The sequence below is a fragment of the Amblyomma americanum genome, chromosome 6 (assembly GCF_052857255.1).
Source record: "Amblyomma americanum isolate KBUSLIRL-KWMA chromosome 6, ASM5285725v1, whole genome shotgun sequence".
Classification (NCBI taxonomy): Eukaryota; Metazoa; Arthropoda; class Arachnida; order Ixodida; family Ixodidae; genus Amblyomma; species Amblyomma americanum.
The window spans coordinates 63,570,561-63,714,739 of record NC_135502.1 but is presented as its reverse complement, the minus strand read 5'-3'; the positions used below and the strand labels follow the sequence as shown (position 1 = coordinate 63,714,739).

The following is a 144,179-nucleotide window of genomic DNA, read 5'->3' as shown; positions in this document are numbered from 1 at the left end:
TGCCTTTACGTTATCCGTTAGGTAAAGCGGGTGGCTCATATCGTAATTAATCTGTGCGAGAAATTCTTCGTGGCAATCCGCATCTCTAACGAGACCAGTGCTGGCGACCATAGACTAGCCATTGACAGCCTTAAGTAATTTATTCTTTTTAAGACTGACTCTGTACGGCAAAGTGATGTAGAGGAGACTAACCCTAGTTATTCTAAAGTAGGGCACTTTATTCGGGTTGATTTATGAGGTAGAGTGTCATTATCACTTCTCCGAGCCGGAAGGAGGGAATAAATATGGGGGTTAATTTATTGTGGACTTTTTTGCTGTTGCAGGCATGTCGTTCTTTGTCTTTCTGTGGAAACTCCTACGGCTGTGCGGCGAGTTTAGGCACTTGCCCAAGCGGAATGTTATTAATAAAAAGCACCCAGCGGAAAATCGGTACATGGAACAACATTATTCCCACGACTCGGTTTTAGCACTCGCTTTTTCACTTCATATGTAGTTTTTTATTACTCATCAGGACACAACCATGATCTGAACACGCTCTCTCGAGTTTAGATGACATGGCTGCTGCTATACTAGGTTTTTGCGTGAAGATCACTACAGGCACTTTTTAGTAAATTTTGTTTCTTCCATTTTCTCATACGCATGCCCAAATTATGTTCCGAGCTTTTCAACATCTGTCGGTTCTGGGGAATTTTTGTTTTAATGCAGGAATGCATTTAACGGTGACGTTTTTTCTCTTCTTTTCTACAAATTGTTGTCTGTCTGTTCACACCAGAAGAAAATTTATGAAAATAAAAATACACGAAGAAATATAGGTTCTAGCGGGATTCGTAACCTCGCCACTTGGATCCTCCAAACATTCGGCTATCTCCAATATTTTACCTAGCGATGATATTTACAGCTGTAAAACAACGTTGTATGCATACGAACAAGAAATGAAGATTTATAAAGCGGTAGGAATTGCAGGTAAGAAAAAACTACGTCCTACCAACAAAGCACTTGAATGGGCCAAGGCTTTGCCCTTTACTGAGAGGTAGTGATAATTTGAAGCTTGTCTGGGGAAACATTATCCTAACGTTAACAATCATTCGGCTAAAGGGGGATTTTCTTGATACAATAGACTGATAACAGCGGTCCATTATGCCAGTTTTCCATGGCTGTGCAGTGTATTAAAAAAGAACATGTCGAGGTGTTCCTTAACATATTGAAGAGCAGGAAGAAATCATGCTCAGTGAGCAGTCAAATTAATTTGCTTTTTCAGTGTCCTCTCTAATACATCCCAAAGGTATTGCACATTTACGAGTCATGAAACAACTCTAAGTGGATCTGGCGCATCATTAAAGTGACTTTCAACAGAAGGCGAAAAAATACTCTTTTTCTGCAGCTGTGCTTTAACGGGCAATGTCTCAGTGTGAAGTTTATATAAGAAGGTCTCTTTAAAAGGTGTGAGAGGCATTTTGTCTATTTTTGAAATTATGCCAAGCCCAAGCAAGTGAAAGCATACAGAGCGGTACATGAAATTTAGGGGAGAAAAATTAATTCGAAACTTTGTACAACCGTTCCTTTCATATAGTAAACAAGACCTCATCAGAAAACGCAACAAATTAAAACGAATAGCAAAATATGCATTTTGCATTAACTTCCACAAACAAGGACGATCAAAAAGATCAGGCCACAATAATGGTCGGCAAAAAATAAACTAAATTGCCTGGCAAAAACACGATCTACTGAGTGTGAAGTGTCTCAAAAAGCATGAAACATGAAACAGTGTGTCGTTCATCAGTACAGACTAAAACAAGGCCCCCAGCGCTGACAAGTCGGAAAAGGTTATCAGGTCTCTTACGTTCATTAGTCTTTGTAGACCTGTTTAAATGTGTTTGCTATGTTTTTGCATGTTAAATGCATTCTCCGCAGCATAATTCAGTGAAAAAAAAACTGTTTGCGGTGCTGAGTTGTACAAATTATTATTTTAGTGCGCCACTCTGTCCAGCTATTGTCATTTCATCAGATGAGCCCTACGCCAAACTTCTGGCCATTAAGAGCAAGTGGTACATTTATTACAAAGCTAATCACATTTCTGCACTTCGGTTTGGGCTCTATGCAATCCTCTTTGCAAGTAAAGAAGACTATTTTTGCCCGCGGTTGCCAGTAATTTAAGCATTTGTTATCGAATTTCTCAGCTGTAAGCGTCAACAAAAGAATAAAACAGAGCTGATCGCTGATTATAATATAGAGTCGAAACATGAACTCTGGCTGACAACTGGAGGTTTTAATCAACTTTCGGGCTCTTTCTTCGATCAAGCGTCCCTGCGTTTCAATTTGCTCACACGGAGAGGGAAATGAGCAATGTGAAGCACCCAATCCGCCGGACAGAAACGTATCCAGCAACACGCGGCAGCCCGACGAAGGAAGAGGAATGGGCGCAGGCCTGTCATTTGGCACCAGTATCTCCACAACAATATGATGTGCACTTCGAAGGGATATAAAAGAAATAGCGGTGTAAGGCGCACGCCCAACCGAAGCGACAACTGCATCCAAGTGAAAAAGAGAGAGGCAGGCGAACGGAAAGGCAGGGAGGTAAACTAGGCAACGCCCGGTATGCTACCCTACACGTGGGAAGGGGAATGAAGGGAGAGATAGAAAGGGGGAAAGAACAAAGGGAGATCACTTTTCCACATGTCCGTTGGCCATTACTTGCAGGGTACACAGGACGCACACTGATAGTTCACAATCTCGCACTCAGTCCTCAGTCCTTCAAGAACTTGAAAAGTGCCTTCAAAGCTGTTCTCTGCGATGAAGGCTTACTCCAAGGGTCCAGAATCTTGGCTTCAGTAAGGAGCCGAGGATCTAAGCAGCGGAGTGTTGCAGCCAGGAGGGCACGCTCACGCTGAAACCGAGAGCAGTCACAAAGTAGGTGTCCTTTTGTTTCGTCGCACCCACAGTTCTCACAGGCAGGAGAGTCTGCTTTTGCGATTAAGTAGGAGTAAACATTTGTAAACGCCACTCTCAGCCACAGGCGACCCAACAGCGTAGCATGCAAGTGGGAGAGGCCGGAGGGAGGACTGAGTTCAAGTAAGGGGTCGGGGCGGTGCAGACGGCATGCGGAGTTTCCAGGAGAAGACAATGACGATAAAATCTCATTTCGGCCAAGCATTCGCAGATGTCTTGCTGCGTCGGCTCTTATCAACGGTATCTGAACAATGTTGGCACTGCCATGAGCCGATCGAGCTGCAGCGTCAGGTGTATCGTTTCTGGCAATGCCACAGTATCCCGGTATCCACTAGAAGACGATGTCTTGACCCTATTCCTGTGCCTGGTGTTGAAGATGTCTTAACTCAGCTAAGAGTTGGTCGTGATCGCCACGGAGTAAAGCAGAATTAAAACATGCGGGCTCCATGATAAATTCCGCTCTATAACAATTCCTAAAAAGCGATGAGATGCACGATAGGCAATGACATGGCCGTCAATAGTTAGCGGATAATGAGTAATACTTGTGCTCGTAAATGCCACTATAGCGCACTTCTCGGCTGACAAGCTCAAACCTTGCTCTCGGAGATTGAAGAAAGCTATGGTTGCTGTTCTCTGAAGTCGTGCTCACATCTAGAGACGTGTCACAGAGGAGGCCCAGATGTAGATGTCATCGGCATACATAGAGATATGGACGGTATTAAGTAGGTACTCCGGGAGTCTTATAAGTGTTAGATTAAACAAAGTAGGTCTGAGCACTCCGCCCTGGGGCACGCCCCGGTAGGTGTAATGCACGGGTGTGGAGCCATCTTCACAAATAATAAAAAATGTCCTTTTGGTTCGATAGCTTTCGATCCACTTATACCTCCGCCCACCGATTCCAACAGAGCTACAACTGGGGCTAGTTGGAAATGCATCCTTGAAGGTATTGGTGAGCGCTACCAAAATACGTAAAGGGAACAACACACAGGACAAAACGCTTGTCCTCTGTGTTCGTCCCTTTACGTATTTTGGTAGCGCTCACCAATACCTTCAAAGATTTCAACAGCGTCTAGCGCATCAAGGATGGCCTCATGTGTCACGTTATCGTATGCGCCTTTGACATCAAGAAAAAGTGCCGCGCACATGCGCTTCTGGCGTTTCTGTTGCTGAACTGTGGATACAAGATCAATAACGTTGTCTATAGAGGAGCGACCCCGTCGGAAACGCGTCATGGCTTTAGAATACACGTTATTGGGCTAAACATACCACTCAAGACGCGCCAGAGACATCCAAGTGAAAAAGGAACGTCGCGCAAACCAGCTGTAAGTACGACAGCTGCTAAAATGGGGAAGTGAGAGCCAGTGTGCCTTGAACTCCTGGACTGTACGGCAAAGCCATCAAGCCGAAAATCAGCGTTCAGAAGCGAGTACTGTGGCCAAGACAGAATCGCTGCGAAGTGACAGCAGGATCGCGTTTGCAAGCAGCGGCCAGAGAAGGAGAAGCGAGGAACATCTGGTACAAAGGCCTTTCCAACAGAGTGCAGTAAGACCTTCGTGATGCGTTTCGATGCTCGTCGGCAGAGCTAGCTTTACCGGTGGGTGAGGTTTCACTCGAAGTTGATGCAAACAAGGAGACAGCATGAAAGGCAAATGCGTGGAATCTGGAGGATAAGGATATGTTTATTGACAGCACTCGATGTTTATGCATGGCAATAAAATAGGCGCAGTAGGCATATATTCCTCTAGTGTGCAATTCTAGGCGTAGTACCGACTACACCGCCATTCTATCGCTCGGAATTTTCACGAAAAGCGAATATCGCGCATGAGCTTTTTGGTGCGTCGCTTCCATCTCTTCTAATGTAATAAAAGTGAAGAAATATTTGGCGTGAACGTCAGGCACTTACGTCCCGTTTCCTTTTGTGTGTGCGTTCACAAGGGAATGCTTTTACACCTGCCGTAGCTCTTCAGAAAAGCAATTTTTACCTTGTAGCAAGAGTACTCGTATGACGCACTCCTACACTTTTTGCTCCACCTGTTCGCACATATTGGAAGTCCCTGAGAGCCTAAAGACGTAAACAACTCGTCTAAAATTTTGTAGAGCTCAGTGGCTTGCAGTATAGTTGAGTGTGGAAGCCTGAAGAACTGCTTTCGGGTGATAAGCAGCTCGGTAAAACGTGAGCTCTACGGCACCTAAACCACGCGAGGCATTGAGCCGTAGATACACCAAAGTGCTTTTCCCGATTGCTGTAGGATAGGCGTTTCCATTTCACTTTTAGAACGGATCGTTTCTTGTCTCTCAAAACATGGGCTTTCAGAGGTGAAAAAAACCTTGGCCCATCAGGCAAACAGTTTTCCAGGCCGCACGTTTAAACATTCGTGTCTATGTACAGCGGATGTGCTGTACTAGCACCATGCTAAAGTTAAGCTTCCAGGCCGATTCAGGCACGTGGTAACAAGCTTCGTCCTCGACTACTGGGCCAGCCAATATTGCGTCAGTCTCCTCTAAGGGAACTTGGGAATAAATAATTTAAGAAGATAGAGGGCGGGTTGTGGGTGGCAACTGGGAGAGGGGGAAATCCTCCTTTCCTTTGCGTCCGCTAGAAGTAGGTGGGTCACTAACAAAAAAGACTCTTATGTGCCCTCGTGAATCCTGGTGGCGTCCTCGTAAAGGAGGCTAACTGGTTTCGTGGTAGCTACAGCCTTTCGGAAAGGAAGAAGCCTGCGGACGCTAGCAGCACCAACGTAGAAGGGAGGTTAGCGCGCTTCCTGAAGCGTAGCGGAAAGGAGGCAAATAGGTTAGGCAGCCCCTGCAGTTAAGTGTATTGACAAAAACCACAATGCTCAGCTCCCGCTTTTGTCTTTTGTCCTTTGTGTTCTTTAAAAACATTCAGTATATTTTCTCACTTTGAGCCGGCGCTTAAATTCTTAATCTATCTATTACGCACGAAATAGCATTTGCAAGAAAAACGATGGCTGGCATTGCCAGTTCGGCAATGTGAGTTAGTGAAAAAATTGCTCTTCAGATTGACTCGTGAGTAGTGATGAATATGTTCTTTAAATGTATCGGCACACTGAGCATCATTGACAGAGTCTGCGTTATCGCTAGTAAGGGTGACGTCACACGACTGCTGCTGATTTACCACGTTCCAAAATTTTCTTGGGTTACACGTTATCATTTAGGCTTTGTCACTATTAAGAAAGAAACGTTTAGCGCCTTTCACCACTGCCGAGTGCGCCTCTTCAGGGGCGTAGTATTTCTCTCATGCAGAGCAGCTCGGTAGATCCGCTGTTTTTTTTATTTTTTACTATGTTGAGTGTTTTGTTGAACAAAGGATTTGGCCGATCAGTGTTGATAGCGAACTTTGTGTTCGTTTGATCACAAATTTTGCGTTTGAAGATCGACCAGTTTGCGTGGACTCTGTGCTGATGGTAGTGTAGACTGCAATTGTGGAAGGCAGAATTTAGCTCATTTTTTAATGATATTTAGCCAGGCCAATCGTTGTTTTTATATTTTAATTAACGTTGTTAGAATTAATTAACGTTGCTTGAAGCGTGAATGACTTTATAGGCACTGATTTCTCTTCGTTAAAAAACGGCAGCCGAAGTCTCAGGCGTGACAAGTTATAATGAGATCTTGAATGCTTTTGGACGTCTCTGTGTTAATGCTTGTTGGTTGAATTACTTTTTGTGAAAGATTAATATTAAGCCATAGTTCAACAAATTCTCGAGGCTCTTGGGAAAAGTGACCAGAGGTTTAAGCCAACTTCGAGATGGATAGATAAAGCCACCAAAATGAATATTTCGTGCACTGGGACACTTAGTTCCTAATTGTAGCAAAAGACTGTCGAGCTACCGGGGGAAGTCAGGGCGGTTGATAGCAGGCGCCAGTTAGTGTTGCTACTGATGCTGTGCGGCATATGAGGCACAAAATTTCAATGTGAGATGTGACATTGAAAAGAGAGAATGGTCGCTGCCTATCAACGGTGACTAAACCCCTGCCCCTCCTTCTCGAGAACCGTCATGCTGTGTGGGAGAAAGGCGAAAATTTGGCAAATCGTGCAAAACTTCAGAATCACTTTCTGTTTGTTCGAGTGTGTTGCTGCCATATGACGAAATGAGATTAGACAGCAGCTCTCGTTTTGGAAGGAAGCAGCGTATATCTGGGAAAGTTATCGAAAGGCCAAGGTTTGTTCTGCAGGTGAATCTAAGATGACAAGTTGGACGAGGGTACTGTTGAGAGCGGCGACGAAGATCTTGCAGCTCAGAGATTATTGTTGTCTGGCCGGCATACTGCTTTTTTTAATTCAGCCAGAGTGACATCGAACTTTTCAGATCCAGGGTTTGTTTCAATGTCACCAGCAAATAGAGACAAACACTGCGCACTACGATAAGGCTCAGCAAAAGTAGCAGTCCAATACTGAGACGTCAGAAGATGTATCAGGAAATGATTACTGACTGACTGGTTCACTAACATGCATGTTGACGGAAACGATCCGATAACTTGGCCGTGGCATAGCTGCGAAGCCGACAGGTCGCGGCAGGTGATTGCCGATCCTTCATAAATGGCTTGCTGAGTGACGCTGCTCAGGGCGTTTTGCAGTTCACGTAGCAGGTCCAGTGGTTCATCTGCAATAAACGGCCAGAGTCGATGATGTTGGTGATGAAGGGCTCATTGTCTTTACCGGCACTCCAAGAAAACTTGGTTGGAGACCGGGAGGCGTCTAGAGTCCAGGAGGCATCGAAGAACACGGGTAGCTAAAGGAAAGCGAAGGCATGAAAGGGCACCTGCACGGTGAAGAAAACCGGATTCGATAACTGTGCAGCAGCACGGCGGCGGCGCCCACAATTCTTTCACGGGCAATCTATTATAAGTACCATATCAAACATATAATGGCCCTCATACTATAGCTGCTAAGTCTCGCCTTTCAACGAGCAGTCTATATCATTAGCCTCGTGTTATTTAGCTTAATATTTTATTATAGACCGCAGCGTGTGTCTGGCATAAAGCTGACAGGTGAAATAAATGGTGCCTAGTTAACGTAAGAATGCTTTGGGTCGATTGCAGCCGGAAAAATAATGAACTTGATGACTTATCAAGTAAATGGCGAACAGCTGCTTGGTCTTTACTGCGAAACTTTTACTTTACTTTAAAAATTACTTTTAAACAGAACAGCGGTCAGTTTTTAAATGGAAAAAATTGCCCTGAACTAAAGGTGGTAGAATTTGAACGCAGTTACCGAGCAGACACGCGAAACCAGGTGTTCATTCTTCATTTGAAAGCGACACTTCCGCTCCGCCTCAAGGGTATTAAGCGGGATCTTCAGTGTGTTAATGCCCATAAATGAAGAAAGGGCGAGTCTCTACCTAACATGCATATATGGCAGCGACTCCTCGTACCCCTACAGGCGCAGTGGCGCATTAATTAATCGCTGCGCCACATCCACCGGTAGGTATTGTGCGACCCATGTTCCTGTTGCCGAGCAACTTCTCGCGCAGCGCTAAGCTCCTCCGTACTTATCCGAGCTTCCTCCCATTGGCTGCAGCTTGCGCGGAACTCTTCCGAACTTACCCTAGCTTACCAGATTTAGTACCCCAGCTTACCCGTGTAACTAAGGTCAGCTTTCTAATGAGAATTAGTCAAGTGGTCTAATAAATTTAACGAAATACAGCCATGGCTACATATGTTTTCGCCTCGTTTTTTTTTCTTTTTGCCACTTTCCACGCCCTTTCACGTCTAATTGCCAATGCCTCTCTTTACAGCCACCCTAGAACAGTCATGAAAGCACCAGACTAGGTCAAGTTCCTATAATAAACACCACACAGATAACTCTTCTTCGTTCTATATAACCCTGCTTAAGGAGAGGGAAGTAAGCCATCCTGCCAAAATAAATGGGATAAGTTTTCAAGGAAGTGTTTAAAACAGAGATGCATTTTTATTTCGGCCTACATTTTAAGCGATGAATTCACTATTGCGGGTTAAATATTGCCAACACTTTCTTGAAAGAAAGCAATATATTAATGTCCTCATCAATATGTGCTAGAAAAATAAACACAGCATAAACTAATAAAAAAAAACGTTCACACCGTGTCCAAAATTAGATTTTGTTGCAATGTTTACGGGGATTCACCAAAGTGAGTAGATTTGCAATAACGAAGTAATTACTCATTATCATCCACCGAAGCGCAACCGTATGGATGCGAAGGAAATCTAATCGGTTTATGCAGAACCATTGTAAAAAAAATTCGTCCCGGTCCTGGGTTCCAAACCACCGCCGATCCATCGCAGCCGCTCTTCTCGCTTAGCTATGAAGGGCGGCTAATAGATAGCATCATGGGAGTGAATTGATCAATAGCTCAATGTGCAAACGGTACTACAGGGTTGTTTATGAGTGTCCCCAAACGCGGAGTATATTTCCACTAAGGAAGTGAGTCCTCATTAGCACACACCGAAGCATAACCATATTGTTACCAAAGAAAGCTATACGTCTTCTACAGAAACTACCTGTTCATATTTCCCCTGAACACTGCACTAAACTGTTCTCACTTAGAGTTATTGATCAGTTCACTTTCGCCCTACTGTCGGTTAGCTGTCCTTGTTATCTTAGCTTTCTTTTTATCTCCTGCTTCGGAAATAAAGAGACAATGAGAATAAAACGAAGCTAACCAGGGTGGCTAGCTGATAGTAGGGCAGGTAGAGCGAGTGTCCCAGACAAGTGGTAGTCCCTAGTTCAAAATCCGGACCAGGTCGACCGTTCCTTAAACTACGACGTTTTTTGTGAAACTTACACACCTTTCGTTTGCAGCCCGATGTCTGCGCTTTGGTGGATGCAAAAGAGTAATTACTACGTTACAGTACTTTTGATTTCTTTTATGAAAAGACCAAATAACTTCGTGAATCATCTCAGATGGCACAATTTCTCAGTCGGAGGCCTCTTCATGAATCCAGATACATATATGAAGTGAGCAAAGGTAGCGAGTTGTTGAATGATAAAGCGTGCTGAGGTTCATTTTGGTTACGTTTGTGTCTGCTGTTTGGTAACTTGGCCACTGACAGCTTGGCTTCTACACGTTCTCTAGCAACTAAGGCACAGGCGAAAAAGGCTTAAATTGGCCTTGAATATAACTAAATGCTCGACAGGCGACGACCATTCGAAAAATTATTCTCTATGTCCAGCACCCTCTATTCACTATGCCCAGGTCGATCTCGTAGATGGCAGCGAACTCTCCCTTACTGCTCCAGGAACTGAGCAAACATTACGTAATCTTATCAGGTGTACTAAAATAAAACAAATGCACAGGAATAGCGTGGACAGAGATAATGATCAACCATGAACGTCGTCACAAACGCGAACAAGGCAACAAAGGAAGATCTGCGCGCATTTCGCCTTCCTTGAGCTTATGAACTATCCTTGATACTACTTTATTATCTTCCCTCTGTGTGAGCATAGTAACGTATTGACGGTACTGCGTTTCAGCTTGTCCACCGGCAGCCTATACGCTATGAGCTCTGAGCGTGAACCAACAACTCCCACAAACTACTAAGCCGGACGAGTTTAATCTCTTTCAACGTGCCGTGCCGGGCGCTGAATTTAATCAACAAATTCGGCAGGTAAGCGTCGACGCCGGTGCCTGCACTTCCGCTAATTGCACGTCAGAAGCAGCGGCCATTTACAAACTCTCCCGAGTTACTGTTAATCGTTTCCTCGTCGGCCCACTAGTATGGTCTTGCCTACGTGGATCTCAGCTCATGCATGTAAAGACAGTAATAGCTATACCACCAGCGCATTTTGAAAAGTGCAGTGCGCAAAGGGAGTAAGTGTCTATTCCTGATCTTAAACAAGTAGCTTACCCAATTTTTTCATAGAAGCATAACGTGGAGAGCAAAAACAGAACTGTTGGGCACAAGATTAAGTTTATTGAACATATAATGAACCATAGATGATTATTTTTTAGATATGTACCTCAAGGCGAGGTAATACATATTCTGGAGGTTACACAAATCTTCACAGTAGTAAAGTGTGAAACAACAATACAGCAGAATGCACAGAGTGAAATCTGAATTTTATGCACAAGGACGTAGCATAAATTACGTTTGCATGAATAAAAACGTAATAGTATGACAGATAGCAGGATCTTTCTCATTTAACCCCCATTAGTCTTCAGAATGAGAGCAGTTTGACCAGCTTTGGTAGAATTAAGCACTAAAGAAAATCATTTCACTTGACGCATTTGGAGAAAACCGCATAAAGAAAGAAAGCAGGACGTTGCAGTGAATCACGCTATATTATTTTGCGTGAAGAAAATACCAGAAAGATTTCCACTGCGAGGGAGAACGAGCGTATGAAAAATAAAACATGCACAGTTTTGTGGGCTAGCTGGTGAGCGTAAATTTATTACTCTGTTCATTCAGTCCAGTTGGAATGCACGAATTCATTTCTTACTGCTCTTTGCTCAATAAATTTTTAACGAGGGGGCAAAAGATGGTAAATTACCAAAGAGAGACGGAGGGGGTGTCCTTTGTAATCATCTTTGTCACAAATGAGATAAGAGGTAATGAGGACCCTTTATTGAAACATCCGACGTCACTTATTCAAAGGTACATTTATCAAAAGCCAAACAAACCAGGTCAAGTGGAAGCACGCAGCACGCAAAACTTTCGAGGGGAAAGTTCTTCGCGCCATTGGGCAGACAATGAACAGACTGAATGTCACCTGGCTGTTCTCTCGTAGTACACTGGCAAAAGCGCGAAGAAGGAATTGGACGCAAGGGAGCTGCTGCTTTTCTTGGCATGTATGCTTAGTTTAGAATGCTAGCCTTCAAGACAATATTTTGGCGAGAACACGAGAAATTCTGCTGTGCTGCTTCGATAAAGCAAACCAAGCATGAGTTATTTCTACGCGTTCGAGCAACGTGGTCGTATGGTGCGATGCTTAGAATAACTATGAAAGGCTGAGAAACTATCGGCCCATAGCAGACCTTCTACACAACGGTAAGATAAGGAGCCTGCTAGCAAAAAATCAAGAATAGCAAATTAAACGAAAAATTATAGTTATTGGAAGTTCGCATTGTAAATTTGTACCTGTATTAATTTTCCTGCGTTAACCTTTACTTCTGCAACTACATGTTTCTTTAGTCAATCGTTCGTTCACTCATTTATTTATTAGCTTAATTACTGAATAACTCACCCACTCACGTTATTAATAGCAATGTCGTTCCGTGAGCGATTGGGAGTGCTATTGCAATGTCGACACAATAAGAAGCTGTACTCAGTTCCAGCTGGTTAGTTTCTCTTTGTGCTTCGCAGTTTCCTTACGCCAACGAAGAAATTAGCCGCAAGAGTTGCACAGTCATCAACTGAGAATACAGCGTTAACATCCTGAATACAAAAAAAAAAACTGGTCCGGAAAATAAAGTGCGGTCCTCTTGGTTGTTCTAGAGAAAAATCAAAGTGTAACAATGTGTTCCTATAACTGAATTCGCAGCCAGGTCCAACTCTGGAAACAGAAAACAAAGCAATAATTAAGGAACCCAAACAGAATTGTAGCCCTTTATTGTCTTAGCAAATATAGATAGCTTTGCAAATTATGCGAAATGGCTCACGACTGATCTATGTACATACGTTGCAACTTTGAAGCTTTTTCTATGAAATCCAGAAAAATGCACTAGAAGGAAATGAGGGTGACTTCGGTAAAAGAATATGTGTTGCTATTTTCGCAGTGGCATAATGGGTTTGTAGTGGTCGTACCTAAGAGTGAAGTAGTTATTTATTTTCCGGAATTCTACGTCTCACGTGGTTTTGTGGCTACACGCCGAGGCCATTGAGAGGATTTGTAAACTTTCATGATGATGAGGAGAAGTGGGTGGTATATAGATGTTAAATTACAAAGCAATCTACCCAATAGCCTAATCTGCACTCTTGTTTTTCCACTTTAGAAGCTTTCTCCAAGTCGAGGTTATGCGCTTACTATTTAAATTTTTTTTCTAGTCTGTTTGACGTTACTTTGTAACTCGCAGCGTACAGCAGAGGTGTAATGTTCTCGCGTTGTTGTCCTCAAAACTAGGGTGACTGACGCCAATGCGAAAATAGAATCTGGGCTAGTTTTTAGGCCTTGTGCATCAAAGAAAGTACCGACACAGACCGTCCCTAAAATAGCGCTTACAATAATCAATCATCATTAATTCTTTAAGCCAAAGCTCCACAAGTCATATGTGCTACGAGCTTGAGAGCTGTGCGCTGTTTCTAAGCACCTGATATTATTCGCGGACGTACTCACAAGCATTCTTACACATATTATGAGAGGCGTTCAGATTTTACCCTAATGATTCTAGAGTCACCATTACGCCGCTTCTACGCGCGTCGCCCCCATCAGCATCATGGCACCTATCACGCGCTGGTCTTGGTTTTGCAAAACTTAAAATTCCCATTTGCAGCGAAACGCTCATTGCTTGTATCTACCCTTTATATTCGGCTGCAGAAACATGGAATCAAGGTTTCGCTCGGCTTGAAAGATAGTCTTTTGAATGTATTTTTCCTGAACGACGAAGATTGCTGTATTCAATAGCAAACGCTTACTTAATATTTAGCACATAAGGTGCGATCGAAGCAGGTTCCAAAGGCATGTTAAGCCATGAAGTTTGTTACAGAAGTAACGTAAGATAATTTATGCTTAATGGGGATCAGGATTTGCGCAGTTTATCTCGGAAGCATGAAGCGATAAGTATATTCTTTGGCAGATACCGAATGTCATTGTTTTGAAAATTTAAAGCCACTTTAAACTCAGCGAAGTTGCAGTTTTTTACTCCATAGAAAACTGAATGAGCTCGCAATTCTTTCCACACTCGTGCGTGAATCAAACTGTCGTAGGCGTCACAACTTAGTTTATAGGACCGATTCACTCTTTGAACGAGTGTAGCTCTGTTCGTAATGTCAAGTGTGAAGCAAATGATCCGTGGGCTCGGAAAAAAAAAAAAACTGGCGTTAGAGTTACGGCAACGTAAAGCGCATATCAATAACCACTGGTGCAGGACTGGAATTTAAATAGGTCGACAGTCGGAGACACTGGTTGTGTTTTGCTGTACCGAGGGACTGGTAAATTCATCAGGTTGTTGCCCCAAACAGCACAGGTAATCAAGGTCTCCAATATTAGAAACGTATTGGCTAAGGCCGGTCCTACAAATGACCAGAGTGAAACCATCCATTGCCAATATTCTGCCGATTACCTGTGCTGCTTAAGGCGTAGCCATGAGCGATGTCACAAATAATAAATGCGCCAAATATAATATCCCAGAATTTCTTCTGAAACGATTTCTTAGCACATTCAGCTTTAGCTTGCTTCCGATACCTCATAGCTTCGCTTCGTGCGGCACGCACTGTGGGGTCTCCAAGCTGAAGCAACCTTGCTTCAGCTATGGAATGACGCACCGCAAAGATTTACGCCCCGTGCCTAATGCTGTGGTTTCGCCGGAACGCAGTGTGGGGCATTGACGGCGACGCCAACTGGCCTCACATCCTGTTGCACGAAATGCATGATCTTGACGGGCTCGCGCTTTCATTCTTTCTCTAGAGAAAATGCACGTAGAAAAGCTTTTGCAGCCGATCGGTCTGTTGTTACCTGCTTTCTTATACCGTCTAAGAGAAAGTGAGAGTGCGCTACGCAGCTTGTATGCCCACTGGTCAGCGTGCCAGCATTGCCTGGCCAAACTTGCCTGTGCCCCACCGTGAAAAGAGCACATCTGCCAGCGTACTGTCATAGTTACTAGTAACCTTTTCATAACCGAGACCTAAATCTCGTGGTTTGAGCCGCTAGCAGCTGCTGCTGCGAAGCTTCTTCAGAGGATGCTTCATGTGGAGTTAGCGTGGTAGTTACGCATGGGGACGACTTTCTGTGGCACCGCAGCAGACGCAACGACCAAAAGCCGTCAGCTTGCTGGCCACTATCAGTAGCATGTGAGCGCTCCAAACGAGCACGCTTGCGCAAGCCATGCGCTCGCTCTCGTAGCTTTTTCGTCAGTATCGCAAAAAAAGGTGTCCCCAAGCATACTCACAACTACCACCCATATATAAGGGCTGTCTTGGAGGTTGCGCATTGTTATATTTGGCGAACCGACTTTTGTTATGGAACAAGGCATTATGCCTAAACATGCCGTCCCTGTCAAATCCAACGTTTAATGCCGTCTTCCTCTAAACTTCCATCCTGCCTCTTGGGAGAGATGGCTCGTCACTGCAAAGGAAAAACTTGGAAAATCCCTCTGCCACTGTTACTGCAAATAATGCATGGCATGCTTCCAGAGAAATGGTAGTAATGTAGTGGGTCATTGTACGTTAAAGGTGCCAAAACCACACACACACTGGCACGAGAGAAAATAACGGGAACTAGCGCCGCTCACAACAGGTTTAATTTGCAGAAACCGCTTACATGCATATATATGCAGTCAACCAGCGCCTGAGCAGGGAACATATTCACACAATAAGTCGTACATGATAAGCATCGCTCAAAAAACTGTTTTTCCGCCTTTTACAAAGATATTGGCGTTTCGCTGATGCACAAACTGCCTTCCTTGCTTCTCTCGTGCGTGAGTATGTGGTTTTGGCGCCTGTAAAGTACAATGATCAATTATCAACTAACCCCACAAGTTCTTTTTGAACATAGTCGGAGAGCATTGTTTTGCGTTAGAGAAATAATTTCTTTTTCTGTTAGTAAAAAGTTGCAGACAAACTTATATGATACGCCTGGGTTACCCTACGGTAAGGAATGCATACAAGCTGCACCATGTTTAACTGCCGTGCGTGGAAACACAGAGATGCCTAATGTCATTGTGTGTCTGCAACTCGATAGCAATCGAAGCTGTAGACGCCTTTGCCGGGAGTGACTGGCTAGGCTTGTGAGAAGCAGGTTGCTCTGCCACAGTTGGCAGGTGGAAGCTTCACGCAGACGAACTTGGTCTGGTGACGTCACTTCCGTCCAACGAGCCAATGGGATTTCTCCACTGTATTGACATCACCGATCAAGGAACTTGCCACCAGTCGATCAGGATTTCCCAAGACAACGCCGGACGGTCCCCACTGGCTTTTAGCTCTGGTGATGTTTCCGAGATATTCTTAAAAAGAAAGCATTGCCAATAAAGACGCCGAGCTATTAGATGAGAGAGGACTTCGCAAGGCAGTTACCGCATCTTTCTCTTCTTCTTAATGGTGCTTTCACAATAATTCATGTATTCCATACGATCTTTTAATGCGATAGCATTTAGGTTCTCGTCTAACAAGAAACTTCCGGCTTCTCCAGCACGAAATTTTCTGATTTCTCGGTAGAAGTCACGTGAGCGTTTGACGTCCTCACAACCGGCCCATCGTGACAAGCGAATTGTAAGCAACTGCCCACCGTTAAAAAATGCAATGCAATATACCCCTACCCATAGTCGTGCTACGCACGAGCCTTACGGGAGCTCGTGAAGAGCAACCTCGGTCTCACAAGCCAAATCGGTTGTTGTATTTGAAACAGCCACCTCCTGTACAGGTCGTGACGTCATCAACACGACCTGACCACAAGTGGACGGATCAACGAACACCGCCAAAATTTGGAAGTAGCCCATCTCTCGATATTCTTCTGTCAGCCGTGGGCTGATAGCCACCCAACACGGAATATAGGCATTTGTATTTTCAGACGAAATAAGTGTTTTGCGATCCAATTCAGAAACATCCCCAAAATTTTGGAAGCAGGCACCGCAGCAGAAAGTGAATTAAGGCGGATTAGTTAGTGGTATAAGGTGGACTTGTGGGTTGTATTAGTTTAATCTTATTTGATACTCCAATAAAAGGTAGAGGAACATTATAAAAGAAGATTACTCATGCTTATAATATAACGGCAACGGAACCGGTACCTGCCGCATATATGTCAGATAAATCTCAAAAAGAATATTCGAAAACATTGTAGACATCATAGCAAGCAACCTAAATGCTCTCGCACTTTCTTCTTTAAGAATGTCACTAAGAACCTGCCCCCCCCCCCTCCTCTCCAAGTTTTTTCTTGTCAGCCACCTCCATCCTCTTATTCATGTTTTTGATCCAAGCACACAACCGTAAAATGCTGTTCTCTTCGAAATAATTCTCAAACATGAGAAAAATGCCGAAGTAGGCCCGGTAGCTGTATATTATTGCCCACACATCTCTGTCTGTCTCCCGGGTGCAATTCAAGATTGCGTTCTCCTCAATGGCAATCCCAGCTTACGCAGTAGGATTACGAATCTCGGCAGATTCTAAGGGGTCATTCGATAAAGGCTCTTGGGTATTCCTCGGCGCTTGTTCTGAGCCGTTCGAAAGTGGGCAATCAAGCATTTCGCAAGATATTGTGAGCTGTGCTGCGGACCTTAACAACCGTCATCCTTCTTCAGTGGCCGAAAGCTCTTCGTACAATACGCTGGGGAAACAAGACACAGAAGAAGAAAAAAAGGAGGCAAAAGCATACACAAGGCATGTCGAAGAACGAGAATTATCCATAGTGACTTAGCATCCTACATTGCATCATCTGATGCAAAGATGGGAAAAGGGCAAATAAAGGGTGATTACGACAGAAGGAGCTTTTGCATTATACCCGCACATGCATTCACGCTTACAACTCCCTACGTAGCAAAGTCTCAGGGTATCGGGAGGTTAACGTTTTGTTTTTTTTTTACAGAATTATAAGCGACGAACAGTGCCTGACTTCTACGTTCTGTCAACGGCTGCTGGCCTCTCGTGCTTTTTTCGGTCAGCACTTTGTTGATAACACGTGCCGGATAAAAGAACGGCGATGATGATCTTAGTACAAATGCAGCGTGTAGCCTTTAGTTTGATCAAAACTATATGCTGGATTTTTTTTTTTAAATGCAGATACCGTATGTAAAGCCTGCTTCGAACAAAGATACAATGAAAACATTGGAGGACTCATATGCTGCGCATATGAGTTGACGCGATAGCGTACCCCGTTTGGTGCACGTCTGAGACTGATGCGACTCTTTTTTTTACAAAATTTTTACACGAAGTTTTTTTACAAGATTATTTCATTATGACAAGGATATACACCGATACTTGGCATCGCCAAACATTGGCTTTTCATTCTGAGCAGTTTGACACCTTTGAACGAATTTTTCATTTTTAAAATTGCTTTATTAAACTAATTAATTGATTATTTATGCACTTTAAACTTTCCTAATTAGGATAACAAAGTATTGGCTTTTCATTATGAGCATTTGATACCTTTGAACCCCCTTTTCTCAAATTTTTATTTTTTCATTTCTTTCAATAATCTAATTATTACAATGATTTCATTAAGTTGTCACCGCCCATCAAACACCAATCAATGACTAGAACCACAAGTTACCATGGTACGATTTTTTTTTACGTACCCCCGATTATTTCGGAGACGTGGTACCGACTACTACTACGCCAACGGCTTTTCCACCGAACGAGCGGCATACGCTATCGCGTAATACTTTCCTCTAGAAAGCACATAGAAAGCACATAGAAAGTACACGCATGAACGCAGGAGCGAAAAGGGTTCCGAAACTTCCGTGAAAGAAAAAAAAAGCGTTTGCGGCGTTTACCGAGTTGTTCATCATTTTTTAGTCGCAGAAGAGAGCAGGCATAAGGAAGTTTCGCTTCCTGCGAACTCACGTGATAAAATTATTAACACCTCCCTTACTGAACAAGTGAAACATCATTCCAAATGAAAACTGCAAATTTTTTAAAGAAACTGAGCGTAACGGGAGATCCTCGCAATTCTTTTTATTTGTATTGTATCTTAAAGGATCATGAATTAGAGTAGCGAAACAGTGCAGCCACCAGCACGCGCTGGCGATGCCTACAGATTCACAATCTCAGGAAAGCCTTGTAAATTGCAAACGACAAAGGGCTCGCAAGAGCTGACAGTATATATAATAGGCTACTCTCGTGGGCCAAAGCTCAGACAGTATATGAGTTCAGAATTCCAGTAAAGTCGGTTTATTCACGAAAAAGATTTGTTATTCGGGATTTTATCGGTGTTGCTTTGATGCAAACATAGTTTGACTATTAGCGCTTCTTTTGATGTGGTGCTTGAAATCCTATGTTTTCAGCTTTTTACTTCCTTAAGCCGTTGAGTAATGACAATTTCCATCAAAACCTTTAATCAAAACCAGATTTCCGATTTTTTTATTTACTGGTATTTCGAAGTACAGTACCATACCCAAGTACAGCAATTTCGCGTCTTTGATGGAACTACGTTTTTTTTTGGGCTCGGGCCTTTCGAGAACAACAATTAAACGTAAAAGCCATCATTTCGCACACGCAGTTGCCTTGCAGATAATCTCTGCCATTTCTTTTAACCTCGGTCGCTCGTACTCACAGCCTTGCATTAGGACGTCGTTAGCTTGGGTGGCGTTAATGCTTCACAGCCCAACAGGATGTGGCGGTAGAGCCGCTGTGAAAAAATGCTCCTGACGCGCGCTTGTAGGCGTGGCTGCATGCGGTGCTCTGCTCTGCAGTTTCAGCTTCGAACGTGGAAGCGGTAGGGATTCTTTGCTACGCAGCTCCGACCGGAATTTTTCTCTCAGCAATCTAAAAACAAACTCGAATATTACTAATGCGAGCATTTCTGATAGCTACCACCGGTGACAATAGTATACAGCAAAAATTGCTGTTTTACTTACAAAATCCTTTCTTTGTACTTTTTAATTTTCTTTGATGAAACCCCCTATATATGTTCAAAATACACAGAAGGGCACCCGGCCCATGTAATGTTGTCAGAATGCACTTGAAAGGAAGTCCCGCTATTGTGGAGCACGGATGATGGCGCCTAATGTAAAAGTTGCCGCACAGCCGAGCTGCTGCTGCGACGTGCAGTGGCCACACTCCTTGTAGTCCTCGGAAGACATCTCCTCGTCAATTGGATGCTACATATGTTGCTGCTGTCCCTAAGAAAGCTTGGATAAGTTTTTGATCCCAGCGGAGGAAGCGCTACTCATCCTGCGAAACGTCCGCGGTGATCGCGCAGCGAAGCACACACCCGTGAACACCATAAGGATTGAGTGATCGTTTCGACAATGGCACTGGCGACCTCTCAAGAACGCCGAATGAGAAACGGTAGCCTGCTAGTGACAGCAAAAGCAGTGGAACCCCTGACAGGTGTCCCCGTAAAGTGACAGGCCGTGTCGGTGCCAGGGAACTTGAGCGAGTGAGCTGAAAAGACGAACGTGGCACGGCAGTCGCCTAGCAGGCCGTTCGAGATCTTCACAGCTGCCCTTGACAAAAAAAAATCACGCAGTCAGAGGCAGGAACTCTTGTGAAGTAAAATAAAATTGTCAACACGAATATAAGCTTAACAATTCACACAATAAATATGCCACACAAAAAGACGAAATACATCAAAAAAGCAAGAGTGAACAAACTACGCAAAATTATAGCAGCATTTTCCACATATAGAGGTGTCATCGTAGCGAATCCAATGTACTCCTAATATCCGGTATATTATACCATCTGTATAATAGAACTCTCTTGCTTAGGTAGGCACATTTTAGCCATTTTATCGCACAGATGATTCAGAGGCCTATGGTTGGTCGCATCTGACCGCCATTTACTTGCGCATAAAAGAATTGGACAAAAAATTTCAGAACAAACGGCTTTTATGAGGTCCGTAACGAATGAATGAAAAGTTCAAGGAAATGGGCAAATGAGTGGCAACCCGGGTAATAGTAAAATATTTGCATACTAAATTAAACAAGGTTTAAATCTCTTGAAAACCCAGTTTTGTACAAAAATTTAAGAATACGTATCATTTACCAAACGCGCCTTAGACAAAGTAAACGTTAGTTCTTTGCACACGTAGCCTTCACCTGCCGTCGAACCCCGTCTCTCGTAACTTTACGATGTTTAGGTTCAAGAGCGTCCGCCTTACTTATGTTCCTCGGCGGTTTTTTGTAGCTGCTACTGGAAGAGAGCCAGGGCCGAGCTTTAAACTTGAAGCGAGGATCTCAAAAGGCGCAAAGGCACGCAAGAAATTCAAGCAGTGGTGAATGACGAGAGACGGCCTGGTCTGCTGCTCTTTGCTCCGTCACAAAGAACCCGTAACTGGCTCTGAATTCCTTTCGCTGATGGTCATTCCTTGATAACGAAATATTGAAATAAACCTTCGAATACCTATTCGGCGCCCAAATGAGGCGCCGACTAATCCCTTCATAAGCTTTGTTTCGTTTTTTTTCCTCCATCCGAGCATGATTTTTGCTGTCATCTGAAGTTGTGACATGCCCTGATTCTATTATGAAAATATTGTGGTTTAATTATGTATGGCCACCCTGTGAACGCCGTACGTGCTGTTGTCGTACGTTCAACTCGTAGTTTCTGACCGTCACGCACACATCTTATATTGTACGTATTGAGAACTGGCAAGGTCTTGGCGGGGCTCTTATCTAACGTGCACGTAAAAAAAAAGCAGACAAACTGAAAGTTGGCAGAAATGCAAGGTCAATCACCATTAGCGGGTAAATATACCATCACTCTCCAAGCTCAACTTCGTTCGACTAATACAGGATTGAGTGTGGTGCTTTGCCCTTTGAGATGCTAAAAACATTGCGGAAGTTAGGTTAAGTGAACAATTTCCCTCCTTAGAAGCGGCGCAATATATACAAAGGGCCATACTACACTTGCCGCTGCCTATCCTTTAAAATTACATTCACCTTCACCTTCCCCACTCTGCGCTTTACCTTAATCTAAGCGCAAATTGATGAAATTATTATCTCTACGAGAGTGATCTCCGTCAAGCTTTAGGAAGCGACTGGTCTTGAGTATATGGGGTTAGTTGTAGCCCAGAATTATTTTCAATTCGTGCTCTTTTATTACCCCTTTATTGACATTGCTGTGAATAAACAAGTACCATAAAGCCACTCTGCAATGCCTCACCGTGTTCCAACAATGAGATTCTTTCCACCATCGAGTGCCAGCTCGCTTCTTCTTGATTTCTCGTCGCAGAGAGCGCCTTTGGTCGTTGCGCTCTCTGCACTGGGGACGCGCAGAGGAAACGAAGCAGTTGGGAAGCGTTAATTAGAGCTAGAAACGCGAGCTGAGACACCAGATCTAGTTGCCACCAGGGAAGGAAATAATGAGACCCGATGTGATTACGGCCAGCGAAAACACATAAAGCTTTCTTTCCTCCGACTGGACTCAGCTGACTGGGAGGCGACACGCGGGCAACCCCGTCTTGAACCCCTAACCTGGTTACTTGTGTTTAGCGAAATTATTTTTTCCCCTCTCATAGCGTCATTTCTTCCCGGCTGTTGTATATTGAATTTTATTCCTCTAGGCGGTTCCTTGTCTTGAGCAAGCAATAATAAATGCATCACTAGAGATCTCTAGCATCTCGGGTTCCCAGACGAGGCCATGAATGAAAATTTTACATGACAACAGGTCCCCCAAAACGTAAGCAATGAATGAGAGTTAGACATGTAATAGCTGTGTCTTGACAGTCAGTATAGATCAGAGCGCTTGAAGTAGCGTGGAGTTTTCCTCTTTCCGCACCTATTTGTGCCTATTTTAGTCATACGGAAGGATCTTAGTGGCCATAAGGGCTTGGCTGCGCCCCTTCATTAATCTTCATCATCTATCTGCTCTTTCACCTCACTTAGCGAAGTCAAAATGACGTCGCAGTGTTCAGCAGCGAAGAAAGAAAAAGAAACAAACGCTTGCTGACCGGATGGGAGCGGAACCCTCTTCCGCCAGTTCGCGATAAAAACAGCTTCTCATCAACAACAGCACAAACAAAAGCGCGCAAAAACACTCCGGAAGAATCAATAGAACTAGTACGTTGTGAAAGTATCTACTTATAACAGGTCTCCTACGAACAGAAAACTAGTCGAAAGGAAAACATGTACCGCGAAATGCTCGACTGCTGGCCCCCGTGTAGCTCTGGCTACAAAAGATATCATAACTACGGACTCAAGAGGGCGCCACCAATAAAGCAAAGCAAGTAGGGAGTGGCCCATATGGAACTGCGGGAGAGTGACAAAAAGGGTAAAAAGATAGAGTCATAGCAGAGGGGCGCTGCTGAATAGGGCGGGGAGAGAGAGAGGTTTTGGTGAAGGCGAGAAGGTTGAAAGAGAAAGGGCTCCTCGCTCGGGCAGCGCGGCGGCGGCGTTAGCAGCGACGGCGGCGTTGTGGCCCGCGGTCCGTGGGCCGACGCTCAATCGCGGGCTCCCGACTGCTCCTCCCGGAGGGCTCCCACGTTGCTCGCGCCGTCAGCGCTTGCCGCTGCTCGAGCGCACGCCTGACGCGATGCGTGCGTCGTGCCTCAGCGCTTGCCGGATCGTCATCGTGATAGCTACTCTGTGCTGGCCCGCTGCTCTGCCCCTGGTGCCAGGGTAAGTCTGACGGCGACACGACGATGCCCCGAGGGAAGACGAGTAAGCCCGCCTCTTTTGCGTGCCGACTTTCTGGGTTGTCAAGGGAAGGGAAGTTTTTCCCAAAGTTTCGTTCGGGTTGCGAAAGAGCGTCGGAGTTGAAGTTTGTTCTCGCGTTAAGTGCGAACTTCCGCGTGACGGAGCCATTAGGAAGCGTTGACGGCTGTTTGTAAATAGCGTGCAAAGTGTAGGGATCGGTATAAGTTGAGCGAAATCGAAATTTTTTGCTGCCAAGTTTACCTGTCACTTCCTTTTTACGCTTTCCTTCTTTCTAGTGGTTTTTTTGCGAAATATTTCATTTTTTTCGGACGCTATCAACCGGTCCACATAATTTCATCTGTACCTTTGTTTCGCCTCGCTCAAAGGGGTTGAGTACTTGAACTATATTTTCTGTACACTTTTACGAAAGTCGTAAGGAGCAATAACTTAAAATTGAGAGTAAAAAGATCCGCGTAAGAGGTTACATTTTCTCTGCGTGGGCTCTCCACTTTTGGAATCGCATCTAGCATATGTCTTGCAAAGGAAATGACTGCCGACCTTATACCAAATTTTCTGCAGTGATCTAAGACGATCGCCAGCATTCTTTTGTCCACAAGTGATGGCAACTTACGCGCAACATTTTTGGGCATCGAATATTCAAACTATTCTCAACCTTCGCGGCCCTTGGAGCAAAAAGCTTTCACTTGTGTTGGAATGTGTGAACAAGCGTATACGACCCAAGAACAAAAAACTGTAAGTAAGCTTGAATAAAGATGTAGCGCAAAAGAGACGACCACGGGATGGAGACACAACAAAACGTTATATTTTGTCGTGTCGTAACCTTATGTTATATTTTCGTTTGCCGGCAGCAGAGGCACTAGTGACCGTCATGATTCTTACATAGTCTGCACCTAATGGCAGAGGAGGTGCAGGCTTATGAGCAGAGCACAAAAAAAAAATTTTAATGGTTTTGTTTCAAGCGCAAAGAAGGTCTTTACTAAGAAACTACTAAGAATTGCAATATTTCCTTTATATTTTTCAAGCAAGCCCGTCCGCATTTTTTTTTCCATGAGCGAGCGCATGGGGGTAAGTTTATTTTACATTATTGATGAATGCAGATAAATAGCTTTTACGTTACGCAGAAAAACAAGAAAAGAAAATGTCCTGTGTAAAGCGCGGGTTGTATGCTTTGAAAACTTGGCAATGGTATCATAGTTTTTCTGCTTCCTTTTCACTGCCTTAATATTGTCTGTGCCGCCGTGGTGGCTCATTGGTTACGGTGCTTGGCTGCTGACCCGAAAGGTGCGGGTTCGATATCAGTCGCGGAGGTCAAATCTCGATGGAGTCGAAATGCTAGAGGCCCGTGTACTATGCGATGTCTGCGCACGTTAAGGAACCCCAGGTGGTCGAAATTTCCGGAGCCTTCCATTACGGCGTCCCTCATAGCCTTAGTCGCTTTGGGATGTTAAACCTCCATAGACCATAATATTGTCAATAATTGTGCCTCTGTTGCTACGAACGAAAGGATTACTATGAACGTGTTAATTTTTTTTGCAGGATTTGCCGGTGCAACAGACATCTTTAATTTCAAGCTTGTGCCGACACATGTTAAGAAGCAACGGAAAAACATAGTGCGTTTGCTGGCATATTGGAAAAAGTCATAAACCGTCCTGAATCATACTAAAAGTGTTTGACACTAAGAATGATAACAATATATGCGTAAAACTTTTTAAGACCTAGGGTTTCGCCGAAGTTGAACATATGTGATATAGGTGCACGCGGAGCGGTGAAAATAACTGCAGCATTCCACCATAAGTCATAAACGTAGACATACTGAAAACAAAGTTGATTTGTGCAGAAAACCCGCCGTGGTGGCTCAGTGGTTAGGGCGCTCGGCTACTGATACGGAGCTCCCGGGTTCGAACCCGAACCGCGGCGGCCGCGTTTCGATGGAGGCGAGACGCAAAGGCGCCCGTGTGCTGAGCGATGTCAGTGCACCTTAAAAATCTCCAGTTGGTCGAAATTATTCCGGAGACCTCTACTACAGCACCTCTTTCTTCTTCCACTCCCTCCTTTATCCCGTCCCTTACGGCGCGGTGCGGATGTCCATCGGGATATGTGAGACAGTTACTGAGTCATTTTCTTTCCCCCAAAACCACTTTTCATTTTCATTTCATGCAGAAAAAAAAATGGCGTAATTTCTACGTAAATTAGTGTCTCCAATGAACATCTCGTAGGAAACAACTGAATGCGTGTTTATTAGCGTGGTAATTACAACATACATGTATATAGGGGCCGGCTGATAAGAGCTTATATTCGACGCTGCGCGAAAGCGGTGGCAAACTATGCAATCTGTCAACGAAGCAATAAATCGAAATATAACAATGTCATCGTTTAATTCAATTCACTCCTCTAAAACTATAAATATATTTTTATTTTACCGCGATCCTTTTCTGTGGAAATGGTTAGTGATGGTGCAAGTGAAGTCTAAAAATCCTCTGCAATTTATTGTACCATGGAGTTGTTGAGCACCCGTTTCCTGGCTGGGTCATCATCGGCGTGATATGTAAGAGGATGAAGAGAAAAATTCAAGTGAGATTGGAGTGGAGAAAGCGGAAGAAGAAGAAGAAGAAGAAGGATACGGACTTCAGAAGAAACCAAAAAAAGTTCGTGGGGCACAAAGGCACGTTCTGTAAGAATATGAGGGGGAAAGCTCACAGGTGTAAGACGTGCAGAGTGTGAAGACATGAAGGAGGAAGGGTTCAGACTGCCCCAAAAAGGGTTTGCATGACGCAACCGGCGCGTTAAAGGGCACTTCCAACTCGTGAACAACGTCAGTACTTGACGCATATAATTAGTGAAACCCTTAAGCTGTCCCCATTGATAATAGAATTAAGAAAAACAGTTTAGAGCCTAATCGGTGAAAAATCTTCCTACAATAAAATGAACTTCTGGATAACGCAACACATCCGGCTGCTGCGCTGGGAAAACACATAATTTAGAAAGTATAATCACAGTACAATTTTTCCGCAGCTGGTTGTTCCAAAATACTAAATATGTGTAATTGTCCTCGATTCTAGCAATGGTATTTTTTAGATGTCCATCTTTAACATCTATATTCTGATTTTGACCGTATGCGGTAATATATACAATAATTGCAAAGAAAACGGTAGCTGTGGCGCATATTTGTATTTGTGGGGAAGTTATTTTTTTATAACATAATGCAAAGTTTTAAGCAGCGCTAAAGACACGGACGCATGCAGAAGGGACACACAGGACACACGCAGCGCTGATTTTTGGTCCTGTGTGCCCGTTTTGTATGCGTCCGCGCCTTTAGCGCTCTTTAAAAGAAGTATGAACCACCAGCTAGCCCACACGTCTACCCTTACAATACAAAGACTCGAATTATGGTAATATGCGCGAATAATACAACATCCAACTGTTCTAGTTGTTTCATTATAAAGGTATTTTTTCTTTCAGTTAGAGCTCTTGTATTTTGTAGCGGCAATTACCTAAGCAAATAAATCTTAGCGAGTTCAATTTTTCCCGTGGAGTAAGTCAATAGCTTTTATTTTTTGCAAACACCATGAGCACAAGAATCAGCAAGCACTAACAAATCTTTCGTTGTTGTTTTTTACCGCTCCATATTTTTTCCAAGAATGACTTCAACTGCAGCACTTTGCCGTGAAGGAGCACAAAGAGAGAAACTGAATTCGTGTTTGTTCAGAAAGGCAGAATACGAGGGCAGGAAAAATACTGCATTCAAAACGGCCCAACGAAGCTGGTTAATGTGTCCGAGAATACGTTTTAGAGAAACAAAGAAAAATTAATACTTCTGCAAAGCCAGATTAAATTTATATCGATTGAAAGCGCTCTTAAACAACAGAACATAAAAGACGACAGATACACAAAAATAGCGCCCTTAACGTTTTCGCACGTTTATAATCGAGAACACACACCAACTCGGCTAACAGGCTCCTATTCTGAAGTTTATTAAAAACGCTGTCGTCCTTCTTACTTTGTATCCTTTAATAAAAAAGCTGGTTGTTTGAATTGTCACATATGATGAAATCCAGTCTCTCAGTCGCAATGTATGCTGGTGTCACTAAATAATCAGAGTGCCCTAAGTATTCGCTCTGTGATTGCAGTGAAAAAATACGGGGTATATTCCACCGAGACAAATAATACTAGTGTATTTTGTCGTGAAGTTTGAAAGCTTATAACAAGGAGACAATCTGCCGCACTTCCTTAATTAATTGAGACACTTAACAGGTTTTACATTGTGGGTTGTGCAATAGCTCCTTCGTAGAATTCGTGGCCCAGGACAAAAAATTCACGACGTTGGATGTCGAGGAGAAAGGCAAATTCACCTCCATAAAGACCAGTTGGTTTAGTTGTAGCACATTCTTTCTAGTGTAATAAGGTGAAAGATTTCCGCATAAAATCCTATCTCACAGCCTCTTTACAACGAACGCGGCTTAGTAACGTACGACCGTGCTCTTCAGCATGTTTTTTTTTAGTGTTATAAGGTGAAAGATTTCCGCATAAAATCCTATCTCACAGCCTCTTTACAAAGACTGCGGCTAAGCGTCGTGCGACCGTGCTCTTCAGCATGTTCTTTCTTTGGCGAATGGGCCAGGCCTACGCGATCCAGGCTCAACATATTTTGAGGCCTGGCGGAAGACACACGCCGATAGAGTACCGCAGTCCGATGTGACGTGGTGCCTCGAAAAAAACGAACGTGACCTGTTTTCCGAACGAGACGCCAACGCGGGAGGCCAAGGAAGCGTAGCAAGGGCGGTGCCAGACCCTGCCAAAACATGTCACGTCCAGAAAACTCTCCGGCCCTATGATGTGCCAGGGACCTCAACACTCGGGCTCGATGACGCTTTCTTTTTTTAAAACAAAGTTGACTAATGGTGCTTGCTGAGAGCATAATTTAAAATAACCTAATGCATTTTACCGACGGAAGTACCACGCCTCGTCACACTCTTTGTTGTGCCGCTGCAGGGGCTAACTTTGACAGTTGCTTAAAAATTGTTGAGCATTAGGATTCTATCGAACAGCGAGAATAATCTGAGAGTGGTGAGCGTCCTTGAGTAGAGGTCGATTCAAAGAAAGGGTCGATTATAAAAAGGACTCATACAAAACGCTTGCTTTGCATTGGATAGTGTTGGTTATTGCTACACAGCCCGTTTCGCAATTTAATTTTTATTTCCTTCACTGTTTAGCGATTTTGCGTTTGAAAGCCACAAATTTTAACAACAGTTTTACTATTAAAAAAACGCTGCCCTTGTCCTGCGTTGAGTCAAAATATTAATCATTTGTTTGATGGTTCGTGGAGTTTTAGGAATGACTTATAGATTCATCGCTTCAGGTTTTTAAAATAAACTTTGGGCACAGCCTGAAATTGCTGGATGTTAATTTTAAAACAAGTTGGCTTTTGATCCCTAGCAAGCATGGAAATGTTTTGCCTGTTTTTATCCTGGAAGTCTATCAGTGTTCGTCTCATGCAGTTTCTTACTCCTTTTATTTTCGAGTCACGAAAGAAATAAGTACGCTTGTCTTTTCGAGGAATAAGGTGTTTTTGGAGCCACCAAGTTATTACAAGCAGTGGTTCAAAGAAATAAAACAATGCAAAAGCCTCCTAACAGTCTATGCAAAATGTCGCTCTATCGCAGACACTAAACTGCATCACAACGTTTGTTTTTTTTCATAAAAACCAAAGTTCGCATTCATTGCTCATTGTTTTTAAAACACAGCCACGGGAAACAGTCCATCAGAAATTCATTTACGAGGTCCTTACAGCCCAATGTAAGTTCAGGGTGATACAAGCATTGTTTAACGTTGCAGCTAGAGCTAACGTTGCCAGCCGCACCATAAACTAATTGACTAGCTGGCAGTGATGGTCTAGTAAGGCACCCTTGTTTTCATTCCACAACGTCGCAGAAACATTTAGCAGCCTTGAAAACGATTCATGACTGCTTCTTGGGCTCGTTTAGAACATGTGCCTGTGAACAAGAGCGAGTGAGGTGAGCCGGTTTTTTTTTTTTTCACCGGAGTGCCGTATAGTACGGAGAAGCGCATCAAGCAACCGAAGAGATTTCCCGCATATGTAACCGCCTTTCCAAGAAGGAAAAGAAAATAAAAAGCCAGGAGTAGGTTTGTAGGATGATTTCCTACAGGGACGCCGTTGATGGGAGGATAAGGTACCATCACCTATTTCACTTCCATCTGTAAGCAGCATCCATCTTTATGAAGCTAACAGTCAGATCATGGAGATGGAGCAGCTCAATCCCTGACATCTGATACGCTCTAACGCAGCTGCTAGAAAAGTAGGCTTTTGTCTATGCATTATTATACTGCGTGATTTCGTACATAAATTTCTTCGTACCTTTGTACTGAAATGGCACGGTACGCTCGCCCAAGAATGGTGTGTATATAAATCGGTGAATATTCACTAATAATTCCTATTGATCAGCAGCACAGATTTAATAAGAGGTCCCTCATGGTCCCGGGCTTCTGTGGCTGTTGCCTCCTGTCACATATATATAGGCAACTTCGGAACTCGTTGAAATCACTTACACGCACGTGGTTGTTGGCGCTTTTCCTAGCTGGAGAAGAAAAATGGCTCCTTCGGCGAACCCTTTCCATCGTCACCCTCCATCCTTCATTTTCAAAACCCGAGGACAGCAGAACTGAGCCCGATTTCGAAATCATCGATCACTGCCTGTCAGTATGCGCTGCGAGAAATGAACACCGAATAAATATTTCAAATTGAAAATACCAACCTTAAAGTTTTGAAGGGTGTATAGAGGAACCCATGGCGCTAAAATAACAAAAATAAATAACATAATCTAAATAGAAAGAGTCTTGCATACCAAAACATAGCGACACAATGAAAAGCTTGACATAATGCACAGTGCAGCTATCATTGCTTCTGATAGGCTATGCAGTAAATCAAAGCTTGCATGGGAGTAGTACGAAGAGCCTTCTCTATAACCTTTTCATTGAACGCATCAGCAGCGAATACCCGAGTCCTGTGAGACACTACGCCGAATATGAGGTTCAAATCAAGTAAGTATAACGCACCCGACCGAGTTTCTTGCCGCTGAAAATTCTATTGAGGAGACCAGGGCGTGTGCCTATAATATGCGCTGCTTCATGCAGTCCGCTAATTTGTGATCAAAGGAGAAATCTGTGTTGCTTCGGCTGTGCCTTGCTGCTGCTCACAGGATATGGACGTAGATTCCGCTCCCACTGCCACCCAATATGAAAACCTCACTCCTAAATTCAATTCTAAGCTATTTCTACGCTGCTTCACGGTAAAAAGACGGACTGCTCTTTGTGGACCGTTCGTGGCTCAGATTATTTTTTATTAATAAACAAGTAGCGCAGTCTATAAGATACACGATAATTTCCAAAAAAATTACTATGAATAAAGAAATTTTTACGTACTTCGTTACCTTGCAATTTGATCTTAGATACGCTAAATTCCAATAGTGCGTTTTTTTTAATTATTTGATTCTCAGTAACTAGATTCAAAAACTTCTTATAATTCAAAATAACGCACGATACCTATAAACATCATGTTGCAGTGTTTGTGGATTACGTAGTGTACGCTTACCACCTAGTGCAACCAAGAGTATTACCATTTTGCAGCTTTTGCAGCTTAGGTGCGGTCGGTGCGCTCAGTAGGTAATGTCTCGCGTTATAATCTTCCCTAGCCGAGCAAAGGCTTTTCAGTGTGCGTGCTAATGATACTAATTGAAAACGTCCACGGTTGCCGTGATGACGTAAATGGCGGAGATTACTCTTGCCAATCTGTTTTTCTACCTTCTCTTTCATCATTTGACTTCATTTGACTCTTCAACAAATAGGCCACAGATTCAGGCAGCTACGATATTTCTTCAACGCGTCTTTCAGCTCTAGTGCACGTACTTAAGGCTGTGTTTTCCAACGGCACGGAAACCCGCTCTACTTTAGACACCTCTGTCCTTAATGCAATTCATGCGGCCTAAAGCCTACTGTATACAGCTGTCAAAGCACTGGTAGTGTTAAGCCAACTCGTGACCAAGCAGCAATTAGCACTGCCAACTAGAAATTACGATGCAGTTTCCGCTGCAACCATACACAAATAAAGTTAAACCTCTCATTAAAGCGCTGCGCAGTATTTAACAAACTACTTGTGCAAACAATAGCGCTGCCTTTCAGAAGAAAAATAGTTTTTCTGTTTTCAAATGATTTTTAAACATGTTTTAAAGAAAGTCACTTTTCAAGGAAGTTGGTGCATAGCAACAGCCCTCCAACATTTCCTTTTTTGGGTACAGTTTAGGACTCCCGCGCAAAAAGTAATCCGATCTCCTGGTAATTCATTCCAATCCTAAAGCTTTCGCGAAACAAGACTGAAATAATGTAATGCTACTCGCAATATGGCTCGGAATTGTTCCACGTCTGGCCACTGATCCTTGTGGGCATATGCAATTTTGTGGGCGCGACAACAACAACAACCGATAAAAGGTATGCATTAGCCGCGGTGAAAAACGTACAGCTTTGATCTAGGAATCACATACGAAAGCCCCTACCGAGAGGCTGTTTACGTTATAGCATTGTGCCGCCTGTTTTCTTTAGGAAAAATATATCTGTCGGAGATGAGCAACCGCAGGCATGTTGGGATGGTGCGTGGCGCGGTCCTGGTGTCATTGTGGCATTAGAGTTCCCTTTCTGGATCAGGACTACTAACTCCATTTAGAACAATGCCCCCCATGGTTTCCGTGTACAGTTTGGGTACTGGTAATTCGTTCATGACGGGCGGGGGCCAGGCTTGGCTTTACGAGAAAGCTTCGCTGACACCGGCAGTGTTTCAGCGGGGTCTTAATGCAGCGGCCTTAATTGTACGCCACTTGCCACTTAACAACTGCCTGCATTACCCGGTCGAAACATTAGAGGCTGCGACGAACGTGAGGACAGGTCTTTTTTTATCCGTAATGGTTGCTGGTGCAATGTTTAGAGAAATCCCCCAAAGTTTAGTAGATCTGTATTAAGAAAATAATCACACATTATCATTCACACGAGCGCATCCAAAAGCAGCAAATAATTCTATACAACTTTCACAGAAACATTTTACTTGAAAGAAAAATTCGCAGTAACCAGGAAGCTGACAAGAACGGCAAACAGGTAATAGGGGGAGACAAAATTCATCAACCACTCGAAGTGAGAACGGTGTTGGTCCAATGTTCAAGAGAATCCTCCTTGCTATATTAGATATGTGGCTTCTATGTTATATAGCTAGCTAGACTTCTGCCAATGAATGCGTGCCCTTTAATAAGATCTTGAATCCTACAAAGCGGATTGGACATGCGTCGGAATCAGTTATTAGGCTAACATATTATTTTTTTCTGAATTTTCAGTCGTCCGCAATAATGAAAGTTTTTTTTTTTCATTTCCCCGGCAGCCGTAGCGATCAGTTCCTTCGGAGGAATTTCTTTTCAAGTTTTCTGCAAAAGACGCTCCAATTGAAATCTTACTATGTAAAATATAAACAAGAGAAAAACATACTAAATCCCTAGACTGGCTGCATTCGTTAAAGTAGTAATCGTGTCTATGTGGCCAAGATATGGTTAAAAATGGAAAGAATATAAAAATAATCTACAGCTAGCGTCACCTACCGCCAGACCGGAGGTATTATTTATAAACTCTAATTCTTCTGAGAAAGAGCTCATGGCTGAAAATATTATTGAAATTCGTGATGCTTTACTACTAAGCAATAACACGAAAAAAGTTCATACATTTTTAGGAATTATTGAAAATATTGGCAGTGGCTTGCCTCGGCCATGCCAGGATATACCTAGCGAGAAGTACGTTTTGCTGGCTGAGCTTGTTGTGGTCACTGTATGTTCAGCAATGAGAGACATTGGGCTCCATCTCGGCGGCTATGCGGCGTCTATTACTCTCGGTAGTCTGGCATCTCCGTCTGGCAAGCCGTTCCGCTCTATGTTCGGGCGCCTCCGCTGCTCTCTTTGCCGTCTTACGCTGATTCTTTCTTTGATGAGTAGCCAACTGCCAGGCGAAAACCTCAGGATAGGAAGAGTTAATCTTCTCTTGTCTATACTGCCGTTTAGCATCGGCTGGACTCTCCTTCTCTGCATCCATGTCAAACGTTGTGATACAGCCGCCCATTGCATGTCCGCCCTTCATACGCAATGCTGCGCATGCGACGTGCAGTTCGGGTGACAGGGCGGCATGCGGCGAGGCGGCGATGAAGCGCGCGGCGCACCTGTGGGGTCTCTCTGGTTACCATGTTATCGGCGCATGCGCACAACTGTTCATCCGCATGACGTCACGCACGACTTCGACGGTGGAGCGAGCGCGCGGCCGCGGTAACGCCGAAGCTCTCGCCGCACCTGCTGCTCCTCTCATGTTGCCATGGTAACGGCGCATGCGCACAACTGGCCTCTCTGGACTACAGCGAAATGCTCGACTGGTAGCCAAGTGTAGCTCTCGTTACAATTTGGTTCACTGAAGCTTGTTTATATTTCTACATGCATACCACCACTATGGGCACTCTTGCAGTAAAAAGAAATTAGTCTTGGTCAAAATTACAGTTGGTCGAAACAATGCAGCTTCAACTGTCCAGTTCTAAGAATGATTTCGAGGCATAGCCAGTGAAAGCTCTAGAAAGAACAAAAACATGCCGTGCTTTGTACAGGCGCTGTTAACTTCAATTATTTCATTCACAGCTGTTTTGTTAAGGCAATTAAACGAGCTCATAAATTTCGCTTGAAACAGATGCCAATTATTTACACCGGAAGGAATCTCATGTTCCTGCAGAATGAAAATGCGTGTGTGGAATATATTCTAGTATATAGGGGATTTCGAGAACTTGACCCACTTTAAAGTAGACGCTGAAGTTGAGACGTAATAACACGCAAGAAGCAAGCCGCGCAGTTGCCAGCGCAGTCAATATTAGTGCGCCATAATGAGGTATTGCTTAAACAAACCTTATTCTACACATATACTTACGAAATGATAATGGACCGGCCAGTGTAAGCACCGAAGTTCTGTTCTCGCAGAATCTGTTGACTTCATCCAAATAAACTGACGAGCTAAGAGCCGTGTTTACTCTTACTAAGGGGCTTAGGAAATCCCCGCATCCACTCTTGCATGCGAGCCCCTCTATAGCTCTCTTTTCCCGCTCCTAAACAAATACTACCTGACATGTTCCTTCCATTTTACCGCCCTGGATGTCTTTCGACAGAGCAACTCGTAGCTGGTTGCCAAACCTTACGACTGTGCGGCGGAGTGTGCTCTTAATGTTTCGGACTCCAGTATAGTGGCGGCGCTTACCAGCCAACTCACTTAGCACACGCAAATGCACGAAAACCTTTCCGCGTGGACACACGCCAGGACTAATTAACCTCGTCTGTTGTATAGGGCCAAGTCAACTTTCTCTCCGTTCGTCTCATCCACATTCAGAAGATACATTCCCTTGTTCTGTTTTCGCCACCGATCTACATTATTTCCTTATGCGACAGCATATACAACTCTCGCCTGCAGCAAAACTCCTGAGCCGCCCGGATTCGTTCAGGGAAATCCTGAATGGCTGGTGGCAAGTGACGCCATCAGTGACGTCAACACAACGCGTGAACCTATTGGCTGGAGGAATTTGATGTTACCAGCCCATTCTGTAGACTGGAAGTCTGTAGACTGGGAGTGACGTCACCAGACAGGAGAATGCTCGATGAATGGAGGGAAGTGAGGTCACTAAATCTGGCTTGTTTGTCTGAAGCCTCCACTTGCCGGGGTTGGCAAGTATTTGGTGGTGCAAGGGAAGAGCTAGAAAAAAGCAGCCTGTGTCTCACAAGCCCGAACAATCGTTTCCGCCAAAGGCATTAACAGCTTCGTTTGCTATGACACTGATGACACATAATGAAACTAGGTGTCCGCGTGGTGCTTTCTACAATACGTACTTACATCATGAGGGCCTAATTAAAAAAGTAAATTTTGCATACCATATCTGATGAGAACGAACTTGCTGAAAGAGAAAGCAAGCGACAAAAACATAGACCACATAGAAAAGAAAAATACACAAATATAGCCAAAACAGCTTTATGACAGCACAAGCAGACTTGTTGCACTGTAAATAGCCTCTTTTCAATTTATGCGCCAGTGCTAAGTCCGAAGTTCAGCAACAAGTTATTTTCAGTTTCTTTTGTCGTGCACTCGTCGTGACGTGCACTTTTACGTGCTTTCAATCGAAATGGTGTAGTTGTGCAACTCCAATTACCAGCGTTAATATCTCGCCATTTTGCCTCTACCTAGGTGCTCTTGATACTATAAGTGTATCAAGAACAGACAAGTCCAAAAAAACAGCGGACAAGGAACATGTGGGCAGCGGAATGCGTGTTCTATTAGAGAAACGCGACAATAGTCCTCTCTCCTCGCGAAGTGAAAGAAGCAAAACGCGTTGGAAAAGAAGTTGCATATTTTTGTAACCATACACCAGCTAGCATGAGTTCAGGGCAAAATCTGATTTGTAGGTTTATTCCTGCCATAAAAGTGTGACATAATCATGAGGTCAACGACCATAGACTCTTGTTATTGTGCAATACACTGGACGGCACAGTACAGCGCTCCATCTACAGAGCGTCAGGCATGTAATACATGTAATAAATTTGCTTTTAAATTGCCTTGCATGTAATAAAAGCAGTTTCGCCGCTTCTCACCTTCCTGAGGCAACTTTTGGAGAAAATAACGCACTGTGTTTTATGGGGCATTACACATGATAATAGCTGTGCTATTACCTAAACATGTTGTAATAACGCCTCAGTTGTTTGTGTGAACCGTAGCTGCTCATGTCTTGACTCTGTCGGGGATAGATGTGGGTCATATTTTCTTCTAGGGTTGACCACATGCATACAGAAGACAGCGCTGCATATGGTACCCATTTGGAGGCCCATAAAAGTCGTGTCGTGGGCCCTAAAAACCGTAGCGCTTCAGTCTTCATGATGAGACCCTGCATTCAATTCTAAGACATTTCTGAAGGCATTTTCGTGACCAGTGACAGTGCCGTTAGTAAGGAGGAAGGCTTGCTACACACTGTTGCTGAGCGCATATTCCGATATTGATAAGACCAAACTTCTACTTCAGTTCAGGCCCTTCGATACACCTTGACCAGATTCAGAGATATTAAACTGCAATGACTTTTCACACAATAAAAAAAATGTGCAGGTCAAGAAGGTTCTCGCACATGAAAAGAAGGCTTCTTCCTCGCAGACTTGGTCAGCTCCTCTTCAGTATTCTAGAGGAAGTGATATTGCGCTCCGCCCGAATACCTAGGCAGGCCATTGAATGCTAAAAATTTGCATATGCAATCAAAGAGAGTGGGTTCTTGCAGTTAAACGCTGCTTACTGACCTTCATTTTAGAAATAAAGTAGTTGAATTCTGATACAGCTACAAAGTCAATGTAATTACATCTACTTAGAGGAATTTTGCAATTATCAGAGCAAACACGAGGCATAGGCAGTTAGGGGCAAAGAAATCGATCCTTTGATTATTTTTTTTCGAAATGAAGGCACTAGCTCGTTGATCATTAAGCTCTACTTGTTTAACGACTGCAAAATTAAAAGCGCGAACAATTTTAAGGTAATGGTAGTTAGTGTTTTAAGATCTTCAATAATTATGAAGTCTTCAAGTAAATTTTAATTAAAGACAGACGTTTAATAATTATAGCAGCCTGCATAACAAATGCTCGCAGTATATCTAACAGAAAGGCGGCGGATCATAGACATTATGGAGTATAAAGTGATGATTTAACCACGTTCACAAATTGGGCATAGTGTAAGAATGTAAGTAAGATATTGCTTAAACTCTTTTGCAAGGATAAGCAGCTCACAGGTTGCCTAGGGGTTAAGTCTAGCTCAAAAATACAAAATGCCTGCGTGAGCTTTTATTCACTCGTATTTAAGACATCTTTAATCGATCTCTCAAACTAAGGTGAGTCGACGACACTCAAGTGTGCTCTTTAAAGTGCAGAGAGATCATCAATAATATCTGCACATCATCTGGTTATTCTCACGTTCGACTGACATGACGACAAGCACAATAATCCTGGACAGTACCTTGACGCTAGAGGTCAGACCGTTCCTGATGATTCTGTGCGGCTGGCAATTAACTAAAACGTCGCCTTTAAGAAGGTATTGCAGGTATTCCTCCAAACGATCAGGACGCCTGCAAGCTTTCCTCCAAAAGAACTGTTCTCTCTTATAGCGGCACGTCGATGTTAACCCCAGTCTGGCCAGAACATTTTCCAAAACCACAATTTTGACGAAAAATAGATTACACTCTTGAATAGTATACTTATAAATTGTTGCATGGTGAACGCAACATGAAAGAAAGGACATTAGGTGTCGGTTGCTGACTCTGAGGAAAATCTTTCAAACTTTCAGAGTTCATAAGACAAAAAAAAAAACAAAATCTTTTAGATGCGGAAGCATCTAGTCGGAGTAACATTGGCGTATTAAGTTGCCCGAGATGAATTAAAGTGCCTGTTCAGTAAACTTACAAATGAAATGAACGCGAAACACTAGAACGAACGTGAAACGTAATTTTGTTTCAGAACTCAACAATAAAAGATGGAAAAAGAATCAACATAAAACGTTTAAATCTATTACGATTTTAGCGGCTCCAGATAGCAATTCCCAGGTGAAAGAAAGCACAATCGAATGTACCCTTTAAACATATAATTATCATCACAACTTAAACATTACTTTTTCCGACTGTGCTTTCTATACATAAATAGCGTCAGGCAACGCTACAGTTATTTACAAAACACTGCACATACGCAGTTTTCTTCACGGGTCTTCTTTTATGTCTTGAAATCATAGATTTTAATACGTGATTGCGCTTTGCCTCGTTTTTTTTTGTGATTCACACCATCTCCATGTTCCTTCCAGACACTGTTTGGTGCTTTCGCTCCCAGCAAGGTAGAAAAATATAGCTTTTGTTTCGATTGTGCACACATTTCAGGCTCTGAAACAACATTTTCGTTGATAAAGTGCTTCTTAAACCGGCGAAATTCCTTACAGGGACATCAGAAGAGGAGAAGTACCGTCAGGAGTCATGGTACTATTGTATACTGGTGTATATGGGAAGTTGGGAGAACCTTTCCGCGGTGTGTACGCGTGTCAAAGAAAGAACAAGGTGCGAGATAAGGCATATGTACATGGTGTAAAAAACGTTTGCGGGCGATCGATTGTTTTGGTGCAGGGAAAATGCGTTAGCTTTCTTCTTTCACTGGTCAATCTATTCCAGTTCTGATCCTATTCGGAATCTGATTTCTTAATAATTATTCCCGTTCTGATCATATTCCAATTGCGACAACAGAGCAATGCAAAATATGTCACATTGTTACATTGCGGCGAGTACTCATATCACTACCAGGGCAGTGGCGCAGCGGTTATACGATGTGACTCTGCATTGGAAGTTGGTTTGTTTTAAACGCAGCCACCGTTGGCACTTGTGAGACCCAGGTTGCTCTTTTGATCAATGCGACAAGCAAAAGTTCCTGAAAGCTTCATTTTCGCAAAGTAGGGTCTTCGGGAGGCTGTTGCAGGCACGCAGGTTTGCTGTTATATGAACCATTCTCCTCTTAGTCATTTTAATTTTTGCTCAACGATTCGTTTTCGGCGTCTTCCTCTTCTTCCCTGCAAGTGGAGAGGGAGACTATTGACGGGTGGCATGTGAAGAGAGGCACATCTCCGTAACGCCACTTGGCGAATGGAGGCTTCAAATGGATCTCAACTTCGGCGCCGCCAGACAGTTTTCATTTTCAGGGCCCTCCTAATGATACAATAAGGCTGAGAGGCGCCACCAGATAGTGCCAGCTTACGGACCGTAAGGCCGTAAGAAGCAGCGCCGGTACTGGAGGCCGGTCGTTACGCTCGTTTTAATGGCCTCCCACCTTTATTTTTGTCTTTACTTTCAACCAGAGGAGTTTGACACCAGGGACGTCTATTGGCGAACCTTACACTGGCACTTGATGTCGATGCATATTTTGCGTTTGTTTACTCGATGCGGCTAAGCTTTTGTGTATGGACGCATCATTATATATCTGCTCACATTCGAATACCCAATTCCAGTCTAGGCGACACTGGCGCCCACCCAATTGATAATTCTACAAGCGGTTGGTCCCTGCGTCGTTGTATTAGACCATATTGGAAGTTTCTCCTAAACGCGGGCACTTAAATGCCATTTATTTAAAGCACGCCGTGAGCGGTATGTAAATCATGAATTCAATGCTGTAAAAATCACTAAATGGGCCTAGTCAGCTGCCGATCGGCACAAGCCCTGATTTACTTCAACGGTGTTATGGATCGTGTAATGGCCCTATTTGAAGCGTCTAGTGTTGAACTTGGCAATTATTTTGTAATTTGTATTGCTAAAAAGCAATTTAAGACGTTAAGAGTGAAACGATGCTCCAGCGATGACCAGAGGACTCTGCGCACTGCTTAGCCTCTTCAGTGCACGATACTCATAGCGCCGACACTCTCCTCGGCCACGGTAAGTGGCCGCACCCTTGCAACAGTGAGGCTGCGCCGTCGAAACACTTGCTTTTCTTCCATTGTGAAAAAGAAATTTATTCTGGCGGCAGAAAGGTTTGAATAGGGGAGCACGAGTTATCACAAAAAAAAAAACATTTTGCATCGTTCTGGGAGCTGTGTTTGCTCGCGCTATTCTTAACTAAGTCCTCGTCTTCAGCAGCGCCACGTGGAATCGGAAAGAAAAAGAACGAAATCCACAAGAAATCTTCAATTCGCTCGGCGCGTGGCGGAATAAGATAAATGCTAAAGGATGATATGCTGCTGCTTAACTACAAAAAAGGGGCTGCGGAAAGAAAGGTATCTTATAATGCGCGTTTGCAGAACTGGCGGCGGAGCGTGCATTCTCATGAGAAACCAGTCTTTGAAAGGCATTATCTATGGAAAGAACACTGCAGCGCGCACTGCTCTGATTTTGCGTTGTATTTATTTGAAAAGCAAAAAAAATACTACGAGTCCTTAAATAAGTGCTCCCAGTTGTGCATACATTCCCCAAGGTAATGAAATAGCAATTTTGCAAAAGTGCCCACTCAGTGACAGTTACACCCACACACGCACACACAGTAAAAACACTCTGGGGAACCGAATGTCAAGGCATCTTAGCCCGACTTTCGGCATTGCATTTATTCTCATGTCGGGCGGGGAGTCCTCGTAGATTTCTCGTAGACCGATACACACTGAGGGCAAGTTTTAGCTCTCCTTAAAGGTATTAGGCACGGTTTGTTTCCGCTGTTCATTGTTTGGTTTTCCATTACAGGGGAAGCTTCAGCTTGTAACACAGCGAACAACATGAGTGTCCCTGGTGCTGCTGTGTGTTGCTGTACATTCTTGGTGGAATCCTTAGAGACTGAGAAAATATGGCATTTGAAATACCGTATACAAACCGAAAAAATATAAGGCGCAACTTATTCTTCGCATGCCTATGCAGCTAAATTGGTTGCGCATTGCGCCGTCCAAATTACCTTAGAAGGAAACTGTTGGAACATGTCAATAGGTGGACCGCTGCGATTCTAACAACAGCGCCCAGAAATATTATATCTTTTATTTTAATGGCAGAAAAATTCATCCGAAAGCACTGTTCAGCAGCAGGAAATTAAACCGAATCGATGTTTTGTTAGGTCAGGATAGTTCGTTCGAAAGAAAAATAAAGCCAACTTTATTACATGTTTTACATGTTTTATTACTTTTCTCATGAGCATGGCAGCCACGATAGCTGTAATCTCCAAGAGTTATTTAGGTTTCTAATTTTTGAAAGCAATAGCTATTATAATTTCTGCATAAAATTCTCCAGAGCTATGATGGAGAATAATAAATGAGGGGCAAAAAAGGCATTAGGTATACTAAAGCCTCGAAAGTAACGGAGAGAAAATGAGAAACTTCATCCGTTAAAAACCTCGTTCTATGCTTGAGGGCTGCGGTGAAAATACTGAGTTCGGCGCACTGTAAAACCCGCCACTTGACCGGCCGCGGTGGCTCAGTGGTTAGGGCACTCGGCTACTGATCCGCAGTAACCGGGTTCGAACCCGACCGCGCCGCCTGTGTTTTTATGGAGAAAAAACGCTAAGGCACCCGTGTGCTGTGTGATATCAGTGCACATTAAAGAACCCCAGGTGGTCGAAATTATTCCGGAGTCCTCCACTACGGGCACCTCTTTCTTCCATTCTTCTTTCACTACGTCCTTTATCCCTTCCCTTACGGCGCGGTTCAAGTGTCCGCCGGTAAGTGAGACAGATACTGCGCCATTTCCTTCCCCCAAAAACCAAATATTATTATTATCACTGTCATAACGGAGCACACCACAAAAAAAGTAATGCATATTAACACACCGTACGCTTCATAAGAAGTTTCGCTTCATCAAACTAAATCTGTCTGTGTACCACCACGCATCGGGTAGCTGTGTCATTGCGTCGGATGTGGTGATATATGATAAAGTTTTCCTGCATTATGTAGTAGGCGTGGCACGGTATGGTGATGGATACCTAGATTTCGAAGACCGAGTTATAGGTTACGCAGCCTTCGGTTCGGAACACATATATAGAAAGAATGATCGTTTCATCTCTATAGAAGGAATAGCGAACGATCACTAGAAAGTCCTCTTAGCGTGACAACCCTAAGCTTTATGAATGGAAGAAAGAAGAACGGCACTTAAGCCCAGATCAACCTAGAGCTAGAGGCCGGCACAGTCGTTAAAGACCGAAAGCCATTCTCTTACACCGTTTCTGTTCACTCCTGATTGTTCTGATGGTTCGTTGAAGGTATACACACGGGGACATTTATCTTGTTTTCACTGTTACTTCATATTTTGAGCGTTCACGCGAATTAAAGTTCATGCTCTTATCTTCCAATCTAAGCTGAGCTTAAATCGATATTTTCAAGCCTCGTTCCCATGTGCACTCCTGTTCCTGAAACGGTAACAGCTCCATGATACGCACGCTGTATTTCAAACAAAACTCTATGGAAATTGATAATCGACTTAACAAAAAGAAACGAAATAGACGCCTGTCGTCTTTTTTGTATTTAGAATTTTGACTTGTGTGAATCGGACAAAAGTGACCTCTAACAAATTAAAGTTTACTAAGGCTATGTTTAGCTGGCTTTCGTAAACTGTCCTTCTGCCCAATTAGCGTCACCGCTGCCAGCTTCCATAACAAACAATGACCCATCAAATGAGTATGCAGAGACAACAATGTGATATTGGCTTCACATCGTTCCGCACCCCGGCAAGGCAAAATTACCTGTCAGAAAGCTCGGGCCACCCCTATATTGACCTAGCCCTGCTAGAAAAACATACCTAACTCTACCAAGTATGCTACAGCAAACTGTGCGGCACATCGCCATCATCATTCATCATCATTATTAACATTATCATGATCGTCGTTGTCGTTGTTATCTTTCCTTTCATCGTGAGAGACGTACTAAAATTATCAGTATTACAGGAGGAGGTACCGAAATACACATTGTCCGAATGACAGCCATGAGAAAATCAATAAACATATCGGTTAACTTGCAAGACTGTAAAATAACAGAGCCGCATGCAGTAGTGTAAAAGAGGAAACTTATAATGCAGTACTTCAAGAAAAAAAAGAAAAGATCTAAAATTCTAAATATACAAACGATGACAAAACGAAAGCAAAGCCTTTGCAAAAATGTATGCTTACGTAGTACTGAAAAACCAATGGATAAATAAAAAAAAGTGACAAAAATAGACTAGCCGGCGGATTGAGACAGTGAAAAATAAATAAGTATTTATTGAATGAAAAAATGAGTAAAGAATATGACGCCATTTGATTTGGGGTACCAATGAATACCGCATTGATGCCAGAAAATATGCCGTTTGCCCTCAGTAATTAGCCTCGACTCTCGGTCGCAGTATGTGATGTCGTTTATCAAAACTATTGTTATTGTTGTTAAAAAAGTCAAAAGACTCAGAAATGCTATGAACATTATGATTAATAGATACTTAAAAGATTATTGATGCCAACCTAAGATGGAGCTGTGACAGTAGTGCGGGAATTATAAGAGTGCAATAAAAATTAACACGGCTGCATGGTAATGCCAAAAGGTAATTATTCGGAGTGCTTGGTTTTGAAAGTACAGAAAATGCCCAGCAGTTCTGGACAAAAACATTTCTGAGCGGGAAACCGCTTATGAACGTAATTTTTTCATATATTTTATTATTTCACTACTAAAATCAATATATCCGAAGATAACGCGACCGCAGTCTTGTAGATTTTTTTTTCTATTCACGTTTTTGCCATCGTCAAATGCGTTCCCCATTCGTTTTCTATATGGCAACCTTAACTGTCCGATGCGATCGTTGGCAACACTTTAAAAGATATTGCTACACATGAGAATAATGGACCATTGCCTTCAATATTTCCGTAACAGTGTCTTACAATTTTCCAGTTTTCAATATATTTCCCCGATAAAGCTGTACTTGTGCATGAAATATGAGTGCAGTATGTGTTTTCTCGAGTCTATATGAGTAGCGTCACTTTAGAGCTGCTGTTCCCAGCGTCGTCCAGACCCGTACGCCTTCATCGCCGCCCTTGCGTCGTCTTCCTTGCACCACACTAACTCAAGGAAGAGGAGTGGAAAGGGGGCGCTGGTGTGTTCCGCCGTCAGCCAACGCCCGAAGGGGGCCGTGGGGAAAAAGCAGTCGCGGTGGGCCACGAGAGAGGCGCCTTTAGCGGGCGAGGGAAGAACGGATTCCCACAGCTTATCCGTTAACATGATGAGAAGCGTGGTATAATTTTAAAGGCGGACGGCCTGGCGCGAGCAATCCGTGCCGTGCCACTGCCCACTTTGCCGTCTTCTAGTCCGCGACACTACCCGGGGCTATTGAGAGATCATCCCGATCGCGCGAACTAGAAGAATGGCAGTGAAGGTGAAACGCAGGACGTGACGATGGGCGTGGCAGGAGGGATGAACGCAGAAGAGAAGAAGAAGGTACCGGGCTTGCCGTCACGATAAAAGAGATGAGCAGATGATTATAAGAAGAGAGCTGGTCCTGGAAGTTCCGGGCCACATGTCACCTTGAGCCGACGGCCGAGGTCCATGGACGCACCAAACGACATGGCAGGGGGCTGGCTGTGTGCTCACGTGTCGCGGGTCAGTCGGGTCCTCGGGTCTGGTCAGGATCAATTCGCGTGTCTTATGGTCAGGGCAGGGGACAGGGCTGAGGCGAACGGTGAGGTCGGTTGGGGTCAGGCGGGCTGGGGCTCAGTCGGGCGGTGCGGACGAGGAACACAAGGCCGACGCAGCGTGCCGCATCCCCAGGACCAGCACAGCGATAATTACCCAGCACCTCACACCAAATGTTATGAGACGGCAAGCTGATGAATGAGATGGGATGACAAATGGCTAGAAAATGATTTTAATGGCGGACGGCCGGGCGCGAGCAATCCGTGCTGCGCCAATGCCCACTTTGTCGTCTTCTAGTCCGCGACAATATGTACGTCAGTTAAGTTGCGTTACTTAATGTTCACGCAAATTCTGGGCAGTGTTAAGATTGTTCTGAAGTGATGATTGAGCTGGGGAGGGCGGGCAATACAGCACGATATATTACACAATCATCGGCATATAAGCGTATGCAAGTGGCTGCTTGTGTAGGCAAGTCTTTATTGTACATTATAAAAAGTAGTGAGCCAATGACAGATTCCTGAGGAACGCGGAGTTATGAGGAGGTCGCGGACTTCGGCGGCAATCTCAGGTGCTAGCGACGCAGCGACGTGATGAAACTTCTGCGCCTGGGTTGTGATGGGGCTAATAGTGAACTGGCTGTTGACTTGAGTGAGCCAGAGTTGAGGATCGGCCGGTGAGAAATGGGGAAGGCGAAGGGAGAGCGCGGAGACTGCATTGGAGGGTCCGTAACCGGGCATGGCGGAGGCGTTGTCGTCGGCGTTGGCCATGGTGGGGGCAGGTGTTCGAGCGGACGTCCGGGTCACCAGTTTGTCGCGCCAATCAGTATGAGGCCGGCACGATGAAGGAATGATTGATTTACTGGCTGAAGTGCTAGAACGTCTGATGGCGTGCAGCCTATCGGCGCGTGACGCCGGCACGAGGAGCGAGCTCAATTGCACTGCACTTCGGCGTCAACGTCTTCGACGGCTGGTGCTGCTCCTGCTGCGTAAGGCCGCTGCTGCTGCTACAAATTATTGTTAGCAGGCACATACTGAGACCAGTTAATTCAGAAGTCTTCAATCTATTTCAAAATTTTGGAATTAAACTTTAATCGTGAAAGTTTTATCAGCAAGCTCTTATAAAACACTCTGTTGAGGGCTTTATCAAAATTAAAATTAAGGCTTCGGTCTGTTTATTAAAATCAAGGTTCATATGAAAACTGCTTAAGAAAGTGAATAATTTGTTCTCGCAGGAGTAGCCGCTATAAAGTACATGTTGGGCGGGATTAAGTTCTTAGGATCAAGAAATGTCATGACATGGGTATAGATGACATGCTCCGTGATTTTGCAGGTTACGCTAGCAACAAAAAAAAATGGGACGCAATTTAGAGGTGAGTTCTTGTTGCCCCATTTGGAAATTTGAAAGACCTTTTCATGCTTCCAATCGTTAGGTAGTTGGCTTGTGTGGAGTGACTGGGTGAGTGACAGCCACAAAAAAGACATAAGTATCCTTTGTCTTTTAGTATTTTATTGTTGATATTACCGATGCCGAATCAGGGTGAAAGTTGCATGTTTTCTAATAATGACAAATTTGGTGCTGGAAAAAATAATAGCCAAGACAAATTCTTGATGTAATGTCGCTTCTGAAAGAAGTGACAGGTAAGCTTTGATTAGTAAAAGCGGATGAAAAGCCTTCAACAATTATGATGGCGCAATCTTTATCAGAAGTGATTGCGCTTGATGTACAGGCGAGGAAAAAGTCATGCATGTGTTGAGGGTTAATGACTTGGCAGAAGTTTAAGAGGTTAGTCGTCAGATTTTTAGGCAAACAATGAACAATAAATGCGTTTGGATTCATGAATTTTGTTTAAATAAGCTTTTTGAGCCGCGTAATAAAATTTCATGTGCTCTGATTGTGGTACAAATTCGCTCAGCGGAAGAACGCAAGAACGCTTGTTTTTGTTTTGCAGGCAATTCTAGGCATTTGATAATCCTGGTGACTGGGATACGTGAATTCACGTTTCCTTTTTAATAAACACAAGTCAACATGGATTGTTCACTGGTAAATGTAAGATTTTAGAGAGGGCAGAAAAGCGCCAACTGATTTATAAATGACAGCATAGTTTTTCCTATCCCATCATTGGATGGTTTGTTTATAGGTTACACTTCGGTGAACCATGCATGTATTAATTTGCTGTCACTGACACCTGGATGAAGTGTGAGGGAAGTAACGCATGCTGGAATATCCGTTAATATTAGATCAAGGAGGTTAGTGCTGTCTTAAGCAATACGAGTTGGTTCTGATGTTACTTGTACAAGGTTAAAATTATGGCACATGTCCAGAAACTCGTTTTGGGTCACTTACCCGCAGCAGTTATGTTCTGACAGTCAATGCTAGGAAAACTGAGCTCGACAAAGAGGAGAATGCTGGCATTAGGGTGTTTTATTTTTATTTCATTTAGTACGTTATTGTGTTCACGAGGAAAATCTGAACGTTATAAGGAGGCTGACAGCAAACATTCACGTGAATTGACTGTTTTGAACGGTGGAATAGGATCCATATTATATTTATATCTGATAAAAGGTTTATGACTGTGCATGATAGTTTCTGTCTGGTTACACTAAGTACTCTTTTTCTCTCTCCTATCTTTGTGGTCTTTGCGGAAGACACGAGAATTAGGCACGTCTGCGAGAATTTGGCTGTCAGAAATGTCAGGGATTGGCCGCGTTCCTGTAAAGATTAGTAAGTTACTGGAAGACGATTACAGAAGATTAGAAACGATGTATCACTTTGAAATGAAACTGCAGGCATCCGTGAACATTGCTGACAATGAAAGTGTGGGTTGCAGCGCAAGTTTAGAATGGTTTGTGGAAAGTTGTTGATGGGATAGAGTCAATTGTGTATCTTTTACGGTTTGTGACATCTCCTCGTTAGTGTAATTTTTCAGACATGTTAGCACGAATGTATATTATAAACATCTTATACATGTACTTAAGCGAAGAGCTGAAAAAAGATGCACACCCTTGTTAGCAAAGATTGAAATCATATTTTTAAGGACCGTGATAAATGTAACCATTACCACGGTAAGTCTCTTTTAAATTAGAGAATAAAGACCGAAGAATCAGCACATTTGACACCTTTCTTTACGGCTCTCCTGGGTGATTGTCCTGAGGTAAAAGAACATATTCCGACCCTTATTACCCAGTTTAAGCAGGCTGGTGAAGTTTGTCTTATTAGAATTGAGGTTTCTCTCTGGAATTGAAACTAGGCTTGAGAGAACAAGAAGCACAATTTTTTTTATTGCCATGCATAAGAGGTACCGCCTGTCAAGCAATAATATAAACGCTCATTTCGTCATTATACATTTAAATGCAAAGAAGCATGGATTCTGCTTTTCGCGCGTAAAAGACAAAGGCTTTCGCTCGTACTTAGTCATTGCCTGGGAACGTTGTTGGAAGCAGTATTATATATACAGCTTAACGTAATTTTGACCATTCTAATGCTGTTTTCTTTTTCTCTACTTCCCGTCTAAGCGTAAGAGTCACTAGTGTATATAGTTAAGAGCTTTGTGCTTTCTGCTTTGTTGCGCTATGTCGCTGCTGCTATCTTCTACCTTGGATGTTGAGTGAATCATAAGACTCTGGTGCGCGAGATTTACGGCGTTAAACTTAATGTATCATGCTTGTTGCGCCGTTCTCGTAGGTAATAAATACCACTCAAGTTTGCTATTTCACTTGTCGCAGAATAATGCAAGTCTCCAGTATGCGAAAATAGATAAATTAGCCCTTGTGCCAGATAAATATTCAGTTACCTAAGCGCACTGCGGTGGAAGCGAATGGCAGTGTTAAGCATTATACAAGGAACAAATCTTTCCGAAGAGCAAGAATAACGACGACGAACATTCCAGGGCTCATGACAGATGTGCACGGGGCAGTGCCTAGCCATTCGCTAAAGTCAGAACATCGGCACTTATTTTATGGAATTCCACAGTCTCGTAGAATTGCTTTCCGCTCTGCTGAAATCTCCACTGAGAAAGCCTGCGGCGTATTGAAAGATAAGATCATGACCGAGAGGCGTGTAGTCAGTCCAATAGACATTCCATAGTAGCGACTAACACACCTTTGTACTAAAGTAACCTCAGCAAATGACACTGCTTTGCTTCTGTAGTCACTAGTAGTTCAGGTGAATCAGTAGGGGCAATGCTACAGTGCTCTAGCGAAAACAAAAAAAAAAGCTATCTTTTCTGAATTTTTATTAACACGAACACATGAAAATCACTAACGTCAACAAATTTCATGCCTGTCTAGGTGAGTTCAGTTATTATAGGCAGTGGCCTATATATAAATTGGTCGATGCACTTATGAGTTTATGTGCAAAACCGTTGATGTTCCGTGACCAAAAGTCTAATGGCGCAATCGACCACAGCTTTGCTACTGCTCACTTTTCTTAATGTAAGGACGTTAACTGTGGGATAAGACTTCATGAGTAAATATTAATAGCATTAGAAACCTCTTTTGGAAATATTCAAAATCCGCATGAGAAACTAAGGTGTTTCCGCTGCTAAAATTTAGGCTTACGTTAACTCTCATCAGTTACAGCTACATCGCAGTGTCGTCCCACACTGAAAAATGTGTGACTTCTGACTTTCAGAGGAAACTTCCGAATTTGCGGGAAAAACCGTTGATGTTCCGTGACCATAAGTCTAATGGCAAAATCGACCTCGGCTTTGCTGCTGTTCTCTTTTCTTTCAGTGAGAGTCAAATTTTGTAACAAAGACCGTATGTATACGTGCCCCTTCATAAATTCAGAGAGCGCGTGGTCACTTCTTTATACGTTTCACTTCCGCTAAAGGCCAACAGCAATCCAAAGAATGCTCGTACTCGTAGGAACGGCTAGTTGTGCTGGCGGTTTCATGTTGTTACAAACCAGACGCCTTTCGCTGGGCGGACATATGCACTCTCATGACGTCACCATGGCAGTACAAATAGGCACCTGCCTGCGAGTCGGTCCAGCCATTGAAACTAGCGCACACTGATCTTCATTTACAGCCACTAAATTACAGGGAAGTCTGAAGGACAGGACAAAATGCCTCTTGCTATAAATAAAATTCATAAGCTTTCTTATTTAATCATAAAAACACAGTTTGAGACGCCAATGGCCAATTACATGGAAGGAAGTTTCGCTTCCTTTCCGTCAGCACGGTAGTGAAGGAAATAAGGTCAAATCCGCCGACATATTCGCCTCACTGTTGCCTTCTGTTCGGAGACGAAGCGTATAGAGAACACCGCTTTACCTCTAGAATGTATGGCCGTTAACTGTAGGATAAGACGTCATGAGAAAATATTAATAGCATTAGAAACCTTTTTTGTAAATATTCAAAATCCGCATGAGAAATGAAGATGTTTCCGCTGCTAAATTTTAGGCTTACGTTCACTGTCATCGGTTACTGCTACATCGCAGTGCCGTACCACACTGAATAATGCGTGACTTCTGACCTTCAGAGGAAATCATTATTTCCTGCAGAATCTATTCGCCATGAAGACACCTAAATATTCATGCTGAAGCTTGTCTTTTCATTCTTTTTTAGCATCACGGCCTTTATTCGCTTTCTGTAGCTCAATTACGGGGGTTCGGTCTCCACGTGTTTCGTTTATTAAGATGAAGACCTTGGACCTAGTCTGAATAGAAGCTAAATGAAACGACAACCTTTGATGCATATGAAGGATAAGGCCCTTTTGGAGTACGTCAGAACAGAAGGTAAGGTAAAATGAAAGCCTTTCACGTCGGTGGAAAGCTCATCATATTTTCTTGAGGACGATTATCTCAGAATAAAAGCAATCATTTTCGTCCGTCGTACCTGTTAAAACACAACCATTCTTTTGGGTGTGATTGTATAATTTATTCAGTTGCTTTATGATACAGGTCGAATCCTAATCAAAAAGAATACTGTCGGTCAACTCTACAAAAGTGCACAGCCATGCACAATACAAAGAGATACGTTTGCCGTACGTATGAAGATTCGTTATTTTCTGGGCTTCAAGCCCGTGACGAAACTTTCTTGGACGAAATGAAGTAATTTGTGAAGAAAAATAAAGGAAGAAAGAAATCAGAGCTGCTGCCAAAGATTGCCGGCACGGGCCTAATAAAATGAAGAATCGGATGAACGTTTAATGGGAGATGAACTGCCGAGTGTGGAGCTGAAATTTAGTCCTGGTTTGACCGTTTTGGTTTTTTTCCTCGTTTGGGTGAAACGCTCGTGCTACAAAAATAGCGGCCGAACCTATTCAAGCATTCGGCCACCGACTTCTTGATCTTAGTCACCCGCACACAGCCCCGTCAATCTATAATGATGATTCAATTGCGTTAGCGCTTAAAACAAATATTTCATAGATCATTATTGACCTCCTTGTATCTCTTGGGTCTGTTCGCTTGGGAGTACTCAGAACAAAGTTCGACCTAGTTTGCGTCAGAGACGAGAGGATAATGTGCTCTTTAGAAACGAAGCTGAAATTTAGGACCCGTGAGAAAAAGCGCGGTCTCCCATCATTAGGAAATCCCAGATTTCAGCCCTTTTGGGCTAAGTGATGCGGCTTTACTTATTTATAAATTTGTTCACCACAGCTTCTTCTTGTAAGTGCTCTGGCGCAACAATATGCGTTTAATTTTCCCAGTTTAAAGAGAAAGAGGCTGTTCGTAGAAGCGGAATTAAGATTTAAGCCTGTATAGTCACAAAAGAGAGGAAAGACATTTGTTGTTCAAGGTCGCTTCTGATGCCATGTTCAAAGCCCACTTTCTCATATATTAGTGATGGCGTGCTCAGGGCTGTGCATGCTATATTTCAACTTACTTTGTTTCTTTGTTTCTACTTCGACATTTTCTTATTACAAAGGGCCAACAGGGCCAAACCTTCAGAAAGTTTTGTTTTTCTCGCACGACTTCTTCGGACGGCCGCATAAATGTGCTTGGTACGAAAAGCAGCTTGTACTTCTTTTCGCGCCTTTACTTAGCCTTAGAATGGCAGTAGGAGCAGCGCTGATAAAAAAAAAAAGCCTGGAGGAGTATGCTGCAGGGTGGTCTTGCCTTGCTAACCACTGCTGGCACTTGTTCAGAAAGTAAACTGCCCATATCAAATAATTAAGTGCCTAGTACGGGTAAATTAGAGCGGGTTTAAATTACGTCCCACCTCAAAGCGCGAGATAGTGCTTCTTTTGGAAGTTTAAATATTAGTAACGAAGTTCCCAAGAGAAACTTATGAAATTATGTTGCGCAATGTGATTTTCGCCCCTCTTTTAGCGATTTAATATAAGCGGCAATAACATTTCTCTAACTATTTTTGATCCTTTTGTCTCTTTTTAGCACGTAAAGTAATGAGTTTCGTGTTAGCCAAAAGATATAGGGCGACAGAGGCCGGTTACACTGAGAGACACAGATGAGCGTAGTGCTTGGCTCTCACTGCGTCCTCAGTTTGTCTTGTCTCTCCTGCGCTGTATTTCTTGGCTGAGTCACGCCAGCTATGAAAAAGTGCCACCTCAGTTGTGACATTTAAATAGCGCAGTTTGAATGAATGAAAAACGCTTCAACACAACAAAAAGCACTGCAGTTAGACGCGTTATGAGAGTTGTTTTCATATATAAATTCATTATCAATATTCAATAAGGGCATTTGGGAGAAAACGTCTATCTGTGCAGCGTGCAACGAGATTACACTGTGGGGAATTGGGATCTCGTTTTTCTCTTAGCCTTAAAACATGATTTCGGAGTGCAGGCCGGAAATAAAGCAACACGCAGCCCATTCAAGCACTACTAAAAAACAAATCAAGTGCTATTTTTGTACTATTTTGGGTACTATTTTTGAAAAATTCATTATTACATCAGTTCAAGAAAGGCAACGCTGATCTGTAACTTAGTCTTCATAAAATCAACAAGTCAATATTAAATATTAACCGCGCTGAAAAACCTCCTGCGCATAGCATTATAAGGCAGCGAAAAGCGCACTTGGCATCATGAGAATAAATTCTGCTCCACACCTAATGACCAAACATCGCGGCGTTGGTAAGAAACTTGTCCTCTGGTACGTGAACTTGCTAAATACGTTGTAGAGGATCCGGCATTTAAGCAGTCTCTTTGTCGAACTAGTTGTGATAAGTTGATATCTAGATAGCTAACCAACTTATGTACTATCGCGATCAAAAGTTCACGGGATGTGAGTGTGCGCACCAACATTTATTTCTACGCAGTCACGTAATCCACTGGCCTGAATTTTGTCGATGTATGAGGGAGCAAGCATGCTCTAATCGCTGGTAACAATGCAGCATGACTGAGTGGCGAGGCAGAGCTGCAATAAACTTTTTACCAAAATCAGCCATCCCGTTATATTCTGATCGCGATAGTACGTACAGGTGCGTGCAGAAGTGAACGGAGCGCGTCGCGCAAAAAAAATAAATAACTGCGTGTCAGTGCCACCTAGCCGAGCCAGGCGAAAGCTCAAAATCGCAACGCGCATGTGCAGGCCCCCAGCCGCGTTTCGGTAGAGGCGAAGCGCAAAAGGCACCCGTGTGTTGTGCGATGTAAGTGCACGTTAAAGATCCCCAAGTGGTCAAAATTAATTCCGAAGGCCTCCAATACAGCACCTCCTTCTTTATTTCTTTCTTCTTTGGCTACCTATTTTATCTCTTCCCATAAGGCGCGGTTCGTATGTTCACAGAGATAAGTGAGACATTTACTGCGTCATTTCCTTTCCTTAAAACCAATCAAAACCAATTTTCCTTTAATTTCCCCGCTTCCATCGCATTCGGCCGGCGCCTATGTCATGTTGATGATGATAATGATTGGGTGGTCGCGCTCTGCGTAGCGAGATGGCATTTTGAAACGCATTGACCGCTGCCTTGATAAGGCAGATCCCACGGGTACGGCTCTACCATTAAGACGCTTCGTCTGAGACGTCTGAGGCGCGTTTACGCCGCAACTAACCCGCCTGTTTAGAACTTTTGTAGCCTCTAGGACTCATCGGCGTCCCGCTAGCAACCAAACGCATTCGAAACACTCCACGCACTGCCGCATGTTCGTGTTAATTTATAAGTTATCATTGATGATTCGCCTTACCCTTGCGAGGTGCCGACGCAGCCCCAATGCGTGCTCCCCGTCTGTCTTTCGTGAAGCACACTGCCCCTGTACTGGAACCTGCTCTTACAGCCTTAGCTTATCGCCACCGAGATAACACGCTGCGTATCGCGCGGTCATGTGCAGAGCAAAGCTCGGCTAATCATCTTGCGTGCACCTTCGGATCTTAGAGAGACTACAAGCAGCCGCTGTCTCACATCCTCACGTGATTGACGCGGCAGCGGTTGGTCACTTTTGCGTGCTCCACGTGCGAAATTCGGCGCATACGTTCCAGCGTGCGCCCATTAATCAGAAAATGAGCCGCGACAGACACTAGCCGGTTATAGGAACTGCTCCATCTTAGCTATATTACTTCACTTCTACGGGTTGCATTTAAACATCTGTCTGTTTTACAGTACACGCGTTGCAATCCAGCAACAGCATCCTGCAAATTTGGGAGCATTCACTATCGTTGCGACGCTGGATCGCGCTGCAAAAAGCGTTAAGAGCGGCGGTTTCCTCTTGTTTTATGCTGAGCAACTAGACCGGGTTCTAGTGCAGAAGCAATGTGCTGCAGGGCAGACAATCAGGGCTCATGCATTGCCGCTGCATCTGTGCATCGTAAGAGCAAGGGGTAAATTAACCGTAACTATATAAAACGAACCGGAAACGGCGGCGGTAGATTGAGTGTTTTGAGCACATTTGGTCGATAGAAAGGCGCAAGTGAGTCTTACAGGGAACAAAAGTTCGAAGAGTGCGGGTTATTTGTGGTGGAAACGCGCCTACAGCTGTCTCAGGTGGAGCGGCATAATAGTAGCGTCGCCTGCGTGGGCTCTGCGGCTTCATGGCAGCGGTCTGCGCATTTCGAAATTCCCGCTCGCTAAAAAGGTCACAAGCATCTGACCACAATCATCATTAGCATGACATTGGCGCTGGGCCAATGCGAGGCAAGCGGATCAGTGGAAGGGTGGCGCTAGTTGAGGACGTGCACATGCGCGCGGCGATTTTGAGCTTTCGATGATTTCGTCTGGTTCGGATAGGCGGCGCTGACGTTCAGTTCACGCTTGTGCGGCGTGCTCCGTTTAGTTCTGTCCGTGCCTGTGCGTACAGTATGCGCCGAAAGTAACCAAGCAGCCTCGTCGGCGGCTGCAGCCTTCTTGCAGCCGAGCGACGGCACTGGTCGCTGCTCCCAGGCTGCGAATGTATACTGGTTGACGTAAGCCTGCCGCCTCGCGCAGTATGACAGCCATCCAAAGGCGTGAAATTGCTTGCGGCACAAACTACCTGCTTATTTCTTATCATCCAAGGAACTAGGGAGAGAAGGGGGGCTTGCGTCACCCAATTTACACTCGCAGCCGGAGAGCGGCCAGAGTCAGGGACCACAGCGCTGGCTCTCGGCTGAGAGCGCTCCCGCTGCCATCAACGCGGCTCGCTTGCTTTTGGCATAGACTGTACATAAGGTATATCTGGCTTGTTTACAATAGATAGTTTACTCTGACAGCCCTTGTTCCAACCGGCGGTACGTGTAGGGCACTTTTCTTCTTTATTTTTCTCGCCCTTTCTAATATATGTCAAATGAAGGTGTCTAAGATTGGAAAACCATAGAGATTTGAAGACGGAACTGCACTTCGGCTTCTGATTGACGTGCGAGTTGAGCCTCGTACGTCCGCTTTCAGCTGGAACGATGTCCGGCGTGTGGCATCGTGTATGTGGACGCACTACTCCCCACATTCAATAAATTGCAACACTGCTTCTGCACCGTCGTTCGCTTTCTTTCATTAACATTCGTTTTCTTTGTTATCGCTCGCGCACGGCGAGAACGTTTGAGATGTGCTCGGGTCAGCCTCCGTGGATCATCATTATCATCATCATCAGCAGCAGCAGCATCATCATCATCAGCAGCCTTACTATAAACACTGCAGGACAAAGGCCTCCCTCATGTCTCTCCAATTAACCCTGTCCTTCGACCTGTGAATGCCCTCGACCAAAGCTTTGTTTGTCTCCTGTTTCATTTGTAGAGTTAAAACGTTCGTCGGCAGCGCTCATTAAACTTCAGCCTTCGCACCTTCTTCCGAAATATTACTGAGGAAACAAGTACCCCCCGATTCCAATGGCTATCGAGAGAGAAAGCAATTTAAAGTAAAGGTCGAGAGGTCAGCCGGCAAAAAATATGAACGGCTATGTGCAGGTCGTGTATAACTAACTATTCTCTGTTTCTTTAGGAATGACAATATGTGGATTTTTCATTGGGCCGAATATAATCACAGTCGAAATATCGACTAGCCAAAAACAGCTCCATTTACCTGAAGGAGCGTTCTCTGAGTAAGCATATGCCATAGCGGTCACAAGATGCACATGAGCGTTGGGGTGCTTTTTATTTTCTGGGGGCAGGGGGTGGGGGGTGGCTAATGCATTGTTTAGGCGCCCGCTTGATGATTTGGTCGAGAAAAAGGGGTAACGGTTGAACGTACCGAGGAGCGAACGTGGGTCACAGAAGTGGGTGGGAGTGGCGCTTGCTAAGTTCAGTCCAGAACACTGAAGGAAGGCAAACGGGTACTGTTAAAGTGAGCTCCGCAGTTCGTAACCCATATGTGGAACAGTGCTTTTCACACCGTCAATCAGCTTGACGAGCACTTCAAGGCCACACGCAGCCAACTCGAAGATGCAGCCTTCGCCGAGCGATTTTCCCGAGAGAATCAGTGTGCGTACAGACGTGCATGCCAAAGTAAGGACGAACACAACCTGCCGGCGACATGCACCATCATCATGGGCTGTCTTTGTGTAAAGTCGATTCCGCGTTCTTTAGTGGCCCAGAATACAAAGCGCGAGCAGTGAAACATCCCCAAGCACAAATGGAGTAACGTCTTAGCGTGTTTAGCTCTCGCCGCTGGGTGTCCAAACATATAATGGCACTTTCAGAGTCAGCGTAGTATATTTAACAAAATTTTTGCCATATTACCTGCTGAATGATTTTTCAATAGTCTAACTGAAACTTCGCATGGAAGAGTAGATGATGAGGATTCTTGGCAGATAGCAGGCGCTCAGCAAGACATGATGTGCATGAAACTGTTTGCCTTGCAAGTCTAACTTTTGGTATGGTCTGTAGGTGCGGAAATTCAGGCCGAAAATTGCGTGCTTCGAAGTGCTTACAATACAAGGTCATGTGACTCGGTTCTCTCTAGCTCAACACACTCTAGCATGGTCCAGGTATGCTGTACGGCCAGCCTTTTTTACTTTCTGCCCTTGGCAAATATCAGATCCTTGTTTCGTTCTCACGGCTATTCTATCACTATGACGTAACAATTCTGGCTCTCTAAACTGTTCTCAGTTTATTCTATGTTTGCATCTTAACGCCATGAAAACTTAATATGAATTATGAAGCGTGCCACATCATGTTTTCTTATTCACCAAGTTGATGAACCTAGCATTCAAATATACTTCCGAATCCTTCGAAGTGAGTTCCTTAAGAGCTATTTTCACGTTCGGAGGACTGTAACCAAACAGTTTGGTTCTATAACGGGGTGACATATAAACGTTGTTTTGTCTGATTTTACCTGCCAACTCTTTCGTCTGTACTAGGGGTATGACCCTGGATTGCTGTCATAAAAGCCTGCTTTCTGCAGTACGTGCGGTATCGTTTTATTCAGAGGAGAAAAATTGTTTTTTAGCAATTGTACAGTTCTTGTAATCTTCATTTCCCATTCAGCTATCACCACTCCTCGGTAAGGCATCTCAGAGAACACGCTTGAAAGTACTTCAGAGTTACCGAGCAAAGTTGGATTGTTTAGCCTCAAGACGTCTAAGTGCTGCCAGAAAGCAACAGTGCGTTAGAATCGCATAAGATTCCCAGCATGCATCTTCTCCTATCTTCAAAGAAAAGTTTATTTCTCGTAGACTAGCCAATCCGCTTGACCCGCACCTTTCCAGGTGCACCGCCTCACTATCAGGCGGCGCATGAGAACAGTGACTCCCAGTGAGCCAGTGTTGCGTCGACTACAAATTTAAAAAAACGTAACACTTTTTTCAAGATGTACACTTCACAGCCCGTTTCAAAGTGGTAGCAACATTGAATAAGACTCCTCCATACAGCTTAGGCTACCGCTGTTTTCTTTTTTTCACATCGCATCTCTGACAGAGTTGAAGAAAAAAGTTGCGATGAACGGTTTTGTGAAATATTTACGGGGATGCAAGTGCAACCAACTCTGGTGAGATATCGCATTCTGGCGCTGACTAGGACACGGCTTGTATTGACAGAGTCGGCGTCAACAGAACGCATCGTATTTGACCCGGTGACATGTTCTGCTTTTTATTATATCTATCAGCCTGTCATTCCTCGCAATGATCGGTGTCAGTGGCCGTGGCATTGCTTTGAAAGCTTCCTGCCGGCAAGTTTAATATTACTCGGCTGAATGTTTTATGCCATGCTCTATTGCGCGCTATATCTTCCAGCGGCGCCGATGTCGCAAAGTGCAAACAAGCGTCCCCCCCAAAAAAATGAACAAGGATGTAACCCTCTTTCTCTGTTTACACTTTACGATTTCGCGCACTTAGCCCTCGAAATCTAGTTTATTTTCACTATTAGAGACCATCCTCTTACTCATTGCGTTAGTATTTTATGTCTAGCTGTATCCTATCCTGTTCCATTAAAGTCCTTTTTCCGCCCTCCTCCTAGCTTTATCGAAAATAACAACAAACGTTTCAAACAAATGCACAAGCAATTTTTGTAATTGAAGTTCTAACCACGCAGATCTGCAAGCTGAATGCCTAACATGGTCTGCGCTAATGGACCTTACTATCTGAAGTCTCAAGTCATCAGGACTGCGCTTCGTCGAGCCACTTGACAAGTTAGTGATGAGATGGAACCTGAATTTTGTTTTCATAAGTCCTACATGGAAAGAAAGAAATATGGAAAGTACGCTTTTTTTTCTAATATGCTTAAAACGCAACGCCCCCTAAATATCTGGGTGACAAGTAGCCTCACCAGCCTTGATAAATCCCGACCTATTAAAAGAAGGATTTATTGTCTATTGATCACTTTGGCGCATGCCGCAGAAGATTTTACGTCATCACATCGTTATCGGTGGAAGTAAGTGGTGCTCTGCAGTTTGCTGGCCATCATTAAGAACACACGGGCGAACGTTTCGAAAGGTCTAATTTGCACCGGGTCGTAATGACCTCTCGTCAAGGTCTTAGCAGCTGTCGTAGTTTTTTCTTTCACTTGGATCACCGCGAGCACAGCGCCAATTTGAGCTTCGCGTTAACGTCGTAATCAGTACTTGTCGTCCTGTTTATGAACTTCTTGACCTTAAAAGCATCGGATGTGTAAGTACGCCGTTTCCTCGTAGAGGAGTTTAAATGTTTTTATTTATCCTAGCTGTGCAACCGTACCGGCTCCCATCGCATTCTGCGCGTCTCGCCAGAGGGGATCTGATATTTTTCTCGGCTCTACACTCATATCATACCCAGCAATTCTGGACAAAAGTATTGTTCAACGCGAAAATTTTAAGAGCGCATTTTTTTTTTCATGTGTTGCTAAACTGCGCTGTAACAATCAATATATGAGCAGATCTCCCGTCGGTAGGCTTGTATTATCTTGCTTTTAACATTTTTTGCTCTCCTCAAAAACATTCCCCGTTGGTTTTCTAAGGCAGTCTTAACTTCTAGATGTGCGCATTGGAAACGTTATAAAAGAAAGATTTTGCTACATACATCGAAATGATGAACCACTACCTTCAATATTTCTATACAAGTACTTTACAATTTTCGAATATGCAAAATTTTGGTCCAAGAATGTCGGACATGTTTCCAACCAGAATGATAACCCAATTTAATTTAAACTGCGATGGGTAAAATGTCATGGCAAGAGCACAAGACAAACAAGAGACACACGCACAACAGAACCGCTTTGTTATGGAAAATCAGCTCTTTATGACTAGCTTGCTATCGCTGACTTATTGCCTGATTCATACTGTGAGACTCGTGTTCATCATTTACTAAGCAAGAAATTTTTTCAAGCGATGACAGCTTGAGCTCAGAAAATACTTTTGCAGAGTGTCGATCGAAAGCGGTTCATGATATGCCATCGAGGAGTGAAGGACAGAAAAATATGCATTATTGCCGAAGAATGGATTTTAACTTTCAAATCTAGTGTTCCAGAAAGCGTCAACATGCGACTTTCAGAGTCATCATGCTCTGTCATCTGTATGCTGTCATCTGTCATCTGTATGCTGTCATCTGTATTAGACGACAGCACAGGGTGGGAAATATTTTCGACTTTTAGTCAGGGTTAATGTTGTTGGTCGCAGAGGGTAGGCCTAACGTGTGCTTACTCTTGGAAATTCAGGTTATTTCAAGCTTATTTATACTTTGCCCTGGCAGATAGTTTTTTTTTTTTTTGCTATGAGATTTCTGAAGTCAGTATTTAAAAGGCACAGATTAAATTGTGTATGAAGCAAGAGAAGCTTTTTCTGACCGCGCTAATCTATTAACGCTGTTCAGAGACATCACACTGCACTGTAGGTAAGCCAAAAATTACCGTAAAAAAAAACACCGCAAGTGGACTAAGATCATTTCCTCTTCAGCTTGAACGCTCGCAAACACATTAGATTGTGCTTTTTGAAATTTTTCTGGCGTCAAATTTCCTCGAAATACCGAGTGCCTGAAAATTCAAGAACGACAATTTTGAAGAGCTGTGAAATATATCTTCGTTGGTTTTTTTACTCTAAAGGCACAAAAAATCGAGAAAATTGATGAAAGAAAATTTCAACGCCGAGGTAAAAAAAGTTCCAGTGGGATTTTATCCACCCTAGGCTGGACTGGACATTTCTTTTAATGCCTGAGCCTAAGAGACGGGGCTCGATATCTTATTTTCGTGTGAGGGTAAACCTTCTGTACGGAGCGAGAATGGGTGTTGATTCCGATTTTATCAAAGACATCACGTTTACGGGGGCAAACATGGGCTGGCGACCAGCGCTAAGAAAAGTAAAAAGACCAGCGCGAGAATATAGTAAAGCGAAGAAAGAAAAAAATCTCAATAATCACTCCAGTAATGAGCTCAAGTTCCAAAAGTCTTGGTTGGGACAATCTGGATAAGCTCAAATGTTTAAAGAGGGCCAATTTTAAACGCATGAACCAACGAAAAAGCAGGGTTGGGCAATTAAGCTTCGCCTTAAAGGCATGACACGATAACGCTAATGGTTTTATCTCCAAACATGTGGAATTCGTTATTCTACTTTACATTCATAGATCGCTTGGAGTTCTCAAACTACTCCTGGCGCAGTGGTGTAGGAGTTAAGTGATGCGGCACTGCCCTCTCTAATCTGCGCTTCAAATCTGCCATGCTTGCGACGTGACACGATCTTGGCTCCATGACCGTCGGACTATTTTCTGCCGCGACAACAGCAGCGTCGCCATCCCTTTGCGGCTTGACGTTTCATGCTCTACATTTTGTGATGATAGGTGTTCGTGTTACGACTGGCCGGCGGCACTGTGTAACGTGTGAAAACCTAGATGTGCAGTGCAAATCTCATTTCAGGAGCGTCGTCATTTTTCTTAGTTTTCTGCCGTATATGCAGACCTATGTCTGCGAAAAATATTTGCTTGACGAATTGGTGACTGACCTCGAATTTCTCTGTATGATGGTCAGCTGGGCCAGAGGATTAGTTTTTTGGTTTAGGTTGTGACATGCTACCACGAAGTGAGGAGCTCAAAGTACAAACACCAATCGTCGCCGTGATGAAATCACAACTGCTTCACAGTGTGTAAATCCCTAATGCATGCAACTCATGTATCTCTTTTTCATGCGCATAATACATGATGTTATACCAAAAAATGCAAGGCAGCAGCTTATGCTTCTCAAGGCGAGCAACCCATGTACAGTCTTTGTCAAAAATACACAGTCCAAGCGTTTGCTTCTAAGCAGTGTAGCGGGGTGCCGAAGCATATTTGACAGTCCTAAGCATGGGAGGGCTGAGGGCTCAGGTTCCTCTCTTCTTCCTGAGATTAGGGTTTCTGAGTATGCAAGAGGAGCCGCACTGCAGGGCATAAAAGCATACCCCTTGGGCTGTGTACTTTGTTTTTGCTTGCTACTTTGGTAATTTTAATGTATCCACGCAATGGCTCACTTTTGACCCCGGATCGATCCTCCGTGGTTCGCTAATCTCAATTGGCCGCTTCGCCGCGTTGTATCAGCCGCTTGACGTAACCCTGCGAAGCGATCAATCGCATGTCATGAACCACGGAGAATCGAGCTCGTTCCAAAGCGAACCATTTCGTGGATATGCCCCTTCTCACCGTTACAAGGAGTCGTACTTCATTTTAATGATCAGCGAAAATACCCCTTAAACGTTGCGTCAAAACTGTATCAAAGAACGTGCATATATTTTTGTCGCATACTTAAATGACTTATCTTTCTTTCATTTTGTTCTGCAATATGATATTTATCATGGTAGAAATCCAATTTTACAAATCCTGGATGAGATGATGGGGATTGGCCGAAGTACCCAGAAGCAATAGTCATCGCATCCTGCTTCGCTAGCTATACGAAGTCTTCTTTCCTATTCTAAGCCAGGAGCCACCACTGTGTGACCAACCGAACAGCCACAGTGGGACTGGAGGAGCTGCGAAGCGATGTCTTCACCACTCCAAGCAAAGACACGCCCCAAGGCTCGGTCATCTCGCCCATACTCTTTAATGTGACGATGATCGGCCTGGCAAGGAAACTAGGCGAAATCCAAGACATTCAACACGCGATGTACGCAGACGATATCACGGTTTGGGTGACACAAGGGTCCCTGGGAGAAAAACAAGAGAGGCGGCAAACTGTGTAGAAGAGTACGTAAAGAAGAGTGGACTAGCCTGCTCTACGGAGAAATACGAACTCCTGAGAGTAGGCAGGCACCCCACCAAGGCAGCATTCGAGGTGAAGCTGGAGGGGCCAAACATTCCAGAAAGGGACACGATAAGAGTTTTGGGTATGTGGCTGCAGGGGAGCAGGAAATGTAGCCACACGATTTGCCTGTTCAACAAGGCAGTGGAGCAGGTGAGTCGCATGATAACCAGAGCCTCCCAAAGGAGATACGGGATGAAAGAAGACGACACGCTGAAACTCATCAGAAGCCTAATAGTCAGCCGGGTGACCTACTCGCTCCCGTACCACCCCATGAACAAGGGTGATAGGGAACAAGTAGAAACAATCATAAGGAAGGCCTACAGGACGGCACTCCACCTACCGAAGAACACACCGAACTAAAAGCTGCTAAAGCTGGGGATCAGCAACACCTCTAGCGAGCTGGTGGAAACGCAGCTTGGAGCACAAATAGTAAGACTCAGAGACACGGCCACAGGAAGACCACTCCTGACGAGGTTAGGTCGAGACATGAGTGGACGCCTCGATTGATCCGCCGCGTACCCGACGACATCCGTGAGACCCTTCAGGTCAGCACTATACCGAAAAACATGGATCCGAATATCCACGCGGCCAGGAAACAGGCGCGGGCAGATTACGTGGAACGCCATCTAGCCAAGCTCGAAAACACGGTGTACACGAACGCAACATTATACCCGTGGAACAGGAATTCAACATGCATTAGAGCAGCAGCCGTAGTGGTAGACAACACAGGCGAGCTGATTACCTGCGCAACCACCGAAGCTATAGGTTAGCTGAGGCGGAGGAGGTCGCCGTGGCGCTGGCGGCGGCTGAAGGCTACCGGAGAAACAAGTCACTATACATCCTTGCGGACTCAAAAGAAGGATGCAGAAACTACACGAAAGGTAGAATCTGCAGGGCCGCCCTCTATATCCTTCGTAAAGTAGGGCATCTCAAACACAACACAACCAACGGGATAATCTGGATTCCAGCACACACGGGAATAGAGGGCAGTGCAAAGGCGGATAGCTTAACTCGCGAGACCACGTACCGATCTGAGCAGCCACAAACCTTGGGTCACCATTATACCGTTGAGATCAGATATTCGGAGATATTGAATTTTCAAAGAGGAAGGAGGATTAGATACTCTCCTCCGCATAAGTCTCGAACACAACAGGAAGCAGCTAGTTGGCGGAGGCTGCAAATGGGAACTTTCTTTAACTTACACATCCTACACAAAATGTATCCTACACTATTCAGGGACACATGCCCGTGGTGCGGGGCAGCCCCCACGCTATACCATATCACCTGGGAGTGCGAACACAACTACGCATTCCACCAACAAAAAACCCCGAGTGCGGAGCAATGGGAGAGCCGGCTCACCAGCTGCGAGCTCACTGCCCAAAGGGCACTATAGTGCAACCCGCAAGCGAAGCACCTAGGCTCAGTGGAGCCCTGGAATAGGGGCCCAACCTTGCTAAAAGAGGTCAAGCGTCGACAGCGACGAAGACGAAGACCGAACCGCCAATCTCTTAAGAGACCTCAATAAAGTTTTTCTCACTCTCTCTTTTGAATTTTCTCTACCTGTTCTTCAGCTTACTGTGTCTCAAATCTAATTTGTTTACATTAACGAGGATGGCATGCGTAGACGTTTACCAAGTATTAGGCAGGCCCTTTGTTTTGAATTCACAGGGTCATTTGAGAATGCTTTGGAGTTGCAGATTGCATGCCAGCTTGTTCTGTACATGTCAACTATGACTAGCCTTCAGCAGAACTTCACATGTGCTCTGGCTTGTGCAACTGCATTCTGGGCTCAGAAGAGACTCCTAAAAGATAACTCATGTCCCGCGGTCACTGCAGAGAACAAAGCAGTGCACTTTAGCCGAGTGGTGCAGGTTTCGCCCCCTTGGCAGCCACACGTTACGTTTAGTTTGCTTGGACAGCACTCTTTCGCTAAGATACAAAGCATGATAGATTTGTATGCCATGTTTTAGCCAAAATGGCTTGGCTGTTAGTTTGTTTTTCACCCCTTCTGACATGAGAATCCCTTGGCTCCCTAAAACGTACCAGTCTGTGGGGCATCTTTAGGGGCATGTTTTAGACACGAATAGCCTTTCCGTAGGCTCACTGCGCGTCTCCCACTATTTCGTGAAATCTCTATTCTCCAGGCAGCTGCCTAGTGACCGACGTGCGAAAGGTTAACATGATCAATTTCTATCCCTGGCATGTAAGCCCGCTGCTTACAGTCGCTGTTACCACAGTGAGGCTTGGTATTGCAGATGTCGTAAGGCCGGTAGCTAGCGGAGCATTTAGCTAAAAGGAACCCGTGCCTGAAACGACATTACATTCAGAGAACAGCGTTCTACCACCTCATTAATGGAAATAGGAGAATTTTGTTACAACACATAACAGCACAATTAAAAGCGATTTTTGTTTGATTCCGCGGAGAACTTTTTACGGATCACAACGAAAATCAGCCAAGCGACACCGCCATAGACAGTGCAGGCAGGTTAACATAATAACGTCAAATGGAAACCCGTTCTACTTTACTGTCGTCAAGTACCGAATGCCGCATGAATTTAATAGAAACCCTTCCTTGATTGATCTCTGGAGAGCACACCAAAAGTACCCCCACTCTTCCTCTCGCAGAGTAATAAAGCATAATCTGTAGTTTCGCATGCCAGGCCCCCGTGGCTGTATTTCTGAGATAGTGTGTTGAGTTTTTTTTTTTTGAAAAGCTTAAATCACTAGGTTGTGTGCCGCAGTGGCGGTCTAGGTTGGACCTCTTGGCATACATTTTAAGAGGTTTAAAATGATGTCTTTCCTATAAGATCACTTTTCAGAACTGCGAAAATCAATAAATTATTTGCGCTATTTAAGCATTAGCAAAACACTTAGTAAAACACGTTGCGGGGCAAAAGGCGACACGTGTGTCAGCACCACTTCTGTCTCCCTGCATGCCAGCGAATTCAGATTGCTTAAAAATATGGGACGAAATGCGTGCCGCCCTCATTAATCTACCTTAGCTGTCATCGTTGTCATCTTGGCCTTTTCTTTTTGTGGTCTGTCGCAGATGCGCATGCGCTCACGGTTCGTTTTGTCTTATATGTTCTACGAAAAAACGTGTTCAATAAACATAGTTGGAGTCAGCGCCCGTCCTGTCATGTCTTCTGTGTATTCGTCCTAAAAGTTAGCGCTGCTTAAATTTTAACGAAAGAATTAAGCATTAGCGCTGCGTTGTCGAACGCAGAGGACAACGGCTCAAACGCCTTCCTTAGAAGTTATTTTTCATCCCTTAAAAAAAAAACAAGAAATAGCAGCAAGCGAACCTTTGTATTCATCGCCCCTAAGGTCTGTTCACATTTAGTTTGTATTTTTAGATGCTCTGAGCATAACTACCATTTTAAGAGTGTTAGCTCTTACTCATCACGTTTCTCGATTTCTTGGTGTCTGTTACCACCTCCCTTCGGCATGAAATTTTTGAAGTCCGAAGAATACAATATGGCGGCCCCCATAATAAATCGATATAGCATCCCCATTTGTGGATTCATTGGTAACGTCATTAGTATATCGGATTGGTGATTGATTGGTGACGTAACTGATATATTCCATTGGTGATTGATCGGGGACGTCGCTTTTAAATCCAAGATGTCACTTATAAATCCAAGATAAATCCAATAGTGCACCTCACTAATCTAATTCTATGAATTCTAGTAAACCGAACAGCTAACGCTCGTTACTTCAACGTCTTCCAGGCGGTGGCTACAACTATTTTTAACTTCACTGGAAGTCAGTTGTTACCTTCTCTTTTTCTACTTTCAACGAATTACTGCCATGAATATCATTTACCACTTTACTTTCGGTTTGCCTTAAATTTTATCTCTCATTCTGAGACTCTTTGAAGCCAAAATCACGTCACGTGATCGCGCTGCTACGAGTTTTTTGCTTGCGTCACCATGGGGTATGGTTTCGAAATAAGTGTTCCTGCAACTTTCTAATACATGGTGTCTTTTCGGCATTTGCAACAGTGACGAAGGTCGAGGATCTCAGCACGCAGATCTACATTACAGCCAGCATCGTTACAAGGTTATGACCACTGTAGGAGAAATGCCTCTCCCACTGCTCGAGTAGCACTGTATTACTCCAGCTGCCATAGCGCATTCCCATCAGGCTGCCTTACACCGTCTCCGCATGCGACAGAGTGCCGAACATAACCATGTTTTTCTGCCTTCAAAATCATCCCTGCTGCCTTCGCGTTAAATGGGCCAACCTCAACTCGATTTGCTCCTCCCAATTTCTTCTATAATACAAACAATTCGATTTCTCCGACTTGTAGTTTTACCGCATTATGTTCACTACCTGATAGATCGCTGCACTTTCCCTACAACTAATTATGGTACATTTGTGTAGTTTTCTCTTCAATAAGTCAGTGAGATATTATGTGTTGCCTTTGCCTGTGATGCACTTAAAGACTCTCAGCATTGTCTTAATAACCTGAAGTGGTTGAATTGTGGATGAGTAAAGACAGTGAGTACCTGGTTCGTGCGTTTCGCAGTTCATTAGAAAACTGCCGATTGGAAATTCTCGATGGGGCATTTGTATAATAGTGTTCAACAATGCGGAATTAATAGAGAATTTATTTTAGAGATAATATGATAAAGATGAAGATAAAATGCTGTGTCTTTCGTTGGTTGTGTTAGTCGTCTGAAACCTTAGCAAGTTCGGCGATGCATTCACGCCCTCGCACGGAGATGGTTATACTTATCATTATCCGTGGGCCATTGTTCCTTAAATATACTGTTCCCATCACTTTGAACACATACCGATGCAAGTCATGTCATTGGCAGTCGATGAATAACTACAGCAACGCACAACGCAAACATATTCGAGACATAACCGCGTTTATGTGAGTCAGCAGCCCCTGATCTCCCATTGACGTTGCTGAGGTTCAGTACCTGTTGCATCAGATCCAGTACCGCTTTGTAGCAAAAGCGTTAAATACTCTGGGAACTCTTCTGCCCATAGCATCACAGAAATTCAGTAAGCAAACATCAGGACATTTTTTGCTCTATGCGCAACACAAGGGGTTTTTACAGAGAGTAAACAGCCTGAACAAGATATGAGCAAGCGCGACTGTAACAGATGGGCGCAATGAGCAACGCGAAAAAATATACTAAAGTTTTGCACCAGCGAAGGAGCACGGCAAAAGATGGATCGGCATGGAGGAGCATCAGCCCGGTTAGCGTTTCCGGTGGCCGATCGATTATCTTTACAAGCGTTCCTGCACGAAAGCAGACGAGCCTTGTTGCGCAGGAGCGATCAGGAACTGCACGAACAGCCAGAAGACCTTGCAAAAGTTCCCAGAAAGCTATTGCAGATAAGATATGCCCACGAAAGGGCGAAAGCTTACGTGAAAAGGTTGCTGGGCATGTGCTACTGTTCCCAGAGTTTGTTGTCCGTGTTGTCTGTACCTGCCACGCAGTACGTTCGAAAAAAAGGATGGCCTCCCCACAACCATATTGCATATGTTCAAAGGCTTACCAGAAACGCCGGTTACGGTTCTGATAGGGGCTTGCTGCCAGAACCTTATGCGCGTAACTTTGGTTCCGACGCAGCATCGGTAAATTCTAGCAGTTCGTCAAGCTCAATACATTCAGAAGTTTCAGACTAGGAAGAAAAACATACATCTGCTGAATTCTATTTCTGAAAAATTAGTCAGTTTCTTGTGCCGCAAAAAGTTTCTGAAAGTGAGGTTTCAATGCTTGGCGCTTCATATATACAAACGACTGTGACCAACCCTTGCCTCTATATGAAACGTATGAGCCCAAGTTATAAAATACAATAAAATTCTGTTCAATCCCTTCTAAATGCAGATTCTAGGCAAGTATTTGCTAGTCACCAAATACAACTTCTTTTCCAGCGGACGAAGCAGCAGTATGTCATAGCTGACACGAGGAAATTCTTTTTTGCGCTCTTTCCCTATATGTTCACGCGAGCGCAGCGTATAGACGGAAATGAGGACACATAAACATTTTGAACGAAAAGCACGTTTGAACTGAATGCAATGGCTGGAGTAATATGTGTGTAACGAGAATAACCTTATGAAGACATAAGTAGGTCGGAAATGTTTGCCGATCTAGACGTACCATTTCCATCTTCAGCAACAAGCACTCACTCGATTCACGCTGCGACCCACCCTGAAAGACTTGAGCCGCTCGATATACCTTCGCATGTTTAGGGTTGATGAATATTATACCAATTGCAACGAATACCATGCTCCCCTGAGACAGCAGGCACTAATCACCGATTCATGAGCCAAATCAACGTGGCGATGAGGTGCCAGTCAGGCTCGCCGAGCGAAATGAGCAATGCATGTGTTTCTGCCTATGGTTGGCATTCATAAGCAGTTATTATTCACAATGCACCAATGTAATAACCATAAACCACACTCGAGCTAACTCCGGTATACTTATTGGGTTCTTTGTGATAACGAACAAACCAGTAAGGCACACGTACGATTTTTGCCTTTAATCAGTTAAGAGGCCCAAAGGCCCTGCTGCGTGCTGTAAAGCAATATAAAAGGACACTCGATATTCTCTTCAATCCGCATCCAATCTGACCACCATTTGCACACAAACATATCCCTTGACCGAAATGCTATATACAGGGTGCTTCAACTAAGTCATTACACTATTTTCAAAAAATAAGCTTTTTGGCTTTGAAGAGCGCTTTTTTCGGCAGAGCATTGTCAGTGGTGTAGTACGTCACAATCCACTTAACACGGGCAAACTAGCGCGCGGGTTAACTATTAATCAGTAGTTAACTTCTTAAGAGTTACTGTTGCGTCCCTAATTAAAGTGAAGCGTGTAGACCACGGTAATATCCATATCAATATTTAGAATTTCGAAAACGCGGTCACCCTCGGCGATATGGTGCAACAAATTTTGGCTTCTCCAACGAGCTACATGGACTGGAAAGGTTGCTTTGCCTGAAAGCTTCTCGAAAGTTCATGTATTTTGTCTCGATGCAGGCAAAACTTGCTTGGCCACAGCACCGAGGGTAACCGCGTTTTAGAAAGTGTAAAACGTCATAAGGATATTACTTACGGTGGGCTAGACTCCTTTCAACATTTAAGGAGCGTAACAATAATAGTTAAAAAGTTAACTATTCAATATTAGTTAACCCTCCTGCTAGTTAGCACGTCTTAGCTGTATTGTCATGTACTACACCGCTGGCAATGCTGTGCCGAAAAAAGCCATCTTTTAACCCAAAATGCCCATTTTTTTTTAATTGCGCGAAGTATTAGGTGAAACAACCTGTATGGCAGCCTGCTTCCGTGGACAACCTAGAAAGGAAGGGCGCGCGTAAGTTTGTTTTTTTTTTCGCTTATTTTGACAAGATACTACGACGTGGATGACGATGCTCTTTAAGCTAAATGTCTGTGTTTCAACTATGTCTGCAAAATAAGAGCAGGGCAATGGTGAAAATATAACAAGCAGTGGAAGTGCAGCAGTCCAGCAGTGAGGCCATCATCAGGACTCCAGTCCTCCCCTATCTGGTTCTGCGCAGTGTCAACGACACTGCTGCTGTACTGGTGATGACTACCTTGTAGGTGACTAGACGCGATGGTTTCGTCTCTCACATCAAAAATTGGTCCAGGGAAGCGGACTACTACACAGAGCAATTGAGCCACTGTCGGCTTAACCATGAACAAGCTCCGCAAGATTGTTTCTAAGACGTTTTTTTTTTTGAAAAACTAAATAAATGAAGCTGTATTTTTCGAAGGAAACCTCTTAAAGCAAAATTACTCTCCTAGTTTTAAAGTTTTGTCGTGTTTCATATTAGTAGCAAACTGCTACCGTATGTTTAGCTGCGTACTTAATTCAAGTGATCTCGTTAAATCTTCAGTAGAACTTGGAATTAGGGCGCAAGCAATAATCTCCTGATTACAGGCAATATTTTGCGCGTTACAAATTCACCTATTTTTATTAATTTTATTTCATTTGTTTCCTGGTGTTTGCTTGGTTCAAAATTGGCAAAGCTCTTGTTACGGCTTCCTAATTAAGTGCTTACTTTTTCTGTGCTCCTAAAAATATACGCGCTCAATGTCAGGATAATAGCAAATATAATATTGCATGATACTCTTCTGAATTACCCGTCTGTCTATGCTTCTTCAGCGTCCTCCCACATTCTAGCAGCAACAAGGAGTGAATTAATTTAAGCCATTGAAGTTTCTGTTTAAGCGCTCGGACCAAAAGGAAGCCCGCCGAGTGGCACCAGCTTGGGCAACGCTTATTATTCTGCTTCTGCAGAGCGCTTCATGCGTAAAACAGCAAGAAAAAGATTTGGCGAGGTTTTCCTCTCTTAAGACTTGCAGATTACAACTCTGGCTAACTTTACAGCTTGCATGGCCGGAAATAAGCGAAACAGCAAAGCGCCATGGGCTTAATGCTTGCCAGCCCGCACCCAGGACTCGTGCAACGCTGGGCATCTCAGCCCTAAGATCTTGCGCGCGAGAGTTTCCCATATAGAGCAATGACGTGTAGTGTTGTGGAGGGATCGAAACGGGAGTAGTGTCGTCGTGATTATCATCATCAGCCTGACTAAGTTCGCTTTAAGACCAACGCCACGCCCACTGAACTCGACGTAACCCTATCCAGCTGCAATAGCCGCGAACTTATACCTTCAAACTTAAAAGTCTTAACCGCCCCACCAAACAGTCTGCATCCACCTGCTGCATTTGCCTTTACTTGGAATCCAGTCCGTTCCGCAATGGGCCCATCGGTTGTCTTCGCATTGTGTCACATGCCATGCTTATGTTCATTTCTCCGGCTTGATTTCAGGTAGAATATACTTAACTCCCGTTTCTCCTTGACCCGCTCTGCTCAGCTTATGAAGACCAACGTTTGACAGCCTGGTAAAGGAGGAATGGTTAGCAAAGATGGTGAAGCAATCAGAAGTTGTCAGTGCGTATACCTACTTAGGGTGGGTAGTGATCGCATATGCAGACTACATGATTAAAATCGTTGCAAACTAAAATTCTTTAGAGTTCACTTGGCAGGTGCTCTCGGGTGCTTAAAAGTACTCTGACACTATCTATCAATGAGAACTGCTATAACAGTTTTAAAGAGTGCTAATTAAGTAGAAAGTCTGAGGTATAACGAAAAGTGCAGAAATTCAATAGTATATATAAACAGCGCTGCGACCGATGGAAGGAAAAATCATTGGTGCAACGTTTAACGGACGAGAAATTAGCCGAGTCAGAGTAGCGTGTGTTCCAGCTATCACACTAACGTCGACTGAGTGGAGAGCAACAATCGAGCAAACTCCTCTGTTCTCTCCGCCTCAGGCGCAGCGTGAATGGGATTGGATAGAGCGGGCCCGGTGACAAACGGAAGCCGCGTGAAGTCTCGTGTTCCGCGAGGTCCGGCGTCGCTGAGCGGAAGGTGTGCATTCCGCTTGATTGGCGAGGTCATCTCCCGGCCGAATCAAGACGGAATAGCCGTGGCACAGTTGGGGGCCCCTGGTTTGGTTCGTGCAGGACATGAACGCAATGAGCAGCGCGAAAAGATATACTGAAGTTTCCACCAGCGAATGAGCACGGCAATAGATGGATCAGCATGGAGGAGCATCAGCCCGGTTAGCGTTTCTAGTGGCCGATCGATCATCTTTACAAGCGTTCCTGCACGAAAGCGGACAAGCCTTGTTGCGCAGGAGTGATCAGAAACTGCACGAACAGCCAGAAGACATTACAAACGTTCCCAGAAAGCTATTGCAGAGAAGATATGCCCACGAAAGGGCGAAAGCTTAAGCAAAAAGGTTGCTGGGCATGTGCTACTGTTCCCTGAGTTTGTTGTCCGTGTTGTCTGTACCTGACACGCAGTACGTTCGAAAAAAAGATGGCCTCGCTACAACCATATTGCCTATGTTCAAAGGCTTACCAGAAACGCCGGTATGCGGCTCTGAAAAGGGCTTGCTGCCAGAAGCTTGTGCGCGTCACTTTGGTTAGTACGCAACATCAGTCAATTCTAGCAGCTCGTGAAGCTCCATTCATGCAAAAGTTTCAGACTACGAAGAAAAACATACATCTGCTGAATTCTATTTCTGAAAAATTAGTCACTGTTTTTTGTACCGCAAAACGTTTCTGAAACTGAGGTTTCAATGCTTGGCGTTTCATATATACAGACGACTGTGACCAACCCTTGCTCTATATGAAACGTATGAGCCCAAGTTATAAAATACAATAAAATTCTGTTCAATCCCTTCTAAATGCAGATTTTAGGCAAGTATTTGCTAGTCACCAAATACAACTTCTTTTCCAGCGGATGAAGCAGCAGTATGTCATGGCTGACACGAGGAAATTCTTTTTTGCGCTCTTTCCCTATATGTTCACGCGAGCGCAGCGTATAGACAGAAATAAGGACAAATAAACATTTTGAACGAACAGCACGTTTGAACTGAATGTAATGGCTGGTGTAATATTAGTGTAACGAGAATAACGTCATGAAGACATATGTGGGTCGGAAATGTTAGACGATCTAGACGCACTATTTCCATCTTTAGCAACCAGCCCTCACTCGATTCAAGCTGCGACCAACCCTGAAAGACTTGAGCCGCTCCATATACCTTCGTATGTTTAGGCTTGATGAATATTATACCAATTGCAACGAATACCATGCTCCCCTGAGACAGCAGGCACTAATCACCGATTCATGCGCCAAATCAACGTGGCGATGAGGTGCCAGTCAGGCTCGCTGAGCGAAATGAGCAATGCATGTGTTTCTGCCTGTGATTGGCATTCATAAGCAGTTATTATCCACACTGCACCAATGAAATAACCATCAACCACACTCGAGCTAACTCCGGTATACTTATATGGTTCTCTGTGATAACGAACAAGCCAGTAAAGCACACGTGCGATTTCTGCCTTTCATGAGTTAAGAGGCCCAAAGGCACGGCTGCATGCGGTAAAGCAATATAAAATGACACTCGATATTCTCCTCAATCCGCATCCAATCTAAATCACCATTTGCACCAAAACATATCTCTTGATCGACATGCTATTGCCGCGATTATTTTCAGTGTTTGTTCGTTCTTCAAATCAGCCGCAACACCACTTTATCGCTTTGTTTGCGACGCAAGACGCGACTAGATTTATCTCGATTGATCGCAGCCAGGCGGAGCTGATTCTGCGTTGTTCCGTAATGTTCTAGTAACTTTGCACGCTTTATCTCGAAATTTCGCTATCAGCTTTAAATTGAGCATGGCCGACAGCGGCGGGCAGTCTGTTCGACGACCGCCGAGCACGCTTGTCGCTTCGCCGCCGCCGAGTGATTCAGTCTCATTGTTGGCGCAAGTCAGCCCAATAAACAGTTTTATTTTAGAATACCTTTTGTCCGTCTTCATCGCTCCTTCGACTGCCGCCACCACTACGTGACACTATATACAGGGTGCCTCACCTAAGCCTTTACACTATTTTCAAAAATAAGCTTTTGGCTCAGAAGAGTGTTTTTTTTTTGTCATAACATTGTCAGCGGTGTGGTACATCAGAATCCACCTAACACGGGCCAACTAGCGCTCGGGTTAACTAATAATCTGTAGTTAACATCAGAGTTACTGTTGCGTTCCTTAATTAAACAGAAGCGTGTAGACCACCGTAATATCCATATCAGTTTTTATAATTTCGTAATTTCGATAACGTGGTTTCCCTGGGCGATATGGTGCAATAAATTTTGGCTTCTCCGACGAGTGGCATGGACTGGAAAGGTTGCTTTGCCGGAAAGCTTCTCGAAAGTGCATGTGGTTTGGCGCGATGCAGGCAAAACTTGCTTGGCCACCGAACCGAGGGTAACCGCATTTTCGAAAGTGTAAAACCTCATATGGACATTACTTACGGTGGGCTACACGCCTTTCAACATTTAAGGAGCGTGAACAGTAATAGTTAAAAAGTTAACTATTCAATATTAGTTAACCCTCCTGCTAGTTATCACTTCTTAGCTGTATTGTGATGTACTACGCCGCTGGCAATGCTATACCGAAAAAAGCCATCCTTTAACCCAAAAAGCCCATTTTTTAAAAATTGCGCAAATTATTAGGTGAAACAACCTATATGGCAGCCTTCTTCCATGGACAACCTTGAAAGGAAGGGCGCGCGTAAGTTTGTTTTTTTTTTCGCTTATTTTGACAAGATACTACGACGTAGATGACGATGCTATTTAAGCTGAATGTCTGTGTTTCAACTATGTCTGCAAAATAAGAGCAGGGCAATGGTGAAAATATAACAAGCAGTGGAAGTGCAGCAGTCCAGCAGTGAGGCCATCATCAGGACTCCAGTCCTCCCCTATCTGTTTCTGCGCAGTGTCGACGACACTGCTGCTGTACTGGTGATGACTACCTTGTAGGTGACTAGACGCGATGGTTTCGTCTCTCACATCAAAAAATGGTCCAGGGAAGCGCACTATTAAACAGAGCAGTTGAGCCACTTTCGGCTTAACCATGAACAAGCTCCGCAAGATTGTTTCTAAGCTTGTTTTTTTTTAGAAAAAAACTAAATAAATGAAGCTGCATTTTTCGAAGGAAGCCCTTTAAAGCAAAGTTACTCTCCTAGTTTTAAAGTTTTGTCGTATTTCATATTAGTAGCAAACTGCAACCGTATGTTTAGCTACGCACGTAATTGAAGAGACCTCGTTAAAGCTTCAGTAGAACTTGGAAGTTCGGCGCAAGCAATAATCTCCTGATTACAGGCAATGTTTTGCGCGTTACAAATTCACCTATTTTTAATAATTTTATTTCATTTGTTTCCTGGTGTTAGCTTGGTTCCAAATTGGCAAAGCTCTTGTTACGGCTTCCTTAACTAATTGCTTACTTTTTCTGTGCTCATAAAAATATACGCGCTCAATTTCAGGACAATAGCAATTATAATATTGCATGATACTCATCTGAATTACCCGTCTGTCTATGCTTCTTCAGCGTCCTCCTACATTCTAGCAGCAACAAGGAGGGAATTAATTTAAGCCATTGAAGTTTCTCTTTAAGCACTCGGATCAAAAGAAAGCCCGCCGAGTGGCACCAGCTTGGGCAACGCTTATTATTCTGCTTCTGCAGAGCGGTTCATGCGTAAAACCGCAAGAAAGAAATTTGGCGAGGTTTTCTTCTCTTAAGACTTGCAGATTACAACTCTGGCTAACTTTACAGCTTGCATGGCCGGAAATAAGCGAAACAGCAAAGCGCCATGGGCTTAATGCTTGCAAGCCCGCACCCAGGACTCGAGAAACGCTGGGCATCTAAGCCCTAAGATCTTGCGCGCGAGAGTTTCTCGTATAGAGCAATGACGTATAGTGTTGTGGAGGGATCGAAACGGGAGTAGTGTCGTCGTGATTATCATCATCAGCCTGACTAAGTTCGCTTTAGGACAAACGCCACGCCGACTAACCTCCACGTAACCCTATCCTGCTGCAATAGCCGCGAACTTATACCTTCAAACTTAAAAGTCTTAACCGCCCCACCAAACAGTCTGCATCCACCTGCTGCATTTGCCTTTACTTGGAATCCAGTCCGTTCAGCAATGGGCCCATCGGTTGTCTTCGCATTGTGTCACATGCCATGCGTATGCTCATTTTTCCGGCTTGATTTCAGGTAGAATATATTTAACTCCCGTTTCTCCTTGACCCGCTCTGCTCAACATATGAAGACCAACGCTTGACAGTCTGGTAAAGGAGGCATGGTTAGCAAAGACGGTGAAACAATCAGAAGTTTTCAGTGAATATACCTATTTAGGGCGGGTAGTGATCGCATATGCGGACTACATGATTAAAATCGTTGCAAACTAAAATTCTTTAGAGTTCATTTGGCAGGTGCTCTCGGGTGCTTGAAAGTACTCTGACACTATCCACCAGTGAGAACTGCTATAACAGTTTTAAACAGTGCTAATTAAGTAGAAACTCTGAGCTATAACGAGAAGTGCCGGAATTCAATAGTATATATACACAGCGCTGCGACCGATGCAAGGTAAAATCGTTGGTGTAACGTTTAGCGGACAAGAAAAGAGCAGAGTCGGAGTAGCGAGTGTTCCAGCTATCACACTAACGTCGACTGAGTGAAGAGAAAAAATCGTGCAAACTCCTCTGTTCTCTCCGCCTCAGGCGCAGCGTGAATGGGATTGGATAGAGCGGGCCCGGTGACAAACGGAAGCCGCGTGAAGTCTCGTGTTCCGCGTGGTCCGGCGTCGCTGAGCGGAAGGTGTGCATTCCGGTTGATTGGCGAGGTTATCTCCCGGCCGAATCAAGACGGAATAGCCGTGGCACAGTTGGGGGCCTCTGGTTTGGTTCATGCAGGACGGGCCTTCTATTAGTTTGCCGTGTCCCTGTTGGAGAAGAATGGGTCACGGAGATGGAGAAAGAGCACCCACAGTACGGAAGGGGCCGGATGCGCGCGCTTCTTCCAGCTGGCGGAGCGCCCCGTATCTCGCACCAACCATTAGCGAATGCCGGCCTTGCTGCGTCGGCGGCTGTAACTGATCACCGGACGTGTCCCTGCGATGCTTTGGGTACAAAGGGAGAGAAAATGGTTGTCTTGCAAGGTGATGGAAAAACAGCGAAAGCAGTAGATGACTGGGACGCGAGACGACGAGACGACGACTAACCTAAGAAGGAGCGGAAGTGATAAGAAGAGAGGGAGGCTTCGTCTGGAGTCGATAAAGCAAGGTTGTGAAAAGAAAAAAAATACGCCGAGAGGTTTGCTCGGAAATGCTCCACGGCTGTGACCTGACCCGAATACTGCTGGCGCAATATGAAGTTGCGTAATGCATGAGGCCAAAGTCTGTTCCTGGGGTCATTCGGTGCTTCGTAGCACTATGCCACACTCTGCACTGTTATCGGCTCGCTTTCCTTTTCCTAAATGAGTCCGTCTGTTCCGCTACCATGAAAATAATGGTGACCACAATGCTCACGTGACAAACCGATTTTCGTTCAGGTTCAGCTCCTTCGAAATTCAAATGAAACAAAGACGCTTAACAATATAATCGCTTTTATAATAACTCCGTGTTGCGCCTACTTATTTTGGAACAACTAGAAATCCAAAATTTTCTTTTTTTTTCTGTAACATTCTTAACTCTATATCATTCCTCGCCGCCGACCGGCCGACGCGAGAACCCTCTGATTCAGGTGCGGCATTGTAAGGCACTGTAGTTTTTCGTTACTCGTCAGCCTTGAAACGTATCTCTCTTCTTTAGCTCTTCACAGTGCCATCGTGTGAACAGAAGGCAGAAAAAAAGCAAACTCCGAAAGATGGCTGCGTACGACATTGTGTCTTCTCGCTTGGAAAGTTCCCGTAATGTCGTTTTGTCGTTTCCTAAGGGTATAAGACGACACGGCCTGAAATGCAGTGCGGGTAAAAAATCTAAACACTTCAAAAACAAAAGTTTTTGTTCAAGTAATTTCAGTTGGGACATTTTTTCCTCTAATCACCAAATACATAATAGGGACTAATTTAATGTCGCATGATTGGTCTGTGATCTGGTGTTTCCTTTTCTAGCCACGCCGTCAATGACAAGTCAAATTGTCGTCGAGCTTTCTTTACTATCTCCAGCGTTTTTTTAGGATTTCTATAAGAATTGCTCATCCTCAAAAAGTAAGCCATGAGGCTAAAATTTCAATGCGCTCGAGAGGCTGACAGTGCCGCGCTCAGCATGGCTGTATGTTAAAGCGAAGTTGAACAGAGTACCGGGCTGAAGTAATGAGGGAAAGTAGGCGATAAGCCGATTAGAGGAGGCGACGTAAAGAATGCATCCCTACGTAGCATTGCTATGCTCTTTACCTTGATTTTTCGACCTCCTCCCCTCCCTCTGGGACTTTCTTTTAAGTCTACTCTTGTTTAGCGCTGCAAGAGACTTTGCAAAGTGCGCGCGCATCATGTTCCAATGCCGACTGCCCTTCTCCAGCTTTCTTAGCTTGCAGAAGACGAAACTGTCTGTCGTTAGAAACAGACGTGGTACAATTTACATGAACGACTGGTATTGTATTTGCTTATAAAACGTATTTACTTTATTTGCTGTATGGTGCATTGCACTCACCTTCATAAAAAAATATATGAGGTCCGCTTGCTCCACGCAAAATCATATGATTAGACGCACACACGGCTGGCCAACTACAAAAGTTGCGAAAGGTTGGCTTCTGAATTCTCGACATCGAAACGTGGTTTACAGGACTGCAGCACTAAAGAAGGTGCGTTAATTTTACCGTTTCTCATGCCATCACGTCATGCTGCGCTAGTGAAACAACCGCAGCCAGTTGCAGAAAAATTGGTACTCGAATCTAGAGGCTAAGTGTCGTGATTAAGTCGAGCAGCACCCGTGATTGGGTCGGAATCAAGCGCAAAGTGTTTTGGATTGGGGGTGATGGAGAGGTTATTGGGAGCGAAAAAGTGGGCGTGATGACGAGATTATGAGATAAAAGGCTGCCTGAAAGCGGCTCTCATAATAGTTGCGGTATGCTTAACATGTTTATGCACACCGCTTCACGAATATCCTCCAGCGAGAATTTTTGGGACGCGTGTTCTAGAAACTGAGCTATCTGTAGTCCAATTGTGAACTTCAGAGTATTCGTGCCTTTCCCTCTCCTCTCGTCACTTTTGGCACGCTGAGAAGTTTGCGCTCCACCGCCGGCATCACCCATTACGGCCTCACCCATTACCCATTACCCATTACGCATTCATGCACACCCATTACGCCGCAGGAGCGACGCGGCTGACTGGCTGTGGCCGAGTTTACTGCTTGGCGTTTGAACGAATCTAATAAATAGGCACCTCTTAACCAACCCAGGCAAATGCCTGAGACGGAAGAGAGCGCGAGTATGAAAAAAGCCGCCGGAAAGGGTTCGCCAACTTCTGCGCGCTATTGTGGGTTCCCTGATGCGTGTAGAAAGGAATTATTTGGCTATGGTGTTCATGACTGCACAACGTACTGATGATTCAGTTAATATACTCGCCTCAGAAGCTTTTTATAGCTCCTTTAAGAGCATCGTGTCGAACGATCTAGTGCCCTAGTCTGGTGCTGGAAAGTCGTGCCATATGCCGGCCTCGATGCTGTTGTAGGAGGTCTGGTATGGGTAACAGAGCCCAGTGGAGTATAAGCGCTCAGTGGACGTGTGTATGAGAACGGTGGGGGGCGGTATTGTACAATGTAAAAAGTTGAAATCAGTCTGGTCTTTCATGACGGGTTAAGTTAGGTATGAGGCTCTCAGCAGAATTTTACAAAGCGGCAATGCGTAGTGCCTGCCTGACAGCTGCCTGACAAGACCCTAGCGAAGCCCAGCGTCCTTATTGCCAACGCTTAGGAAAAGATGCGCAAGCTGATCGCAAACTTTTATTGTCCTTGTAATATTGTCTTGATTAGATGTTTCGTGGAAATGAGTTCGATTATCCGGCAGAAGGGCACTCGATGGATTAGATGACCCGTCATTTTGAGAGGTGAGGTAAGCACTGGAGCACAAAGTTGTGCGCTTCTAGTTCTCCTACCCAAGAACTACAGGCTTTGTTCTCCAGCGCTCACACTTTTCAAATAACCTCTCACCAATGCGTCCTAACGTTTCTGTGATTAACTGGTGCCTCTTCCGCTAGTTTTCGCACTACCTGTCTGCATGAATTAGCGCCAGGACTAGACCTCTGTATGCGCACTTGCATGAAAGTTAACGGTGTCGGTTTCTTTACACAATGTAGGAGTGATTGCGCGTTCGAGTTTGAGTACGGTATCTATTCTGCATGGATCTACTTCTAAGACTGCCTATGGCTTTTTATGCTTGCTAGCATAATCAGCCTGCCCATAATGCACAGCAGTGCAAAATGTCCCTCTTCAGACCTTATATATGTTATCTACACTTTTTACGCGGGGTTTCTCAAAGCCCTAATTGAGTAAGTCAGCTAATCTTTAATCCTACGTTCAAAAAACAATGAATTATCGGCTCCGAGTATGGGAACAAGTATTCTTGGAAAAATACGGATGTACTCCTCATCTGTGCACATTAGTTTCCCCTTCGAAGTGCTCGTGGAGAGCGAACCGGTGGCTCTTCGGCGCGGAAGGGAATTTCAGTGCAGCCAAGCCTTATACATATAAAAACGCGCAGGAATATTCGGAGCTCTAGACCAGCGCTTTCAGCATTAAGAACCTCATTATAAGCACTTTGGAGCATCTTTCAAGCTGGTAAATAGATAAAAGATGGAAAAAATAATAGAATTGAGCTGCTTATGTCAGATATGATGGACAGCACAAGGTCATGCTAATAGAAGCTCTGTTTTGTAATTGAATTAGCTGAACACAGGCATATAAAGCTTCAACGATTCATTGTCGTTACAATGCCGGAGAGTCTCAAAGATTTCCTGGAGAAAGTCAACACAACATATTCACTAAACTAGACCCGAAACAGATCTCTCATCTTTTTGAATGGCCGTCAGCATTGACACTTATCAATATCAACTTCCTAGATATGCGTTTTATAGCCAGCCTGTTATTTCCAGAAGAATAATAGAGTCCATGTGAAAATACCCAGCCTACCGTCGCCCAATATCAAAACGATGGCAAGCACTGCTTTCACGCCGTGCAATAACAGCTAGCAGTGCGCCCTTCCCTCGGTGCGGAGTCTTCAAGGACCTCTTCATCCCACGTTCCTACGAAGTAGAAGAGTAGACACAGCCCTGGTTATTGAAGGAATTTTTCTTTGCAGTTAAGGAACTTTACCTTTTTTTCCTGCCTTTTTGAAACTCCTTCTGTTTCGATAAGGAAAGGCTCTCGTCCACTGGTTCTAGCACTGTTGACACTCCTTTTCCTGTCAGTAAGACAGGATCGGTCGTGACGAGAGTTGCGTGCATCACGCTGCGAAATTCGCTTCAAAACAGCGAGCAATTCAGCACACGTTTAGAACCCTGTTTTTTTAAGTGAGTTCGATTATTCTTCGCATTTTCCCACTGCTTTCTATTGCGGCGTTATACTATCTTCACCCCCGCTTTAGAAAAAGGTGTGCCTCCAGGGATAGTTTTGTATCGAAGGACACCAAGTTTCGCAGCACCGGAAGAAACAGGCTTGTTTTTCGATCCCAGCCTTAGGCCTGTTTCTTCCGGCCTTTACAGGAAACAACAAAGTCAGTGAACTCTGTCCAAACTTAAGTTAGGTTATTTTGAACAAAGTCTGCATGCATGTCTACGTGTGAGGGCTCTTGAATCTACACTCGACGGTCCCAGGAGGTGATGTCGGTATTTCCCGAGGCTTCCACCCATAAATTTCACCACGCCGCATCCAGAACTTGAAAAGGCTATAGCCGCCGAATAAAACATAGCATGCAGCGACTCTTATTTCCTCTTCAAACACCTTTACGAGTCGAAGAGATTTGAAACAGTGTGCAGAGCATGGAAGCGCAATGTTGAGATGAAGTCTGTGAGTTGAGTGGTGCGCAAAAAGAAAAAAATTTCACGTGTTCACAACACTGAAATCGTTCAAGACTGGGAAAAAAAGCTGCACTTCAAGAGTTTCTTCAAAAAAGAACAGAATTCAAACGAGGCTGTCTCCAGCTCTAAGACATGCTGTCGTATACGACATTAAAAGAAAAAAAATAAAAGAACAACCCTACGCAGTTTGAAGACCTCTCTGCCAAATAAATTAGTTTTTTTCTATTTTCGTATGTCAGAGCATTGCTATGTTTTTTTCGTTGCATTTCTCTATGTCTGCACTGTTTTTCGTGGCGGTCGAAATATTAACCGACGATGACTCATTTAGTGCAGCAGGAAATAACATTATACTTTGTGCCGTTTATCAGTATCTTCTTGTTTTAAAATCGATCCTTGTATCACGCGCCTTGTGGCAAATTTTTGCGATTGTATCGCCGAACCGAAGACACGAATATCTTTGTTCCTGAAAAGTTAGCGCGGCAAAGTAGACTTTAGCCATTCGGTTATCCAATGAAGTCGCCTTGAATAAACGAGCTAGAATAATATTCTGGTTTGGTTTTGATGGGCGAGAGCGTCGAACTCCTGTGTTTCCGTCTTTCGCTACCTTCGCTCTCTTCAATTTTCATTCGCTTGTTCGTTAGAATACAGCGTTACCCGCAAACCTTCCGGGGTCCCGCATATTCACAGGAGGTGTCGCATGCAAACTATGTCAACGATGACCACTGTGCAAGTGACAAAAATATTCTATGGTCAAAACATCAGCACTGAACCTAGCGCCTTTATTACCGCTCTTTTGTCTGCCTATATTTCGTTATTTTCAGTTGTTATTCGGTTACATGTGAGGAAGATTTCATATTCAGTGCTGCCAGATGATTGCAACGGCAGACCACCAAACAGCGGTCATAAAAATTCATACTGCGACCAAAATAGCACCCACAAAATGCAGCGAAGAAAAACCGAACACAAATGGATCCTTTATAAATTTTATTACTAAGGATTCTTTTGAAAAACTTACAATATACGCCATCTGTCGTGTACGTGACATTGCTGGTAAACTTCTCGAGAAAAGCTCGCAAGGTGTCGAAAATCGCTTCTGCAAAATTCAGCGTTGTCGCGGGGACCACGCTTTAGAAGCAGGATGTTTTTCATGGTGCAAGGCCTCGGTCTATTCTGCAGGTTTCTTTTTGCAAGGGTCACATGGATGCATAGCCAAGTTGGGCACGAACCGTGTTAGCACGCCAAGCACGCCGTCAGGCAACACCGACAGCAGTGTTTCGACTCTAACCTCCGTTTTCGTTCCAAGAATACAAAACTTGTACACAGATTATACGCATCAATCCTTTAGCTACGTCTGACTAATACGGACTGATAAATGAGAAGCATATCGGGCCGAATTAGGTTTAGAATCCTCTAAGAAATCAATAAACGTGTTTTTTTTTCTATGGGGTTATACATCAAGGAATGAAAGTTTAAAACATTCCATAAAAAACTGCCCTATCGCTCCAACAATCAAGGCTAAACATTTTTGATAAGAGTGCATATTTCTAGACAGTCTGGAAATGCCGCATTTATGTCTAAGCATATGTATGTCTATCCTATGCGCATAAAATTTTGACCCGGGTTAGGTGTGGTTTCGCAAACTTAGGCGCGTCAGATATCAAAAATATTTTTTTAGCAATTTGTGACAACTGCAACTCAATTTGAGTTAACTTATTCCCACAGCGTACACTGAGCTTGAAATTCGTTAAAAGAATCGACACAGACAACAGCCAGATTTCAATGCCAGGTATAATATACGGGCAAATTAGGCAAAATGACTGCGAACATTTTCAAGGGATAAACAAGGTTTTCCTCGCACCGCCGTATCCTGCAGGTTTGTGTGTCCCTGTCGATGGCGGCGGCTACGTATAGAATTTCAGGCGCATGACAATTTTAAAAAGAGAGCGTTTGGAGCTCTGAAGAGGAAAATCCGGCGTCGCTGGCGTCGCCAGAGTCTACGGCTGCCGCGGCTTCGTCGTGTCCTGAGTGCTTGAAAAGTCCCAGGAGGATCAGCGGCGGAAGTCTTGCGCAGCTTGAGAGAACGAAAGCTGTACACTTCTCGCGGAGGCCACCAGGACCGCTGTGAGTGAGTGGGCCGTCATCGCTCCTCCTTGAAGAAGCAGAGTCCAATGTTTCCATTGCCCACGGGGGCCTCTAGGAGCAGCATGGAGTGATGCCGTCGTGTGGATGGTGCAAAGAGCGAGGCTATCGCGTTTAACTTTTAAAGTGGAGATTAAGCGTCTCTCATTATTTTTAGTTTCATGTTGCTGTTTGTAATAATAAATCTTCTTTGCTGTGACCATAACATGACATTGCACCAGAGGCTATCTTTGTATCTCGTGCACGGTTCTGGCTCTGGCTTCCTCTACCCCTCAGTAAATTATCCGTTTCCAGAGCATTCATAAGTACTTGGTATGAATCAGAAACAATAAGCTACCCTTGGTGACTATACCCTAACAGGCTTGCACCGATCACGCAATTAAATGACATAACCTAAACATCCCTATTGCATCGATCACGTACGCACACAAGGAAGACTTGCTGCTTCATGCACACCAAGAAAGTTTTGTAGTATATGGAAATCACATAATAAGCAACCTTCGAGGTAGTTGCCAGGAATGTAGGGCCCTTAGCGACATCCGTTTTCTACATTCAGTTATTGACGAGTTCGTCGTCTCATTTTTGCTGTCGCCAAGCGGACGAGCAAATAGCACGGCTGTAAGCTCTTAGCATTGATAGCGTAGTCAGGCAACGGGGATTGTTTTACCAGTAAAACTAAGAGTGTTTTCAGAGTATAAGCTGGGTGCTACTTGCTGAATGACATGCTTGAGAATACAATCAAACAATGCCTTTTAGCTAACGTATTCCTATTGAGAGCTTCAAGTGTTTTCTTCGCTCAAATGATGGAGAAGTGATAGCAGTAACTGTGCCCCATGTGACAACGACCGCAAACCGCACCAACACCTCTACAGGCATGGCCACTTCGGGGCCCACTTAGATCGCAGTGCAACAAACGACTCGTCCTACACTGCGCCAGCTTGCCAGCACATACATGCCCTGGGCCTAAGACGCAATCGGATAACGTTTTCCGTGGCCATCAAAAGAGAACAAGAATTATCGGTCGTGACATTTTAAGCTCTCGGCTCCAGCGACGGTGATAGGAGCTGCTTAATCCACGTAAAGTCTCGCTTGCGGCTGCCGGCCTAGAAGCAAGCGACTGAAATTGCGCTCTTGACGCTGCTGCCTCGAATACTAGGCCAGCTTCATTTTACCCCCTCAGGACATTGCTGCCAACAACAGAAAAAAATACCGCCAGATGCAGCCTAATTAACAAGCGCTGTGTGCCGTGCTGCAAGACACGGTACGCTGAGCCGGTCCCTTCGAAGAGTGCAGGGCGGATAATCCCCTGCTGTGCGTTGACTTCCTGCTCCTATTGCAAAAGTTTTAGCCGTTCCTGGGGATATGGCGGGAATAGGAGGATCACCTCGGATTACTTCTCCAATCAGACGCTTTACTTTTGCTGCTACTCTTTTCTTCCTCTTCGATTTAGCTGCGCAAATCTAGAATTACTACTTCTTCGCTCAGCTTTCACCGTTGCGCATGTGTGCATTTGCACTAGAAAATCCTCTAAGCTACAGTCTTTCTCAGTTGAGGAATGTAGAATGTATGACGCGTTGAAAAAGCACAGAACGCACCTACACCTCTACTAAAGCACGGAACGTACGCTCCTCCTTTCCTCTGTGTAGATAAGAGCGGTTAACGTTAACCCTAACAAAAGAGATAAAGAAGGACGTCGCAGCACTGGCGGACATCGAATTAAGGATTGTTAAGATTAGAATGTTCATGGTGCCTTAAAAAAAATTTGGAACCATTAACCTCTGAAAATTTCGTCGCGTGGCCGAGTTATTGAGCAATAAATAAATATTTATAATCAAAAGCGTGGCAGCGCGCTAATATCGCGGCCTCACGAAGAATGACCAGGAGCTGTGAAGATTCTCAGGCTGATATGCAATTAGTGTCGAGATGCATTGGCAAGATTTGAATTCCGGTCGTTACTCTTCAAGCAAAATTGGTATACTTTAATATTGCCTGAAAGACCGTCAGCTTAAGCGGAAAAGTTGTTACTCGCACCCTTTCCATCGTTCTTCAAGCGAATTCTTCCCAATCGCATTTTTATGGAACAGTATTTATTGATTTTTTTCGTATTTTATTCCTGATTATAACACAGTAGTTGAAAAAAGGAAACAGTTCGGCTAAGTACTTTTGGAAAGGTAGTATGAGTTTTTCGTTCGCATTTCGATGTTAGATTTCTTGATGCTCCTCAAGTATTCTCTTCATATTTGCGACTATCCTTTATTCCTTATCCTGCGGAAACCTGTGTGATGTCCTCCTTTGATCGTGGCTGTTTGAAAACACTGCTCGTCGCTTTAAACGTTAAGCGTCTTTCTTCAACAACCAAGCCAGCCAAAAGGTTTTATGTTCTTAGGTTCTCCAAGGTAACTATTTTTTTACGACAACCATCACGAAAATTCAAGTATAAAGGTCCCGCTTTAGCAGCGTCGAGCTATGATCAATTTTTTTTCTTTTGAACGTGTGCCCAAACTGGAGATTTCAGAAGATGAGTGGAGATGCAAGCAGCATAAAGAAGATGACTTTATTGCGTCTGATTTGAAGTTACTATATTCAAGACCCTATAACTTTTCATGTTGACAGTCCTCAAATGAGGAAAACATTCTGTCGTAGCAGTGCGCCCAGGTGACGGATTAAAAAGCTATAACAGGCTTTGGTCTTCTTGGTATTTCGCTTTGTCGTCAGCTGATGCACACTAGTAATGTTCACGCACATTCATTAGGCCTTTTTGTTGATATCAGCCATTTCCGTATTTACTGCGGTTTTTTGGCGGTTTCCATATTAATTCTACAAGTTTTTCCCAATATATTTATCTTTATTTCTTTCCAAGTTTAGTAAAGTTTCATGGGCTAAGGGTGCGCCTAACACAACCCGCTCCACGTGTAAACATTTCATAACATGGGTTCATTGAAAGTGACCAGATACTTATTTTAGCGCATTCACAGTTTCTTACGCATTTCAAATCCACGAAAAGGCTACCGCAGCGGCTAGAAGTTGAATTCCAAAATCACGCATTGTAAGAAAAAGCTTTTACAGCTTTTACAGCAACAAAGCGGGCAGTGTCCCGTGACGATGAGGACTTAGTGATCATTTAAGCCCGAAGGTTTGAAAATTACCGTATTTACTTTAGTAAAATTCTTTGCATAAAGTAAAATTTTGGGGCGCCATGAATGGCACGATGTTCGGTCGCCGATAGAGATGCAACAGGCAACAAGCAGCTCTCATTCGTGAAGCTTTGTCGTGCAATCAGAATGACTATGCCGTTATAAAAATGTTTGTGTATTCTTCTATTTAAGCTAAAAAACTATACTAAAACAAATTTTCCAGCTATCATGTTTGCCATCGAAACAAAGGCAACTTACATAACTGTTGCTGAGTGCTGGAAAGAACCTGGTCATCGTGAAACGTTAGAGAGCGTGTATACATTTTTGACGTTGTTATCGGTCATTGCGACCGATGACTGCTTTTTCCCCGAACAGAGCTCTTAAGTGAAACAACTGCGATTCTTTTCTTTCGGGCTTTTGACAGCGGCTAGGTAGAAGCAAAGAATTTCACATCATTCTCCATAGACCTCACTGCACGTCCGCTACCCAAGTAGATGTGTAAAGATTACTGAGTATGTGACGTGATCGCAGGAACAAGGAAATTTAACAGTGTTTTTTTATGGCCCTTACATGAAGGCAAAAGAAGCATTGACCTAGAACACAGTATGTATAACGATGCGAGAAGAGGCCATACATTGTGCTAGATTTTTTCGGCTATGCGCTGAAGGCGTGCTACAAAATTAAAAGAAACATTCTTGCGAAACCTCGCACGCCACTTGAGCAAAAATAATCAACTAAATAGGTATGCATTACAAAAACTTCTTTTCGTTTTCATAGCTTGGTACCGTTTCTAAGCTTCACTGCTTCTCAGGGCACGCTCAGTTCATCAATTAGTGCCAGCTGCGCAGTAGGCACCCTTGACCTGCCGATAACAAAAGACTAGAGACGCGCTACTGAAAAGGGGCATAGGAGTGTGCGCTTTGGTAAGCGGCAAGGTCGTTTGCGTTGTTCGGTAGTTACCCACGGCTGGCGCAAAGTGTCTGAAGGTCAACCGCCTGCTCGCTCGGTCACGCGAATGAGCAATTAATTGAAGGTAACGGGGTGGCCCGAGCACCTAAACACTCGTGATAGACAGCTGGCCGTCGTCCATCGCTTTATTGAGCGTTGCGTTCGCTCTTCCAAGGGGCCTCGACTCGCCGGCACTTTCTCGATGGGCTTCAGAAGGTTTACACAATCACGATCAACCATGACCAGGATTACAGTTTCACTCAGCTTTGAAGCTTGCCGGTCAAACCAAAAATATTATTCTTGAAAACATTGAACGACCCCCGTTATAGTGAATGTTTTTTCGTCGAGGGCCTACCTGCTTCCTGTAACCACCCATTCTCTGTCCTCGCCCTCACTGACTTCCTGTGAACGGTTTCTAAATAAATGTTTTTCCACCACAACCACTAACGGTATCAAGGCATAAAATTGATTACTGGGCACGCCTCCGGTATCAATGGGTTATGTACAGCCACTCTGGGTTTATCATCACTTCAGTGTTACATCATGTGCTTCGCGGGCGGTCGACAAAATACGAGTCCCGTAGCGTTGGTGCCTTCTTTGGTTGGTATAACGTTCCACCAAACGCAATCCCTGCGCAAGTAAGTTACGAAAATGTTGTTTTAGTGCATCTTTATCACGCACTTTACGGCACTTCATAAGCATTTTATACTGTGCAAGGTGCTCACTGAATGTGTTTAGAATAATTTGTAATTCGTTATACTGTCGCTTATACCGCATGGTGACGTTACAGCCACGTAATCAAGCGAGGTGTCTTTGACTTTATGTGAAAATCCCAGGGAAGATGTTGCCTCCTCTCGTCACGTGACCTGTCATACGGCGCGCTTGATTTGAATGCAGTGGTGGTTTTACATTTTGGCTTTGTGCGGTGATACGTGAACAAATTTGACGCAGTCCCTATGGACGCGTTGGAGGAGCGGCAAAAGTTATATATTTATGAGCAGCTCGTTGCAGTTTATTTCGTTTTACCATTAGATAAGTTCAGGTGCGGTATTTTATCAACGGCCGCTTTTGAAAGTGGCATCAGTGCGAAATAATTATATGGATGGTAAATTGAGGATCCAGTGCCATGACGTTGGCATGTATGTATTAATGTCACCATTCTAATTTGATGTCACAATACGCCCGTTACCCTGTGATCATCCCGCTTACAGTTAGTTATTCGCCGCTTTGCACTTCTGGGGCAAGATGTGTAGGTTCGGTCACGTAAACCTGCACTACTTTTAGACTGCGTGCAGAGAAATACGGTTGCGGAAGATTATTTAGACTGACTAGTGCCCAGTTTGTAATGTAGCATTGGCAGCAGTTACGGCCCAGGGCTAGCCCGCCTCGCTACATTTTTACCACATTTCATCAGTAACACTGGCCTGTGTTTCAAGAATACGCAGATCAGTGAAACGCAGAATAACAAATCATTTCAGTTATTCATCTCAAGTTAAATCGTCTCGAAATCAGGTCCTAGCTGTTTTCAAGGTTCCTATCCTCAACCTGCATTTTCTTTTGCCGCAAATTTATTTGACAAACCAACTGTGCCTGAGCATACACCTTAATAACAACATAAAAGGCTTGCAGTGCAAAGCAAGCAAGCTAAGTTGTTTTAAACGAATCTGTATTTAATTTATGTTCATACTCGCCTTCACATGTCAAATCTTTTCGTTGCTAAAGATGGACTACCCGTAACATAATTTTGTAGTGAATGGCGTATGTTCCTCAATTTTCAAGTCTTCGATGATTGCGATGAATGGCGTTTTTTTTAGATTATTCTGTGTTTATGATTCTCTGCAACATTCAGCAAGTGCACATACGTCCACTCTCCGGGCTGATGCAAGATATTCAATGTGATTGCTTTATTACGTATGGGTTAGACTGAAGTAACCTTTATTTCAATGTTTTTTCCATTGACATCCCACGATGTCTGTAATGCTGCCTCGAGTGAGGAAACGTTTCTTAATACAAGCACGGTCAGCCGCAGTCTTGGTGGCAGCATGTGGTGTTCGCTGGTCCCGGCAAGGAAGAAGTAGATCAGAAGGCTGCATAGAACTTTATTGGGCGACAGCTCGGATGCTTTCTGGCTGCACTCATGCGGTTGCTCCCTTTTTGTAGAGCTACTGCTGACGTCACTTGGCGCGTCACTTATCACGCCGGTAACACTGCGGCGGCAGGCATCACAGTCAGCCACCACTTCTGCGCAGCTTTTCGGAGACGTTCTTCATACTGCGACTCACAATGACCTCGTTATAACCAATGTACGGCTCCCAGTCATGTATATTCGGAGGACACAGAGGACTTACTCTTCGACTGCGAGTAATTGAGCCCCACCGCGAAGACTCCGCAGACGTGTGTCCTCGCCTAGCTGATCGCTCAGCCAGCGCACCGACGTTTGAAGGCGAAAAAATTTAATGGCTCATACTAGTGCGTCTGATGGAACGCTGACTTTCACGAATAACGCAGCAACTGATCAGGAAAACAAAAAAAACGAATAAAAGCATTAGATAGAGGGGATAAAATGTTACCCCCATCGCAAAGTTTGATGACTGTAGAGCGATTTGTTATTTAATTATAGCCAATTATAGCGAAAAACAAAGAAAACAACCAAATGCATTGATATAGCGCGGACGTCGATATAGCGACGGTAGAGGGTGACGTAACACCCAAGGTCGTCATGGTAACGGCACGCGCGCTAGTGGCACCACCTGTGCGCCGCCACCACAGAAGCCAGAAGCTGGAGAAGAAAAGCAGAACGCTAGAGAAGAAGCAAGGTCGGCTCTTGGCGGGTCAGTGACACATCCCGTCCCGAATTTCAGCCTGCTGGTGATTTTCAGGTTTCAGCTGTTCCATCACATATCAACCAAGTTACCTGATCCCTAACTAAATACCACTAATTATCAGCACTTAGCATATAATTGGAACGTCCGTTCGTGTAAAACCAGGCTGTGTGAGGTATCAATGACGCGGTGGCGGTGCAGGATTCCCACCTTTAATTTATATCTATGCAGGTGTGGGTCGACACCGACAAACCTATGTGAAGCATGCGGGGAAGTTGAATCTGTAGACAATTTTCTCCTCTATTGCCCACAGTTCCCACTTCAGAGGAAGATTTACCTGGAGGTTCCTCTCTCCAGGTCAAGGCTCCCGTTATCTCTGTTAGTGTTATTATCGTTCGGTGCAAGCGCCAAAGGTTTTGCATTAATTTCAATTTGTGGGATTCTCCATGATTACATTATTGCAACTGGTAGGTTGATTTGCTAATTCTTTTAATATTCTTCGAGCTGTTCTTTTTTCACCAAAACGCTGTCTGTTATGTTACTTTAAATATTCTTCTGTCGTTTTTATTGATACAGTTTTCAAAATTCACGCTTGGTGTTAAAACTATATCGTAATATCCTATAGACATTTTCTTGTTTATGCCACTACACCTTGGTCAATCTCCCCATGTGGGTACGTGCCATGCCTTAAGAGGACGAAGAAGAAGAAGAAGAATCAGAAGACTGCAGGCGCCAACAACTTTGTCAAGATCGAAAGTGTGCCACTGGTATTGGAACCTGCGGTGTTACAATCGCAGTCGCCAAGACCAAAGGCTTTCGCCTTGCCACACTTTAGATTGGCAAAGTGCGCCCATAATTTTCGACCGGCGAAAATCACGGCGGAACTCTACGTCAGCTATGTGGATCAACGACTTCAGTCGCCCATATTGACATTTTCCTCCGCTCGAAGCGATGGCCTAAGCTGCGGCTGCTGCTGTAATTTATGCGCGTACACGTTACGGTTCCACCACGCCCAGCAAGCTTGCCGGCTACTGCAAAGCCGGTCAGAGAGATACCAACAATGTTGACGGTTTAAGCATTAGTGTTTAACTTTAAGCATATAAGCATCACGGTCTCAAACACATAACGTGTTTGTTCTGTTTGGTTCCTCATCTCGAAATGGGATGTCATAGAAGCACTATAACATGTATTCTAATCACGTACCACACAAAAAATTGGCAGAGTTTTAATTAAGGTTTTACTGCGTTAGACCTACGAAAGCAAGGTTTGGCTTGGTTTGGTTTGGCATCAGCAGATACTTGTAGCCGTTGCTCACGCTATAAAGCAATGTCGTCTGTTTACGTAGCGAAGCTTCGCATATTTTGCACACCTTCACGTTGGCTACATCTATCTCGGGAAAAACAAGCAACAATGTCGGATGGATGGCTTCGCTTAACATGTCCAGGCCTTTCAGGCGCCAAGATCGATCACATAGGTTGCACGGATAGCCGAACGCCATTCTGCACATACTCTCATGGAAACAAGGCAGTTGCAGACGCGGCAATGGCCAACCTCATTTCAAATTTCCCACTGGCGTTCGTTCAGTTCCGCGGTCAGACGTTGTTGCGCTCTATCGGTCGTCTTCTGCTTTTTCCCGTGTACGTCTTGTGGTGTGCGCAACGCCATCCCAAGAAAGAGACGTTGTTGGCACTGCTCACACAGTAACTTTCTTACCTTTTTCGCCTTCGCAGTTCCTCAAGGTGAACGACTCGCTGTTCCTGTGTTCCGGCCGATAACTCGGGCTGACGCTTCCGTCGCTTATTCGCAAGTTCTTCATTGCCTTCGGCCACGTCCTCGGGATCTGTAGACTGACGCTGACGCCGTCTTCTTTCGCGCTGAGCGTCATTGCGGCGTACTCGGTGCAGCTCCTCCTTAATTCCACATATTAGACGGAGCAGGCTTGCTTTCCATCACGGCGTGCCAGACCTCGTTTGCTCTTGTCGCAGATTACGGGTGATGACGACTACTTTGTGCAACGTGCAGCGTGAGAGGCGTTTTGCTTGACGCCAAATCGATGAGCCGGCTGGAGTAGTGCTTTCGCAATAAAAGCAGTCGGCACGTAAGTGCTGCTGCTTCCGAGGCATTAGCCACGGATGGCGACGACTACGAAGCGCTGCTGTAGAGCATGCGCAGTTCTGCAAAAGCAACTTATCGCATAGCTCGGTCAAGTGGCATGGCGGTGCTGTCACCGGAGGAAGCGAGAAGTTTGGTTACAGAATGCACGGTGTGTGCACTGTTCGCCTTCGACCTTTAAGAGACAGATAATGCCCGAAATATGAGACAAGCTTTTGATTTGTCTGAGGAAAATCGTAGCAAACGGCTTCCAACGAGTGTTTAGGCAAATAGCGTGCAAGTCGCGTTATTGTGATTTGCGGCATTGGGTCGATAACAACAGGCGGCGCTGGCGCGCGGCATTGCGCAGTGTACTGTGTCTGAAACGTGGAAGCGACACGAACAGGGTGCATTTTCTTGTCTGCTGCTTTCGTACGTTGCGCGCTATCTTCATTCACTGACTGCCGTTGCACAAACAGCCGCGTTCTTTTTCACAGCGCAGAGGGGATTGGAAGAAATATGACTACCGCGAATCAATGTTGCTGGAACACCAAGCACAATCATTTACAGGCGCTTTGGATAGAGCGGCAGCTTCCAAAGCCTCTAGGATTTCTGAAACAGGCCCTCGTGTTTCAACGAGTTAAGAAAATTGCTGTTTCCTGCTTATTCCGGATGTCCGTTCACGTTATCTTCGAAGTTAGCGGCGCCAACTACGAAGCGATTTAGCTTGTAAGTTCCATAAACGACGTGGTAACGGCGGATACACAAGGAACCGTGGATGCGATTGGAGGGCTGGGAACGTGAGTTAAGAGCAGCTATGAAGCTTTCAAATCTGATTGCGGGGAGAAGAGAATCGTGGTGCTCTGGAAATGTTGCCAGTGAATATACGTTTGGTTTACGCGTGTTTAACGTCCCAAAGCGACTCAGGCTATGAGGGACGCCGTACTGAAGGACTCCGCAAATTTCGACCGCCCGGGGTTTTTTAACGTGCACTCACATCGCGCCAGTACACGGCCTCTAGCATTTTGATGGAGACGAATTTCCACCGCCGCGGCCGGAGTCGAACCCGCATCTCTCGGGTCAGCAGCCGAGAGCCATAACCCCTGTGCCACCGTGGTTGCCAGTGATTATAGGCCTCGTAGTCTACCAGCGGCTTCATTCCTGGGCTTCATTCGTGGACTACAGCTCCGTCTTATCATTTCTCTGCTTCTACGGGAAGTATAGTTTGCTTTATAGTATAGGTTTCTGCATAATTTGTGACTGCGCATTAAGTCCACATCTCAACACAATCCTGGTTGGTATGGTAGGCAGACCTGCTTGTCCAACCCTGCAACACTAACATTTTTCAGTCCTCACGGGTACTATACGCATCCTACGAAAGTCATATGACTGTACGTGTATTTTCGCTGTATAGCTGTGCGTGCCTGTGCTTTACTTAATGATTACCACCCTCATGTAGAGTAGCAGGGCAGAATGGTGGGCCTGTTGGTATGGCAAGTTAAAGAAGAAAACACCAGCCAAGAAAGACGAACACAACAGGAGAGAACAACACAGCCGTTATCCAGCCGTTGTTCTGTGTTGTTCTCTTCTGGTGTGTTCGTCTTTTTTTGGCTGGTATTTTGTTCTTTATCATGTAGATTAGGCTGTTAAGTTGGGGTTCATCTTCTCCACCTCAACTTCCTGCCTGTGGCAGCTGCTATTGTAAAGAAAAGAAACAATATCTGCTTCCTTAATTCCTTATATATCTACATTAAAAAAAATTGCGATGCACAAGACTTCCTGGGTCGTCGTTCGTTGAAGGAAAGCAATATACACAGAAGGTGCCCTTATCAATCGTTGCCAAACTCTTTCGCTTCCGAGGACGCCACTAGGCTTTCTTGACAAGTTCTGGCCTTGCCGTACGTGCGTCTTTGATTGACGTCCGTAATGATTACTTTCTACTTTTCTTTCCTCTTTTCATCACTTGTTCTTATCCCCCAGTGCGGGGTAGCCATCATGAACGTTCTCCTCGTTAACTTCCATGTCTTCCTTCTTCAGCAACCTCTGTCTTTCAAATGAGAATTTTCGTCCCTTACCTATAGGGGCCAAAAGTCACAATGACGAACTTAAGCAGCGAACCCTGGAGCTTTCCACATATGCATGCGTCGATTTTCAACCAGCAAACACATCCGTTTAGCTCAACGCGGCAGCTCAGCAGCGTTGTGTTGATAAACAGGAGTATAAGCGCAGCCACATTTTTATGACAGCTACATATGAAAACTTCTAATGCATTGATATCTCTAGAGATGGGAATGAACTTTAGAAGGTCGAAATTAACCTTGAGTCCTCCAATAAAATGTGCCTTTCTCATGTGAAGATACAACGCATAGAAGTGTTGAAAATTAGTAATAATTTTTCATACTCTGCGTTTTTTTTCTACTGAAACTAAGATCAGGAAGCCGTACTGTCGTTATCTATGCCTCTAAAATTCTTATTTATTGGTTTGTAGACAGTGAAAATTGCTAAATACGATGCTACTTGTTAAGGTGCTATGTAGTTCTCGCTATTCTGATTCCGCCCACTTTATTAAAGAGACACTCAGCTTGTTAGGGCTTAACCCGGACCCTTTAGCGTATTAACTTCAGTGACCAAAGCAGCCTGCCTCTTGGTTCGCAGATTCGGAGAAATTACGAACACAGCTGTTGGCGCAAAGTTATTCCGCCTGTCGTCAGGAACCGAACAGTCACAATTAATTTCTGTCGACGCTACTGAGTCGGTCAGAATTTGTCTAGCATAACGAAGTTTTCGCTGCGTCTCGAGCAAACATCTACAGATAAAACGGTTCGGATTTGACAGGCCCAATTTCTGCGGACAGCTGGAACGGCAGGCAGCGACAACCGGAAATGACTTACTCCAGCATGTCACTTACTGGAAACACCTACTTGCAGTTTATTGGCCTTCCGCAATTATAAGTCTAGTGCACATACGTTAGAAGAGACCGTGTCTACTGTGAGGGAAGCAGCATGCTTATTTTTTACACGAAGAAATGCTTTCATGTCTTTAAACACGACTCGTGCACTTCAGAAGCCGAAGAACTTTTGAGAAGCCTCCAGCTGTATCCGTATTTGCCTGAGCAGACAACTTAAGCGATATCTTTACCGACATCGTGATTCGAAGCTATGTCCACCGAAATTCATCAGTATTGTCGAATTGATGACTTTCGCATCGCACACGGCCATGCGAACCCAAGAGTAATGGGAGAATGCATTGAGCAATGCAGCGAAGTGCGGGAAAGCGGATATTCTTGTATTATATTGTCTTACCGTTGCAGAAAAACCCACCTTATAGCCAATACAACCTCCACAAGGACTTTTGTAATAACTTCTACAAGCTAATGATGAACTCGTCCGAAGTGCTTTAAATTTTTAAGACACCTGCTGCTGCACATCATCATATTTTATAGCTTTCTTTGATTTAACGTCCCAAAACGCTTCAGGCTATGATGTACGCCGTATTTGAAGGGTCCGGACAGCTTCGACTGCCTGGGGTTCTTTAACGAGCACTGACATCGCACATCACACGAATCTCTAGAATTTCGCCTCCATCGAAATGCGACCGCCGAGGCCAGGATCGAACCGGCGTCTTTCGTGTCAGCAGCCGAGCAGCATAAGCTACTAGCCACCGCGGCGGCAAAGATACTCTTTTTATAATCATGTTTGCTTGTACAACATAAACACAAGAACAGAAAAAAAAGGAAGAGGAAACAAGCTTGAACCAAGCGAGACGCGCTGAAATGCCTTCTCGTTCTAGGAATGAATTTAGAGAGAAATAACATAGAAGAGAGAGCAGGGAAAGTCTTCGAGGCCTGAAACAAGCAAAATAAAAACACTATAAAACTCTAGAACACCAGAAACCGTGAATATCTTATATAAGGATCTGCAGGATAAAAAAGAGACTTAAAAAAATAACAAAAGACTCACCTAGTTACAAGGCAGACGGAAAACGCAGCAAAAAAAAAACGTACTTTAACAGCAAAGTAAAGAACATGGGACGAAGAAGATAAAATGAGTAAAAGACAGAATGTAATAAAAATGCAGAGGGAAAAGAAGCGCATTAGTTATCCCGGAAACGAAAAATAAGTGCTCGAACTGTGAAATTATAACCGGCAGTCTAAACCAAACTCCTTGAGAATGGCGCACAGGGTACTACGCGTTTGGTCTGGCGTAGACACACGGCCTAGCCTGGGCAAGAATTTTGAGGAGATATAATTAAACTTAAGTTTTCGCATTCTACAGAACATCTAGACTGTCAGAAATTATGTGAATTTAAGTGCAGAATTAGATGATGAAGTTGTCAGAACAGCTGCAGGCTGTACAGTAAGGACTGCCTGCTTACCCCTGCCGGCCTCTAATGATCTGTGATCATTGCGTTACGAACCACAGCCTACAAACTAAAATTTTATTGCCTCAAAACCAGCGACGTCCTCGAAAAAGTACGCGCGTGTTTCTGCAGAGGTCACATCAGTGTGCAAAGTGACGATGAACCAGCAGTGTGTCTTCGAAGTGAAGCAAAACTTAAGGGTGTGTCACCCTAGTCGCCAGTGGAAGAGGTGAGAGGATGAGCATTGTAATTGCGATCTATACCTACATAGATACTGCGTGCAGCTAGCGCATAATCCACAAGACAAAACTTAACGAAATGGGATACATTGCCTCTCAGGCTTTCGAAATTTATGTAGCAATAGACTCTAGGAATTTACTATTTAAAAATTAGATCACGCTTTTGCAAAAATAAGCTTTTACGTAAAGTAGAAAGGATCCAAGATATGGCGACCCGCTTTGTCTCGGGAAATTATAGTACACAGACTACTACGTCATGCGTAAAACGGAAATTAGTATAGATAACTCTTGCAGTGAGAAAGAGAAAACAAAGCCTCTATTTTTTATTATGTGATCTATAACAACAGAATTGCTATTCGTATACAAAAGCACATTTTACACACACGCTAAGAGAGTAGCGAGTTTATCATTATTATAAAGTGCGCGAATTCAGAAATAGAATCGATATGTTCAAATCAATGCTTTTTCTCCACAGTGTTCGAAAATGAAATCCTCTATCTTCATTTCTTGTGAATATTACAGACCATGAATGACTTGCACAGACATTGTAATTGTTTTTGTATTTACTCGTGTTCTGTACAACCAGGCACGTAATTGAAATTCGCGTGGAAGCGGTAGTTGCGAAAGAAGGGAACGATTTGAGAGTGTAATGCTACTGAAGCTGTCCCTTTTTTCTTCGGTGAGCACGCGAAACATGTCACTTTGTTTTGGATGCTACAACTAGACAGTTTTCAGAAGATCGAAGGCTTACTTCCTTCATTGGATGTCTTGATTCTCGTTAGTTAGTACCATCACTGAGAAATATGCATGACCATCGTCAGAATCGTAATTTTTTTATTTACAATTATCTTGACTACCTTCAAATTTGGTGCACACTATGCTTAACGCCTCCACCGTGCTCCCTAGAAAGCAGTAGGTCAAAGCACTCTTAAGCAACACACATGTCAACATGAAGTAGTTAGCGGACCAACAACCTTCGTAATTGTATCATCTGTGAGCAATTTTCACGCAATGAGAATTGCTCACAGGACACTCGTGCCATCAAATGAAACCGGAACTTCCTTTCTTTTCTTCACTTCCGCTGTAAAGGAGACAGTAACGGAGGACCGCTGCGCTGCTTTGTCTCTACATAGGGTCTGCACATTCGTTATCTGTACCAAATTTATTGCTCATTACAAGCTTTGGTTTTTCACGAGGCACAGTCAGCGGCACCGCTTAACGACCCGCACAACTAAGCGCTTGACTAAACTTTACCGGCAAGGCTTATGAACCTGTTAGCTTGCCCCAGTCCGCCTCGCCCTGCTGCCCCAGGAAAATAAGACCTGCCTTCTCGGCAGCCTCTTGAACGAGAACACGGTCGGTAAACAAGGGACTAACGTAGCTTGTTTGCACCGAAATGGGAAAGGTTTGACTGCGATCATTTGTTTCCGTCCTTTCTTTGTTTGAAGTAAAAACAGATTGCCGGCGAACTAAATGACAACGAAACATGTTTTTTTCGCACAACAGAAGTTTGTAGTTCTAGGTCAAAACTGCAGATATGAAGGAATATAGTTTTACCTTGAAAATTTTATCATTACCGAACTTAAGCTGCTTAGGTAATTGGTAGTCTAATAGTATACCGCCCATAGGCAAGAGATAGCACTGTTCAATATTGACGGAACGTCCTCTGATGATGCTGTAGTCCGCAACTTTGGCAGCCGAACTTAATCCTTGGCGCTCAATGTTACACGAATCTCATCTGTGACGGAAAGCAAAATATCTGTCGATTGTGGCGCAGATTGACACCGGATTCATCTCATGCTAACAAAGAATTTCCTACATAAGAAAGAGACTATTGTTTTCGATCATCTACTACGCGCTTCACTTGACCGACAGCACTTCGTTTTGCAGGAAACTATAAAACCATTTCAACACCATTGTCCGTCATTGATCTCCTCACATTCGCAGAGGGCGCATTGTGTGAATGCATTTCAAATTTAATGCCGCAATTACTTTCGCTTGCTTTTAAAGCGCAACTAGAAATTCAGGACGCCATGTCAGTGGAAGGTCTGCCGAAAAATAAGTAAAAATAAGTATAGATAAGTAATGAGGTTGCATGCTCTTTTTTTTAAATCATTACGACGTCCGTTTAAAACCCTACCGCTTCCTTTGAGGAATAAAATTGCCACTGGCAAATGCGGCTGACTGGCATGTCTGCCACCTCTAGATGTTTCAGTTATTCAGAAATATCACTGGCAAGGAAAATAGCAACAATAGCCTAAAATCTCTTGCAGCATTTTACTCAAAAGATGCAACAAAAAACGCTGAATTGCGTTTGTGAAAAGGTTATTTTCTTGCAGGATATGCCCCACTGATATTATTTCATTTCATTTCATTTATTAAAGCCTTAAGAGCCCGTGGGCATTACATAAGTCGCGGGCAAGAACTGTGTGTAACATGACAACGATACCAGTTCAACCATAACAAAAACAGCACATATTGTTTTGTTCACCGGCAAGGCTTGTGAGCCTGTTAGCAAAATATCGATACATACTGTGTTCGGTTCAAAATTATGCCTCTGTATGTTAGTGTGAAGAAAACTTGAAACGATGCTCGGCTGAGTTTGAGAACTCTGCAAATTTTGAGCCAAATATAAACCATTTAGGATTAAGGCTTGTTGTCTGTTGGATAGATACTAAACAATTGCGTAGAGATTTGGGGTACGTTAGGCTAGCTGTGGTTAGTTTAGAGCGGGCAACTATTGCTGTATTTTGTGAGCATTTCTCTGCATCGGAAACATATACTTTATTCTTTCCTCGATCATATGCGCTACCGGGCCTTCGGAAAACTGCAGACACTGTTATTGTAAAGATGTTTATCTCTTTGCAAAATACTTAAATGCAGTGAGTTTTAGACTCGTGAAAGACGGCGAACTGCACGTAAAGTGCAGCAAAATTTACAATCACTCCGCCTTGACGCAGCCCACTTGCATGTCACTTCGTCATGACGAAGAAGCAGCGCTCAAAATCATGAAAATACAATGCCATGGACCCCCTCTTAATTAGGCCTTTGCGCTGCGATGGTGCGATTTCCGATGGCCGCATCACACGAACGCAAACCAGAAAGAAGCACGCAGCACGGAAAGACTGATTACACCTGTACTAAAACCATAGCGACCTAATTCCTAGGCCGCTATCTCTTTCGGAGAAAAAGGTCGTGGTACTTATTTATTTTTATTTTTCTTGTCCATACGTGCGTACGGGCGCCCGCTGTCCACTTATTCCAGTCACTTTTTTGAATAGAGCTCTTGCATAATTTCACGGGCTGATGTGGCATCAATTGAAGTTTTTCCAACGCTGTTCCGAGCTCAATAACATTCAAGCGTCGACGCCACTTTGCTCATCGTCTAGCGCCCAAACAACGCTAGAACCTTTTTTTTACGAACGAGAACTCCAGAAAATTACATTAAATTATGTCGCGATAGTATTTTGTGTCATCATTTCGTTGGTAAGAGAGGAATTAATGGCAAGTTATCCGTGGCAGCAGTTCTTTAATGCTGTTCTTCATGACTGTCGGCAGCAATATGAGGTACCATTCTGTAGTACTTATAGTTAATGTAACCCTGTAAACCGTGTAAATGTAGACCTTGTTGCCGGGCTTGAAGCAGAGTAACAAGAATTCAAGAAAAGAAGAGACAGCACATCTCTTGCAAGAATGGTTCAGCAATCTCTGTTCAGCAATTATGTGTACTGTTGTTTCTGTTCGTATTTTTGTGCTTGTTTTTTTTTCTCGCGCCTCTGTCAATAATAAATAGTGTTTTACAATGTATCCAGCTGCATACCTCAAGTGGCAGTACGGTTAAGCTGCACTTTTCTTAACCTCGCAAATTGTGGCTTTTCTCTCACATGAGTTAACAGATAAACGTGGCTGCGTTCACTAAGAAACATTTGGCTTATACAGAATGAATTTATTTACCAAGTCACCGCAGACTGATACAGCATTTCAATCTTCCTGCAACTAAGCGACTCTCAAAACTGAAGAGACGACAAAACCGGTTTTACTGACTCTTCTTAGAAACACTCTTTAGACTGGCCTTAGCCCTCACTCTAATTAAAAACGTGTAATTTCTCGAAGCAGGTAAGAATAGAAAAAATGACGGGCTTGTTAGTACGGAAAAAACGAAACAACATTCTCTTCTACCACGCAAAGCACAGGATAGACACTATGGCTCATAGCCGAAGTGTTTCAGTTGTGTTCAGCGTCGGAGTGCAAGCGCTTGATTCAAGCACTAGTTATAGCCGCGTTTTCTATATTTCGCTTTCCATAGTGTTGCAAGCCGTCTGGTAGCGTGCGTAACCTCGAGGGGCCTCTTGTTGATGAAAACAGACAAGAAAGAAAAATAAATAAGGATATGAAAGCTATAGCGACAGTATGGCAGGTCGTTACTCTCGGTCTAGAATTGGGTGCAATGATATATCGAGAATAACAAAAAGGCGCGGAGTCATGTTTGTGCACACGTAAAGCGATGTGTCCCAGGGAGTCGCTGACGTTAACACGGGTTGCCGGCTCCTAGGAACTGCCATTGCGCATTTTCAGCCTTGTGTGCCTTTGACTGTCACGACGAGGCTGCAGCGCTGATGCGCGGTCATCGGTAGATCACCGTCATGTTTTTCCTATTTCGAAGTTCAGGTCGCTTCTCTTAGGAGAAACGGGGACACGCACAAAAAGATTGCGGACCCATGCTGACGTCGCAAAACTTCACGGTTGGTCGCTGCTAAGGAAGAGCGGAAGGAATACACAAATGTTTGCCACCGACATCACTTCACACAGTAAAGTTACTTCTAATTATTGTAAGTGCTTCCCATTTTGGTGCCTTAAGCACAGATTCAGCTGCAATAAGGAAGAGACAGCTGCAGAATTTTAGAATCTGTGAGCGCGCTTTTTTAGTCACGCTGCAACCAGACGTTAAAATAAGAACAAACGAGAGAAAGAGTCATAATAAAACGAAAAAGAAGAAAAAAAGAGGAAAAGATAGATCGAAAGAGAGAAAGAAATTAGTGGATGTAACAATACGACTCGATATATAGACAAAGAGGGACGCCGTAGTGAAGGGCTCCGGGGTAATTTATATCTTTCTTACCATGCTTCCTTACCGGGCTTCCCGAGATTAATGGGCTTTCTTACCGTGCGTTGACAACGCTCTACAAAAGGTGTCTTCGTATTTGGCCTGGATCAAAATATGGACAACACGGCCGAGATCCTACCCACGACGTCGGTCTGAACAGTCGAATACCATAGCCAGTGAGCTTCAGGGATGGGGACAAGAAAAATGAAAGACAAAAAGAGTGGAAGAAGAAATAATGAAAGGACATTTCAATTAACATCTCACAAGCACTGTTTCAGCACAAGACTGTAGCAGACAGCTGCATTTGATGATTCAATCCCTTTTCCGGTATTCTTATCGGACACCAAGTTTTCAAGGTTGCTCCTGCTGAATTAATAGTTCTGATTGGACAGATCGAAATTACTTACGAGGCTTCCGGACTAGTGCATCAGCTGGAGGGGCCTTGGCTTTTTTCTTTTGCATGCTATGATATTCCTAAACCACCAGTGCATTACCTGGAAATAACGCCTCATATTAGAGTTTACTTGCAGCAGCTAAAAGAGCACGGTTTGTATGACGCAGTCTGACCATTTCGGCAAGGTATAAATGACTATTGAACGGGATCTATACAGCAAATTCAGTTTTGATCAATTAACGTCCCTATAATAGAAATAGCATGAAGCATTCCGGACTTCTCGATTAGCTGGAATTTTCTTCAAGAAAGAAACATAAACGATCTGTACAGCATTCGGTCGTTCCAGCTCCTTTAGCTCAAGAGGTGTCATACCTTTACCCAAAAACACAAATATTTGCGCAGTCTTTCTTCATCCGAACAGCAAAAGATTGGAACGGCCTTCTGAATGCCGCTGTAATAATAGAAGAGACGCCTATGTTCCAAGATCTGCTGAAACCTTTAGACACATTTTAGGTTTTCGAGTGCCCTTCCCCTCAGACGTTGATCTATTCTACTTTGTTTTGCTATGCGGTTTTTATTGTTCTCCAATCCGTTATTGAATTCTCGCCCGCAGTTCAGCGCTTCGTTCACTCTTTTATTCTTGCCTTGTTTGTTTCTTCTGTACTCTAAAGCATTTGAGCGTTTCGCATTTTGATTTTGTGAGCTGTTCGCCTGTTTCATTTGTATTTCGAGCCTTGATGTTAGCACTGTAGAGAATATGTTCCTTTTTTATTGATATTCCTGTACGACCCTCCGTTCATTTAATGCCTCTTTTTGGAGTTTTCGAGGTGCTAAAATAATAAAAAAAATAAAAATAAATATAGGTTGCTCAGCGGCAGTAGGACAAGGCGTTAATAATAAATTTATTTTCTTTAATTGCTCAGTTACTTTTCTGGGTCCTTAACCGACGGCTGTAATCAGTAATATTTCAGATGGGATAATTGTAATTGCAATTCGGGGCATATTTTTTAACGCGCACAAGACGGGCGCGTGCACAAAAGAGATTGAGTAAAATGGCCAAACTCTTCCCCATACCTCATTGGTAAAAGTGCAAATTTTTTGCCGCATTGTTCGCACGTTTGCCCTCATGTTCCAACATATTGTGATCATATTTTCAAATGGTTCTTAAAAAAAAAATTCTCTCGCTATCCATGGTTAGGAACGGGCTCATTTTACTCACCAACAATGAAGTCTAGAGACCTCACTGTACTTGCAACAACAGTGAATTTTAAAAACAAAACAGAAATTATAAGTTTTATTTAGTACTTGAAGTCGGCATCCTGCATGCGAGTTAAGAATCAGCAGATACCTTCGTCAACAAAGCATAATTGTTGAATCGATCCTTAGGCGCTCTTGTGGGTGTTGCTTAATGCTGTTCAAACATATACGATTGGACTCGCAGCAAAGTAGACCACTGTAGAGCGGGACCAAAGTATGTTCTTGCGGTCTCGAAGGATGCTTAGCTAAAGGCATTTTCTTGACATTCTTCCTCCCTGAAAAGGCACAAGAGGGGCCGAACTTTCTTACCGATCCTAGACCGAACGAGGCTGCCTATTTCGCTCATAAAATAACCAGACCGAAGCTTTCCCGACATGCTCAGAGACGGGGTAATAACTCCTGTACAGCAGCGTTGATAGCAGTCCTCTATAGTGCCAAACGCTCAAAGAATATTACAAAAAAAGTCACCGAAGGTCTCACTCAGGCCGTTCATCCGTGCTTTAATGTCGCCTGGAAAGAAGATTCAAAGCATTGGGATTCTGCCTCATTAAAAGTGTCAGAAGTGCGAATTTAAGGCGTGGCTCGCAGTACGTCGACCTCTGGATAATTCGGCCATACATCGTGGGAGAACATAGTTTCGCAGCCGAACGTCCTGATTCAGCCGTTTTTCTCAAATTTTTATGCACGACTAGCCAAGCCAACGCGGATCAGCGATCGAAATTTTAATGACCACCAAATAACGACATTTTTGACACTCAAAAGCTTGCTTTTTCTTTTATTTTTAACCCACACACAAATAAGGTACGTCCTCACTAATCCCCCTGATCGTATTTAAGGCTATTACTTGCATTTTTTTTGCTGAAAATACCAAATAAGCACCTTATGTTTGCGACAGTCATGCTTCACTCTGCTATCCAGTGAGTGACGCGCCATTTCGTGAATACAACGTTGCATTACCTCTTGTTTTGTGGGAACATTAGAACAAGCAGTAGTGCATTGGAGTGTTAGCCTTACGCATCGGCTTCGTCGAATTGTTTCCTTTTACACATGTATTCTTTAAAGCCAAATACAGTTGAGTACTAGAAGATTTTCCAGCACTACTTAATTTTCCTAATGAGTTCATGCACGAACAATGGTTGCTGGGTTATGCTAATCAGCCCTTGTGCGTGTATGCGATATGCATATCACTGGCGCGTGGCCAATCGTCTTCTAGAGGGCTTAAAAATGACTGATAGACTGTGAGTGCTTTGATTCAAATGTCCCCCTGTCACTACGTGTGTGGAGCTGCTATGGTACTTCCGCCGTAAAGAGTTTGCGCTCTCACAAATGACCAATGAAAAAAAAAACACGATTGCAGGCTTTTAGTAAGTCAGAGTGTATTTTCGTGTCACAGCTCGCATTAAGATAAAAAAAAATAAAGCGAATCGCCTAAATAAAACTACAAACTTCGTTTCTGAACCCTGAAACATAAAATAACGAGATTGCAGTGTTTTTGTTTTACAGAAATAACTTTTATGTTTTACTTTTTACTTATTCAGCACATCCATCGCTACTTGGGCATAAGAGCAGGGGAATTTCATTCGAAAAACAAAAACGCTATAGAAGGTATATATACACTGAAAGCATTAAAGGTTTAATGCTAGCGACTTCGGGACGTTTAAAGAATCCTGCGAACAGATACAGCTTATTTAATTGTTTACTTTTATACCACACCCTGAGAGCCGCTAGACGCTGCAGAAGGGAAGGTCAGCACAACTGGTTGGTTTATGGGGGTTTAACGTCCCAAAGCGACTCAGGCTTTGAGAGACGCCGTAGTGAAGGACTCCGGAAATTTAGACCACCTGGGGTTCTTTAGCGTGCACTGACATCGCACAGCACACTGGCCTCTAGAATTTCGCCTCCATCGAAATTCGACCTCCGTGGCCGGGATCGAACCCGCGTCTTTCGGGCCAGCAGCCGAGCGCCATAACCACTCAGCCACTACGGCGGCTCAGGTCAGCACAACTATACAGCTGCACATTGCAACTGAGTGAAGGAAGCATGGTTGTAGAAGAATGAGCAAGGTTTTTCACAACAATAATCTGAATAGACAAAGGTAAATGTTGCGCCACAGAAATATTGGCGTTCCTGAATTACGGTCCTAAGACCAGGAAAAAGCTTTCAAAGTTGCGAAATCTTTAGAAGGCATGGCTAGGAACGAGCTTTTCAGCACATTAAAGCAGACCTGAGTGGGGATGAACTGTCTGCGATTTAACGTGTCATGGTCGACGAATGAGCTCAGTGGGAAAACTGTGTTTTTTTGGATGTGCATTTTCCAAGCTATGGGGAGCGGAAATAGCTTGCGGCAAGCTATACGAGGAAAGAAAATAACATTTTTCATGTGCCCTATACTAGCCGTTGGGTTCGATTCGTGCCGAATGAAACTTTCAGTATTTTCATGAATAGCATCAAGTCATTTCATTAGATTACCTGAGCTAGCCTCCCACTCTGAAAAGCGTATTCAATTTTAGTTGAAACAAATGTTACATACGCTAAAGCTTTATGTGAAGTGGTAGCACAAAAATACTTCTAATATTTTCTAACGCACGCTTAATATAAATATTACCTCACTGATGCCCAATATAAGTTAAGAATGGCAGTTACATGATCACAGACTTAGCGATATGAATTTGCATAGTCAACGACCGACTTACTGAGTGAGAGAAGAGTTGAACACATGTTTTGTAGCGCATCCACTACTGCGAACTCTACACGGTTACGCGGAATCTAATGCGTGTGACAGTCGAAAATAGCGTCAGTCTACACCTTTCTTCATGAATTCAATTTCAATAATTAATTATTATTATAATTGAAATTTAATGATAAATGTAAATCATTAAATTTATGTCACTGAAATCAGTATAATTAATAGAAAGACAAAACAACAGTTTAATAACATACAAGCCGATTTTTTTGTGTTCACTGCCGATTTTTATTATAAAAACAGTTAGATACACGCGTGCATGGTCTTTTGAGACCAACGGATTTTGAAGCAAAGCGCACATTTTATACTTCTTGAATTTAAAGACCATTGTTAACGTGAAAATAAATAAAGTTTTCAATGCTAAGTTCTAGGGCACAAGATTTCTAGGGCTCACCGCATCTTGGGTCACCTGTGGGTCTTGTTATTTATCCACGCTTTTCGGCCACAAATACCAGATCACAAATAAAGCCGTGGGATATATTTATTGCGAGGCCCTTCTCCTTAGACATCAGAATACAATCTGACCCATGGCTTCATCTTGTGACCCAGTAGTTGTGGCCGCACAGCATGAACAAATGGCGTGATCCAACGACGACCTACGAAGCAGCGAACGGGACTTAAGGCCGTCCACTGCGAAAGTCAGCTGAGCAATAAAAGTTTCTGCTTAAGCGTTGTGCTTAGAAACATTGCGCCTCACTAGTTCGCATTTGAAACATTGTGGAGTTGGCTTTGCCGCATTGCCATTAAAAATATGACGTCGTTCAAATTTTTGATGTAAAAAATACAAGCGTTCGTGTATTTTATGATGCAGAAGAAGTTATCGTGAACTCCACGACGGTTATAGAAGCATACGAACACTAGCCTTCACGGGAAACATACTTAATGAGCTCTGGGAAACGTATTTCAGACCCCCGGTATTTCGAAACACAATGCCGATTAAGAAAATTCAGAAATTGCACTCAACTTCGATGTTGACGGCCTTCAATTTCGTAATATAATTTTTAGCCCGACTGCTTTGTATAATAAGCTGAGTTCTTATTTCAACTGTTTAATCGTGTTATCACTAAACTATATTCCTCACATAATGCCCACCTTGCTCCACAGACCACTTTCATAGATCGCACCGAAGAGGTGTCAAGGGTTTTTACAATAAAAAAGCGGCGAGGGAAAAATAAGTTGATACATTCAGAAAAGGAGCAGTCCTTATAGGTAGCCTCATATTACTGGAACCACTCAAAAGAGGAGTTAGAAATATCGGCATCATCAAAGTGCGCAAGCTCATTGAGAAAATTCTGTGCATATACAGTATCACGGTTCTGTGGCTGGCTCGTCGAACAAATAGTGCAAAAGATAACGTTGTTGCCTACTCAAAAACATTGATTTATTCTCCCTCTAAATATACTCTTCCTGACACCAACAGAATAAGGCGAGGCTGTTAAAGTGGCTCTGAAAGGCCCTCTACAATAAAATTAATGTATGCCTGGGATTTAAAGGACATCGCAAAAACTTTTTTTAACGAGCAGCTAGTAACACGCACCACTTAGGGCACACCCGCTGCATTAGAAGAATAGGGACCAAGCAAGATCTCAAGCTGCGATAATAGCACAGAATCAATAAAGATATCTCTGTCTCTCTCTGAAGGCGTTTGTTAGAAGCTGAGTTATCTGCCGTCAAAATTTGAATTGCAGTGTTTTCGCACGACTCGTCCACCGGCTCCACTCACATGGCCCAATCACCTGCTGCCGACGCGCGTTCTAATTCGAATCATCGGACTTGAATTTATGAGCCCAGAATGGCGAAGTCCGATCGCCTTTGTATGCGTGGTCATGTTGTAATGAACCTATGCCTCGGTTATTTTATTGTTGGCGGTAACTTTTTGTCAGAGCTCTAAGAAGTCGTTATATCTTATTTATCAGCTTACTCGTTGTATATCACGACTAGCTATCACACAGTACTGTCAACAACAAACCGCGTTTAGAATCAAAGCCAAAAGTATCGGTACTGCTTTGAGACAACGACAGCGCTCGTGATGTTCTTCGCTACACACGAATCGTTTAAATTTACATTATATTTCCAAGATGTTCGCTTTGGAGAGGTAATTATGCTGGGGAATTTTTAAATAGGCATGATACTATATTTAAATCGGTTTCCGCTCTTTATTATGAAAATTTACTCTTGTGGCTTGGTTCTCAGCAAGAAAGATAATTATTCCATCATGTCAGAAAAGAAAATTGTGAGCTAATGCAATAACTCCCAATTTATTTATACAAAACTTTATAACCGTAGGCACTATAATAAATGTGATAGTTTCCATCTGCAAGGCGACTAAAGATTATAGTGAGGCGAAGAAATTTCAAGTTTTTTCGTACAAAACTTCCCGTCGTGGACGCTCTAGAAAAAGTAATCGTTATGGTTATATTCACACCAAAAACAATACTGCATTTCGTTGTTACGACTGATTCTTACGGATAGTAATACAAATTTCATTCGAAGTGTCCGCGGCAAATTAATAATCTCTTGTCTGAAGAGGCGCAGTAATAAAAGAAAGATGTATGTGCTACTAACGATAATGAATAAAAAATAACTATAAGCGCAAAGTGACATCTCCTCAATATAATTATGCAAGGCCTTGCGCCATTGCACCATGGCTTACAAACTCAAGCCGGCGAAAATATCCTTAAAAAGTAAACAGAAACAAAAAAATGCTTAATCGTCTACTATTCAGTTCGTAGCCGGCTCAAACAAGGCAAGTTTGGCTCATAGTGGCTACGAAATTTACTTGAAATTACCGAAAAATTAAAGAATTGAGACAAAGCCACCTGTTTTTGCTTTATTCTGCGATGTACGTTAAAATCTTGCTTCAAAAGCTTACGAGCCAACATTTTGGTGAAAGCCACGAATTTTGTACTAAAACAATACCAAGTTGCACTGCAAACGCTTCTTGTAACTCTTTTTGTTTACTTGCGAAGTCCACTTTCGCTACTTTGTATTTAAGAATACGTAATATATGTTGCTCACAACGGAGATTCTTTGAATTTCCTGAAAGTTATGAAGCTTGTTCAGGGCGGCTGCGATGCTGCAAGAAATAGTGCTGAGATTCCGAAGTCTACTTTCTAGGATATGGTAAAAAGAACTATTATAGCAGAGATGAAGCACGTGTTTGTCTTTAAGTCTGCGCAATAAAGCCAAAGATGCTGTCCTTTAATTTTTTCTATACTGTTCTATTTATGAAGGTTATCTTAGAGAACGAGCGCTAAGCAGAACTCAAAACGAAAGGCAGCGCTGTGTAATGCAAATACCACTGCACCAAGTAACGCTTGATTCAGTCATCGTCTGCAGCGCTTTGTGCGTAGGTGATGCGTCTGGAAGAACTGCTCATTCAGTCCAGTCAGGTCGGCATATAATGAAGGATACTTATTGTCTCATCCCCCTTATTGCTTTTACGCCCAGGTACAACAGCCTTTTTTGTTTGCATTCATTTTTGCAGTCGCACAGCATCAAACCGCCGACAATGTTATGAGCCTTTCCCAGCCGCTGGTTCCAGCAATTTATCACAGCTCAACGCCAAATGTACCCGACTCTACGAGCCTTTTATTGTGCAACATCACTTAGTTTTACTGTTTTTACTAGGTGAACGAAGCGGCGCGTGATGTGTGGTCTTACCTCAATTTTTTCTGCAGCAACCCGAAAATACCAAAATACGTTCGCTCTTTCAGAATTTTTGAAGTTTCACATGATGCATTGCTTTCATTTAGACTCAAATTTCACGGTTCGCGGAACTCCCTGCTGTGACGTTGATAGCGCAAAAACTGCAGCGGTTGCGTCCCCGCGGAAACGACGCAGCCAACGTCGTTGAAACGCTAAACAGTAGTTATAATTCTTCCAAAAAATGATTTTCTTTTACTGCCGCACCCATAGCTTATCGCCTCCGTTGCGCACTACGTTTAGTACTTTTTTTCTCTCGGCCCCTGCGAATCCATCTTAAGGCAACAGTTAAAATGAATCAAAATGAATGACGAGAAGAAACTTCACGCTTGAACTCGCGCCGCTCTGCGGAAGTTTGATCGCTCATTCATTTTCGTCCAGTGCTAAACCTCTCCTCAGCAGGCCTTAACGCGTGCCGAGGCGGAAAGCGCGAATGCAAGCAAGAATAAAATCTACGAAGACAATTTCTGCTGACAGTGATTTCAAAGAGCAAAGTGAAATTGAAAGTGAAATTGCGCTTCACCGCAGTAAAGTAAATGGAATCCTATAACCTCCGCCTCCGCCCCACATAAAAAAACAGCTCTTTGTATTTAGTTAAGAAACACATATTCACGCCTTCTATTCCTTATATGATAAATGAGCAGCCCTAGTTCATTTAAATTTTATTTTTATTGTCAGTTTCTTCCATTTGTGAGCTGCTGATTTCTTGCTACTGAAAACCGCAAAACTTATTATCACTTTTGTTTTGCTCTACAAATCCGGGTCCTCTTGTTGATGAAGTGCAGTCAATTGCTTTTCTCATTTCCCGTTTTTCATTGTTTAGCGTGGGCTGTAGGGGAGACTTGGAGGCAGGGAGGGTTCACCTAACGTCTGCGCGGAATACCTGCTTGAGTAAAAATGGTATTAAATGTTTATTAAAAAATAATAATAAAAATGGAAGTTAAAAGATTTTTGCTAACCCCAGCATCTGCCATCACTGCGGCGGAGGCACCTGAGCTGAGGCAGCGGAAATAATGGATAGCAGGCAGTATGACAAAGTGAAATGAAAGATAGCGTTTTTCAAAAGTTACCTTGAAGAACAATTCTCACCTGTCTTGCGGTTTAATGTCTTCACAAGAATTGGGTGCCAAGAAAATAAACTTGTTTTTTATCGTCTAATTACTCTTTCAGAGTCCTTTCAATCGCACTAACACTGATCACGAACGTCGAAGAAACGTAACTATGCTGTAAGCTACGCTATGATGTGCTTCTTATTTTGCTAGTATTTTGATGTCTTTTCATCTCGTTTTCGGAAGAAAATATACGAAATAGGAGTTTTTTTAGACCCTTGCAATAACAATGTTTCAAGGTTAACGAAAACGGCCTTCACTTCACCATCCTCATTTACAGCTGGAAGCCAGGCAAAAATAATATATGCATAAAAGCGCACTGACAAAGTACGTTCCATTCTTCAGTCGTCGAGGCCAGGCTTCAATAACTAGTAGAGCGAAAAACGCGCAATACGACTGTTCTCAGAAGAAGCAAAATGAAGTTAAGTCTTGTGGAAGAATTCCGACACTTTTTTGTTGAGACCCGCCCTTCAGCAGCCAGCGTTTTCTACTCATTCTCTAAAACAAAAGGTCATTTTGTAGCGCTTAGTCAAACACAGCTCTAATGTGAAGTATTTCGACGCAAAATATTCATACAGGATTTGCTTTGCCTGCCCAGCCATAGCAGAAGCGTGCCTTGCGGCTTTCTACTTTCTGCAAGCCTATCAATTCTTTTTTTTTACAGACAGCACTGAGATAAATTTTTAGCATATATAATAAAGATAATTTACCTTTTGGTAGCATGCCAAAGCGCCCAACGCTTCTTTCTGGTGGCAAGCACAGACTGGTTGGCTTTGTTTCCTTTTTTTCCGTGATTCGATCGCATTTTGTGCTTTGCGCGAGCGTTAGGAGCGAAAGCATTGTATAGCTTCAGAACTACAAGTTTCCTCCCTCCGTGCTTGTTCATTTGAATTCAGGGGTGCACAAACCTCACAACAACAAGGTTTCAAGTCTGTTCTTGGATATAAACTCTATAAAATATCATCTCTGCGAGCTGACAGAGTTTCAGCTCTTTTGCAGCAGAATTCATCAAATCTTGCTGCGTAATTTAGCCAGTCGGAATTGTCACCAGCTGCAGAGGAACAGTCTGGCATTATCCAGAACTAGGACTCGATCACGTACAAGAAAGCGAAAGCGACTAACGTATAAAGCTTGTTTTATCGCAATAAAATTTAGCGCATTAGAATTATTTTATTTTCGCTGCGCCCAGCACACATAAAAGCACTATAATGGTTATAAAGGCTGATCACTGAGAAAGATATTCTAAAGTAAGCGGCAGCCGTACGTGCTGTGCTAGTTAGTATGCTGAGTAATAATCGCACATTTACTAATTTTGCCACGTCTCCACACCAGTGAAAGCATAGCACAGGTGGGTCACGCGTGAATGTATTCTATTCCTCGACTGTTTACTCTCTTCACTGATCCCGGCTGTACATTTCCTCTTCTCCGCCTTCTCGATCCTCTTTTCTGTTGTGGAAGACCTTAAAAAAAGCCTTTATAAGGCCGGCGATCATCGAAGCTAACGATCATCTAATTGTCTTGATACAAGGGCGATAGCCAGAGAATGCACTCAATTTGAACCTGAAAGTACAGGTCTGGCTCTTTTCGCTGGGTGTCTCCAGTCCTTTTTCGACAGTGCCATAGGGCGCACAGGGTGCATACAGCGGAGCAGCGGTTAGCAGGTTGACCGTATAAGCTTTCTTCCTCCTCGGCTCTAGCTTCGCTCTTGTCTTTATCTTTGTAAAGCATGCATTCAAGCCTCCGCTCTGCCCTTTTGTATTCTTTGCGCATATCATTGTCTCCAATGTTTCTTTCGACTCCTGTCGCTGTTGTCAGCATGTTTCGGCCTCTTTAACTTTGAAATAAGATGATGATGATGATGATAATAATTTTTTTATGGCAAAAAGATATTTTAGACTAAAAATCCCCATGGCACAAGCTAGTTTTCATTTCACAAGGGGGATCAAACATCCATTTCCCAATAATTTCAACTAAAGAAGCCGAGCACCAGGCAGGAAAAGGTTGTAAACATTGTAGCACCGGTGGGTATCCGGCGGCACTGGGGATTTAACCCTGCATCTGCCGCATGAGAGGTGGTTGCTCAAACCACTAGGCCACCACTGCGGTCGAAATAAGAGCTGTTGCAAAGCATATGAACACCTATGCTATAAATGTTTCGTTGATGGAAGTGTTGGGTTAATGATCGCCATTCATACCATACAGATTATCTCAAGAAAGAGTTCGTTCGGCCTATTTCTGAGTAAACGATTGGAAATGTGAGCGTCATTTTGTTTTGTTTCATTTCAACATTGTCTTTAATGCTTTCCTGTAATTATTACCACAATGTGTAAACATATTTATTATATTTATTTATTTATTTTACGATACTGCAGACCATACACATAGATGGTACATGAAGGAGGGGTATCTGTGACAAAATATATTTTCACTCGTAACAAGCATATGGCAGCATAAAAACGAATTGCAAAAAAAATTAATAAAGAAGGAGGGAAAGAAAGAAAACGGAAGGAAGTTTTGTAGCGAGTGACATGCACTGAACAACACAAGAGTTGACGCTACAATTTTTGGACATCGTGGCTTGCTGCGAAAGTATGCGAAGGCAAGGAATTCCACTCACTGATAGTTCTGGAGAAAAAAACTGAGTTTGAAAGTGTTTGTTCTCGTTAAAATAAAATTCAGGGGTGAGGATATGTGCGTCTTGCATTTCTGCTAAAATTCTGCTTTAAAAAATTTGGCAGGTTTAGCTTCATCTCACCTGAGAGGCCGTTGTACTAAAAAACAAGTCGACTGAATTTTCGACGACATTCTAGACATTCTAGAAAAACAGCGCACACAGGACAGGGACCAAGGGAAGAACCGACGACACGAGCGCTGACTTACAACTAATTTTATTAAGCGGAAAGTGAACAATATATATATATATATATATATATATATAGAGGAAGGAAGTAGCAGATACAATCAGAGGCAGTCAACGTCAAAGAGGTGTAAATGGCTGCAATGTATATTTCCTACTGTGTGAATCCCATACGATGGAATCATGTCAAGCTTTGCTCTAACGCACGCACTACAGGCTAAAAGCACAGCTTGAGGAGGTGCACCTATAAATTTTCTCTTTAAGGGCCAAAGCTTTCTAAGAGATTAAGAGCAAAAGGCGGATATTTAAGGAGTCCAGGTTAGCTTAATTAGTAGGGGGGACAAGTAATTTACGCACGTCGACTTCTATTAGAGTATCGTTGCTAAGTCAAAGACAAAAGGTTCTGATTGCTTTCTTCCTAGTAACTCGCAGCAGAGCTGTTTTCTTGCTACTAATTTCCATTCCTCAGTGCGTACGCCTCTCATCAATACCCTCCAGGTTTCCTTGTAATACTGTATGATCATTTGGCGCTGTAATTTCCTTACAAATCGCGCAATCGTCCACAAAACAATCGTATAGAAACATCACAATGATCGAATTTAACCAAATCATTGATATAGATTGAAAACAACAGCGGCCCCCAGACTCTGCCTTGGGACGCACCAGCTGTCACGGGCAGCATTTTTGAGGAGCAGCCCAGAATTACAAAAAACGGCTGCCTATCTCTAAGGCAGGCACTAATCCAATGCAGAGTACAAGAGGGAAAACCGATGCAGTCCGACTTGCGAAATAACTTTGCATGTAGTACTTTATTGAAACCTTTCGAGAAATCTAAAAGCTGAACATTTAGCTAGGCGTTCATATCAAGTATTTATGCCACGTGTACAATGGACACGTATTTCAAGAATTTATGAAATGCGCAGATGCGAAAAAGATGAGAGACTACGTCTAAATCCCCTGCTTTCCATCGTTGCTCTGCTTTTTCTCATCCTGGCCTCGAGCATACAGCCGTTGTTAGAGGAAGTTAAAATATTTTCAGCTCGCAATCCATTAGTTCTTTGATATAATCGCTGCAGTCTATAGTGGGTTTTCGGTGTAGTGGTTGATTAAAAATAAAAATACAGACGAAACGACAGAAAAATATGGGTGTCCTCCACTGCAACTGCTTTTTACTTTCTTAAACCCCTGAGCTGGCAATACGCAGGCAATACGAAGGAAAAAAGAAAAGCAACAAAGAAACTGCCGTAAAGGCTATAAGCGAGCCATATAACTCAGATATATGTCGAACAAAACGTGACCATCCTTATTCTTACCAAAGTACATGATCTGATTTGCAAAACAAAATTTCAACAAAGCTTCCGACATAGCCATAATAGACATTTAGAAGCAGCAGTTAGAAGAACATTTAGAAGCACTCATAACAATATTATTCCTCTTATTTATTATTATCTTTTCCAATCCCATTTGGCTCTAGTGATGTCAAGCCATCGCTACCCTCTTTACCTGCTGGCTGGTTCGGCGGACAAAAACGATGGAATTAAATTGCAGATAAAGAATTTTCAAGTACTCTCACCCAAGCTTTGTCTATATACATTAACGAGGTAATGCTGTGTTTCTAACAAGCATACTTATGCAATTAGGTTGTTCACTTTTGCCATGGCTTGAATTAAAATCCAAAAGATAATTTATGTGCGGTCATACCTGCACTGAATATATATTTTTTGCTCTTGTGATTCCGTACTTATTTCGTTGACTGCATTCATTTGCTAATTTTTTTGTTCACTGCAAGACAAGTTCGTTCTTTTTTCTGGATTAGCAATTCAAGCATTTTCCCATTCTCTCTCGTGAAGGAAAAAAACAGGCCTCTAAATTCAGCACCTTCATACACAAGAGATACCGCATAAATCGAGGCACCTTAAACTTCGTTTGCGTCAGCATTAATGTCAATACGACGAGATCCACAAAAGGTAGCCAGAGAGAAGGTCGGGTGATGTAGTATCAGATTAGAACCAGCATCTAGCAATTCAATTAAAATTCGATACACATCTTTTTCGTAATGAACAACGTAAGAATAATGCGTTTACCTTATAAGGCGATGGCGATAAGAGAACCTGCAGATTGCTTTGGAATATTTTGTTTTATGCTCGTTACAAAAACGAAATCAGGCCTTCGCAAGAAAGTGGGAGCACTCTCCGGTAGTCTCACTGCTCAGGTCATGAGCACGGCAATTGTGAGCTTGCGGTCGAACCGAAATTAAACTGACGGGATTCCCAACCGCGATGCCCCAGAGTTCGCAATCACAGTAATGTACGAGCTCCCAATTTAGAGATTCTTACACTTCCTTTCAGTGCGCCGGCATATTAACAGCAGTTACGTAAGCGTTCATGAATTCTTATTGGCTGGAGACAATAGAAATCTCTGCAAGCAAGAGCAAAATGTGTGGATGCTCAATTCATTCAATAAATTTTACTTTCATTAAAAAAAGTCGCTTTACTTGGCATCTCTCGTTTCTTCTGCTCTTTGGCAGCACAAATAAAAGACGTTAGAAACTCAAAAATCTCCAATGTAAAAAACAAAATGTATGCATAAGCTTTCCCACAAATTTCTTAGCAGTTCTATGAACTTTAGGTTTTGACAGTTCTTAGAGAAATTGACAAGCAGTAAATCATGCATGGAGCCGCTGATATTAATTCCTGACACGGGTGTTTTTTTTTTTCAACGACTTTTAATTTTCTGCAATTTGATCAAAAAGACCACTCTGCTCATAAATATTATGGCAGAAATTTGCTCGAGCAGTAATTCAATACAAACGCTTCTTTACTTGTAATAAAGTTCTTTATTCAGTTAGATTTTGATTACCGAGGAGCAGCGTTAGTGGTAAGAAGAGGAGCCACACCTCAATGAATGCTGGCAGGCTACTCCGGGTGAAGATGAGAAAAAATAAAGCAAAACACTTGCAAACAAAGCACTGGCGCACTTAAACACACACAAACGAGGTTCTCATAGAGTTCTATCAGACTTGTGTATTTAAAATAATTCGACAGTGTTTTTGTTCCACATGACGCCGAGGTCGCTGTTCAATTATTTTTCTCCAATGATTCTTTATAAGTAAACAATACGCTCATAACACAAGCTGTAACAACTAGCGTAACTGCAAACAATTGACTGATCCGAATAGTGACGCCTAGTGTGTGTCTTTTTACTCGAAAACGACCGCTTGGAGCGTCGACAGAGCTTATGAAGAGAGCCTCGTGAACACCGGCTTAAAAATATTAACTGATCACCTCTAAAAGAATACCAGTCTTTCTACGCCCTTGGAATTGTTGTTGGATCTTTTTCTCAATAAGTATTTACTTCCGGTTTTATGAAAAGGAACACGGTTACGTCGTAATTGACGCAAGCCGTGTTAGGCCCACTTAAAAGCGATGGCCTCCAGCGGTATGTATTACTCTTCAACCCTGAATTGCTCCAGTAGTCTTTAGTGCTCCTTTGTGGCAATGTGATAAGACGACAGTTAGTATATGTTACATCAACGTACGGTGATTTAAATAAAACTATTATTATTATCTCTTACCTCATTTCCGCTCTTCTACTTAATTTCAAGCGCATTATGAACACTCGCTTGACCAGTGATTCTTGATTCTCTCGTCCTAACTTAGCGTTCCACCTATTAGGTTCGTCTTCATTACTTGCTTTGTTGTCTTCGATCACTTCTTTTGTCTCTTTGGAAGCCGCAAAAACTGGCTACTTGGGCAATTGGTGGTGAAAAAAAAATAATAGTATGGAATTTAATTAAGTATAGTTTTAGGTTTTCCACGGCTTGGGAGTGTCTGATGTTTAAAACAGGCATGTTCTAATTTTTCTCTCATGATTCTTACCTGCCAGGACTGTTGGCGAAATATATGCTCCATAACTTTCCTCCACATTCGATAGTAGTATAGGTTTGTTAATTCGTTGTAAAAATTCTCAGCTCTTTACATTGGTTATATAGGTGAAAAATTCATCACTTTATTGTGTGATTTATTTTCAATATAATGTCATCAGTCAAAGCTGAAGTCGTTAATGTTCTCAATTTAGTTTCTATCCTTTCTTCTTCCCAGTTAATCATTCTGAACATTTCTGGCAGTTGTTCCGGGAGCAAAAAAAAAAAAAAGATATAGCGTCTCCTTCACTGATTCGTACCTAAGCATTCCGTTTTAATCGCTTAGCAGCTTGGAAATGCGCTTTTCATCATACTTCAGCATGGCTCCTCATCGCGTTAACAGCGCCTGCATGGCTATGCAACCAAGCAGGTTAAACGTGCCTGAATCAATCTTTGCATGTTAGAGCGCATCAAAGCCTTTTTTCGCAATCTATCAAGGCAGATTAAAGTAGACTCTTATGCTTCGTACATAACTTATAGTTGAAAAATATCATATACGTGTATATTGTTCAGAAACCGTTTTTTCTTGAAGTAACTGGGTTCATTGAATTGAGCGTCGCGCTGATTTTATAACAAGCTGCCTTAGCTACAACTTACTCAAAAACGTCATTAAGTTATTTTGTGCAAAACATAAATTTAGTATCTATTACAAATCATTTTGGAGAAAGAATTTTTATTTGTTGATGTAAGAACTTAATGTTTTCCTCATTTCAGAGAACCGCTGCAATTTTTAGAACGGCTACGGATACCTAAAAGCCGCCAGCGGCCTCTATTTATGCCTGCTGTAGAAGGAGTCTGTGCGCTGTAATTTTTCATTACAGAGCTTGGTTTATCACCCATTTCTAGTCAAGAGCATGTATTGTGTTTTTTTTTTACATAACGGTTGAATATGGCGAAATGCAATGCTAATAAGATATTCCCAAATAGCTTTTCCACATGGGCGCAAGGTGTCGAGAAGGCGCGACAAAAAAAAATACATGCAGAGACTTCATTTGTGTAAAGGGATTCGAAGGCGATGTTGCTTCGAAAGCGTTTTGAGCCAAAAAGTTTTACAAATGCAAATTTCAGGCGCCACATTGACGCAGCTATGTGGAGCAAAACGTGTACCGATGCGCGACTGCCACACATTGTTAAACTACTAACCATTTCGAAATTTCAGGAACTCATGCTTGGACAACAGGAAAAAATTTGCCGCAGAAGAAATTGCTTACACTGAGTGCAGTGCTAGGCATTTACTGTTCTCTTGTCAGAACCCAATAGCGTGCCTAGCATAAAACTGAATGATTTCAAGTTTCTCGGAAGTTTGCAGCAGACAGCATTTGCATTCCTTTGCCATTATTCTAGAGAGCGTATTCAGAGTTTATTGTGTCTCGCTATATTTTTAATTTTTTGGCATGGGGGACGTCGTCAAATAAAAATAGGTATGGGTTTATTCTGCTTGGGACTCATGCGCTGCTAAAATATACGGTGACGGCAACATGAAGGAAAGGACTTCCCGTGCCCTTTGGAGTGCATTCGATCTTTGAAAACAGGCAGCAGCAGCGGCATTGAGGGCTCAAAGAAGAAAGACAGCCTCCAATGACTGTTCTGAATGCCCACTATGCAACTGCAATAAAACGCAAGCTGTTCAACTGATGCAAATAAATAAATAATTAAATAATTATTTTTTTCTTCAGCAATGCCGGTATTATCGCAATAATTTCCTCCCTTCGTCGTTATTGCTTTAATTGTTGCCGTCTACTATTTCCTCCGAGTAGCGCAAAAAAGAATTTTTTCTTCGAATGTAGTTGAAATTACTGGTAGGTTATCAACGTAGCTTGAGGTAGCGTGTGCTTTTCTCCGAGTTTTATATTTATATGTCACGATAAAAAAAGAGAGAGAGAGAGAATAGCCGCCCCTGCCATCGCGGTCTAGCTAAAACTGGTGCCAACTAAACTATGTCGTAAAAGAAGGGAGTGGATGCCGGCGGCGGAAAGTAGTAAAGGAACAGATTGTGCAGATGTCTTAATAATCTCAAGCTGAGTTTGCGAGAGCACTTTTGTGAGTGTGAGCAGTATTCTTGTCTGGTTTGTCTCGTAGATGCAAAGAACCTTCAATGTTAAGATCCTGCTCCGTTATTTCTCAAGTAATAACTGAAGAGGGATGGATATTCGGTGGGAAGATGCAACGTTTGTAACAAACATAAATCCCGAAGCCTAACCTGCCAGCGCAGCCGCTTACAACAGTTTTAAGGGCATTCAGTTTCACGTAGTCATGCTTTTTAAAAGAGGAATGGTCTAGTACGCATTGAAGACACGAGCCGCTCATAACAATTGTGTAGGAGGGGGACTACCGACTTCCGCCTAAACAAGAAAATTTGAGAAAGCAAGACCTACTTCCACTTAAGTACTCCATTTCTGGTTGTCCCATGCCTGTATAAACTTCGCCAGGTGAAGGTCGAGATTGATCTGGTAACTCAAGAGATGCCAAATTTTGGCTCCTGCTTCTATCCAAAAACATTCCCCACCGCAGTACAATCTGCATGTTAATTTGCAGCGTGATATCTGTTAATTGTCAAGGAGAGATAATACGCGTTCCTGAACGTTCCTCAGAAACAACTTCTGAATCTCTGAACCAGTGAAGAAAAAGTTGCGATGTGCAGGTATACTCAGTCTTTTGACCGGTCATGCCACAAAAGTATGTTTAGACGATTACAAGACTCGTCGACCATTCATTGTACTATGGTCATAGCTCCGCACATTTCTATCAACCTGGAACCTTACCTTACTGCGTTTCGCTACCTTAATGTTCTGCTAACTGACCGAAGTTACCGCATTACTGGTCTGCACATCTGTTAGATGTTTTCGGCGTTTACTCGGGGCGTGTCTGCAACGTCCTGTAAAAGATGACGCTTTCCTCTGGCTGGCGATTTAACAAGAATGCATGGGCGTCCCCCGAATCCTCGCGCGGTAAAATGTCTGTTTTACTTCAATGATCTTCGATGCTAAAGTCTTCGTGTTATGAACGTTCCTTTCAAAATGCATATCCACTCTAAAATTGTGTCGGCGGAATATTTATTTCCCAATCTATTGCTTCGAGAAAGTCAAAATTTCTGTACAATCTTGTTCCTTTGTTAAGGTAAAACAAAAACGTATAAAAACAAGTGTCATCTCGAAGGTCAAAGTATGATATATAGAAACCCCAGCACAAAAATGCCAGACAAAGTAACGCATTTCAAGCCACACCGTCCCTCAAAATCGATCCGCATGAACTCAATGGCATATCTTTGAGGTCGAACGGTCCCAAAAAGGAGTCCAAATTGACCGCGCGAATCTTGGATCTATTGTTCGCAGGGAAGTTCCATCCAGAGCGAACGACCTGGACATTCTCGACGAGCTCCTCAAGAACTATGACCGAAGAGCCTTGCCCAGCAGTCACCTAGGTGAGCGCGTTTTCTCCTGTCATAATGCGGATATAGATACCTTCTACGCCACCCTCACTGGCTATTTGAAAGGCTTCGTTAAATTTTTTTTCGCATTGGTCATTTTCACAGGAGTCCCCACAAATGTATCTTGCGAGATATACATACGAAGCTTCGGATCGATAAATCCGTCAAACATGGTAAGTTTTTCAGCCATTTCTCGTGTGTGCTTACAGAGAATGTTACGTTACTAATGATGCCTGAAGCATAAAGGCAAAGCGCAATGCAACCTAAACCTTTTTTCCTCAGCCATTTAAGAGGAATTCATGTTTGTATGTGCATTTTGTTAACACCTTGCAACAGGGGAGGTTGGTTTTCGTATTTACATTACCGCCAACGTACTCTTCCGTGGCGACCGCCGCAGTGGTGAACACATTTTCTTTTCTGATATTTCCTAGTTTTTACGCCTTCACAACTTTCGTAAAAAGTAAGGTAACTTAAACTGACGTCATTCGATACATATAAGACACTTTTAATGTTTTAAACCATAGAAAAATACTGAGGGCCTTCCTTCTTAACCCTCCTAGCTTTAGAGAGCAGGCAGCCCTATATAGGAGACTCGCACAACCCAGTGGCAGCGACAACCAGTCGTGCTATCTTAACAGCTCTTCTTACAAAGTCGTGCATCCCTCAAAATAAAACAGCGCCGTTATTTTCCCTGAGGTAATACCTTTTGTACATTTGCCGGTCTTCGAGTTAAAAAAAAACGAGTTTCACTACTGTCCTTTCACAATGATGCCCTAATATTAAAACAACTTTTGTCGTTCGTTATTGGCTGTCGCGTGCAATAGAAACACAAAAGAGGCGAGCGCTATTTCAGACTATCTTACCTTCATGAGCCCTGGCACTGGAAAGTTTCTCCGTTATTGTGGAGAATGGAATGGTAGCTGCGATGAAAGGAGGTTTCATGCTTTAATTTTTTTTACTCTTAAACACATGCCGATATTTAATCAGTATCGTCACAGCAGTATTGATGCTTTATTCTTCAGAAGCTTTTGAAAACACGAGAATCAGCGAGCGCACAATTTACAGTGGAGGACAGAAAATGCAAGCTGGTTGTCGTTACTGTAAAGAAGCGATAAAACACTCTCAACTTTTTTTTAGCATTCGTAACAGTTCAGAAAACACGGATTAGCATTTGTTCCGGCGATGAAAGGGTTCCCGTTTGCTTCTAAAATTTTGAAAGATTACAATTCTTTGAATATTGCCCATTCCGAACACGCAAATGAAGTTTTAAGCCTAGCAAAATATATTTTTTTTATGTCACGACACAAAAAAGTTAGTTATTTATTATTTAAAAACCTACTGTAAAAATTCGCACTCCAACTCTACGATGAATACGAGAGAGCACTTTTTTCTTTGTAAGAAAGACTTTTATGTGTGAATGTGCGAATATCCAAAATTCTCGAATATCGATTCCAATACTCTTCAAGTAGAATCAGTGAACGAAGAAAATTCTGAGTTTTCAAAAGTGTTCGAGACAGATCTCCGTCGTTCCCAAGTCCCCAAGTTGTTTTCGAATGAGTGCTACGAAGGACGAATAAGAAACGCCGTGGTTTTGCGACGAAACTGTCAAAAGCACGGCCCAGGGGCTCGCAGAGGATGCTTCCGCGATCTGTTTATGCATTCAGAAGCGTTCAGCACCGCAACACAGTCCATTGCTGTGGTGGCGTTCATAATGTCATATATATGACCTCCGAGTTTGCATGACACGTCATAGTTCAAGCCGGTTGAGCAAACCATGCCGGCATTCAGCCAATCTCGGAGGCACTAGCTAAAAATCTTGTCGTTCTCGTGAACTGAGATTTGGCGTCAGTTTCTGGGCTGTCGTCTTCAGTAGCAAAAAGTAATTTTCTTATGCAAAATAGAAGAAGGTCCAACAGTTAATATAGAGACTTCAAGTTGAGTATCCCTTGGTGCAATTCAGTGTTTCGTCTCTTGACATCTACAATTGTAATTCCATGCAATATAGTGTCACCAATGCACTGCCCTGCATCGCATGAATTATTGTTTTATTCGAATATTCACACGAGTAGCAAATAGTCACAAATCTTCAAATCGTATTCCCTTCGGTTCTATCTCTATTCGATTCGGATCTGGTTCGGTTTTATATTACGCTAATATTATTCGATTCGGTGGTATAGCTAGCCTCCTTTTATTTGATTCGGCTTCGAAAAAAGGATAAAGAAATATAAAGGCCTGTTCAGCAGCTGCCATCGGTATAAATCTTTTATAAGCTTATATTTAACGAAATGTTGCTCCTTTCGTTCACGCGAGTTATGTTTCTGAGTGAAATTTCCTGAAGGAATAGGTATTTCACAAGTTTAGCCGCCGCGGTGGCTGAGTGGTTATGGCGCTCGGCTGCCGGCCCGAAAGACGCGGGTTCGATCCCGGCCGCGGCGGCCGAATTTCGTTGGAGGCGAAATTCTAGAGGCCCGTGTGCTGTGCGATGTCAGTGCACATAAAAGAACCCCAGGTGGTCAAAATTTCCCGAGCCCTTCACTACGGCGTCCCTCATAGCCTGTGTCGCTTTGGGACGTTAAATCCCCTATAAACCAGAAGCAACTGTCAGAACTGCAGTGTGCGAGATGCGGCCGCGCGAGTGCCAATATATCTTTTCTCGTGCGAAATGATACACCAGGAGCACTTTCAAAATATTAACCAAGACGTAAACGATTGGAGAAAAGTTCCGAGTCCAGAGGACTTTGTGTCCTGGGAAATTTTGTACAACTCAGCAGGTCTTTAACCATCGCTGGTACGTCACAAGAATTAATTTACCGGATTGCGGCCCATTCCCTAGCCCTACATACAAAATCACACTATTATAAATAAAAAGGCTTGCAAAAGCACCTTGCAACAGAATATTTTACAAATTCTCATCAGCTAGTCTCAGCGCACTTTGTCTGGCAGGGCGTCTTGCAATTTTCCGCCGACAGCCCGAACATTTCGTTACAGGCTTGAGCCAGCGGTCACTCATTATGACGACGTGCCTTTACATCACGCGTGCCTGCATAATAATTTACACCCGGAAAGCGCCGCGACTGTGCTGCAAAATATTTGATGCCACCATATTGCGTTACGCGCCAACGCTCTCCGAGACGTTCTCGATGCAGCTGCGAGCGCCTGGCTGACAATCCCCTCGTCTCTCGCTGGAGTGAGCGTGTTCCCAAAAACTCGAGGCACTAGAAGGGACGAGAAACAGCTACGGGGTGCCAGGCACGATTCGCTCATAGCAGCCAACGCGATATAATCGAATGACAGAGCGGCTATTAGCACCCTTAACGTTCGAGTGAATGTCGACATACCTCCAACGAGTCACTTGAATCCGACATACCTCCAACGAGGCCCTCCGCAATGCAGCCATGAAACCAAGCGTGCTTAGTACGTGACGCATGCGTACTGTGAATACGTTTGGAAAGCTGCTTGCTGTGGAGTTATGGCACAGCCGCTCAATCTCCCAGGAGATCAAGAGGCCATGATTGTGGGCTTTAGGAAACCCTTTTATTTCAAGAGAAGAATGAAAATCATGACTAGTGGATAATTTTGGAGTTCTCCACGCGCAGCTACACAAAAGGCAAAACAAATCACGCAAAACACAACGGAGGCACTCGCTTCCAACGGTTCTCTGATATATACTGCATATGATGAGGAATCATTGATGTGAACCAGGCAGCTGGGCACACAAACGTATTCGAAAACCAGCTGTGTATCGGATGAGCCTGTGATTGCAGAATTAACGGAGTTCAGATTATTCGTACACTTCGCAACCGTCAGTGAAATTACTGCCATGCAACTCAGCCGCATGCTCTTTACATATAGTGCGAAACATTGCAGGCAAGCCATGCTTTTCTCGGGTCATTCGTGAGCATGGTAATGTTACGTGTTCGTGTTTTCGATCACTTCAGAATATTTTGGCAGCTTATCTCGTGAAGCACCATGCCGCTCGCGGCGCATATTGAAAGGCTATATGACGGAGGCGATCGTAAAAAAAATTAGAAAATCATGAATAGATAAACTTCTCGGTAAACGAAAAACATGCAATTGATATTATTAGCTCGTTGCTACAAAAATGGAGTCAACTATTTCTCTGGGACACATTAGGCATTGTTCCACAATTTTGTTTCTTCGTTTGCTTCTTAGGCTGCGTATGCTAGGCGATGGCAGTTGCAAACTTAAAGAATCTGTCCCAGCGGTATCTTAAGCAAGATGGCGAATTGGGCGTGTTGTACATTGTTCATCTCGAGAGGGAAGTAGGAACCAAAACGACCAGAAAAAGAAGGAAAACTACGACACAAGTAATCTTACGATTCATTTTAACTTACAGTTATTAGTAACACGGAAAGACTCAGCTGCCTCATCCGTGATGTGAGACGCTGTAAAGGCACGGCCTGGTTTTCTTATTTTCCTTCGTCAGAATGAATACTGAGGGGTGACCGAGAGCTTTCTCCGTAGTTGTGCGCGCGTACATACGCGGTTAATCGGCAGCAAACGCCGATAGTGATAAACAGACGCTGGATGCAAACATGGCTGGACTATTCCGAAAAGAAGCGGTTGTGATAGTGCAAACCTGCTGAACCCAGTATTTCAGCGGTGCAACGCGCCATCTTAGCGGACAATAAGGAGCGGGTAGCGGCATTTCGGCTCACGACAAAAAGCGGTGAGGAAACACTTCCTGTCCGAAAAGGCGAGAAATGACAAGGAGTGGTCACAATCTACGTGCTGATCACAGTCACACTCAAATTCTACTCAGCACTGCGTCGCTCAGAGAAAATCGAAGTGAATTCCTATCGGCCAAAGCAGTCGTTTGTTCGCGCTCAAGCTTCGCACAGCGGTGCCATTTGGCGCTAGGCTTTGTTTTATAGAGAACGTTCTCTTAAGATTGCCGTGTCGATCAACGCCATCACATGCAACCTAGTTACAAGAGCGAACTACTTTGGTGTACCCGTAGTGCCCTTCCACACCACCTGCCTGCTCTGAATTGTATTAGCTTCGGCGCTCTGTTCAGAAGCAACACGTGGCGTTTTGTAAGCTCACTGGGCTACGTCGAGAGAAGCTAGGCAAGGAATATGTTATTAGCAAAAAGGCGCGCCCCAAATGGTTTAGAGAGCCGCCGCGGTGGCTCAGTGGTTATGGTGCTCGGCTGCTGACCCGAAAGACGCGGGTTCGATTCCGGCCGCGCCGGTCGAATTTCGATGGAGGCGAAACTCTAGAGGCCCACACACTGTGCGATATCAGCGCACGTTAAAGAACCCCAGGTGGTGGAAATTTATGGATCCCTTCACTACGACGTCCCTCGTAGCCTGAATTGCTTTGAGACGTTAAACTCTCACAAAACCAAAGTGAAAATCAAATGATTCAGAATATGTTTTCGCATTTGCAGCTTTCCACATGCCTGATGGCATCAATTTTAAGGCGCGGAGGTTAACAATTTAAGTGCAGCCTGGGCGCTGCAAATCTCCTGTACTACGTTTTCAAGTAACACTTGTTGCTGGGCTAGTTGGTGCATAGTTCTATGTACAAACGTTAGCGCAAACTAAGACACATTCACAAGAATCGTGTCCACCCTCTTGTCTTGTCTTGTCCACCTTTCTTGCTAATGTGTCTTATTTTGGGCTAACGTTTGTACGTAGAACTACTTTTTCGTGGGGTACTCGCCTGTTTTCTTTTTAGAAATAGTGACTGTGCGGTGATGTCGGACCAAAAACGACGGTGTCGCAACAGCTGTACTGGCAGCGCCAGCTCTTGTAGCCGCCGCGGTGGCTCAGTAATCATACGGCTCGCTAGCTCACCCGAGATAGGCAGGTTCGATCCCGGGCGCGGCGGTCGCAATTCGTTCGAGGCGAAATTCTGGAGGCCCGTGTACTCTGCGATGTCAGTGCATGTTAAAGAACCCCAGGTGGTTGATATAATCCGCAGCCCCCTTCAATGGCGTCCCGCACAGCCTGAGTCGCTCTGGGACGTTATATTCAGAAAGCCAAAACCAGGCTGTTATCTGGGGCAGAATGGCGAAAGCATAGGAACCCGAGACGCAAAATTAAGAACGCTCGTGAATCTTTCGAAGCCGAGAGATGGCGCTGCTGATAAACCAGTTGCGAAACCGTCTTGTGGTCCTGCATTGCCTCATACTAGGCGGTGTTTCGAATAATTCTCACCGATTTATGCAAATGACGCACCCAAACGTAGTATAAAAAAAGGTTTACCACTAAATGACAACTCTGCGCAAAATTCTGGCCCGAAAAAGCCGAGAAAATTCTTTTCGACATTCTCTGAGCAAACCCACACTCTGTATAAGGTAACAATCAATTACGGCAGCGACCAATGTGCTCAGCTTTTGTTGCGGCTGAATAAGATAATTAAAGCATGCTGGTGTGGCAAACTTTTAGCCTGCAATTAAAATGACTCCCCAGAAAGAAGGATCCAAGCGGCTAGCTAAGCTAATGTATTCTACTCAGCCATCTGGAAAAAAGTAGCTGCAGTGAAGTAATTTAATCCTACGTCAATCCTGAAGGGATTAAGTTGAAATTGCGGCAGAATTTGCAGCACGGCGTTCTGTTGCGATGGCCAGGCACGTGCTTTTTGAGGGTCGTGTTTCCAAGCCTCCATGATACTGGCGCTTTCCAGCCCCCCCCCCCCCCCCCCCCCGCCTTATTCGCTGTCAAAGGCATGAAGGAAGCGAGCCTTACTTTAACCTTAAAAAAAGAGCAATAGCGACAAGATTCCCGGCGCTTAATTTTTTTTATTAATGCATATAACCCTCTGCCCATGTTATACAAGGTAGAATGAGACCAGAAAGAAAGAACTAGTCTTTCCGCCCTCCTGGTGCTTACCTAAAAGGGAACCTGCTCCATTAAGCCTTTGCAGGACTGATACGACCATGTTAGCGCTTTTCCGCCTCTTCACTCGAGAAGGAAGTAAAACTCCACGTCTTTGGAGTTGAGTTACGGAAAATTAAATCGAACCAAATATTACGACCCAAGGTTGTCTCTGCGCACAGATCACCAAAAAAAGGCAGCGATAAGGCTTTTGCATTTAACATCAATGGCGAGGAAAAACTGAGACAGCCGACTTCTATGAAATTCTTTTAATCTCCAATTTTCTTCACCATTTTTTTCAGCCAGAGCCTTCAGGAAAACAAGACGGAAACAGGGCTTATGTGGAACTCGTCTTTGTTTCCCTGATACATGAGTGCCCGCAGTAAAAGCTTTTCGCCTGTTTTTGAGCAAAGGAAAAGTCGCTCGGATATTTTCAATGTAGGAATGCCCCGAAACGTGACGTTCCCAAATAGGATTTCATTTTCTTCAGCACGCAACAATGTTTTGGAGAGTTTAATGGAACGTAAACACTATTTCTCACTCACAAAACATGAAAGTATGCTGGAATGTATTTCATTAGACGTCAGAAGTTAGCGTTCTCGCTCCCCCCCCCCCCCTAAAAAAATTATGTGAAAGAAAAATGACAAGCGCTCTTTCAGAGTTCCTTAGAAAAAATATCCGTCGCTCTACAAATATTCGGTGATGTGTATTTCATTGGTAAAGCCCACGGGGAAAAAAAAAGAGCTGTTTTTCTGCGTGGCGGCCAGCAGCCCGGAGGCTTTACCTTCCATTTGGCTGACTCTCGACAAATTCCAGACACGTGCACAAACGACACAGCACACTTTCGGCGACCTTAATCCTCCAGCGCTTTGAAAGCGCTGCTTTCTGTCCGCAGAAACACGAAGTAAACAAAGAAGAGCATACTGCCCACTATATTCCTGGCTTTTAAAGTTCTACACCGACAGGAAAGCCTTTTTTTCCGCGCTGACCAAAAAAAAAAAGAAAAGAAAATGCATTCTGAACGAAGCTAAAAATGAGAGCGGTTAACACCGAGCTGTTCAGGTTTCCCACAAAACCTCGCTCTCGAGCGACAAAAGGCCTCCGAGCGGAGCTCTCATTGTCGTCGTTCGGCGAAGCGAGCAAGTTTCGGGTTCGATCGCGGTCCCTCCCACTGCAGACACAATGCTCGATTACTGGCGTCCTCGGCCGCCTTCGTCTCTCCGCTTTTTCCACGAAGCTGTGTATGGCCGTTAATTGCGGCCTCCCTAGACTCTGCGCGCCTCCCGTCCTAATCCACTCCTCTTGCGTCTTCCCTCGATGGAGGGCGAGCCTTCCAGGTCTGCTCCGTTCGCGATCGATCCATCAGCTCTGAGCTCAGTGTTTGCCCTTCTCTGTTAAGATTCTGGTCGAACGCGTACCGTGGATGATGTCGGAATCCGAGCCTCCTGTCATGAGCTCCGGCATCTGGGGATACGGTTGCTCGATTCGCTTCGTTTACACGGAAACGTGAGCTTCCTGTTCACACCACGCAAAAAAGAAATGTCATAAGCTACACTGAAGACGCCTCTTTTTCTCACGAAAGCTATGGGTTCTCGAGTTGCTAACAACCCTCTTGAAGCTTTGACAGCAATATGCTTGCATAGTCTCCAAACTATTGTTTATTGTTCAATTGTTTCGTAAGATTGTTACGTGTAATCTTCACTTATATTCAATCTCATGTGTTCCATCATCTCTTTATCCCTGACACTTTTTTTAGTCTAATTTGGCCTCTCTTTTTTTTACCTAGCAGAAACAAAAATTAGCTCAAAGGAATACTCCGGATAAATTGAAGTTGGCCTGCAGATAACCTTGTAAATTACCAGACAGATTTCCGCATTCTAATCAAAAAGAGATTGCTTACACTGTGAAGGGAGCCTGCGTATTCTACAAAAGACTGTTAAATGATTAGGAGGTATCGCTACCACTGGCCACTTTGAGAAGCGAATTGCAATGTCGTCAAGACACCATTTTTCGTTGTAGATCTTGGGGTAAAAGGTAAACTTAATTTACTCCCTGGCGGTAATAAAGGAGTCCTTCGAGCTATATTCTTGACGAGTATGAATTGAGAAGCTGACAAAATAAATGTTGTTTCTTGAAACGAAATTTTATCAGCAAAAAATGCGTCTGTTGCTCCCGTGCAGAACAACAATTAACCTGCTGGCAAATAGAAAAATAATTTATTGTTACTGAGAAAAAAGACTGGGCGGAGTTGAACTTAGTGCCCCTTAAAAATAAATAACCCATTCAGTATGCACGGCGCACCTTTAGCAGTAGATTACCTCATTTTAGAGACATTGACCGTAATCAACAAAGTACCTTTCTGTGTCTGATATAGGCAAAACGCAATCACATGCCCACTGGGGTAGCGCGCACGCTGACACTGGTGCTGGAGTATGAACGCATCTGTGGGCGTTCGGCATTTGTATATATCTGTAGGCGTTCGATGGCAGTGGATTTCGCTGAGCTTCCTGGATGCAAATTCAGATAACTGCTAGCTAGCCTTAGCTTCCCATCCAGTGAAGCCAGCGATTGGCCGGCTCGTTCATTCAAATGTTCACACAGACGGGCTATTTTGGTACCGGCGCTGAAAGCGTGGCTACATGAATCAGTTGTCGCGAATGCAGCCATGTCTGGTTCGACATTTAATGAAAAACTTTTTTGCACTACACCTTTCGCTTCCGCTTATTTCACTTGCGTCGAGACTGCATGAGCCAAGCCACCACAGTAGAGAGCTTCCGGAAGAGAAGGCAGCGAGATTGCGCCAGCACGTTTGGACAAGGGGGATTCTACCTTTTTTTGTTTTCGTAGTTTCTCGCAGTAATACTCATTTTTTTCTTTTAATCTCATCACCTCCTTAACCAATTTAGGAGTTGCGTCTAGGTATGGGGGCTTGCTTCCTTGGGAAGGTTTCTTAAATAAAGCCTCCAGTTGGCAATTAGCGCTCCTCCTGACCTTCCTTCCTTCCTCTCGTACAATGCTTCTCTTTGTCTTTTAGTCAACTCATGGAAGGTGCATGTGAAAAACGGCCTGAATAGCATTTCCGCTGGCTTTGTGGCAAGCGGGCGTGCTTAGAGATGTGCTAATAAATTTAGCTCGGTACCCGTCCAGCCTACTCCCTGGCGTATCTCATTAAAGAATAGATAGCGTCTAATGAGGCTTACACTACAGAAGAAACAAAAGAACATGAAAACAAAATATTCAAACCTTTCTTTAAGGGTCAACATATTATTTACACAGAAATTCGACACTCTGTGTGTATTCATTTCAGAAAAAAAAAAGTTGAGCGAAGGCACCGCGCTGAAATTCCGAGCTTCCCTTCTTCGTGTGAAGCTACTAGATGCCACATTGGACTTGCTGGCCGAAGGTTTCTTCCAATTTTTCAATAATATAATTAAAGCTTGTAACTATAATCCTACTGCACATGCACATAAAGAGGAAAATTCATCATCTCTTAGTGAGTGGTCAATTAATCGCCCAATGGTCCGAATGCGCGAAACTTCCAGAGAGCTTTCGATACGGTCAAGCATTTCTCTCTAAAGTTAATGGCTACGGAAATCACATCTGAAAAAATGGCAGAAAATAAATCCGGATTTGAAACTTCCCATGTAGGAGCAGCATCAATTTCAAGCCCTCATGGGATCTTTCCGCTTGATCATGAAGCCGTGGCCGTGCTGCAATTCGTCCATTTTTTATCTTGTTGCCATGGGCTCAGGGCCTGGCACCGACTGATAGCGCCAGAAGCGAAGGAAACGCAAAGCTACGCACAACCAGCAACTGCAATTTATACCTGCGCAGAACACCTTCTGAAGCTTTTCCTAGTATATGAACGCTCCTGCAGGGCCAAATCGCTGTGCTTCGCCTAATGCCTTTCGGTGGCGTTTCTGACGTGTAAATTTTTGTGCCACACTTCATCGCAAGAAACCTTCTTGTTTCCTGTATCTTACACCTTTATATTGATTTGTTCTACTTTCTTTCTCTAGGACTACGAAGTCGACCTGTACTTTCGGCAGTCATGGTTGGACGAGCGGTTACGAAAGTCCACGCTATCTCGTCCGCTCGACCTGAACGACCCGAAGCTTGTCCAGATGATCTGGAAGCCCGAGGTGTTTTTCGCTAACGCCAAGCACGCCGAGTTCCAATACGTGACTGTTCCCAACGTCCTCGTTCGTATAAACCCGACGGGAGCGATTCTGTACATGCTACGGTGAGCAATCGGAACTAATCCTACAGAGTAGCGGTCAGTTTTGATGTCGGATTTTTTTTTCCCTTTTTCCGGGTTGTGGAGACCTCAGTACAGGAAGGTTTATTTTGTCGGGTTTTCTCTTTGACGATGAACGTGTTACGATTCAACGCCCACTATGGAAAAGGAAAGAGATTTGGCACCTGCGAAACAGATAGTCATCTTGCCTAGTGTGTCTGCGTTAGGAATTGGGCTTGCGTGTAGTGGTAGTCTGATTGTCGAGTGAATTCAAATAATATATATATATATATATATATATATATATATATATATATATATATATATATATATATATATATATATATATATATATATATATATATAATGCACTCCTCAAGTAGTATAACAATCACTTGGTGAATCCGCATCATTATTGTCATTATCGATTGTTTAAAAGTCTAATGTCATTAGCAGCTAGATAATTCGTATCCAATGGCCAAGCGACATCACAGTCGGTAAAACTGACGTTCTCAGAGCAACTGTCGCTCAAAGCGCCAATGACATACCAAACGAAAGGAAACATTGAAGTCCCTCTGTGTATGATGTGTCCAGCTGCCTGACCAATGGTGCGCTGAATATGAGAAATTTTGAAATGCCCCTAACTAATTTCATTGAGCTCGGGGTCGACATAGAGAAATGACACAGCTCGCAAAAAAGCGGTCACGCATATGCTGAACATTTCTGTTTCTTCGCCTTTTCCAAGCTCGTACTTTCATAAGAGACTTTGGTGAATGTGTACATGCAGCAATAAGTTACGGTACCTGAGCAAGGTTATATGTTGCATAACTGCCAGCTTATATATTTGATTCTATCCTTTATTGCCGCCAATTACGCTTGATTTAACTGGGCTAGAAACCAAACGTAGTTAAAACAGCCGTCAGAATCATTATTGTCATCATTATTATCACGCGCCGTATTGCGGGCTGTGCAGTCCGAAGGGCCCTCCCATTGATTTTCAGTTAACCCTGTCCTGCGCAGTTTGCCTGCAGATCTTAGCAATCAATACATTAAATACATCTCTAAAATCGTTTGAAAAATTAAGCACTGCAGAATTCGCCATCTCGCTTTTGTTATTACCAGTCTTCAACTGCGCACGTGGCCTCTTCATAAAAAAATTGGCGGCACCGACATTGTAACATCTCAATACTCTTTCATTTATCTTTCTTTTCAAGATTGTTTTGTTTATTTCATAACTAAAGAAAGAGTTGTGCCATTTACCCTTTCTTTCATTCTTTCACAGCAAGACAAGCCTTGGTAAAAAGTTTGCTCCGTTGCCACACGTGTAAAGCTTCATAAATTACTGCCAAACATTTCCAACAACTGTTTTGCTGGAAGAGCTTTTTCGTTACAATCGCATCTTGCACTGGCATTAAATTCCAGAAGATTGAAGAGCTGCACCTGTAACACACGTGAAAAAAAGTGCCCATGAAGGCCATATACCAAACTGAAAAGAAAAATTTCGTTTCGAGATTGTAAATAGAGCTGGGTTTATGGCACACTGAAGGAAAACCATGAGAAGTTAGCTTTCCTCAAATAAAAGAGCACCGACAGTGTATTCAAAGAGGGCGCTCTGAACCGCCTCGTTGAATGAATGTAGAAGTGCAGTGCGGCTTATTTCACTGTGAATATTTTTTATCTTTCGCTTACTAGACAAACTATTTTAATATTCCTGAGCACATACCTATATTTTATTTTTGTATGAATGGCGAATAAACTGTATTTTTTGCGTGTCAGTGTATAGTGGGGTTACTTTTCGTGTACACTATATTGCTAGGTTTAACTTAATTCGGCTTCCTTTTCATTTTAGAGGAAAACCCCCCTTAGGTATTTAATAACCGTTTGGTCAAAGCGGGGAAAGCAGCAGCGATAATTGAGAGATGACACCGTGACATTTTTCTTGTTTGTACCTATTTACGTTGCCAATACTTTGCATATCGAAAAGAAGGCCCAAGAAATTCAATACGGAGCGTCTACCATGTTATGTGTTCTCTAACGACTCTTCCGCGTTTTTTAACGCAGAAATTTCACAGATGTGCTCCGCCGTAAGAATAGGAACAATCGTGCCTTGTTCGGGATGTGCCGTGTAAGGCCTCACTCTCTATTTTCATTCCTCCTCGCCACATTCTTTTAACTTTATATTGCCCTTTCCGACCAGAGTAAAGGTAGTAATTATCAGTTTTCATATTATTTTCAAAGCGAAAGGAGTAGCACTCCCAAATGTGGCCCATACCAAATGTCGTCTCCTTCGTAGTTAAGAGAAAAAACGCTGCGTAGACTCTGGCGCGTGGTACAGAATAGCATTAGTGACTCTCGTTTAAAAAGCACTGCTGAAGTACAAACTGTGCCAACGACTCCCTTGCATTTTGTTACGAGCGTGAATATAAGCTCAGGGTAGATGGCTGTGCTCTCGTTTCATGAGAATGAAATAATGTTCTTCGTATCCCACGCCAACAGATTAAAACTGCGGTTCTCCTGCATGATGGATCTCTACCGGTACCCTATGGATTCTCAAGTTTGCAGCATTGAGATTGCGTCATGTAAGTACTGAAAACTGATTTCTCCGCATTTAATGACTTCAATGCGAAGCTCACTTTGCATTTGTTACTGTCATGCCTCACGCAGTTTCCAAAACGACCGAAGAACTACTGCTCAAGTGGTCAGACAGCCAGCCGGTCGTCCTCTTCGAAAATCTCAAGCTGCCACAATTCGAAATCGAGAAAGTAAACACATCGCTCTGCAAAGAGAAGTTTCATATAGGTAAGACCAAACTCTTTTAAGTCGCTGTTCTCTTACGAATGCCTTCAGCATATCACGGTATGACGACGTCAGGACGCCTATGATACGAGTGAAGATTTCTTATGCGCGCAGCACAAAACTGTCACTAGGATCTTGAAGGATGTTCTGAGCGAACCGAAACACTCAGATATGCAGCTGTTATTCAAGTGCAAATCTGAAAAACGGATGAATCAGCACATAGATCTTCTTTTGAATGTGTCAGTGCCGAGAAAAATATTCAAAATGCCAGCAGGCCGAAGACACCTTTCGGCAGATTGCACGTTATGCGGAGCACTAAGAAAAGCTGAACTGCCGGTCGGCGTGGTTTCCAAACGTCTCAGCATATCGCAGTGGAGGGAGGTTGTCAGTCATTCGTTGTGCATATCTGTCGCATCCTACTTTGTTCCTTCTGACCTTCTCCGTATATCACTCCCGCTATATAAGACGATTGAAAGGAACGAATAAACGTCTCCAACCTCAAGCATCCGTCAGCGCTTCATGCTAACGCGACACGCGCAGTGCGGGTGTGCGCTGTGCCTTAGCTTTGTTTTTTTTGCTTTTTTTTTCAGGAGAGTACAGCTGCCTCAAGGCTGATTTCTACCTCCGAAGGTCTCTAGGGTACCACATGGTCCAGACATATCTTCCCACTACACTCATTGTGGTGATTTCGTGGGTGTCCTTCTGGCTCGACGTGGACGCGATCCCCGCTCGTGTCACCCTGGGCGTCACCACGCTGCTCACTATATCATCCAAGGGCGCCGGCATCCAGGGAAACCTGCCACCGGTTTCCTACATCAAGGCCATGGACGTATGGATCGGTTGCTGCACGTCCTTTGTATTTGCCGCCCTGCTTGAATTCACCTTGGTCAACTACCTGTGGCGGCGGCCGTCCAATAAGAAGGGCCAGTGCACAGACGTAAGGCACTATGCTTCCTCTATAGTTTAGCAGTCAGCAGTACAGGCACAGAGGACCCGGCAAGATTTGATGGGGCCCAGCAAAATAGCGCCATTGCTTCCCCACCCCTCGCCGTGCTCTCCCGCCTACATGTGCGTTCTCTCCGCAATCCTGCGGCCCCTCTTGGTACCACTGTATTTTCATTTTGATATATCATTAATAACATAGGAACCATTGTGACTCCCTCTGACATTGACAATAAGCAGATAGGCTCTTGAGCGTTAGCGATGTTTGGGACAAGATACGCAGACACATGCACAGAAAATAGCAAACAACGGCAAGCGCCTTTTCGTCGCATCGTAAAAACCATTGCAACATACTTTAGCGAAAAAGAAGCATAGATGGTTGCAACACAATGGGCACCGTAAAATAAACTGAATCCGAACTCAAAATACTCGTATCAGCCATCTGAATTGCTCCATGAGCTTTTACAAGCGTATTCGAGCACAAATATTCTTGACAGCAAATAAAACACGGACTCTGTTTGCAACATGCGTTGCGTGTCGAGAGGCGTATGGTGCTCGCAAAACGCTTGCGAGGAAGGGCCTTTTCATGGTGATTTTACAGCGACAATTGCACGTTACTACGAATGCCTGTCGCCATCATATCTACCACGTGATGGCGCAAAGAAAGCATACAATTTTATACTCATCCTAGCAGCGGACCTTTGAGACGTACAAACTCAAGTTAGTGGTCGCGTTGCTTAAGAATATATCACAGAAAAACAAGCACCAATTTGAAAACTGCTTTTTAGAGCCGGTTCAATTAAAACTAAACAAAAAATATAAAATAGGATTTTCAGTTCAGTGCAAATTTTCATGCCATGTGTGACAGTATTAAGAGAGAGAGAGCTGATTATTATCACGGTTTGGCACAAAAGACCAAGTTCTGCGTTCTAATGTAGAGGCTTCTAAGGCAGGATTACGGTAATGGAAAGCGGCTCTTTACGTTATTTCAGGGCACTTGTCATTGAATAGGAAACTATACAGCATTAATCCTCGGAGAGCAGTCCGCAGCATATCACGCCCTAAGCATGTAATCGTGTCGATATCCACGTATTCCTCAATTATATGAATTCTGCAATGTTGCTAACAAATAATTAGATTTACTCTTTCTCCTCTCTTGTCAGCCTGCGCCATAAGCGTTGGTGGTTCCCGGCGTAACGCCGTCCTCTCCCCTTGTCATGCCTCGCGTTGCAGAAGCAAGGATCCGGAAGAACACATACTTCGTTTCCCGTCGTCGTTCACTATAAACGCTTCGCTTCACGTCGCTAAGAGGCATAGTCACCGCGCACATATTGCCCGATGTCCCTCTAGTGCAAATTAACGCGACTCTCGTAATTATACTTAAGAAACGTAAGCGAATATGCTTTCCGCCCGTTAGCATTTACCAAAGTCATTTCCCCAAAAATTTTAATTGTTTTGTCAGCCTTAACCCACATAGAAAGCTGTTGGATCCTCAGGTGATTCAAATAGGCTGCCATCACCGCGTTTTCAACCCCTTTTCCCGCTTTTAGGTACATCTCGTTGTCAGCCGTCTTTTCCTTCGAAAGCGTGGACCCATATCCTCTCCTTGCTCGTATTGGTGCCGCATCTTTTTGTATTCCTTATTTTCTGTAAGCCTAAAAGCCGTTAAGTATTGCAAGAATATCCTCTTTGCTTTCATCGCCACATGTCTGGCCGAAATTTTCTGTCGGCGCTGAAATCCCGGAAGTGTAACTGGAGTCTGGCACATGTAAAACTAGAGGCTGGGTTTAGGAAAACTCGAGCACTTATCTTGAACTCCTTTTATTTTACTTCTGCCTAGATTCCGGGGTACACATGGCAAGTTATCTTCGAAGCTGTATGCAATTAACAGACAATTACCGTGCACTTCAAGCTTGTGCGGCTACAGCTCTACCAATGCGGCACATTTGCGAAGCACGAAATGCTAGGAGGCGAAACTTCACTGAGCGCTCGAAATATGATAAGGTTAAAAATTCAGGCTTATATCATTAGGTGATGACGTTCTTGTCACGCGCGCATAGTAACTACAGCAAAACCATCAGTAGAATCGTTCAAGCGCAACTAAGATTTTGAGACATTTTTCAAATACAACGCAATTTCGGACCCCTTCTTTTCCTTTTTTTATTTACCACTTGAGAAAGCGAGATTGCATTGTTGCTCCTCGTAAAATGCATCCTAAAATAGTCTGGCAAGAGCTTTTCCTTCACTTTCGACATCGCAAGGACATACACTGCTTGTACTACGAAGAGCAGTCACATAAGCGGCATGCATTGAAAGCAAGGTCGCAGCTGCACAGTACTCTGCGCCGCCGTTGTTACGGGTGTACAAATCGTTCTTGCCTTTGTATTCACTATTTTGCTGTCAATGTGCGTTTTGGTACAAGGTACGGAACATTTTTGACAAAGTCTACAGCCACTGGAATAGTTCAGTTCACTTTTTAGCCGCTTTGCTTTTGGTACATTCTAGACAGCGTAGGAGATCTGTTCAGAAATGCGCATCGCTGAACAGGACTGCCTTAAAGGACATGCGAAATCGATATTTACGATGCGTGGTGAACTGGACGGCCTTCGCTGTGGAAGCGCCTGAATTGCCCTGTCAATCTGTTCTGGTTCCCCGTCTGAGAAACAAGCCTCCAATGGCTGAGCAGAAAAAAAGTAGCTACGCAGAAAATGAGGTGAAATCGCGACTGGTGTGTAGGACACAACGACATCAGCTTTTTTTATATCTTGGCGGCGATTCTCTGCCTTCCCAGGCTTTGAATTCAATTGCCCATGCGTCGTTTTTCATTTTTTTGTTCTTTGGAAATGCGCGACCCTAACTTGCTCCTTCTGTTTCCCCAGCCTAACGACGCTAACTGGAAGAATTCGAAAAAGAAACGCTGTACTCTGTGGCGGGCATCTGTTTTTTTTCTTTATCAGCTTTGTAACGCACTTTCTTTGGTTTTGCATGGCGGGTGATAAAGCAGGCCATCTATTTTCCTGTCGCCATGGGTGTCGAGTTATCACCAATTATCCCCGGAACTGAAGAAAATGGACCGGACAGCGTGAGGTACACTTCTCAAGGCAGCCACCAGAAAAATTCATTTCAATGAGAAGGGGTTCTGATGCTGAAGGGCGTTACACACAAGTAAAAAAAAAACTGGACACAGCGAGAATTTTCTTAGCGTATTCTACACAGTCGTCGCAACTTGAACGAAAAGTTGGAATAAACCACGCATGAAAACCACACGATTGCAGTCAGGCTGCTTTTACATAAAAGTCTAGTGTCGATTGCAGAATATTTATGAAACATTCGCGTGTGTAAAGTCTATAGAAATATTTACGGGCAATTTTCGTTTTGCAGGATCCAATAGGCGATCTCCCCAATGATGGCACAAAACATGAGATATCGGTAAGCGCCTGAATGCGTTTATTTCTGCTTACGTGTGTGTGAAAAGTATTTCGCGTTAGAAAGTCGTTGCAGCTTACGTTTCCAGCGAAACAATTGCAACAATACCACAAAAGCGCAAAAGATTGCTAATAATTCCTCTTTTTTTTTTCTCAAACTGCATGACTCCGTAATTTTACGGATTTTGTTTCTCCTTGCGCCTCTAGAGTTAAATTTTAGGACAATTTTTAAACAATTTCTATGCTTAGAGAGTGTAAAGGAAGCTTAAAAGCAATTTTTTATTATACATTTCAAGTTTCCAGTCATAAAACTTCTTTCTTTCTTCTTTTTTAGTAGTTTAAATGTCAGCCATTATATCGTTTAAATAAAGTCAAGTGTTCAGGAACCAAATTCCATGGTTTACGGGCGAAAATTCTGCCGTAGGCAGCCATTTCGCTCCCAGCAAGGCGCTGCTTACTTGCAGCAGTCGTTGTAATTGCTCTCTCTGGGTAATAACTCCGGCATGAGCTCATGCTTAAATCTCAAGTCCAAATAAGTACAGACTTCCTATTGCGGCGGCAGATTGGCAGCACCACGTTCACCTTCCATTGAAGGAAAGAAAAGCACAGCAAAAACGCCCGAAAGAGCGACATCAAAAGCTAAGCAGCAAAGGCAGAAAACAGGGGAAGCTTGAACTTGCTGCGACTCGGAGACAACAGCAAAAGAAGCAGCGGAGTTGCACAATTCATTCCGGCATACGTTCTCTTTGCTGGTCCGAGCACGAAGCAAAACAGAGCTCCACTGCCTCTATCTCTCCTGCGAATGGCGTCCGTCTTGCCAGTTCCTTCGGAACTCAATTTCTGTCCCCCACTATGCTGACAGGCGGAGTGAAAAAAAATAAATATGAAAGTGGAAGGCAATCTCGCTCCGCGCAGTGAACGACGACGCGAGGACCCGGAAGGGTAAAGAGAGAAGTGGCGCCGGGAATCCTGAGAAAATGAAGAGGGTGAAGGCGCGGGCAGAGAATGGGAAAGTGGACAGAGGAGGTGGTATGAGCCGTAGCTGTGTCGGGCCAAGCTGCCACGATTGTTCCTGCGTCTTCTGTTTCAGGCGCAGCTCGTGTTGGACAAGAAAGGGCACACTGAGGTCCGCACCTTGGTCCAGGCTCCGCGCAGCGTCAGCAAAGTAAAAGCCAAGCAGATTGACCAGCTGAGCCGCGTCGGCTTTCCAGCTTTGTTCCTGCTGTTCAACAGCATCTACTGGCCCTACTACTATACTAGGACATAAATTATACATTTTCGTTTTTTTTTTATTTGTGCCCTGTCTTTTTACACATGTCTCGGTTAGGGGACAAGATTTCTACGACCATTTGTATAAAAAAAGGCGCTGATATACAATCCCTAGTGGACGAAAAGCCAGGGTAGCTGCCCATACGACTGGGTAGAGATTAACTGTTCCTTTGACGACGGACTTCCCGGTAAGTGCGTTGCGATGTCTGGCGTCCATCAGCGGATTGCTCAACCTGAACGATCAGTTGCAGGTTGTCACTCGCTTTATTTCTGTGCCTTTTACCTGCTAAAGAAACGCCTTTCTATTTATAGAAGGGGGTTGAAAACAGAGATAAGTTCTTAAAGAAGGGAAATACTAGATGATAGTGTTAGAATTTAGAGCAATAATGCGTTTCATTTTTGGCAAGACTCTCGCAACAGGCTTTCGGGCCTATTGCGTCAGAAAAACTATATAAAGTAAAAATGAGTCGTCACAAGAGGACAAAACAGGAATTTGAAAACAAAATGTTGAAAACAAATTCATACTTAGGTTCAGGAAAAAATTTCAATGCCTAGTTGACTAAAAGCCCATCTTCTTAAGTATCTCTTTGCACAAGGCCGATGGCAGTCTGGCCAAAACCAGCAGGCCTGTACTTCTTCACCGCGAATTCTTTTCGAAAAACGATTGCGTGGTCTTCCAAACAGACCGCAAGAAATGCCGCACATGCCGTTTTCTAACATTTCATAATATTCTATAACTAACGGCCTTTGTGGATTCAGCCTGCTCAGCCTTTACGCTTGCGAAGGCCTCCTCGGCATTGGAGGCCTAACTGCTGAACACAGAAAATCTTTACGACCGAGTTAATTAACGGAAGCTACATTGTCACTATTTTTAATTGCGGCCACTCGCTAGGAATTAGAGAGCTGACCGTCGCATCATCAATTACCAGCCCTCTTCTCGTGAGCCACATTCTTCGTCGTTTCGCGCAGTTTCTGAAAGAGCATCTTTAAGGGGAAGTTTGTGCTTCATTTTTCTATTCCTTCCAAGAGACCTTCCTGGGCATAGTCCATTAATCGCTCGCAAATGAACATCCATTGCCGCGACTGTCAGTGCAGGTCATTTGTCACGGTGTCACTTGTCATTTGTCAAGTGGAAGCAGTTAGTCACGGCTGCTGTGTGTAATCGGTTTAGCTAATACGACGCAGAACACACAGCTAAAGCCGGCCATTACCAAGGAGCGAGAATTCGTGCCTTTGTAACGGCACGGAGCACATAGTACGGTTCCTATAATACTTAATCAGGAAATGATCATATAGCTGCCAGGAAGGTTCTCATAATGACACAGTATGCATGAAAGCACAGCTTCGTGATGAAATACACTGATCATCCTTGACATTTTTTTAGACATGTGATCAAAAACGCAACGATCACTACCAACCGAAGCGATAACACGCACATGTGCTGATGCACCTACATAGGCTTCAGTAAACTATCTGGTAAGCTCCCCCTCGAGAAAAATTTGGTAAAATTATTCTCGGAAAGGTGTAAACACTCATACCATAGCTATTCAGCGTATCTTCTTTGTTTCCTTAAATGTGCGAAGGTCGAAAGCTAAATAGTTTTTGAATAAGAATTAAGTGGTTTATTTCAAACAGGAAGCCATCAAACAAAGCACTTCAGCGCCAAGGTAACGGAGGAGTCGCTTGAAGAACAACTAGACAACAGAAACGAGAGCAAGGTAGAATTCACTCTGCAGTCGTCGCGTATCAACCAAATTCCTCTCTTCTTAAAGCGTCATGTATCCACATCCTGAAGATATACGGTGCTCCTGCATGCTGAAGTTGAGGTAAGTAATAATGAGTTTTTTTTTTGGTAGCCATAAATCAGTTTTGGTATTATGCGCACTGTACCCCTCTGCAACCCTATCACGTTTCAAGATTTGTTCCTTACCTTACGAATCGGAAAATATGCCCGCTTTGAAAATTTTTAAAATTGAAAAATTTTGAGACACTTTCAATTTAATATGCATGGTGATAGTCCATTCTTCATATATGAGGCAAAATCTTACTTTTGAGGTTTTTCCATCGGTCGCATCGAACATTTAAGACTCCCATATAAAATCAATGGAGAATGTTTTTGCCGATAGCAAGAACGTCTTCAAAAAAAATTCTAGACTTCCGTCGGGTGATCTGCAGATATGTTGATTGTTATAGTGAAATCGTACATTACATGAAAAAGCTGCGTTCATAAATGGTATCCCATTCAAAAATTCGTTTGTAAAGAATTGCTTGGTATGAATCTGGCGAATAAATATCCGAAAGAAACTTAACGACTAGACTTGGCTGACTACGACTAAATTGATTTGCTTGCTGAAACAGACTTATATTTTTGGCAGAAGCAAATGGCGACAGAGGGTTTGGCCAACGATTGGGCAGCACCTTTCGTAATAGTTCTAAAACTGAAATTTTTCAGATATTGGGTATCTGAACCGGAA

The 144,179-nt window shown here is 43.6% G+C and overlaps 1 protein-coding gene across 1 annotated transcript; it reads left to right on the top strand.

Moving 5' to 3' along the window:
- The first annotated feature begins 23,049 nt into the window (after positions 1-23,049).
- Positions 23,050-141,723, top strand: LOC144094750 (glutamate-gated chloride channel-like). The gene is made up of 9 exons (XM_077628661.1): positions 23,050-23,306; positions 122,097-122,185; positions 122,297-122,364; positions 133,056-133,279; positions 135,770-135,852; positions 135,938-136,072; positions 136,660-137,006; positions 140,393-140,440; positions 141,527-141,723. The coding sequence occupies exons 1-9, from the start codon at positions 23,221-23,223 to the stop codon at positions 141,701-141,703; spliced, it is 1,257 nt and encodes a 418-aa protein (XP_077484787.1). The 5' UTR covers positions 23,050-23,220; the 3' UTR covers positions 141,704-141,723.
- The last annotated feature ends 2,456 nt before the right edge of the window (positions 141,724-144,179 follow it).

Bases quoted from the DNA above. Each gene is read 5' to 3' on its own strand.
- LOC144094750 (XM_077628661.1), top strand. From the start codon at position 23,221: ATGCGTGCGTCGTGCCTCAGCGCTTGCCGGATCGTCATCGTGATAGCT. The intron at 122,186-122,296 runs GTGAGCGCGTTT...TCATTTTCACAG, and splicing joins CTTGCCCAGCAGTCACCTAG to GAGTCCCCACAAATGTATCT. The intron at 133,280-135,769 runs GTGAGCAATCGG...CCACGCCAACAG, and splicing joins GCGATTCTGTACATGCTACG to ATTAAAACTGCGGTTCTCCT.